This window comes from Hyla sarda, chromosome 5, assembly GCF_029499605.1.
Source record: "Hyla sarda isolate aHylSar1 chromosome 5, aHylSar1.hap1, whole genome shotgun sequence".
Lineage (NCBI taxonomy): Eukaryota > Metazoa > Chordata > Amphibia > Anura > Hylidae > Hyla > Hyla sarda.
Genome location: NC_079193.1, coordinates 81,310,407 through 81,432,302, shown reverse-complemented (window position 1 = coordinate 81,432,302; position 121,896 = coordinate 81,310,407). Strand labels below are relative to the sequence as shown.

The window sequence follows — 121,896 nt, the reverse complement described above, 5'->3', positions numbered from 1 at the left end:
TTAGGTTCTGTTATCAAACTCAATATTTTCCAACCAGTGTGCCTCCAGCTGTTGCAAAACTACAACTCCCAGCATGTACTGATCACCGAAGGGCATGCTGGGAGATTTAGTTATGCAACAGCTGGGGGGATCGCAACTACAACTCCCAGCATGCTAGGATTTGCTGTTTTGCAACATCTGGAGAGCTACAGTATAGAGACCACTGCAAACCGTGGCCCTCCAGATGCTGCAAAACTACAAATCTCAGCATGCCCAGACAGCAAAAAGTTGTGTGGGTATGCTAGGAGTTGTAGTTTTGCAAGATCTGGAGGGCTATAGTTCAGAGACTACCATATAGTGGTCTCAAACTGTAGCCCTCCAGCTGTTGCAAATCTACAACTCCCAGCATGCCCAAACAGCTGTCTGGGCATGCTGGGAGTTGTAGTTTTGCAACATCTGGAGTGCTACAGTATAGAGACCACTATATAGTGGTCTCGGACTGCAGCCCTCCAGATGTTGCTAGGCAACTTACCGGCTTCTGTCGCATCCAGGGAGCTTGCTGCACGACATCGCCGCCCGCCCATCTTCGCCCGCAGCCTCCGCAGATCGGTAAGTGGACTCCGGTGCCGGTCCTCTGTCGTTTCCCCGTTCTGCCCCGCCTATTGTGGGTGGGCAGAATGGGGAAAACGAAAGTTAACCCCCCCCCGCCCCTGATCTGCTATTGGTGGTCGCATCTAGACCACCAATAGCAGGGATAGGAGGGGTGGCACCCCTGCCACCTCACTCCTATCTCTTCAGGGGGATTGTGGGTGTCTTAGACACCCGCGATCCCCATTATAGTCCGGGTCACCATAGACCCGTAATGACCCGGAATCACGCAAATCGCGCAAAGTGTGAATTCACTTGCGATTTGCGCCGATCGCCGACATAGGGGGGTCTGATGACCCCCTGGGCATTTGCGCGGGTTGCCTGCTGATAGATATCAGCAGTCACCCCGGTCCGGTCCCCACCCGGCGGTGACCAAAATTCCCACGGGCATACAGGTACGCCCTTGGTCCTTAAGTACCAGGGACGCCCTTGGTCCTTAAGGGGTTAAACCGGAGTCAAAACCGTAGGTGACCACGTTTTTGTCTCCTGTTTAAAAACCGCACTGCAACCGCATACTTTTTTTTTTTTTTAACATGAACGTCAATGTATACAGTTCCATACGGGAAACCGTATACGGTTTTTACTTTGCACATGCGCATTTGCATCCTAAAGTCCCCACCCAACACCCCTCCCATTAAAAATCAAAAACGTATGTTTATTTTTATAAAAACGGACAGAACAGTATGCACTTTTAAAAACAGTATGCAGTTTAAAAATGTATACGTTTACTTTTTCACGGTTTTCTTTAGAAAAACTGATTGAAAACAGTATGGCAAAAACCGTGATGTCAACCCAGCCTTAAAGGGGGTTATCCACAATAAGGTGATTTTAGTACATACCTGCCAGACCGTAATGGACATGATTAGGAAGGATCTGTGCTTGTCTTGGGGCTAAATGGCTATGTTGTGAGATTACCATAACACTGTGGCTAGCTTTTGTGTGAACTGGTATTTCCTGTTTGACTTTCTTTTTTGCCTACAAATACCATAATTCCATTTTCCTCCCTCCCACACATCACCCACCCCACCCATTGAAAACATACGAGCTGCATCCATTCAAAAGATCTGTAGTTTTCAATCAGGGTGACTACAGCTGTTGCATTAGTTACAGATTGATCTCTCCCCCAGCAAAAGATCACTCCACCCATTGAAGCGGACAAACTCCCTGTCATCAGCTGAGTAGGGAGTCAGGTCTCGGCCGCATTGCAACCTGAGACAACAGTCATTTTGTATGCTATTAAAAATAAATATTGGGGTGAAAATCACATAAGAATTGTGAAACTGTCACACACAGGTACAGACACTATATTAAGAACTACACTAACTTTACAGTCCCTGTAGCATAGTCCAATAAAAAAAAAAAAAAAAAAAATCCTGTAATACCCCTTTTAAGGACGCAGGCCTTACCTGTACGCCCTGCGCCCGCTCCCATGCTATAAATGTCTGAACTATAAAAATACAATGGTAATTAAACAGCATGTTCAATGGCGTACTTGTTAAAAAAATGTCGTATTTTTGGTCACTTTGTATACCATAAAAATTTTATAAAATGCGATCAAAAAGTCCCATCAAAACAAAAAAGCTACTAATAAAAATGTCAGATTACGGCGCCAAAAATGAGTCCTCATACTGCCCTGTATGCGATTAAATAAAAAAAAAGTTATAGGGGTCAGAAGAGGACATTTTTAAATGTACAAATTTTCGTGCTAATAGTTATAATTTTCACCAGAAGTAAATCAAAATCAAACCTATATAAAGTAGGGTATAATTTTAATCGTTTGGACCTACAGAAGACAAGGTGTAATTTTTACCAAAAATTGCACTGCGTAGAAACAAAATCCCCCAAAATTTACAAAATGGCGTTTTTTGTTTTTTTTCCAATTGTGTCCCACAAATTTTTTTGGGTTTCGTCATAGACTTTTTGGTAAAATCACTGATGTCATTACAAAGTACAATTGGTGGCGCACAAAACAAGCCATCATATGGGTCTGTAGGTGCAAAATTGAAAAGTGATATTTAAAAGGTGAGGAGAAAACGAAAGTGCAAAAACGGAAAAACCCTGAGTCTTTAAAGGAGTACTCCGGTACTTAGACATCTTATCCCCTATCCAAAGGATAGGGGATAAGATGCCTTATCATGGGGTCCTGCCGCTGGGGGGGGGGGGGGGGAGCATGACGTCCCCATGATCAACAATAATCCGACCCGGAGCGAACACGCTCCGGTGATGATTTTAATAGGGTGCGGCATGCAAGATCACGGGGGTCCCCAGCAGCGGGACCCCCGCTATAAGGCATCTTATCCCCTATACTTTGGATAGGGGGTAAGATGTCTAAGCGCCCGAGTACCCCTTTAATGGGTTTAAATTGATTGTTTATCTGCAATTGCTGTGCTGTTAGTAGTGACAATACAAGATACTGCAGAATTGTGCCATTGAAGTGAACAGGAGAACACTGCAGTGAGCTGGGATCCTCAAGGGTTGGGCTTGTTTTTTTCTGCACATCCCACAGATAATCAAATTTTCAACTAGGGAATTTGTAAGTTGTGTCAACACCTACACTGTCAGAAATTTTCATTTTACAGAGTGAATAAAAAAAATTAAAACCAAAAAAACTTTCCAGAAATGCATTTTAAAATAATGCATAGTTCCTTTACTTTTTATTTGTCATTGGTGAGCTTACATAAATAAGACAGTACAGCAAGTCATCTATGGTTAGGTTATGCTTCAACAGTGCAAATAAATACATTCTTTGGGTCACACGCTCAAAAACTTTAGCTTAAAACTTAAAATTTTCTGTGTAGCAAAATATAATATTACAAGTATAAGTTTTTACAACAGATTCAAAATATTTTTTTTAGTACTAAATATAATCTAGAACCAACAAATAATAAAATTCACACATTTAGAAAATCATATCCTTTCATTTAAGAAAAAAAATATGGCCAATAATTGTTGCCAAGTGGGTACCACTTGACATTACAGCAGTAAGCCCTCATATTAAAAGCTCTTGACAAGACTGTTTACTACTATTCCTAGAGCTGGAGTGGCAACAATAGAGTCTCTGTAAGCTCAGGGCGGTGATTTGATTACTTTTTTTATCATCGCTTTCCAAACGCATTGACACGTCTACTTGTGGTTAATGGAACTAGATTCCCAGTGGTGCTGTTCATGCTGTTACTGGATGATCCATTTACTACAATATAGTCAATTTTGTTCTCTAGTTTTCCTAAGCGCAGCAGGATATCGTCCAGGAGAACCGCAATCGTCCTCTTCAGATCAGCTGTTGGCAAACAGAAAAAATATCAGTTAAAAATATCAAGCATGTACATACCAATAGATATTATATATAAATAAAATAGATCTAGAGATGAATATGATTAAAGGGGTATTCCCATCTCACCTATTTATCCCCTATCCATAGGACAGGGCATAACAAGCTGATAAGTGAGAGTCTGATCTTCCAACTGCTCGGATCCACAAATACACAAGAATGGAGACAAAATTGTCACCAGAATGACTAGTGTGCGCCACACATACACAGCCAGCACTCCAGTCATTCTCTAATGGGTTGACGATAATTTCTGAGTTCAGTGTACAGCGAAATGTTAAAGGAGAACTGTCAGCTTGCTCCCCCCCACACTAACCAGCGGTACTGGCTGGTAGTGCGTGGGACGCTGATTGATGCTTACCGTGTTTGATGCTTACCAAGCCCGGATCCGCTGCGCCGTTCGGTTGTAATCCTTGGTATATGCTAACGAGGTGCTAACTGGCACCGGCTGGGCTAACTGCCACCTGCCGCAGCGCCGCCCAGCTCCTCAATAATCCTCCCCTCCCTCCGCCTCTCCCTGCTCTGTAATGGAGAGGGGAGGAATATTGAGGAGCTGGGCGGCGCTGCGGTCGGCGGTGGTGACGTAAGAGTGCCAGTTAGCACCTCATTAGCATATACTGAAAATTGAAGATTGCGGACGAACGGGGCGCCGGATCGGGGCACAGCAAGCATCAAACTGATCAGTGCCCCCCGCACTATCAGCCAGTACCGCTGGTTAGTGCAGGGGGTGCAAGCTGACAGTTTTTCTTTAAGCAGCCCTATAGAGAAAGAGTGGTGCACTGGTGCACCAAGCTTTCTGTTCCCCACTCTTGGAACAGAGAACTTATGTATAGAGGATAACAAGTTGAAATGGGAACATCTCTAACTTTGTACTTTATAACTACCATTATTGTATACAATTTGTGTCTGAGCGATTTGTTATGATTAACTTTGTAATACATTATATTTACCTTAACTGCATAGTATTAGACATGTGCCTGAGACTAAGTTTCCGCTTGTTTTTTTTCTGGCAGTTTTTGGAATACTGCCACTGTAGTTTTTGAGCCAAAGACAGAAATGTATTCAAAAGGAATCGGACATATAAAGGAAGGACTTACACTTTTCCTCCCTTATAGATCCACTTCTGACTTTGGCTCAAAAACTGCAGTGGCAGATATCCAAAAACTGCCAGAAGAAAAAAACAAGTGGAAACTTAGCCTTACTGCAGTATCATAGAATGACTACCCGTGCACGCTCCCAATGCTGTGCTATGGTTACAGGGTTACAGGCAGTGGCTACGACAGGCTGTTTGTTAGAGAAGAGGGAAGTGTGCAAGCACTCAAAACAGCTTTCCAATGCTCAGCAAGTATATTTTTACCCTCTGTGGCATAACTAGTTGGGGTCTTAATAGTCACAGTTGTAACTGGTCCAAATGCTAGGGCCCATGGCTCCCTTCCTTACTACAAAAGTTTAACCCAACCCCAAGTACTCTCCTACTTGTAATGTGATATTGTGGCCATGTGAAGCCTTCGATCCTACCCTTTTTTTTTTTTTTTAAAGATATGTGGGTCCAAACAACAGGGGGAGGGGGTAAATTACATGCAGTCAGGTTCTACCTACAAAGGGCAAACTACATAGGAGAGCTGACAAGCCACATACTGAAAAAAAAAAATACATACTGGCCAAAACTACACTGCTCAAAAAAGGGAACACTTAAACAACACAACGTAACTCCAAGTCAATCACACTTCTGTGAAATCACACTGTCCACTCAGGAAGCAACACTGATTGACAACCAATTTCACATGCTGTTGTGCAAATGGAACAGACAACAGGTGCAAATTATAGGCAATTAGCAAGACACCCACAATAAAGTAGTTGTTCTGCAGGTGGTGACCACAGACCACTTCTCAGTTCCTATGCTTCCTGGCTGATGTTTTGGTCACTTTTGAATGCTGGCGGTGCTTTCACTCCAGTGGTAGCATGAGACGGAGTCTACAACCCACACAAGTGGCTCAGGTAGTGCAGCTCATCCAAGATGGCACATCAATGCAAGCTGTGGCAAGGTGGTTTGCTGTGTCTGTCAGAGCATGGAGGCACTACCAGGAGACAGGCTAGTACATCAGGAGATGTGGAGGAGGCCGTAGGAGGTCAACAACCCAGCAGCAGGACCGCTAACTTGCCTTTGTGCAAGGAGGAGCAGGAGAAGCACTGCCAGAGCCCTGCAAAATGACCTCTAGCAGGCCACAAATGTGAATGTGTCCACTCAAACAGTCAGAAACAGACTCCATGAGGGTGGTATGAGTGCCAGACGTCCACAGGTGTGGGTTGTGCTTACAGCCCAACACCATGCAGTATATTTGGCATTTGCCAGAGAACACCAAGATTGGCAAATTCGCCACTGGCGCCCTGTGCTCTTCACAGATGAAAGCGGGTTAACACTGAGCACATGTGACAGACATGACAGAGTCTAGAAATGCCATGGAGAACGTTCTACTGCCTGCAACATCCTCCAGCATGACCGGTTTGGCGGTGGATCAATAATGGTGTGGGGTGGCATTTCTTTGGGGGGGCCGCAGCCCTCCATGTGCTTGCCAGAGGTAGCCTGCCCGCCATTACGTACCGAGATGAAATCCTCAGACCCTTTGTGAGACCATATGCTGGTGCAGTTGGCCCTGGGTTCCTCCTAATACAAGACAATGCTAGAGCTCATGTGGCTGGAGTGTGTCAGCAGTTCCTGCAAGAGGAAGGCATTGATGCTATGGACTGGCCCGCCCGTTCTCCAGACCTGAATCCAGTTGAGCAAATCTGGGACATCAGGTCTCGCTCCATCCACCAACGCCACGTTGCACCAAATACTGTCCAGGAGAAGGCAGATGCTAATCTACGAAATAGAGGAAGACTACCTACTCCTCCCCAACTGACCTACCCATGTACTATGCGTGATACCAAACAGCGACATGTCAAAAGTTAATACAAAAGACAGTAACACTTTAATGTTATGTGCCTCCAATAATTTCAATTAATTTAGTTTTGCTCGATACAGCAGTGAATACTTAACCCCTGAAGGACATAGTCACTTTTGGCCTTTAGGGCACAGACAGCTTCATTTTTTTGCATTTTCCTTTTTTACTCTATGCCTTCTAAGAGCCATAACTTTTTTTGTTCCCATTCACAGACTTGTTCGCATATGCAGCCTTGGCTTTTGCGCAACTATCCTTTCTAATGATGCCTTTTATTTTAACATAAAATATATGGCGCAACCAAAAATTAGTTTTGTGGGAAAATTGAAAAGAAAATTTTGCAACTTATATAGGGTTTTCTTTTTGCGCAGTGCACTTTACAGTAAAACTGAAGTTTTTATTCTGAGGGTAAATATGATTATAATGATACACGTTTACATACGTTACCATTACGGTACTGGTTAAGTATAGTTAAAACAGCTCTATTCTGACCATCATAACTTTCCCATTTTTCTGTATAGGGAGTTATGAGATCTATTATTTTTGTGCTGTAATAGTTTTTATTGGTACCACTATTTACGCCATTCACCATATAGGATCATTAACATTATATTTTAATAGTTTGGACAGATAGATGGCTAATACAGGCTATGAGGCAGGTGAGGGGACCTCAAGCAGCCATTTTGACTTATCGGACACACGCAAATACGCCGCGGGTGGTTCAATGAGCCCCAATAATGCTGCAGGTGCCGTTATCCTTATTAGTCACGGCATTTGAAGGGTTAATGGTGGACATATGCGTGATTGCTGATGTCCGCCATTACAGGCGGGTCACCAGCTGCTTCTAGCATCTGGAACCAGGACATACACTTAGAGCCAAAGACATTAACCTCTTAATGACAATGGACCCAAGTCTATTTATTTATATTGCCTGTGCATCAAGGAGTCCGGTCAGTGAGTACGAACACAAATAGCTGTCAATCACTGAGTAGGCCTGCCTACTGGACTCCTAACGCAGAAATAAGAAAATATTTGAATAAATTACTAGTTACAGATTCTTTTTTTCCCCCCTCCCACATTAATACTTATCCGATACATATACAGATTGGTTTGCATTTTTGATGTGACAGCTTCTTTTTAAAACAACTGAAATATTAAAGGGGTTATCGAGGAAAAAAACTTTTTTATATATATATATCAACTAGCTCCAGAAAGTTAAACACTTCTATAAAAAAATCTTAATCCTTTCAGTACTTATGAGCTACTGAAGTTAAGGTTGTTCTTTTCTGTCTAAGTGCTCTCTGATCACACGTGTCTCGGGAACCGCCCAGTTTAGAAGAAGTTTGCTATGGGGATTTGCTTCCCAAGACACGTGTCATCAGAGAGGACTTAGAAGAGAACAACCTTAACTTCAGAAGACAGAAAAGAACAACCTTAACTTCAGAAGACAGAAAAGAACAACCTTAACTTCAGAAGCTCATAAGTACTGAAAGGATTAAGATTTTTTAATAGAAGTAATTTACAAATCTGTTTAACTTTCTGGAGCCAGTTGATATATATAAAAAGTTTTTTCCTGGATAACCCCTTTAATAATAAAGACTTATCGCAAGGTAGAACTGGGATTTTTTTTTAAATGTAGATAATACCCTATATGTATATTTGGTTATATATTGGTTAAAAAAAAATGTGTAACCATGAAGAGTCCAAATTTTTTAACCATGAAGAGTCCAAATACAGGAAATGTGGGTAGGACAAGTAGGGCTCTGTGCAGGCTCCTGGCTTGTCAATCATCATGCTGTGTGAGCCGGTGGCATGTCATAGAGACACACTGCACAGAGCCCTGCTTGTCCACCCACACTTCCTTTATTTGGTCTCCTCACAGGGACAAGCAGACAATAGCTGTAGGGAAAAAACTTTACACAATTGTTTAACCAATGTTTATTACAAATATACAAATGTTATTTTCCACATTATGCAAGGTATACTTTAAATTCACAGCTTTTTGCCAACATAATATCAGCTTTCTACTACAATGCACAGTAAAAAAAAGAGGGGTAAAAAACTACAGCTTACAAATAATTGTAGAGTCGGAACATTAACCTGAACAGCCCAGCATTATTTGCAATGGAAGCATATTCCTGACCCTGCAGAGAGTGGTGGTGCGAGTTACATCACTCAAGCTGAAAATTGGGCTTCCACAAGGTGATCTCAGGCTTTTGTGCAGCTGCTTTGCCAGGGAAATAGAAACCATGAAGCTTCCCACAAACTATTCTTGAGCAAATGATTCCCACACAGGCACTTTACAGCTGAATGATGAGCTGCTGTCCTGGCCTTTTTCCTCTTCACAGACTAGGCCAACTCTAGCAGACAGACATTTGAAAAGTTGCCATCCCGTGACAATAAGACAATAAAGGCCAATGTGGGAGATCAATGTGTGTGCAAAAGTGGAGTACTTTCCCGTAACAATCAATTATAATGCTTTTAATTTTACAGAGATCTTTTTAAATAAAAGACGCAATCTGATTATTTGCTATGAGAAACTGCTCCACTTTTCCTCTACACAGGTTTTGCTAAATCTCCCCCAATGAGCTTTTGAATAGGTCTCATTTTACTGCTGATGTTTGTCTAAGGAATATAAATTCCTGTATAGGCTTGAATTCATGTATCTTTTAGCAATGGGTGTAGCCCAAATTTACTTTCTAAAAGGAATGTGTGTAAACATTCTTTTGGCCATGTAACATATTGTCCTCAAAAAACTGCAGTGATCTAACAATCACAAGACTGCATATAAAGCTTTAACCCCTTAAGGACCAGACCAATTTTATTTTTGCATTTTCGTTTTTTCCTCCTCGCCTTCTAAAAATCATAACTCTTATATTTCCATCCACAGACCCATATAAGGGCTTGTTTTTTGTGTCACCAATTGTACTTTGTAATGACATGACTTATTTTACCATAAAATGTACGGCGCAACCAAACAAATATTATTTATGTGGGAAAATTGAAAAGAAAACCGCAATTTAGCAAATTTTGGAAGGTTTTGTTTTCATGCTGTACACTTTCCGGTAAAAATGACATGTGTTCTTTATTCTGTAGGTCAATAAGATTAAAATGATACCCATGATTATATTATTTTCTATAATTGTACCGCTTAAAAAAAAATCTCAAACCCTTTTAACAAAATTAGTATGTTTGAAATTGCCCTATTTTGACTACCTATAACTTTCTAATTTTTCCGTATATGGGGCGATATGAGGGCTCATTTTTTGCGCCATGATCTGTAGTTTTTATCAGTATCACTTTTGCTTAGGTTTTACTTTTTATAAATTTTTTTATGAACATTTTTTTGGGAATAAAATGTGACAAAAAAGCAGCAATTTGGGATTTTTATGTTTACGCCGCTCACCGTACGGGATGATTAACAATATATTTTAAATAGTTCAGACTTTTACACACGCGGCGATACCAAATATGTGTATTACATTTTTTTTACGCTTTTTGGGGGGTAAAATGGGAAAAACGGCGGTTTTACTTTTTTAATGGGGGAGGGGATTTTTCAAATTTTGTAACTTTTTATTTTACATTTTTTTTACTTTTTATTTTACACTTTTTATGTCCCAAGGGGAATATTCATTGCAATCAGTTGATTGCTAATACTGTGCAGTGCTATGTATAGTACACAGCACTGCTCAGTATTATCGGTGATCTTCTGCTCTGGTCTGCTCGATCTCAGACCAGAAGACCCCGGGAGACGGCCGGAGCCAGGTGAGGGGCCATCGGGCCGCCATGCTGGATGATCGGATCCCCGCAGCAGCGCCGCGGGCGATCCAATCATCCATTCAAAGTACCGCACTGCCACAGATGCCGTGATCTGTATTGATCACGGCATCGGAGGGGTTAATGGCGGACATCCGCGCGATCGCAGATGTCCGCCATTACCGGCGGGTCCCTGGCTGCTGATAGCAGCCGGGACCTGCTGGGCATGATGCGAGCACCGCTCCGGTGCTCGCGAACATGTTGGCGCGTAAATGTACGTCATGGTGAGTTAAGTACCACGTCACCATGACGTACATTTACGTCCATTGTCGTTAAGGGTTTAAAAGGATACTCCACTGACCAGCGTTTCATTTTCTTCCAAATATTCCAAATGCTGTTTTCGCGATGCAAGGGTCGGTCACGCCCCCTCAATGAAAGTCTATAGGAGGGGGCGTGACGGACGCCACACCCCCTCTCATAGACTTGCATAACATCACGAGGGGCGTGGCCGACCCCCGCAGCGCGAAAACAGCATTCGCAACATTTACTTCCAAACGCTGGCCAGTAGAGTACAGATTTAAAAGGAAAGCAGTCAGCTTGATCACCCACTCTAAACACTGGGTTATAGAGGGGGCGACCAGAAGTCACTTACTAAATTCCGTCCACTTGTTCCAGAGATATGGACTGCAGAAGTTCCGCTGCTCAATTCAGTTAATTGCGCACAGGAAGTGGGGCTCTGCTGGCTGGCCACACCTGCCTCCATCCGTCAGCTCATAATGCCGCCCCTGCAATTTGCATATTCCTTTTCTTCAACTCCATGTCCTAGTGACATGGAGTAGCCGGTTACGTGAGCCCTGCGCTCTGTTGTTAGAGCGCCTGCAGATTACATACAGCTCTTACATACTGATGGCGTGACAGCTCTGACTGAGAGCAGTCACGTGAGAGCTGTATGTAATCTGCCGGCACATGCGCTCTACCGACAGAGCACTTTGTATATCCCCTTTATATATTGTATGCTTCCACTATACAAAGGGGATATGAGGGTCATCCTCTTTCTTTACACTATAAAGAAAAACACCATGCGGCGTCCTCGTGGCACATGCATACACGGCAGCATCATCAGTGCGGGATACTATACCGTCACCATCATCAGTTGCAGCTTTTCCTACCATATATCTTTTTCAGAGCCCCAGGCTAATATACATCAGTCTCCATTGGATGTGCTACATATCTAGTTTTATCATCTTATCTCGGCTTATTGTTTAGGAATCTGTGACCTTATATGTGGTTACTTGAATAATATATCTGTCAGCCTCTGTGAAATATTTAATCTTGGTGCGGCTGTCATCTTTTATATGTACAATACAGGCTACTATCTGTAAAACACCCTCTGAAGCCATCATCTTATGCAGTGGATGTGTATCAATACTACTTCTGTACTATTTATTGTGCAATTGTTACCATATCTCTATGACAGACCTCTGACCAAGACTGAAACAGACTTCCTTTTTGAGACGCCTGCTTATTTCTCCTACTCTCGATCATAATACTGATTACTTTATCGTGTCTGTTCTATCAGGTACACCCATCTGTATTATTTGTGTTTGTGGTTCTCTTATCCCTGATGAGTCCCCCCAACATTAAGGAGGGCGAAACGCGCAGGTAAAAAGAGACCTACCACAATTTTAAGATTGCATTGTACTACCCCCTTATCCTTTCTTTCTATTTCCACACTTACATTAGGAGTAGAATCTATCAGGGACTTTAAGAATAGGGCCTCACCTGTACCCCTTTTTTCCTCATGCCCCCAATTTATGTGTGTACCCCTTATCACTTTTTACTGATATTAGTAAAAGTTATGTTTTAACCAAACTCGAATGGTGTTTATACTAAGTGGTGCCTGAAAGAAAAACACCAGCAACAATTCAACGGATCCACTTTTTTTGGGATAGGAAAAATTATCCCGAACTGAAGGCAATTTCATAGCGCAGTTATCCAGAGCAAAATCAAAGTGGATCTTTAACATGAACACCATGATCCCGCAAGGCTTAAATGCTGAATTTGAGAGCTTTGGCTTTCTGTAAAATATATATCATACTAGAAATAAAGATTTGCATCTATGTAAAAATCCACATACACACAACATGATGGGAGGTCTCATTGTTTGCAGTTATACAAGAAAGCAAAGGTCACAGACATACCAACCCTGACAAAGTAAACTGCCTCTCCGTTTCCCAAAAGTGTTGGAAAGTATTGTGGACCTCCACAGCTAGTAGTGACGTCACAACTTACAGTCTAACACCACCGGACTAACCGCGAACTAAAAGTCACGGTTGAGACGCCGCTGGCCGGGGCGTTCTCTCATCACCTCTCAAAACCTTGGACACAAGCTTTCCTTTGGACCTAGCAGCTTCAGAACAATTATCTCATGACAAACGCATCAAAACCGCAAGTATAAAAATATACATATAAAAGAACAGAATAACAGACACTGAAAATAGCAACCTGTATAATACATAGGGCTGTCTTTTTCCAGCAAGCTCTCAATTTGCAAAATCTTTAGAACTGCATCTCCCCTAATTCAGCCACAGGCATCTTCACCTATTGTACATATAGGTACACAACATTCTCTTTAAATCATAATATATCTTTATGTACATATGCAGATAGTACTTACACAAGGAGTGTACAAACTCTTCTTTCTCTTATTCACAGCCTCTTTCTCTTATTCACAGCCTGAACGCAAGAATATACATATTGCTTATCCTGTCATCCTCTAGACTACCAAACACGCAACACCTTCTTGCACTAATATACAGGTACGCATCAATATTAAAGTATGCTGTGTTACACATAAGTCCCATATAGCGCTTACTAATATGCATTTTTAATTAAGCACTCCTGCACTGTGTAACATATACGGGAATTCATACCCTTAGTATAGCAGCTTAATTGGACACGCCACCACATCCATTTGGTAATGCTATTGTTACATCATATATTTAATTTCCTGTTCTAGCCAAGACCTGAAGTCTTAAATATCTAAAACAGAAAGACCATACCTTCTATGGTATGCCAAAGCTATACTCACCACCCTAGTGAGGGCGAGGATCTATGCTAATTACAATGTATACAGAAGCTGGATGATTCCCAAATAAACTTTTGGAAGTATGTTATCACTGACATTGTGTCTGTGTAATTTTACTTATTTGCATGCACTTTAATCTGATAAAGAAAATAACTAATTTGGCCGGGAGTTAGATATTTACTAGGTCACTGATAAAATCCATATCAGTTTTTGGCGCCTGAACAGGAACTCTGGGTTATGGTACCAAGAGGCAGTCGCAATACAAGACATCAGGTTGGACCAAAGAGATGGGATACAGAGACAGGAGTCTGATCATCTCCAAGAGTATGTGACCTAGCCAAGTATCAAGCATCGTCTCCCCATTTGGTCCATCTTTGTGCCTTAAGTCGACTGACTTGTGGCCAACAAAGACAGGTAAAAATTCTTGCCCAGAGTCATTTAACTGATCCGGTCATAAGTAACTATCTGCTATGTGTGTGTGTGTGTGTGTGTGTGTGTGTGTGTGTGTGTGTGTGTGTGTGTGTATGTATGTATGTAATGGGATGAAAGGGAGGTATGATGGAAGTTGTAGTACCCTCAGAAATTTCAAAACTGTGTGTGTTGTAAACTAAGTTGTTGAGTAGGATTGCCCAATTATCTCCCAAAGAATGTTCCTTAGTGATATAGGATATAGTAGTTTGAGTAGACAAATAACTGTATAAATTGTGTTGTTGAGAAAGCTGATAAGTTAGTCCAAAAGTTAATGATATATACAAGTGATAAGACAAGGAAAAGAGGAGCAGATTGTTAACAGCTTGATAGGTAGAGAGAAACAAAATGGAGACTCAAGGTTTTAATGGAAAAGTATGTGGCGAGTGAAGAATAGACTATGGATATTAAGGTAGATGAAAGTTTGAAATATACTGATGGATGGAGGTATTCATATACAGCAGTGTTATATAAAGTATTCATATACTACCAAATCAGGAAAAACAATAGCTAAATTTTAAACCTTTTATTACAAAAAATTCTATTACAGAATAACGTACACAAATCCCCATAAAAACAGTAGATATCAATTAATTCACAAAGTGCAATAATAATAGGGACAATCCCCCGTAATACATGCCTCACCCGACGCGTTTCCCCGTAATTCAATGAAAGCACATACGGTTCATCAGGGGTATACAAGCAATTAAAGTGGTCGCTTTAGGACAAAAATGCACATACACATAACAAGTACATATAGAACATATACATAGTAATGCACAGAAAAGGCTCGGCTCTGCTAGTTATCAATGAGAACTGCCGTGACGTGTTTTCAAACCTTCATTATTGTTTCAAAATATTCATGAACAAGTATGTCCCTTTAAATAGCCGTCCTCACAGATATATAGAGGATAAACTCAAGACAATATGTTCTCCAGAGATGTCACTGTTGTAGTATAATTATACATAGATATGGGTAGAGCTATCCAGCTAAGAGCCAAAACTGGGGAACAGGGCTATCATTAGTTGTACAAACATGCCCGAGAAGCAAAAGACAATTCAGATACTCTATCACTCCTCCTTGGTTAAGAATTCCACCATCTAGGCCTTAAATCCAAGAGTCAGAGATAATCCTTTAGCATAGACCGATAGCCGCAAACAGTCCCAACCAGCTGCACTCTAGGGGCACTCTCCTCCACAACAGGTCGCACTTATCCTAGCGACCACCAATGCACATGACCACCGCTCCTGATGATGAGGGATGTGGTCATCATCGGGAACGGTGGTCATGTGCATTGGTGGTCGCTAGGATAAGTGCGACCTGTTGTGGAGGAGAGTGCCCCTAGAGTGCAGCTGGTTGGGACTGTTTGCGGCTATCGGTCTATGCTAAAGGATTATCTCTGACTCTTGGATATAAGGCCTAGATGGTGGAATTCTTAACCAAGGAGGAGTGATATCTGAATTGTCTTTTGCTTCTCGGGCATGTTTGTACAACTAATGATAGCCCTGTTCCCCAGTTTTGGCTCTTAGCTGGATAGCTCTACCCATATCTATGTATAATTATACTACAACAGTGACATCTCTGGAGAACATATTGTCTTGAGTTTATCCTCTATATATCTGTGAGGTCGGCTTTTTAAAGGGACATACTTGTTCATGAATATTTTGGAACAATAATGAAGGTTTGAAAACACGTCACGGCAGTTCTCATCGATAACTAGCAGAGCTGAGCCTTTTCTGTGCATTACTATGTATATGTTCTATATGTACTTATTATGTGTATGAGCATTTTTGTCCTAAAGCGACCACTTTAATTGCTTGTATACCCCTGATGAACCGTATGTTCTTTCATTGAATTACGGGGAAACGCGTCGGGTGAGGCATGTATTACGGGGGATTGTCCCTATTATTATTGCACTTTGTGAATTAATTGATATCTACTGTTTTTATGGGGATTTGTGTACGTTATTCTGTAATAGAATTTTTTGTAATAAAAGGTTTAAAATTTAGCTATTGTTTTTCCTGATTTGGTAGTCTAGAGCTAGCCAATATTTATCTATATATCAGTAATTGTTAAAGTATTCATATACAACAGTTTGATTCTTGAGAGCAAATTATGATTTGATTTAGTTATAATTGTAGTCATCTGAACGGTTATAATTATAATCAAAATAATTAGGTAATGAAATTAACACTGACATAAAGACATACATTTTGGTAGCCTGTTGATAGGATGTTGAATAAGATATATATTATATATCGAATGAAGAGAGCCTTTGTTTCAGGGTGTGGATTATATCTTCCAGATGTGTTAGTCCAATAAATGGAGATGAATGAATGAAGGTGTTTTTTCCCAATAGTGGGGGCAAAAGTGAAGATTATGATGAGTGCTTAGTGCTAAGGAATGCAGAGGGCGTGGTAGGTCTTTAGGAAAGCTGAGTGAACGCATGGTTGAAGCTGTTTATGTCAGTTGGTGTTATTATGGATTCTTTTTAGATTAGTGAAGAACAAAACAAAATCCAATGTGGTATTGATTGAACCTATTTGATGATATTTCATTGATTTCCTAATAAGTTTGGTTTTCACAGTTGCGCAGGATGGATGCCAAAAATGAAGTGCATCAGGAAATGCAATTAATTGTCTGATTATATTATAGGAGTAACAAGAGAAGAAGTTTGGCCAAGAAAAAAAAATAAAATAAATATATATATATATATATATATATATATATATATATATATATAAAAAAAAAGTGATCACTATTTAATTGATAAGTATAACCTAAGCATTTATATTAAAAAAAAAAAAAAAAAAAAAAGAAGCGCTGACCAGTGAAATAGAGGAGTGGGAAAAGAAAGGTGGGGCCTTATAGGGAGAATGACAGCCTCCTCTCCTGAAACACAGTTACTGTAACGCAGAGCACTCCGGGTCCCTGTCCCTCCCCGAAGCGCTCGCGGCGTTCTTCTGCCTAAAGCGCCCCGGGCAGAGCGCTGCTCTGGTGTCCTCGGCGGGGATGCGATCCGCGTGGCGGGACGTGCCCGCCCGCGGGTCGCATCCCGATCCTCTCACCTGCCCCGTCTACCTTTGGCTCCGTCCCGGCGTGCTCTCTAGGGGGCGCGCTCGCCGGCTCAATGAAATTTAAAGGGCCAGTGCCCCATTAATTGGTGCCAGGCCCAATCAGTGTATTACACCCAAGCACTACTTAAACCCCCTTCCCCTTCCTGTCCTTGCTGGATCTTGTTGCCCTAGTGCCCTGAGAAAGCGTTTTGTGTGTATCCCTAGCCCCTGACTACGAACCTTGCCGCCTGCCTTGACCTTCTGCTACGTCTGACCTCGCCTTGCCTTGTCCTTGTGCACCGCGCCTGTCTCAGCTGTCAGTGAGGTTGAGTCGCTATCGGGTGGAATGACCTTGGGGTTACCTGCCGCATCAAGTCCATCCCGCTTTGCAGCAGGCTCTGGTGAACACCAGTCACCTCTTAGACTCCGTTCCCTGGTACGGCCCACGCCATCGCCTCACTGACACAGAGGATCCACTCACGTGTCCTCTCCGCATACCAGTCCAGACCCTGACAGTTACATTAGACTTTAACCCCTTAAGGACCAGGCCATTGTACACCTTAGGACCAGAGCGTTTTTTGCACATCTGACCACTGTCACTTTAAGCATTAATAACTCTAAGATGCTTTTACCAAATATTCTGATTCTGAGATTGTTTTTCGTGACATATTCTACTTTATTTTGGTGGTAAATTTTCAGCGTTACTTGCATCCTTTTTTTGTGAAAAATTCCAAAATGTCATGTAAATTTTGAAAATTTAGCATTTTTCTAACTTTGAAGCTCTCTGCTTGTAAGGAAAATGGATATTCTAAATAAATTTTATTTTTATTCACAAATATAATATGTCCACTTTATGTTGGCATCATAAAATGGACATATTTTTACTTTTTGAAAAAATTAGAGGGCTTCAAAGTAGAGTAGCAATTTTCAAAAATTTCATGAAAATTGCAAAATCTGAAGGGACAGATGTTACAGAACTACAACTCCCAGCATGCCTGGGCAGTCTAGGCATGCTGAGAGTTGTAGTTTGGCAACATCTGTAGGGCTACAGTTTGGGCACCACTGTAACAGTTGCAGGTCGGCCTTCCTAGTGGTTGCCACAGTAAAAATCACTTTACTTTCAGTTTCATTTCTCCCCCCCCCCACCGTCGATTCCCTACCTGAGCTGGGATCGCCGGTGAATATCTGCGATGATTGCCGGGCCCCACAAGTCTTCTCCTCCAGGTACCGGCCTCCATGTTCTCCCCCCATTCTGCCTGACATCCAGGGGTGGGCAGAACGAGGGGTTTCCATGGCAACCCACTGTCCTGCTCTGCCATTGGTCAGAATCAGTTCTGACCAATGGCAGGGGATGGGAGGAGATCACAGCATTGTGACCTCACTCCTACCCTGCAGGATGCTGGGGCCCGTCACAGACAGGTCCGTGCATCCCTATTTTCCGGGTGATCGGGAGACCCGATCAGCCCGGAATAGGAGAAAATCGCATGTCTGAATTGACATGCGATTTTCTGCGATCGCCGACATGCGGGGGTCCCGGGACCCCCCTAGGCATTTGCACAGCATGCCTGCTGAACGATTTCAGCAGGCATGCCGTTCCGATCTCTGCCCGGCGCGCGGCAGGGACCGGAAAACGCCATGACGTCCTGGGATGTCATGGCACCCTGGGCCTTAAGGCCCAATGACGTCCCAGGACGTCATGGCGTTTTCCGGTCCCTGCCGGGCAGAGATCGGAACGTCATTGGTCCTTAAGTGGTTAAGGAAATATAAATCTACTCTTTGAAATAGAGTATGTTTATAGTACCTGCATACACAATGTGATAAACCTATACATTCTACATTGCATTTATTTTAACAACATCAATTGTGAGCAAATAACTTTATAATGATAATTTAGTGTAATATGAAGACACTGAAAAAGAAGACCGCTCTTTGGTTGCTTTGCTACTCTCAGATTATGATTGACTGTCTTGAACTTATGAGGTTAAGAATTCAAGAGCCATGATAGGATATCAGAGAACCCATGATTGATGCCGAGTTGTAAATGTTAGCTTGCTCCAAGTGATGCAAAGACGTAATACATTAGGCAGGATATATAGTGACCACACGCAGAATGAAGTTCTAATTCAATGAACCACTCGATCTGAGCTGTTGGTTCAGAAAGAAGAGTTGAAGATATTCTCTGAGATGTGTTAATTGGCTGAAGGTAAGACATAATGAGTATGGGTACACTTTTATTACCGCCCACAAGTATGGGCCTATTGGATTAGAGGTTTTCTTGAACCCTTCAAATGTAGATCTGTAGTTTGTAATTCAAGTGTTCAAAGTCCTAGAGCTATCAGAGAAGGTGGCCATCATAAAGATCAGACCCACATGAAGGAAACAACCCCAGAAGCCAAGGGGTCTGGATGGTGGAGAAGGCTGCCAAGGCTGCAGTGCTCATGTCCTCCCACAGTTATGGTACAGAGTATATAGGTGGATGGTAAGTGTGGATCTGTCTGGTTAGGTCTCTTGCAGGAACCAGCAATGCATGCTGAGAGAGACCAATGGAAGAAAAAAACTTAAAAAATAAAAAAGGAGGTGGTAGAGGGCACAGACAGCATCTGGAGAGTTGGTAAGAAACTGTGTGTGCCAACAGTCTTGTACCCCATACACTAAACGGAAGGGAGCTGTGTGTGTAGTAATGTCCGTACATTGGGTGGCCTCAGGATTCAACAATGCTTAAAGAAGGTTTGTACAGACTTCATTATTTGCATCTGTTATAACCTAGGAAAAAACATTTAAGAGGTACCTGACCAACACATTCCATAACCATCTTACCTGTTTCAGAGACTATGAGTAGACTTAAACGAACTGCCTAAGGTGGGCCAATATAAGTATGTCCTTGTCTGACTGTACTGATTCCTTAACCATAGATACAGTAAAGAATACTACTAAAAACCTTTTGTAAAGTTGTGGCTAGTTCAGATTCTGTAATTGTTACCTGGTTCCTTAAACCCATGATTGAGTGTGTGTCAGGAAATAAATGAGGAAAGAGGCACTTAGATACATCTGTACGGGATTATCATATGTAAGGCTCCTTTCACACTATAAACTCATCAGTTTTAAAGACCCATTATAATGTTATGAAAACCCTTAAAATTGGCCGTTAAACGGCCGTTACAAAATCCCATTACAGTCTATGGGATTTTTACATTATTCGTTTTAACCCGTCATAGCCAGTTAATAATGGGCGTTATTTTGTGATGGGAGAATGAACTATTTCTCCCGTTACTTTCTACCATTACAAAATAACGGCCGTTATTAATAAATGGCTATGACGGGTTAAAGCGGGTAATGTAAAAATCCCATAGACTATAATAGGATTTTGTAATGGCCGTATGGGATTTTGTAACGGCCGTTTAACGGACGATTTTAAGGGTTTCCATAACGGAACATTATAACAGGTTTTTAAAACAGATGAATTTATAGTGTGAAAGGGGCCTAAGAATATGCACTGGATGTTGCAAAAGACTGTGAATCCTGAATTTTTATAGTGTAATTGTGCAAACAAATGGACTTGATGAACGAATGAAAGAAAGAAGACTGAGCAAAAGGTTTATAAACATCATGAAATGATTGGACAGATAATTAATTGATCTAATGGCTTAATATCTAATATATTCTCTGATAACTGTTAAATTTATGTCTTTACATAACCATGGTTGTTCCAGAGGAAAAGATAATCATACTGGATTGTTAGGCTGTGACATTGTATGAGGAGAATCAGTGGGTGAACATTGGTGTCCTGTACAAATAGCGGGGTGAAATAAGCATCTTATTGGGTGATAATGTTATAAGAAAAAGGAATACTTGGTGAAAAAATATAGAAAGGATAGGACTAGCCAGTGGGATGAGTTAATGTTAACTACCATAAGGTATGGGATACTTGGGGATATGAAACTCAGAACCCGATTAGAAGGTAATTGGACTGAAGAACGCACATTAGCCAATACTCTTATGCCCATACACATTTTCCTACCGAACCTACAGAGGAACCCGAACCACACTCCAGAAGTAAACGTACAGCCCCTGCTGGGAGCATTGACCGCCATGTGTATATTGATGCTATAGGAGTCCCAAGGGGGGGGGGGGTCCCAGATGAATTTAAAGTTAGAGATCAAGTAAAAGCAGGATTTGAGTCTATAATACCCCAGATTTTTATAAAAAAAGAATATAGACTGGATTAATTATATCTATTACAACCAGCAGAGATTCATACATTTCTCAGTGGATGCTCTCAAAGGTCAGGCGGAACAACTAAGTTCCACATCTACTATGACATTCCAAAATCGTATGGCATTAGATATGGTGTTAGCAGAAAAAAGGAAAAAAGGAGGGGGGGGGGGGGGGTTATGTAAAATGTTTGGGGAGACCTGTTGCAACATATATTCCAGCCAATACAGGACCCAAAGGTAAAGTAACCATAGCCATAAATAAACTAGAAGGACCTATCGATAGAACTTAACCTCTTCAGGACGTAGGGCATATGCATACGCCCTGCATCCCGAGTCCTTAAGGACGCAGGGCGTATGCATACGCCTGTGGGAATTCCGGTCCCCGCCGCTAGCTAGCTAACTAGTTGTAGTTTTGCAACATCTGGAGGGTCACAGTTTGGAGACCACTGTTACAGTGGTGCCCAAACGGTAGCCCTCCAGATGTTGCCAAACTACAACTCTCAGCATGCCTAGACTGCCCAGGCATGCTGGGAGTTGTAGTTCTGTAACATCTGTCCCTTCAGATTTTGCAATTTTCATGAAATTTTTGAAAATTGCTGCTCTACTTTGAAGCCCTCTAATTTTTTCAAAAAGTAAAAATATGTCCATTTTATGATGCCAACATAAAGTGGACATATTGTATTTGTGAATAAAAATGAAATTTATTTGGAATATCCATTTTCCTTACAAGTAGAGCTTCAAAGTTAGAAAAATGCAAAATTTTCATGAAATTTGGGGATTTTTCACCCAAAAAAGATGCATGTAACGACGAAAATTTACCACCAAAATAAAGTAGAATATGTCACGAAAAAACTCTCAGAATCAGAATATTCGGTAAAAGCGTTTTAGAGTTATTAATGCGTAAAGTGACGGTGGTCAGAATTGCGAAAAAGGGCTCAGTCCTTAAGGCGTTAAAGAATTCTGGAATCTCAGACCCCTGGGATCAATACTTGGATTGGATGGGAGGGTGGAAAAAGACTTTGGCCCAAATAGGAATAACCATACTTTTAATCCTTGCTTTTGTTGTGTGTTTTATTTTGCCTTGCTTAAAGATGATGTGTGTGAGAAGTGCCGTGCAGTGCCAGTGATGACGAATTTGGACTTCGAGACTACGGATGAAGCCTATACCCCTTTACAGAGCTTCACTGCCATCTATAAAACCAGTGAAACATAGAGACAGCATCTGACTCCATATGTGTAAAGTATGAGGCTAAGAGGGTCCATGGACAAGCCATGGGTCCTCTAAAGTACATTGAAGTGTTTGAGAAAACACATTGGGGCAGATGAGTTAGGATGCTAAAAATTAGGGAAAGGTAAAATAGTCATTTTAAGGGGATGTATATATAAATGTGTCTGTAAGCATTATAAAAAGGCTATTTGACAAAGCCCATCCACCACACTACTCTGCTCCTTGCTTTCCCTCCTCCCGTCGAATAGAGGAATTTCCTGTTCTAGCCAACACCTGAGGTCTTCTCAAATATCTAAAACAGAAAGACAATACCTTATATGGTATGCCAAAGCTATACTCTTCTCCCTAGTGAGGGCGGGAACTTATGCTAATTACAATGGGGAAGATTCATCAAAACCCTGTCCAGTGGAAAAGTTGCAGAGTTGCCCATAGCACCCAATCAGCTCGCTTCTTTCATTTTTAACAAGTACTCTGCAAAATGAAAGAAGCAATCTGATTGGTTGCTATGAGCAACTGGGCAACTTTTTCTTTGCACAGGATTTGATAAATCTCCCCCAATGTCTCTATAAGCTGGATGATTGCCAAATAAACTATTAGAAGTATGTTATCACTGACAATGTGTGTCTGGAATTTTACTTATGTGCATGTACTTTAATCTGAAAGAAAATAACGAATTTGGCAGGGAGTTAGATATTTACTAGGTCACTGATAAAATCCATATGTTTGTGGTTCGAGTACAAAAAAAATATATATTAAAACCGGTACTCTCTCGTGCCAAATGGGCAAGTTTCCATCATAGTTGGGGTCATTCTGAGATTTAATATTTACAGGATATACCGCTCAGAGGTATGGAGAGTTTTTGATTTGACACTGGATCTTTATGAAACATCCGAAGGATAATGCCTCATTTAGGCCATGGGGTGAGAAAGATCTCATCCTATAAATCCACCAGAGTTCCCTTTGCAAAAGTAATTTATCAAAGTCTCCTCCCCTTATTGGTGGACGTACAACCTCGATTATGGTGAAGCATAGAATCTTGCATCATCCCCTGCATGTCTGTCATGTACATGACGTGCAATGGGGGTGTTCCGACTATGTTTTATATCTCCCATGTGCTCACCAATTCTCCTTGCCTCCCTTATGGTTTTCCCCACATAATCAAGGGGGCAGGGGCATTGACAAAGGTAAATCAAACCCTTCGTTTTGCAATTGGTTAGCTCTCTGGAATAGACGATTTCACCTGTGGATGAACTTTTCCACGTGTTTGTACGTCTCATCTGTGGGCAGAAGGAACACGTACCACATGGAAAATTACCAACCGTTGTATGTTGAAGCCAAGTCCCTTGTGATTTAGGTCGGGAGTAATGGCTGTGAACCAGCCTATCTTTTAAACTCCTCCCTTTTCGTAATGTAATGAGGGGACGATCAGCAATGAATTCAATAATGTGAGGATCAGCCCGAAGGATGTCCCAATGTTTTGATAAAATATCATACACAGTGGATGACCTATCATCGTATACTGCGATAATTTGCGTCCTTTTATCCTCCTGTCTAGACCTATTTGGGGTCAATAAACTGTCCCGCTGAAGGCTCCTAGCATGACCAAATGCCTTCTGTAGACAAACCTCTGGATACCCCCTCATTTTAAATCTATCCTTGAAGATGTGGGCTTGCTTGAAAAAATCTTCATTAGAGGAGCAATTACGTCTCACTCTAATGTACTGCCCTTGAGGGATACCTCTTTTTAGTGATGTTGGGTGATAGCTAGACCAATGCAAAAGTGAATTAGTTGCTGTGGCTTTTCTATATAGTGTAGTGGAGAGGTTGCCTAACTGGTCTTTAGCGACCAGTACGTCCAAAAATGGAAGACTTTTTTCATTAATTTCTGAAGTAAAGAATAAGCCAAACGTGTTATTATTCAGGAACTTCATAAAGTCCTCAAATTCCGCCTTAGTACCCCCCATAGGACGAATACATCGTCGATGTATCTAAGCCAGAGATGTATTTTTGATGGCCATATTGTTTCGTCCTCCGGGGGAAAAACGGCAGTGTCCTCCCACCACCCCAACATAAGGTTTGCATATGTAGGAGCACAGGGGCTCCCCATCGTGGTTCCCTTAGTTTGATGATATATCCGGCGGTCAAATGTAAATACATTATGGGTGAGGACAAACTGTAACAGTGTAATGACGAATTAATTATGCGCCGTGAACTGATTGCCACTTGTTCTTAAAAAGTGCCATACAGCTAATATGCCCTTATCGTGTGGAATCGAACTGTACAGCGATTCCACATCGATACTTGCTAGAAAGACCGCCTCGTCAACTGGGACTTCTGATATTCGTCTTAAAAAATCTGTTGTATTGCGGATATAGGAGGGGAGTGATGTCACAAAGTCCAGCAAAATCCTATCTATATACAGACTGATGCCTTGTGTTAGGGAGTTTATCCCTGACACAATTGGCCTACCTTTCAGCAGATTGGTCCCTTTATGGATTTTAGGCAATCCATAGAAGGTGGCCATTGTGGGATTTTTTGGAAAAAGATAATCCAGTTCCTGATTACTTGCCAGATTATTGTCCTTAGCTTCAGACAAAATATTCCACAACTCCCTCTGAAAGATAGGAAGGGGATTTTGTTCAAGGGTACGAGAACTTGTGGGGTTATTAAGAGTGTCCATACACATCTTCCTATATGGATAATGGTCCATTATTACTAGGTTCCCACCTTTATCACTAGATATTATAATTATACCGTCATCCTCCTCAAGATTTTTTAAGTCTATGTTTTCTTCACGGCTCAAATTATGTTTAGTGGGTTTCCTTATTTGTATAGATTCAATTTCTCTGGTCACTATTTCTAGGAAGATATCAATGCTTGCGACATCGGATATTGGTGGCATCCTAGAGCTTTTAAAGGGGTATTCCGGCGCTAAGACATCTTATCCCCTATCCAAAGGATAGGGGATAAGATGCCTGACCGTGGGGGTCTCGCCGCTGATCTTCCACACCGCACCCCGTTAGCATCAGCCCCCGGAGCGTGCTCGCTCCGGGTCCGATTACTAGCGATCACAGGGACGGAGCATAGTGACGCCCCCTCCTTAGGATTGCATTGAGGGGGCGAAGCGTGACGTCACACGGGGGCGGAAGCAGTGATGTCACTATGCTCCGTCCCTGTGATCGCTAGTAATCAGAGCCGTAGTGAGCACGCTCAGAGGGCTGATGCCAACGGGGTGCGTCGTGGAAGATCACGAGGGTCCCCAGCGGCGGGACCCCCGCTGTCAGGCATCTTATCCCCTATCCTTTGGATAGGGGATAAGATGTCTTAGCGCCAGAGTACCCCTTTAACTTTTAAATCAGAAAACAGGCCCTGTCCTGGTTCATACTACCCCTCCTCCATCAAGTCCCACAACATTGTTACTGTAGGGGGATCCTCCTCAGAAATCCCTAGTTCCTCACATTGACATTTATTATGGAATTTAAAGAAAAAATGCCATTTGAGTTTACGGCAAAACAGATGGAGATCTGTTACCCACTCAAAAGGTATTAAATCTGGTCACTGGGACAAATGATAGCCCTTTTTTAAGGACCCTCAATTCTACATCGATCCATATCCTTGATAAGAGATTTAGGATCTCCAAATTATCATTAATTGCCACTCTTGTTCTGGGGTTTACTTCTTGTTTCGCCCCTGATATCGTGTTGTGCACGGGGACGGTGGCTGTGGTAAAAAAAACTGAACTAGAGGGTAATGATTGTGGTGCATTTGATAGGTATCCCTCTATGTTTGGCTGATTTTGCATCTCTCCTTTGTGGGGCCATTTGATTCTGCCATCTTCCTCTACCCTTTCCTTTCCTTCCTCTATTACCTCCTCTAGGGGCTTGTTGGGAGCGGTCAGTGTCCGACGTATCGTATTCGGAGGATGATAGGTCAGTGCTTGAGGCTAACACTGCTGATTGTTTGGAGAAGCTATACGCTCTTTTTTCCTTAAATTCCGTGAAGTCTTTCAGGAATTGTTTATGCTTAGGGTCTTCAATGAAGTTTTGAAATATTTCAACTGATGACTGTAGCATAGACTCCTATCTGTCAGGATTGGTTTTAAACATCTGTGCAGTCTGAATAACTTTCCCCAGATACTTGGTGGTGGTTTCCAACATTTTTAATCCCTCTTCCAGGAGGATTTGCATAAATTCTAGCGAACTATTTGTCGCTTTTTGTTCCCACCTTTCTAGCAGAACTGGGGTCCTTGACCTTGCAGCCGGTAGTATGTTTATTCTTAGGCCTACAGGCACGATTTTGTGCTCTATGTAGGTTTCTAAGGACCGGACTTCTCAGCAGGATTTGGCTTTGGCCTTATATGCCTGGTCTAATTCCTTAAAAGGTGGATATGTTGGAAGGTACTAATGTTGAACTCAAGAGGTGCTCTTTCTCTGAGAATACCTCCTTAGCTTGGGCTACCCATGACTCAGTGTCCACTTTGTCTAGGAAACCTGCCATAATCCGACTAACTCACAATTACCTATGTCCTTCAATATGGGTGAACACAGTTGTGGTTCATTGTGATCACTTATTTAGTCACACATGCAGCACGGAGCTTGGATTAAGCATTTTTGGCATGCACATTTGTTCCCATGTCCCAGTAAAAGTCATGTTGTTATAATAATATAGGCCTAATTTCTTACAGGTTTGTGCTTGGGCGGCACACTCTGTACTTAAAGGAGTACTCCGCCCCTAGACGTATTATCCCCTATCCAAAAGGATAGAGGATAAGATGTCTGATCGCAGGGGTCCCACCACTGGGGACCCCTGCGATCTCTGCAGCACCCCAGACATCCGATGCGCCGAACAAACTTCGCTCCATGTCGGATGACTGGCTATGCGGGGCGGAGGCTTGTGACATCACGGCCATGTCCCCTCAATGCAAGTCTATGGGAAATAGGTGTGACAGTCATCACGCCCCCTCCTATACTTGCACTAAGGGTGCGTGGTTGTGAAATCACAAGTGCGGCGTAGCCATGACGTCACGAGCCTCCGAAGCTGCACCCGATGCTCTTAACGAAGCTTGGTGCAGCAGGGAGATCATGGGGGTCCGCTTTGGCTAGGGGGATAAGATGTCTAGTGGCAGAGTACCCCTTTAACCCCTTAAAGGGGTTCTCCGGTGCTTAGACATCGTATCCCCTATCCAAAGGATAGGGGATAAGATGCCTGATCGCGGGAGTCCCGCCGCTGGGGACCCCCGTGAACTTGCACACCGCACCCTGTTCATAATCAGAACCCGGAGCATGTTCGCTCTGGGTCTGATTACCGGCGACCACCGGGCCGGCGGCGTGTGATGTCACGCTCCGCCCCTCAATGCAAGCCTACGGAAGGGGGCGTGACGGCTATCACTGTCACTATCACTAGGGGATAAGATGTCCAAGTACCGGAGTACCCCTTTAAGGACGAGCAATATAAATGTACGGCGCTGCTAAGTACTTAGCGCACAGCAGCCTACATATACGGCGCAGCTTTCCTGGATCACTGCGTCTCTGGACGCAGTGATCGGAACGGGATGACTGCTGATATTTATCAGCAGCCATCCCGGCATTTCGCCTGGGGGGATCCCCCCCATGATGGCGATCGCGGCAAATCGCTTGTTAATTCAGACCGATGATTTGACACTATTCTGGGTCAATCGGGTCTCAGGTGACCCAGAAAAAAAAAAAAAAAAGGGTGAATGGGGCTGTCCAAGACAGCCCTATTCACCCTTACCCAGCAGGAGTGAGGTGACACGGGTGCTGCCTCACGATCACGTGATTGATCGGTCGGAATGACCGACCAATCACGGGCCTGCTGGGGACAGCGATCGGATCGGAGATCGGTGCTGGCAGGGGTCTCCTACCTTGCCCTGGTCTGGCGGGGGTCCCCTCATGTGGTGGCGGTGACAGGAGCAGCAGGATCGGTCCCGGCGGCAGGATACAGCGGCGGCGGTCCCGGCGGCAGGATACAGAAGGAGGTGAGGCCTGTTCACCTCCTACTGTTGCTTAGCTACAACTCGCTGCATGCATAGCCAAAGGGCATGCTGGGAGTTGTAGTTTTGCAACAGCTGGAGATCCAAATACAACCCCCAGCATGCCCTTTGCTAGTCTGTGCATGGTGGGGATTGTAGTTATGCAACAGCTGGAGGCACAATCTTTCTATGAAAAAGCATGCACAGATTACCAAAGGGCCTGCTGGGAGTTGTAGCAGTGTGCCTCCAGCTGTTGCAAAACTACAACTCTCAGCATGCCCTTCGACTGTCAATGCATGCTGATTGTTGCAGTTTTGCAACAGATGGAGACACATTGGTTGTGAAATTGAGTTTGTTACCTAACTCAGTGTTTTGCAACCAGTGTGCCTCCAGCTTTTGCAAAAATACAACTCCCAGCATACACTGAGAGACTGTACATACTGGGAGTTTTAGTTTTGCAACAGCTGGAGGCACACTGGTTGTGAAACACTGAGTTAAGGAACAAACAATCAGTGTTTCGCAACCAATGTGCTTCCAGCTGTTGCATAACGGTTGGGTTTACAGCAAGTTTTCTGCTGAAAGTTTGAGATGCGGCAAATTATCAGCCGCAGCTCAAACTCCCAGCTCAAACTCACTGTAAACCCAACCGTGTGAATGTATCCTAAAAACACTACACTCCACTACACAAAATAAGAAGTAAAACACTACATATACACATACCCCTACACAGTCACCCCCCCCCCCTTGCCAAAAAAAATAAATAAAAAAAAAAACATTTTGTACAGCACTGTTTCCAAAACAGAGCATCCAGCTGTTGAAAAACAACTCCCACTGACTGTCCAGGCATGCTGGGAGTTTTGCAACAGCTGGAGACACCCTGCTTGGGAAATACTGCTGTGGGGTACTATTGTGGCGGATTCAAATCCCCAATTTAGGCCTCAAATGCACATGGCGCTCTCTCACTTCGGAGCACTGTCGTATTTCAAGGAAACAGTTTAGGGCCACATATGGGGTATCTCCGTACTCAGGAGAAATTGTGTTACAAATTTGGGGGGGGGGTTCTCCTTTTACTCCTTATGAAAAGGAAAAGTTGGGGTCTACACCAGCATATTAGTGTAAAAAAAAAAAAAAAATTTTACACTAAACATGCTGGTGTTGCCCCATACTTAAAATTTTCCCAAGCGGTAAAAGGAAGAAAAAAAAAAAGACCCCCAAAATTTGTAACGCAATTTCTCCTGAATACATAAATACCCCATATGTGGGCGTTTGACAAATCTTCGTTAAAGTTGGATGCGAAAAAAAAAAAAAATTCACCAAAATGCTGGTGTTACCCTACATTTTTCATTTCCACAAGGGAGAATAGGAACCCCTTGTACCCCATTTCTTCTGAGTAAGAACATACCCCATATGTGGATGTAAATTGTTCTGCTGGTGCACTACAATGCTCAGAAGAGAAGGAGCGCCATTGGGATTTTGGAGAGAGAATGTGTCCGAAAATGAAGGCCATGTGTGTTTATAAAGCTCCCCATAGTGCCAGAACAGTGGACCCCCCCCCCCCCACATGTGACCCCATTTTGGAAACTACACCCCTCACGTAATGTAATTAGGGTTACAGTGAGCATTTACACCCCACAGGTGTTTGACAGATTTTTGGAACAGTGGTCCGTGAAAATGAAAAATTTTAATTTTCCATTTGCACAGCCCACTGTTCCAAAGATCTGTCAAACGCCAATGGGGTGTAAATGTTCACTGCACCCCTTATTAAATTCTGTGAGGGGTGTAGTTTCCAAAATGGGGTCACATGGGGGGGGGGGTCCACTGTTCTGGCACTATGGGGGGCTTTATAAACACACATGGTCCCCGACTTCTATTCCAACCAAATTCACTCAAACGTTCAATGGCGCTCCTTCTCTTCTGAGCATTGTAGTTTGCCCGCAGAGCAATTTACATCCACATATGGGGTATTCCCATACTCAGAAGAAATGGGGTTACACATTTTGGGAGGTTTTTTCTCCACTTACCCCTTGTGAAAATGAAAAATTGGTTGTAACATCAGCATTTTAGTGAAAAAAAAATCGAATTTTTCATTTTCCTGTCCAAATTTAGCGGAAATTTGTCAAACACCTGTGGGGTGTTAAGGCTCATTGTACCCCTTGTTACATTCCTTGTGGGGTGTAGTTTCCAAAATAGTATGCCATGTGTTTTTTTTTCCTTTGCTGTTCTGGCACCATAGGGTCTTCCTAAATGCGAAATGCCAGCCAAAAACCATTTAAGCAAAACTTGCTTTCCAAAAGCCAAATGTGACTTTTTTTCTGAGCATTGTAGTGCACTTGACGTCCATACTCAGAAGAGATGGGGTTACAAATTGCGGGTGGCATTTTCTCCTATATCCCCTTGCAAAAATGTAAAATCTTGGGGAAAACCAGGATTTTAGTGAAAAAAAAAAGAAAAATAGATTTAGAATTTTCTCCTTCATTTTGCTGCTATTCCTATGAAACACCTAAAGGGTTAACACACTTTCTGAATTCTGAATTTTTAATACTTGGGGGGGGGGGCAGTTTTATGGGGTATTTCTAATATGAATACAAATATACAAAGAAAGGAGGAATGGCACTCACCGCTTACTGTAATTTCTTATCTTTTATTCTTCATAAAGTGCAGGTGCTTTAAAAAGGCATTTCACCCAGCCGGGTGTGGACGCCAGTGCGCGTGCTACAGGTAACAATTGTTTCGCTCTGGCTTGAGCTTCAACAGACCTTCTAATATGAATACCCCTCAAATCCACTTCAAAACTTAACTGGTCCCTGAAAAAATCTGATTTTGAAAATTTTGTGAAAAATTGCTACTGAACTTTGAAGCCCTCTGATGCCTTCCAAAAGTAAAAACATGCCAACTTTATGATGCAAATATAAAGTAGACATATTGTATGTGTGAATCAATATATAATTTATTTGGAATATCCATTTTCCTTATAAAGCAGAGAGTTTCAAAGTTAGAAAAATGCAAAATGTTCATGAAATTTTGAGATTTTTCACCAAAAATTTACCACTGTGTTAAAGTAGAATATAGCACGAAAAAACACTCTCAGAATCAGAATAATCAGTAAAAGCATTCCAGAGTTATTAATGCATAAAGTGATAGTGGTCAGAATTGCAAAAAAGGGCTGCGTCCTTAAAGGTAAAAAAGGGCTCAGTCCTTAAGGGGTTAAGCTACATTTGCCGCTATCGCTAATATCTGGATTTCTCCTCAATACCTTCTGTTTTTATTGCGTAAATAAAGATATTTTATTATACCTTAGTGGATTTTCGCAGATTGGGCTGAATAATCCCTATAATAACCAGAGCAAATCTAAGGCTAGGTTCAGACTATGGAATTTCCGCCTGCAATTCTGCTTTAAAATTGCAGGCGGAAATTCCACTTGCTAAAATCTACTGTATAGTGAATGGGTTTCCATTCACAAATTCACACTTCGGAATTTGTGAAGCGGAATTTGTCAACGGAAAATCCGCTTGGAAATTTCCGCCTGAAGAAAGGCGTTGCTCTTTCTTCAGGCGGAAATCCGCGCGAACACATTGCAGTCTATTGGAGACTGCAGTGTCCGCACGGTCCTAGCGCCGACTGATTCAGTCAGCGCTGGCCGCACTCGGAATCTCCGGGCGGAAATTTTCTGCCCAGAGATTTCGTAGTCTGTGCCTAGCCTAAAAGGATTTTTTTCCCCAGGGAAAACCCATTAATCACCACCAGTAGCTGATCAGTGGGGGTGCTGGGATTATGTTGTTTTTTTTAGCTAAACATACAATACAGTGTAAAAAGGCGACAAAGTTGAAGTTGTTTCCAGAACAGTAACTTTAAAAGAAAACTATAAAAGGAGATTTGTTGAGGAACAAAATAATCGAACAGAAATATTAACTACGAGCAGAAAAGTAATATCTCCCCTTATTTACTGCACACACTTTCACAGAAGTAATTGCAACCAAACATTTCCTATCAATCTTTCACATCTCGGCTAATTCTTAACCACAATACATGCTGAAACAACAAAGTTTGCACAAGAAAACTATAATGGTACAGAGGTCACTCTTCTTCAGGATCACATTTCAATTCCTGAAGGTTCATCCTGTCCAGTGTACTAACTAACTTTCAGCTGCAGCCAAGACAGGCCAAGACAGGCCAAGACAGGCCAAGACAGGCCAAGACAGGCCTTCTACCCCAAATCAGTTACGTTTAGTGAAATAGGAAAACCTGCCCTAGTAAAGTTCACATTTGTGACAGCTTCTTAAATATTGCCTCACAATAGAGCCTCTGTCAGATCTGATGGAAACCATGACTAACCCAATACGTCTCATACTCCTGTGGTATCTGTCGTACAACAAATCCAATGGCTTGCTGTGGCATTCATCATGAATGAAGTCATGAAACAATTGTATACAAGGTCTTACAGTTCATGTAATATAGTCAAGATTAGTGTTCAGTGGATTTACAATAAGTTTGGCTGAACCTGACTGTTAAGCCATTTATGGTTTAAGTCTGCATAGTTCCATTTCCAAAGTACTGCGGATGCTTGGTGAGTGAATAGAATGTTAGGGTCCTATCCATGATGAGGCCACCTACACATGGTGAACAGGGGACACCGTTTGATCAAAAGGTGTGCCAAGAGCCTTAAATTTACATTTACAGTTAATATAGCAGTTATGCAGTTTAAATGAGTACTCCAGAGCAATAAAAACGTACACCCTATGCAAAGGATAGGAAATAACTTTTAGATCCCGGGAGGTCCAACTGCTGGGATATATGCATCTCTATAGGATACATGGAGGGGATGTGTCGGCTGCCGCTTCGTGCAGGGGTCGGCATGTTCTCTTCCTGTGGACTGCCAAGTGTGCTGTGCAGGAGATCACTGGAGGTCCCAGCAGTCGGACGTGCTCATGCCGCTGTACAGAACACTGGAGTGACCTCACTTGGAGTATTGTGCGCAGTCCTGGAGGCCGTATCTCCAGAAGGATATAGATACTCTAGAGAGAGTTCAGAGAAGATCTACTAAACTAGTACATGGATTGCAGGATAAAACTTACCAGGAAAGATTAAAGGGCCTTAACATGTATAGCTTGGAAGAAAGAAGAGACAGAGGGGATATGACAGACTTTTATATACATAAAGGGAATCAACACGGTAAAGGAGGAGAGCATATTTAAAGGAAGAAAAAACTACCACAACGGGACAGTTTTAAATTAGAGGGGCAAAGGTTTAAACGTAATATCAGAAAGTATTACTTTACTGAGAGAGTAGTGGATGCATGGAATAGCCTTCCTGCATAAGTGGTCGCTGCAAATACAGGGATAAGCATAAGGCTATCCTTCATATAAGATAGGGCCAGGGACTATTGATAGGATTCAGATTATTGGGCAGACTAGATGGGCCAATTGGTTCTTATCTGCCGACACATTTTATGTTTCTATGATAGGGAATAAGTTTTTTTTTACTGGATAACTGTTAAGTAACCAGGACGCAAGGGTGTAACTGTACATCCTTTGTCCTTAAGGACCAAGGGTGTACCTGTACATCCTGGTTCCGATACCGCAGTTTGAAGCACGCTCACAAGCTGAGCGTGCTTCATACCCGGTGGGTCCCAACTGCTATAAGCAGCGAAGACCCACAGTTAATGCCCGGCCTCACAGATCGGGCCGATGGCCGACATTAACCCTTTAGACGCCACGGTCAAAGTTGATCGCAGTATCTAAATGTGGTATCTACCATTGCCAGTAGCTCTGCAGATCGGGACATCAGCGGCAAAATCGTGGGTTCCCATCAACTGAGTGGACGGAGGGAGGGCCCTTACCTGCCTCCTCGCCATCTGATCGATGCTCTGATGTCCCCAGCCAGCCATGGCACAGGCTAGAGCAGCAAAGCACATAACACTGATCGTTAATAAAAGTTAATTAACCTCTTCCGTAATGAAAGTTTGAATCACCCCCTTCTTACATTTTTTTAATAAAATAATGTCATAAAAAATAAACACACACGTGGTACTGCCAGGTGCGGAAATGTCCGAACTATTAAAATATAAAATGTTAACTACATTTCCCGGACAATGACGTGCACGTGAAAAAAATAGCAAAGTCCAAAATTTTTAAAAATTAGCCCTCATACACTGTATGCGGAAAAAAAAAAAAAAAAATAAGATGACAATTTTCAGCATGCTAATTTTGGTGCATGTAGTTTACATTTTTTTAAGTAGTAAAATAAAACCTATATAAATCGAGTATCCTTGTAATGGTATGGACCTACAGAATAAAGAGAAGTTTCATTTTTACCCAAAGTGCATTGCATAGAAATAGGGGCTGTTCGGGATGTCCGCGGCGAAATCGTGGCATCCCGAACAGCTCTGGGACACGAAGAGGGTCTCCTACCTTGCCTCCAGGTGTCCGATCGCCAAATGACTGCTCAGTGCCTGAGATCCAGGCATGAGCAGTCAAGCGGCAGAAACATTGATCACTGGTTTCCTATGAGAAACCAGTGATCAATGTAAAAGATCAGTGTATGCAGTGTTATAGCCCTAGGCTATAACATTGCAAAAAAAAAAAAAGTGGAAACAAAAAAAAGTGAATAAAGAGCATTTAGCCCCTTCCCTAATAATAGTTTGAATCACTCCCTTTTCCCATTTAAAAAAAAAAAAACTGTGTAAATAAAAATAAACATATGTGGTATCGCCGCATGCGGAAATGTCCGAATTATAAAAATATATCATTAATTAAACCGCACGGTCAATGGCGTACACGCAAGTCCAAGATAGCGTATTTTTTGATCACTTTGTATCATGAAAAAATGAATAAAAAGCGATCAAAAAGTCCAATCAATACAAAAATGGTACCGCTAAAAACTTCTGATCACAGTGCAAAAAATTTGCCCTTATACGTGGAAAAATAAAAAAGTTATAGTGGTCAGAACATGACAATTTTAAACGTATAAACTTTTCCTGCATGTAGTTATGATTTTTTTCAGAAGTACGACAAAATCAAACCTATATAAGTAGGTAGAAAATGGAGAATGGAGTCCAGCTCAGTTGCAAATAAAATCCAATTTATTGGCAGACAAATGCAGGAACACAAGGGGTTATGCGTTTCAAGTGCTAAAAGCGCTCTCAATCATACATGGACATGGCGTTGTCCAGCGCTAGGAGTCCGTGCTCCATCTGTCCGGGCGGGGTGAGCTGGTTGGACTGTCTTTGTCTCCCTATATAAGTATGGTACCATTTTAATCGTATGGACCTACAGAATAAAGAGAACGTGTCATTTTTACTGAAAATTGTATGGTGTAGAAACAGAAGCCCCTAAAATTTACAAAATGGCTTTTTTTTTCTTCAATTTTGTCTCACAATGATTTTTTTTTACTGTTTCACCGTAGATTTTTGGGTAAAATGACCAAGTAGAATTGGTGGTGCAAAAAATAAGCCATCATATGGATTTTTAGGAGCAAATCGAAAGTTATGATTTTTTTGAAAGGTAAGGAGGAAAAAACGAAAGTGCAAAAACGGAAAAATCCCTGGTCCATAAAGGGTTAAAGGGGTACTCCGGTGGAATTTTTTTTATTTAATTTTTTTTAAATCAACTGGTGGCAGAAAGTAAAACAGATTTGTAAATTACTTCTATCAAAAAACCTTAATCCTTCCAATACTTATTAGCTGCTGATTACTACAGAGGAAATTCTTTTCTTTTTGGAACACAGTGCTCTCATCATGACCACAGTGCTCTCTGCTGACATCTGTCCATTTTAGGAACTGGGAACTGTCCAGAGCAGCATATGGACAGTTCTTAAAATGGACAGAGATGTCAGCAGAGAGCACTGTGGTCATGAGGTCAGCCGAGAGCTCTGTGTTCCAAAAGAAAATAATTTCCTCTGTAGCATTTAGCAGCTAATAAGTACTGGAAGGATTAAGATTTTTTAATAGAAGTAAAATTACAAATCTGTTTAACTTTCTGGCACCAGTTGATTAAAAAAAAAACTAAAAGTTTTCCACCGGAGTACCCTTTTAAGGCCAAAATGGTCATTAAAGGGGTACTCCGCCCCTGGCATCTTATCCCCTATCCAAAGGATAGGGGATAAGATGTTAGATCGCTGCGGTCCCGCTGCTGGGGACCCCGGGGATCACCGCTGTGGCACCCCGCCATCATTACTGCACAGAGCGAGTTCGCTCTGTGCGTAATGACGGGCGATACAGGGACCGGAGAAGCATGACGTCATGGCTCCGCCCCTCATGACATCACGGCCCATCCCCTTAATGCAAGTCTATGGCAGGGGGCGTGATGACCACCACCCCCATAGACTTGTATTGATGGGGCGGGCCGTGACATCATGAGGGGCGGAGCAGTGACGTAACGATGCTCCAGCCCCTGTATTGCCCGTCATTACACGCAGAGCGATCTCGCTCTGCGCTGTAATGATAGCGGGGTGCTGCAGCAGCGATCCCCGGGGTCCCCAGCAACGGTAGGGGATAAGATGTCTAGGGGCGAAGTACCCCTTTAAGGGGTAAATAAATAAAAATCACTTGAGGTTTTGTGCCCCAGTGGTCAGACAAGAGCTCCCAAGTACTTACTGCTACTCCCTAATAAGTAAAAACTCCATTCCCCTACTCTCCTCCATCTCCATTGGATGCAGCAGGCACCCCTTCCCCCACTTTCCTAGCAGTAACAGGAGAACCCTTCACTACTTCACCTACAGTGACCCCACAATTCCCCACATGTCCTAGTACTCATGCCAGATTTATTCCATGTACTTGTGACCTAAAATAAAGGGCTGTCTGGGCATGCTGGGAGTTGTAGTTTTTTTAACAGTCAGAGGCACCCTGGTTGGGAAACCATGCTGTAGAGCATAAAACTTGCACTAGTCATTTCGCAACTTGTCTCTGTGAAAAATAATTCCAGCCTCAAGGGTTTTCTCTTGATTTTCTCAAGCTGCTGAGCAAACAAAGATAAGAGCAAGTTTCTCCTTATACCCTCCAGACACAGATGCATCTATGAAAATGAATCAGCAATCTTTTCCAGGCAGATAAAACTAAAATTATAAATGGCTTATGGGCAGTATATTCAAATACTGCTCCCCCAGCTCCTCTATTGCTTATAAAAACTCCAGCACAGTAAACTGGAACCTCATATGCTTTCTGTACATTGTTTAGAGAAAAATATATTTCTGCAATAAATTAGACTGAGTGCAAACACTGTCATTATTTCATTGCATCTATAATAAAAAAAAATAAAAATAAAGCAGTCATGATACAAATAACTAGCTGTATTCTGTCTAAAGCTCCTATTTGGAGCAAGGCGTTACCATGATTACAGACTACAGATTACTACTACCCTGGGTAGTCAGATTCTGATGTCATGAATTACTCTTTTCTACCCACTGCCTCTTCTTGACAAATTAAAAACTCAGTAGGCTTAACTCAAACTTAAAGTTTTCCCCATCCAGAGGACAGGAGATACAGTCATGGCCGTTCATGCTGAGTGAATGGAGAAAAAGGGAATTGGGTGGAGCGCTTCTGCTAGAAATGACGGGACTCAGAACGCCACGATAGCACAGGACGATATTTATTAAAAGATTTCGGACAACGCGTTTCGGCGTAGGCACGCGCCTTCCTCAGGTCCACAAAACAATCAAGATGGTGCGTCCTGGGGTGTGTGGCTGTGTTTTTCTCCACTCACTCCCCTTCTACGCTTCCGTACCCCTGTGGATACGGAAATAGGGGAAAAAGTGAGCCGCAAACTGCATGTATCCCACCCACCGCACTACCGTCACAAGGTCTCGCTAGTTCTATTGGATCACCCCAGCAGATCAAGTGTGTCACTCAGAACCAGACGGTGGGTTCTGTCCGCTTTCTCCTACCAACAAGTATACCAGAGAGCGCCCCTTTTTTTCTTTTTGTCTTTGCAAGGCCGTAATTGTTGGCACCCCTGACATTTTTCTAGAAAATGAAGTATTTCTCACAGAAAAGGATTGCAGTAACTAACACATGTTTAGCTCTAAACATGTTTATTCCCTTTGTGTGTATTGGAACTAAACCAAAAAAAGGAGAAAAAAAAAAAGCTAATTGGACATAATGTCACACCAAACTCCAAAATGGGTTGGACAAAATTGTTGGCACCCTTAACTTACTATTTGGTTGCACACCCTTTGGAAAAAAATAACTGAAATCAGTCGCTTCCTATAACCATCAATAGGCTTCTTACACCTCTCAGCCGGAATGTTGGACCACTCTTCCTTTGCAAACTGCTCCAGGTCTCTCTTATTGGAAGGCGCCTTTTCCCAATAGCAATTTTAAGATCTCTCCACAGGTGTTCTATGGGATTTAGATCTGGACTCATTGCTGGCCACTTCAGATCTCTCCCAGCGCTTTGTTGCCATTCATATCTGGGTGCTTTTTGACATATGTTTGGGGTCATTGTCCTGCTGGAAGACCCAAGATCTCAGACGCAAACTCAGCTTTCTGACACTGGGCTGTACAGTGCGACAATATCCGTTGGTAATCCACAGATTTCATGATGCCTTGCACACATTCAAGGCACCCAGTGCCAGAGGCAGCAAAACAACCACAAATAATCATTGAACCTCCACCATATTTCACTGTAGGTACTGTGTTCTTTTCTTTGTAGGCCTTATTCTGTTTTCGGTAAACAGTAGAATAATGTGCTTTACCAAAAAGCTGTATCTTGGTCTCATCTGTCCACAAGACGCTTTCCCAGAAGGATTTTGTCAAAATGTAGTCCTGCTTTTTTATGTCTCTGTGTCGGCAGTGGGGTCCTCCTGGGTCTCCTGCCATAGCGTTTCATTTTATTTAAATGTCGACGGATAGTTTGCGCTGACACTAATGCTCCCTGCGACTGTAGGACAGCTTGAATATCTTTGGAACTTATTTGAGGCTGCTTATCCACCATCCGGACTATCCTGCATTGACACCTTTCATCAATTTTACTTTTCCACCCACGTCCAGGGAGATTAGCTACATACAGTGCCATGGGTTGCAAACTTCATGATAATATTGCGCACTGTGGACAAAGGCAAATCTAGATTTCTGGAGATGACTTGTAACCTTGAGATTGTTATTTTTCTACAATTTTGGTTCTCAAGTCCTCAGACAGTTCTCTTCTCCTCTTTCTGTTGTCCATGCTTAGTGTGGCACACATAAACACACAATGCAAATACCTTCACACAAGTGACCTTCTCTCCTTTTTATCTGCTTTCAGGTGCGATTTTTATATTGCCCACACCTGTTACTTGCCCCAGGTGAGTTTAAAGGTGAGTCACATGGTTGAAACAATCTTAATATTTCCACAATTTTTTAAGGGTGCCAATAATTTTGTCCAGCCCATTTTTGGAGTTGTGTGTGACATTATGTCCAATTTGCTTTTTTCCCCTCCTTTTTGGTTTAGTTCCAATACACACAAAAGGAATAAACATTTGTATAGCAAAACACGTGTTCCTGCAATCCTTTTCTGGGAGAAATACTTCATTTTCTTGAAAAATGTCAAGTGTGCCAACATTTACGGCCATGACTGTAGCTAGTTGATCGGTAGTGGTCTAACCACTGTGACCTCCACCAATTATAAGAATGGAGGTCAATTATTTATATCTCATGTGAGACTTCTCTTACACATAAACAGTATGTAAAGGAGTATTAAACACATACATAAATACAAGACCCTGACTATGCTATTGAATAGCCATACACTGGCATATGTCACCTACATGACCCCAGTATAGGTTTTTCTACCATGGTTCACTTATTTTCCTATAAGACTATAGTGTGCAAACACATACTGGTTCAAAAGGTCTAAAATGACACCTCTTTTGGTGTTCAATGTAATAATGTGGGCCTACTGAGACACTTGGCATTGTGTGCTGGGAGCAAACCTAAAAAAAATGTGACCTTAAAGTTAACCAGCATTTCCTTCCTTTTGTTACCCATAACAAGGCTTAAATTTAGGTGGCCACACACTTAACAGCTTTCTCTCCAGACCCCCACCCATACACCTGAACATTTGGTAAGGGTGAGGGGAACAGCCACGATAGGAAAAAAAAGTCTGGAGTTGACATTATGGGCGGGATTTCTAACCATGCAAAAGTACAGTAATTCTCCCATACCTGTGCAGAGGTCATTCTGAGGGGAATGGAAGGCTGCAGGGAAGCTGTAACCAACCTATTTTGTGAATGGTGTGAGCCTATGTAATCTATATACTGTGTCACCATTCACTCTAAACCTGTACGTAATAATGAAACTGCTGAAAAATTATCTCTATGGAACAGGAAGTCTCTGCTTATTAGGCTTCATATGCATAAAGTCAGGATTATTTTATAATTAATTACAATTCTTTTAAAATAGTATATATTATTAGTAAAAACCATCACAACCTTTGTGTGGGCTCAAGAGGGCGCAGAGTTCCAATTAAAAAGCCCCTATTGGTCTCTTTAATGATAGAGCACTGGTAATTTTGTAGTGAGGGGTAGCCGTCCTCGCTTTTATCTTACTTTGTATTGCTATGTCACTATATTATTTCATTATTAGTACTACTTATTGCCTTTCCTGGCCCACTTGGTGGAATCTTTTATTGTTATGTGCCCTCTACTGTTTGTTTTATTATGGCCCGAAAGGGCGCAGTTTGAATAGTTTTCAGATTTTTTTTGCATTGCTATCATCAGAATCAATAAAAGATACATCCAATAGACAAAAGAAGCAGAGAATAACGCAGCACTCACCACATGTTCTTTGTTCACCTTCTTCTTTATTCGGTTTTAAAATGTGCAGACAGGTACAGAAGTTGAGAGGAGACCTAGCGTGCGGGGGGATGTGGGTGGCGACGGACCGTTGCGTGCTCCCGGCACTTCGTCAGGCCTTCTTGATGGCACGCAACGGTCCGTCGCCACCCACATCCCCCCGCACGCTAGGTCTCCTCTCAACTGCTGTACCTGTCTGTACATTTTAAAACCGAAGAAGAAGGTGAACAAAGAACATGCGGTGAGTGCTGCGTTATTCTCTGCTTCTCTTGTCTATTGGATGTATCTTGCTAGTGTATAGAACGCATTGCACCACCAAGTTCCGTGCGGAAGGACAGGCACATAACACCACTCATATAGCTACTACGTTCCCAAGTCTGACACTGGTGCCGGAGCACTTCCACTAACATAGAATCAATAAAAGCTTCATGGTAGGATTATTAAAAAGCCCCCACCTGGTGCCCCTTCAAAACTCTCCTTGTTAAAATACTTTGCACAACGGTCGGTGTTGAAGATGGTGTTCAGCCTATCACCGGCTGAGGCGGGACATCGCTGCGGCCGGTGATAGGCTGAAGCTCCGTGTGACGTGCCGGGCTAACAGGAAGTAAGAAAAATACCGCCCGGGGACCGAACACCTGTACCGGAGCTCCGGGGGCTCGTTGGCAGGTAAGAGAAAGTTTGTTTTCTTTTATTTTGCAGCCCGGACGGGATAAAATGAGAAAAGTGCGCGCCGGAGTACTCCTTTAATTGGTTAAGGGGCAGTAGGACACTCTGGATACCGACATCACTCAAGTGTCATGATTTTTGACATGAAGAGTATCCCGGCCGGGACCGTAGTGGGACACCAGAGGAATGCTGGAGGTAAGTAAAGGTTTATTTTTTTATATACTGTGCAATGGCAATGATAACCCCTTTAAGAGTGACTTTTGATCAAAGATATTTTTAATGCCAAACTCTTAATTCTACATAACTGGATAAGTCTATGTTCCGGAGCATCTGTTTGGAAACGAACATTAGAAAAAAGAAATAAGATATCTGGTTATCCTTTAAAAAAAAAAAAAAAAGGGTCAGAGAAAATTTTAACAGTCAAGGAAAAAAAATAAGTAAATTGTAGGGGTTTCTCTTCCCCCCCCCCCCCCTCTCCCTTTAGGGAACACTGAAAATTGGCTTTCTTATGCATGTTAAATTATTTACATTTTCTCATTGTATGCTTCTTTAAACTAGTGTTTTAAATGGAAATCTCTTTGTAGTAAAGAATTCTACAATTACAGTGGTCCCTCAACATACGATGGCAATTCGTTCCAAACGACCCATCGTTTGTCGAATCCATCGTATGTTGAGGGATCCGTGCAATGTAAAGTATAGGAAGTTATACTCACCTGTCCCTGCCGCTCCGGACCGCGTCCTCACCGCTCCCGATGCTGCCCCGCTGCTCCGGTGTCTTCTTCGGGATCCTCTGGCTTCTTCCGCATCTTCTGCAGGGTCCGGGCCTCGCTTTCTGGTGACGTTATTACGCTGCAACTCCGGAAAGCGAGGCCCGGACCCTGGAGAAGATGCAGAAGACGCCGGAGGATCGCGAAGTGGACCCGGAGCAGCGGGAATAGGTAAGCGAACCTGTCCGGGATGCTTAAACTGCTATCCGACAGCAGCTTAAGCATTTTGCGCTGTCAGATAGCAGTTAATGCGATGGCCCCGACATATAAAAGCATCGTATGTCGATGCCAACATCGACATGCGATGGCCTCTGTGAGGCCATCGTATGTCGATTTTATCATATGTCGGGGCCATCGCATGTCGGGGGGTTACTGTAAATATTTATATATATTATATATATATATATATATATATATATATATATATATATATACACACACACGCACAAAATATATATATACACATATATATATATATACACACACACACAGTAGAATCTCCCAATCGCAGACACTCATGGGGAATAAAAAACAAAAAAGGGCCTGCTGTTGAGAGAGGTCCCCTATTGGGAAAAAAGGCTCAAAAACCTTTCTGAATGACCAAATACTGTACTGTACTAACTCCAGAGTGTAATTACCTATAAAACATGATAAAAAGAAATATTACAGTAAAATCTCCCAGTGCCTTTTTATGTCCCCTATCCCCCAATCATTTCTTCCACCCCTTATACCCCAAGAGGAAAGGGGGGGGGGGGAAATCAGGGAAGGAGGGGGGTGAATGATGAGGCCAGTAGATGTACAGAAGCAGAAGTCCACTGTTTAAACAGCGGTCTTCTGCTTCCGTGCTGGGGTTGCTGCAGGGGGCTGCAGTAGGGGCAGGGGCCCCTTGGAAATCTGGGCCCCTTACTGGGATATTGGCTGTACCCCCTGACGGCGACCCTGTGTACAAGGTAGGGCCGGCACATAAGCCTGGTTGTCCCCTATTGGGAGTGTCTGCATCAACTATTGGGAGTGTGCAAATACATTGTCTTATGGGACTCTACCGGGGAATTAAAAACTGTCCGCTATTGGGAGGTGTCCCCTATTGGGAGGTGTCCACTATTGGGAGGTGTCCCCTATTGGGAGATTTCAGTGTATAATAATATATATATTACACATATACAGACACAGACAGGTAGTGCAGGTGACCCTGCTGATAACCTAGTCCTTTTCTGTGCTCTGGTTCTCCCGCAATCTTCCGCTGTATTTTCCTTTCTGGGGCCAACTTGGAGCATGGACAGAGCTTATTGACGTCACTGCTGCTGTTTGCTAGCAGCGGGACCCAGTAGAGAAGCAGCAGCAGTGACATCACTAAGCTGCGCACATGCTCAAAGTCGGCCCCAGAACGGAAAATACAGCGGAAGAACCAGAGCACGGAACGGGACCAGGTGAGTATTGTTGTCTGCAGTGTCAACTGCACTGTCTGTACCGACAGGTTAGTGTAGGTGACACTGATTACAGATTTCCTTTAAAGGGGTACTCCGGTGGAAAATTATTATTATTATTATTATTATTTTTTTTTTTTTATCAGCTGGTGCTAGAAAGTTAAACAGATTTGTAAATTACTTCTACTGAAAAAAATCTTTATCCTTCCAGTACTTTTTACCAGCTGTATGCTACAGAGGAAATTTTTTGCTTTTTGAATGTCTTTTTTGTCTTGTCCACAGTGCTCTCTGCTGACACCTGATGATCGTATCAGGAACTGTCCAGAGCAGGAGAAAATCCCCACAGCAAACCTATGCTGCTCTGGACAGTTCCTGACACGGACAGAGGTGTCAGCAGAGAGCACTGTGGACAAGATAAAAAAGAAATGCAGAAACAAAGAATTTCCTTTGTAGCATACAACTGCTAATAAGTACTGGAAGGATAAAGATTGTTTAATAGAAGTAATTTACAAATCTATTTAAACTTTCTGGCACCAGTTCATTTAAAAAAAAAAAAAAAAAAAAAAGTTTTCCCACTGGAGTACCCCTTTAATAGCCAACGCTATGCTGCCTTTTTTTTTATTTATTTATTTATTTTTTAACCAAAAAGTGGTATTCTGGGGTTTATTGAGGGGGATATCCAGGACTGAAAAAAAACTTATCCCCTATCCTAAAGATAGGGGATAAGTTTCAGATCACGGGGGATCCAACCGCTGGGACCCCCGCGCTTTCCCGTACAGAGCCCCTTCTCTCTGGCCAGAGAGCGCGAGTTGACCACCGCACGAAGCAGCAGCCGACACGCCCCCTCAATACAGCGCTATGGCAGAGCCGGAGATTGCCAAAGGCAGCGTTGTATTGAGGAGGTGTGTCAGCCACCACTTTGTGGGGCGATCGACATGCCTCCTTCCCATAGACTGCCGGGGCCCCATACGGGAGATAGCGGGGGTCGCAGCGGACGGACCCCCCTACGATCAAAAGCTTAAGTTTTTCAATCCTAGATAGTTCCTTTAACTTTGCATAATGGGCAGGATAGTTTACATTTATGAGAAAAAGGATTGGAGAGGCTCTTACCAAACTAGCGACCTATGACCTGAGCTACCCAAATAACACCTATACCCACGGTATCGAACAATAAATACAATGGTAAAGAAATTGGGGCTCAGGGTCAACAAATATTTAATAAAACGTTTTTATTTAGGTAAAAATGATAAATAATGAATATAGTAGTGGTCTGTGACTCACAACTGTTGACCTACAAGGGCCCTGAGAGTAACAGACCACTACTATATTCATTGTTTATCATTTTTACCTAAACAAAAACTTTTTATCCAATATTCATTGACCCTGAGCCCCAATTTCTTTACCATTAGTTAAAATTTATGTTCGTTCTACATTTACTTGCTGTACAGCTCTGCAGCGAATCATCCACTTTTTTCATGTTTATATGTTCCCCCAGGTTCACCATTCAGTTGCGGTATAGATGTCATCTGTCTCGAGCCGATTGCACGATCCTGATGTTCAGCTCATGTCAAGGGGCTTGGCTTCTTGTCTTTTTTGATAAGTCAGCCCCCTGATGACATGTGCAGTCCATCTGTATGACCCAATGTGCAGTCCATCAGTATGACCCAGCACGCATCATCAGGGAGCTGGCTTGTCAGGAAAGACAAGAAGAAGCCAAGCCCTTTGACATCAGCTGTTTCGAGCCGCAAAGAATCTCGGAATCGGCTCAAGATAAACGACATAGAAACCAGATACCACAACAGAATGCTGAACTTGGGGGACCGTATAAACGTGGAAAATCTGCCGCAGAGTAAATGTAGAACTAACATAACTTTGCATAATGGGCAGCATAGTTAGTAAACCCTGGAATACCACTTTAAATCACCAAGCCCAATATTTAAAATCTGGCACGTGTCTCTAAGTGGTAATAACTTTGGCATGTTTCACTGAGCAACCTAATTCTTAGTAGGGCTGGGCGGTATACTGGTTCACACCGAATACCGACATTTTTGTGCTACACAATATGAATTTTAACCAATACCGCAATGCTGGTTTGGGAATACCGCTATATACCGTGGAACCGCCATAAGTTACAAAAATACCGCAATACACATATTTGGCCATACCGCCCAGCCCTAATTCGAAGATCATTTTTTCTTGACATATTGTACTTTATATTAGTGGTAAATCTTTGTTGATACATGCAGCATTTGTGAAAAATTTCAAAATATTGTGAAAAATTTTAACAATTTTGGAGTTTATTTTAAATATTTTTTTATGGCATTCACTGTGGTAAAAATTATATTATTTATTCTGTGAGTTGGTACGATTATGGCAATGCCCAATTTTTTTCTTTTTGTTGCCCTATTATTTTTTGCAGGACGAGCTGTACTTTTTATTGGTACCATTTGTGCGATACATGCTACCTTTTGATCTTTTTTATTCCATGTTTTAATCATGTCAGATAATACAGAGCTTTATTGGGAAAGGGGCATTTTATTTTTTTACCTTTTATTTTACTTTTTTTTTTTACTTTTTAACCGTTATACTAAACTGCAGCACGGTATCCCTGTCAGCATCACATTGACATTAAGCCTGTGCAATCCATCCTATGACTCGACCTCACAGGCTGCCATCAGTGGGCCTCCTGCTGCCATGGTAACCAACACGACCCAGTGATCGCATCACAGGGTCGCAGTAGGGGAACAAGGGGACCCTCCTCCCCCTGTCAATCCTATAGATGCCTTGATCAGTACTGATCACGGAACCTATAGAGTTTAAGCAGCTGAGACCGGTGTGATCCCGGCCTCAGCAGCTGTGGGGTGACCCAGGTCCTGCCGCCGATCTCCTGCAGTGCACGAGATCGCTAGAAGGTATGCATACGTCCAGTAACACAAACATGTTAGCAACTGGGACGTATGCATAGCTCCTACAGCGGAAGGGGTTAAATTTGTCATTACTTGGAAAGGACGTCAGCTTTTAGTGCTGCAATTGTTTATCACGTTTCACAATTCTGTGCAGACAGCGATGCCAAAGTCATTTTGCCTTGGCTAGAGTGTTTTATTGGGATGACTGACTTGTCAGACCTAGACCCACACATAAGGTGCACTGGTTATATACTGCAGAACCCCATGAACTTCTGTACATTTCTGTTGTCAATACTATTCTGAAATATTTATCTTAAGATGTTATGCAGCTCTGATCGGTTACTGAGACATCTAAAAAATCTCAACCTCTCAAGGAACTGCATTGTCCTTAGGCTTTTATCTAAGATTTCTGTATTGCGTTGGTAGCATGGTTATTACTGGTTTCTTTGTAGCACTGTTGTCTTAGGTTTGTAGCCAACTTAGTCCGTACTACATATGAATACATTTCTGGGAAGCCAACGTTTAATCCAAAGAAGCCCTAGTGGGATCATTTAAATTTTGCGATATGTTCAGGTTCACAAAGACCCCCTACTAATGCCAACTTCTCAATGACATGTCAGAAGACAATCAAAGCTGCACAGATAAACACAGTATCATTATTATATAAGTTTTTACCAACCAGGGTGCCTCCAGCTGTTGCAAAACTGCAACTTCTAGCATGCCCGGACAGCCTTTGGCTGTCCGGGCATGCTGGGAGTTTGTTATGCAACAGCTGGAGGCTCCCTGGTTGGGAAACACTGGTTTATAATAATATTCCTACTATAGTAATAGCATATTACTATAGTAAAGTAATTAAGCATCCCTCTTGCTAAATAACATTATATAAAGTATCTCAAATACATCTTGCCCAGTGTAAATGAACAAAGAAAAAACTTCTCACTTGCTGCATGTCTTACCATATCCTGCCATGGAGCTTCCACTGCCTCCGTTTACAATGTCTTTATTCTCTTCAGCCAAGGCTTTCACATATCTTCTGCTCAGGTCTAAGATCTGCTCTCTGAGCTCGGTGCTGCTCTGGTGCCTGGGATACTGAATGGTGTATCGTAGCAACATGAGGCCCCAAATGAATCCAAAGGCAAGTAGTATAATGCTCAGTTTCTGAGATACAGACTTTCTGGAGAATGTTAAATACATGTTACTTCACCCTCTGCTCCACTTCCACTGGAAATCTACTTCTTCTCAAGAGGTCACACACAGAACAAAACCGAAGGGAAAGCGGTCACGTGTACTGTTCATTTTAGGAAACTTCTCTTCCTCAAAAATTCTCAAGCTGCTTCTGAAATACAAAAAAAAAAAAATTACAAAAATTAAGAGCCTTTCTTCAGATCTGGTCCACAGGATCAGAAACAAAACTAGAATAAACCCATCCAGCAGAGTTCCTACATTTAGGGTAGGGTCACACGTGCCGTATATTGCTGTGTATTTGCTGCTGCGTATTTTCCTACCCGTCAAAGTCAAGACTGGGATCCCACATTTTCATCAGTTTCATCAGAATTTGGTCAGTGTCTTTTTCTTCACACGATTGAATTTACGTGCAGAATTCTGCACAGACATTTCGCAGCAGCAGAGTCCGATTAATTTTAATGGGATTCTGCTGCACTGTTCACATAGTCATATCCATTCTTTCTGCAGAGTCTGCAATTAAAATGCATTGCAGTCTACGAGACAGCGCATATCCAAACAATCCCAGCGCTTGAACTTTCTGCCGGCACTTGGGTCGATGGAATGTCTGCACGGAAATTTTCTGTGCGGACATTCCACCATGTGACCATATGTATACACAAAAAATGCCTATTCAAATATACGACCCTACGCTTGATATGGTATCACACAAGAAGAACAAGGTGTATGCAGATAAAGTACAAATGTAAATTTTATTAAACATAACTGCAATCATAGACATACATTTAAAACCAACTAAAATAAAAATACAATTACAATCATCAGGAATTACAAACAGATAAGTCTGCCCAATGTAGAAACGGTGGTCCCCAGAACTACAGAATATATAAGAGGTATCAAATAATGTAATATGGGATTATCGGTCACTATCAACACTGGTGGCCGCAGTAAAGACAACCTTGGTAGGGATATATAAGCCCGCATATACCGTTTAGAAAGGTATAACAAGATGACCCATATTTAGGAGTCTACCCATTGTGCTGTTTACACAAATGCAGAGCAATATTTACCTAGTGGAGATACGACAGGACCTCAGACACCCAACGTTTTGCTATATCGGCTTCTACCGTGGCGTAGTCAAAGGGGGTAATGGACCTTCTATATAAATCTAAAGTGAACCAACCACTGAAAACTAATTATGAAATGTGTCATCAAAGAAAACGCGGCATCATCACTGAGATCGTGAGAGCCCCGAATGCCGTACAGGGCATATCACGAGAAAACGCTCATTAACTAGATTAGAATGTGTACTCCGCCCAGTAGAGCGTGTCATCGCCATTCCGATAGCTACCTGGATCATGTGTTCCGCCGGTCATATACGTCATGCCACTGCAGATCACGAGGTAACGGCCTAGTCACGAGACCCCCGAGTCACATGACAACTTGCTCTCGGGAATCGCAAGACTAAACCGCTGTATTACTGAATGGGACTATAACCGCTTAAGGACCAAGCCCCTTATGACCTTCAGGACCAGGCCAATTTTATTTTTGCGTTTTCGTTTTTCCTCCTCGCCTTCTAAAATCCATAACTCTTTTATATTTCTATCTATAGACCCATATAAGGGCTTGTTTTTTTTGCATGACCAATTGTACTTTAATGAAACCTCAACATTTTACCATAAAATGTACGGCAAATTCCCCCCCAATTTTTTTTTTTTTTAGGGAGGAAATGTACCGTATTTATCGGGGTATACCACGCACCGGCCTATAACACGCACCCTCATTTTACCAAGGATATTTGGGTAAAAAAAGTTTTTTACCCAAATATCCATGGTAAAATGAGGGTGCGTGTGTGCGCGTGTATACCCCGATATACCCCCAGGAAAGGCAGGGGGAGAGAGGCCGTCGCTGCCCGCTTCTCTCCCCCTGCCTTTCCTGGGGTCTAGAGCGCTGCTGTCGGCCCTTCTCACCCCCTGGCTATCGGCGCCGCTGCCCGTTCTGTCCCCCTGACTATCGGTGCCGGCGCCGCTGCCCCGTTGCCTCCCCCCATCCCCGGTGGCATAATTACCTGAGTGGGGTCCGCGCTGCTGCAGGCCTCCGGCGTGCGTCCCCTGCGTCGTTGCTATGCACGGCACGGCGCACTGACGTCATGCGCCGTGCCGTTCAGCGCATAGCAACGACGCCGGGGACGCACGCCGGAGGCCTGCAGCAGCGCGGACCCGACTCAGGTAATTATGCCACCGGGGATGGGGGGAGGCAACGGGGCAGCGGCGCCGGCAATGGGTGCCGCTGCCCCTTCTCTCCCCCTGGCTGTCGGCGCCGCTTCTCTCCCCCTGGCTATCGGCGCCGGCAATGGGGCGCCGGCACAGATAGTCAGGGGGACAGAACGGGCAGCGGCGGCGCCGATAGCCAGGAGGTGAGAAGGGCCGACAGCAGCGCTCTAGACCCCAGGAAAGGCAGGGGGAGAGAAGCGGGCAGCGACGGCCTCTCTCCCCCTGCCTTTCCTGGGGGTGTATCGGCGTAGAACACGCACACAGACTTTAGGCTAAAAATTTTAGCCTAAAAAGTGCGTGTTATACGCCGATAAATACGGTAAATGAAAACCACAATTTTGCACATTTTGGAGGTTTTCGTTTTCACACTATACACTTTACAGTAAAAATGACGTGTTCTTTATTTTGTGGGTCAATACGAATAACATGATACCGATGGGTAGATACTTTTTTTTATTTTTATATTTTTTTTTAAGCTGTACAAAAATATAAATCTAAAACTTTTTGTACAAAATCAGTAATGTAAAATCGACCTATTTTGACCACCTATAACTTTTTCATTTTTTCGTACATAGGGAGGTATGAGGGCTCATTTTTTGCGCCGTCATCTGTACTTTTTAATCGATACCAAATTTGCATATATAAAACTTTTAGATCATTTTTTATAAATTTTTTTTTGGAATAAAATGTGACAAAAAAGCAGCATTTTTGGACTTTTATTTTTTACGTTTACGCCATTCACCATACGTGATCATTAACATTATATTTTGATAGTTTGGACATTTACGCACGCGGCGATACCAAATATGTTTATTAAAAAGAAACAAATTACTTTTTTGGGGGGTAAAATGGGAAAAACGGACAATTTTCATTGGGGGAGGGGATTTTTCCCTTTTGATATTTTTAAATTTTTCATCTTTTTTTTTTAAACACTTTTTATGTCCCATAGGGGACTATCTATAGCAATCATTTGGTTGATAATACTGTTCACTGCTATGCGTAGGACATAGCACTGATCAGTATTATCGGCTATCTTCTGCTCTGGTCTGTTTGATCTCAGACCAGAGCAGGAGACACCGGGAGGACTGACGGAGGCAGGTGAGTGGACCTCCAGCCGACATTACAGATGATCGGATCACCGCGGCAGCGCTGAGGGCAATCTGATCATCTATTTTTACATGCGCATTGCTACAGATGCCGTGATCTGTACCGATCACAGCATCTGAGGGTTTAATGACGAACATCCGCGTGATTGCGGATGTCGGCCATTACCAGCGGGTCCCCGGTTGCTGAAAGCAGCCGGAACCTGCTGTGTATGATGTGAGCAAGGCTCCGATGCTCGCGGTCATGCAACAAGGCTCAAGATAATGTCCTGCCTAGAATGTGTATGCGATAATGAGTGCACTCAGTGTTAAGATGGTGGATAAATCATAATATTAATGGGGAATTCACTAATGGCCAATTCAGAGACCAAATTGTCATGTGACTCGAGGGTCTCGTGACTAGGCCATTACCTCATGAACTGCAGTTGCATGACGTGTATGACCTGCGGAACACTATGGGAATTGTGATGACATGCTCTATTGCGCGGGAGTATACATTGTACACATCTAGTTAGTTAGTTAGCGCATTCTCACGATATGCCCTGAACGGCATTTGGGGCTCTCGCGATCTCTGTGATGATGACGCGATCTCTCACGATTTCCGTGATGATGATGCATTTCATCATTAGCTTTCAGTGATTGATTCACTATAGATATATAAAGAAGGTCCATTATACCCTTTGACTACACCTCGGAAAAAGCAGATATAGAGAAAACGTTGGGTGTCAGAGGTCCCGTTGTATCCCAACTAGGTAAATATTGCTCTGCATTTATGTAATCTGCACAATAGATAGACTCCTAAATATGGGTCATCTTGTTATACCTTTCTAAAGGGTAAATGTGAGCTTATACTGTATATACCTACTAAAGTTGTCTTTACTGCTGGCCACCAGTGTTGATAGTGACCGATAATCACATATTACATTATTTTACGTCTCATATATTCTATAGTTCTGGGGATCTCCGTTTTTTTACATTATATAGACTTATCTCTGTTTTTAATTCCTGATTATTGTAATTGTATTTTTATTTTAGTTGGTTTTAAATGTATGTCTATGATTGAAGTTATGTTTAATAAAATTTACATTTGTACTTGATCTTTATACGCCTTGTTCTTCTTGTGTGACACAATGTGAACATAGCCTAAGGCTAGACATAGATGTTAGATCTATTTTTGCTTCAACAAAAATTGCCTTGCCTAGATAGATTGGCTGTCTTCTCAGAGATACTGTAGCCTCTCCGACTCAGGCAACCTTGTGAGCCATGAGCCCTTCCTCTACTCTCTTCTATTTTTTTTTTTTTTTATGTAGTCTGCCGTGACACATGCCGTTCTTTTACCTATCCGACCAGTTAGGGTTCCTTCATGTCATGTTCTCTCCTGCTTATGTATCTGTTGCATTTCTCCTTTTGTACATTTACCTTTGGGGCTTCCATGCTCTGCTTCTGGCACTTTAGTGTTCCCACAGCTGGTTGGATTAGTTTCCATACATAGCTGTTGCTGTGTCGTGTGTGTGCTGTGTCTTCTTGTCTATGTCACCATTCATTTACTACCATTTGGGCGATGTGCCTACCGCCAATTGTTTTATATTTTTTTTCTGTTCCTGTTTTTGTCAATATGCAAACATTTATAAAACTTCTAATGAGAAAAAAAAATTGCCTTGCCTACACTCTAGGCAACCACAAATACACATGCACACTCAAGTTAAAAGGGATTTGCCCATGAATACAAGTTATCCCCTATACTCAGGATAGGGAAAAACAAATTACTCTTACCGACAAGCTCACGACGGCACCCATGGAGAGACCGCCCCCTCATCCGCGGGACAGGAAACAGGATCAGAAACAACTTGCATATAAAAGGGATGACACAGGCTGCTATTCCCCTCGGAGGACCGCCCACCGAAGTTGCTGGATGTCCCAGCTCTCTGGCACAGGTGGCCGTTCTAAGGTACCAGCTCGCGATGCTGGAGGTTAACAGGCCCAGAACTGACATAGCCAACCTTACTGAAATCTCCCGCGGTTCAAACAACTGAGAAACCCTCTTCTGAACCAGAGCTACTTTGGACTGAGGAAAAACAGAGAATTTAGCCCTATCCTTAGGAAGAAGCATATTTGGAAAAGAACTAGCTGGGATTTCTCTAGATTTACTTCCAGACCTAATTTCAGTGAAGATCTCTCTACCTCTCTTTTGGCCTCTCCAATCTTTGGTCCTAAATGAACCCCTACGAAGATCCCCCCCCCCCTCCCTCTCCCCCTCCCCTGAAAGGGCTTTTTATTCTGGGAGGGAAAGGAAAGAACATATGGGAAACTTTTCTTCCTATCAGAGGCCTTTTTCAAAACTTGATCCAATTCTTTACTAGGGATCGACTGATTATTGGTTTGGTCGATATTCATTATTTCGGACATTATCGCTATCGCCAATTACCTTGCCGATAGCAAGCGGTCTCTGGCCCTGCACAAGCCGTTTTAAATCATTGATCTTCAGCGGCTTCTGTGGGGCGGGAAATAGCCGATAACTTATACCGGAATACCGGTATAAGTTATCGGCTATCGACCTGAAAGGTCACAGATTATCGGTATCAGCCTTATAAAAATCAATATCGGTCGATCCCTACTTTTTACCAAACAGCTTTAAGGTATCTGCAGAAGCATCTGAAATAATGTCTGCTGCTGCCGCTGAAGAAAGGATTGATTGTAATAGCTGTTCTCTTGGGGTACCATCTCTGATTTGATCCCCAGCTGATCAATCCAGCCGCTTAGAGATCTGGCTACTGATGTGGTAGCAATCACGGGTCTAAAAAAGGAGCCAGCAGCTGCCTTCCAGGTCTATTTCAGGAAGCCATCCGCCTACCTATCCAACTGTACCTTTAGAGAACCAGCAACCTCAAATGGTAGGGCAGCTTTTTCTAAGCCATTTTAGCTACAGGTGGACCGATTTTAGGGGATCTGCCCCAATTCACAGAATCCTCTTCTCGAAAAGGATATTTTCTTTTTATAATTCCTGGTACCACAGCAAACTTTTTATCTGGCTTCTGCCATTCAGACTTTATGATAGTAGATAAGGAATCATGAACTGGAAAGGCAATTGTCTTTTTTGGTGTAAAACGCTCAAACATACGGTCTTGCACAGACATGGGCTTGACTTTATCCTCTAGCTTCATAATCGTTCTAACCACTCGAACCAATCCGTCCACATTCTCCGTAAGAAAAAGAGCACCGCTATAATATTCATCCAAAACTTGAGAATCCCCCCTCCAATTCTCCTCCTTCCATCTCAAAATAATCTGCCTCTTTGGTAAGGAAGCCACTTTGGTACTCGCACCCGGCTATACAGAGGACCAAGTCGACATACATGCCCCGATTTCTTCTCTGACTACTTCTTGCATGCTCTTGGTAAATGCTGGAGACACATCCTCCAGAATCTTCTTCACACAGGATTCACAATGCGAACTAATACAAGCAGAATCCAGCTTTTTACTACATAGTACACATTCCTTACTCTTACACTTAGTGTTTTCAGGAGCTTCCTTAGCCTAAAACAGTAAATAGATCCACCATTAAAAAATAAAATAAACCATATGGGACAGTGTCCACTTACCCTACCATAATCTATATTATCAGTGCGGGTTGTTTGTCCCATGTGTCCACGGACTGGAGCGAAGTCCTTCTCCTTTAAAGGAGTAGTCCAGTGGTTAAAAACGTATCCCCTTATCCTAAGGATAGGGGATGAGTTTCAGATCGCGGGGGGTCTGACCGCTGGGGTCCCCCCACAATCACCTGTACAGGGCCCTGGCTCGCTGGCCAGACAGCACCCATTGACCACTGCAGGAAGCAGCGGCTGACACACCCCCTCAATACAACTCTATGGCAGAGCCTGAGATTGCCAAAGGCACCACTGGATATCTCCTTTAAAGGAGATATCCCATGCAGCAAAGAAAAAAAATACCTAGCCATTCCATAGTATATTCACCTACCACCTCTCTGACATGTTTGTGATTTTTTTTCCGGCCCCCATTCACCGGCTATTCAGCTCATAAATTCCAGTTACTTCCTGGTTATGGTGGCTATGCCTGTGATCTCAAAGACTACATTTCCCTACATGCACTGCTCACATTTCCTGCTCTCAGCTGCCTGAGCAGAGAGCTTGTTACCACCCCTAACTTATGTTAGTCACTCCCACAGCTCTGCTAGTCACTCCCACATAACACTGAGCTCCAATCATAGCCCTATACAGCAGGGTGACCACATAACACTGAGCTCCAATCATAGCCCTATACAGCAGGGTGGCCACGAGGAAACAAACTAATCTCAGTGCTCAGAGAGAGGGACCCTGGAGTTGAAGCTGCAGTTTTACACTGTAAAATCACTCCCTCCCCCTCCTCCTCTCAGTGAAACAGCTTTACAGTGGCACAATCACCTCCCTCCTTCTCTGCCCTGCACTCCTCTCCTCTCTCCCCAGTGCTCAGTGTGACAGCTCTACACTGGCAGCCCCCTCCCCCCTCTCCTCCGTTCTCAGTGTGAAAACATTAGCAAGGAGAGGGGAGAGAATCAGCCTGTTTGCTGGGGCTGCTATGATCTGAATCAGCCGCATATAGGCAGTGCTGCTCAGCCAATCACTGCAGAACAGAGGGAGGACAGTGTGAATATTCATCAGATGGGAGGGGCTAAGGCCGAGCACAGGGAGCTCTCTGCAGCACAGGGGTTTTCTGGGTAATTGTCACGTCACGGCCCCGGGATGCTGCTGATAACAGCCTGAATAGGGGGTCGCAAGTCATGAAAACCTGGAACAGCTGAATTTCCTGTCAGACAGAAGAATGCAGAAAAAGCTTGTTTCTAAGCAGCATTGGTAATGGAAGTGATTTACAAACCTATATAAAACTTTACTTTCTGCACTAAAAACTGAACAATTTTTTACTGTGAGACTTGTCCTTTAAGGTCTGGAGGTGTCCTGGGACTGGCTGGGCACTTCGGTTTAATACCTTAAGGACCCAGCCCAAATATACCTTAAGGACCCGGACATCTGACCACTGTCACTTCAAGCATTAATAACTCTGGGATGCTTTTACCTTTCATTCTGATTCCGGGATTATTTTTTTCGTGACATATTCTACTTTATGTTAGTGGTAAAATTTTGTCGATACTTGTATCATTTCTTGGTGAAAAATTCCAAAATTTGATGAAAAAATTGAAAATTTAGCTTGAAGCTCTCTGCTTATAAGGAAAATGGATATTCCAAATAAATTATACATTGATTCACATATACATTATGTCTACTTTATGACTGCATCATAAAGTTAACATGTTTTTACTTTTGGAAGACATCAGAGAGCTTCAAAGTTCAGCAGCAATTTTCAAATTTTTCACAAAATTTTCAAAATCGCAATTTTTCAGGGACCAGTTTAGTTTTGAAGTGGATTTGAGGGGCCTTCATACTAGAAATACCCCATAAATGACCCAATTATAAAAACTGCACCCCTCAAAGTATTCAAAATGACATTCAGTAAGTGTATTAACCCTTTAGGTGTTTCACAGGAATAGCAGCAAAGTGAAGGAGAAAATTCAAAATCTTCATTTTTTACACTCGCATGCTTGTAGACCCAGTTTTTGAATTTTTACAAGTGGTAATAGGAGAAAAAGCCCCCAAAATTTGTAACCCAATTTCTCTCGAGTAAGGAAATACCTCATATGTGTATGTCAAGTGTTCGGCGGGCGAAGTAGAGGGCTCAGAAGGGAAGGAGCGACAATGGGATTTTGGAGAGTGAATTTTTCTGAAATGGTTTTTGGGGGGCATGTCACATTTAGGAAGCCCCTATGGTGCCAGAACAGCAGAAATCCACACATGGCATACCATTTTGGAAACTACACCCCTCAAGGCATGTAACAAGGGGTCCAGTTAGCCTTAACACCCCACAGGTGTTTGACGACTTTTAGTTAAAGTTGGATGTGTTAATGAAAAAAAAATGTTTTTTTTTACTAAAATGCAGTTTTTCCCCTAAATTTTACATTTTTACAAGGGGTAATAGGAGAAAATGACCCCCAAAATTTGTAACCCCATTTCTGGAAATACCCCATGTTATGATGTAAAATTCTCTGCTGGCGAACTACAATGCTCAGAAGAGGAGGAGCGCCATTGAGCTTTTGGAAAGAGAATTCGTTTGGAATGGTAGTCAGGGGCCATGTGCGTTTACAAAGCCCCCCGTGGTGCCAGAACAGTGGACCCCCCCACATGTGACCCCATTTTGGAAACTACACCCATCACAGAATTTAAAAAGGGGTGCAGTGAGTATTTACACCCCACTGACGTTTGACAGATCTTTGGAACATTGGGCTGTGCAAATGAAAAATTAATTTTTTCATTTTTACGGACCACTGTTCCAAAAATCTGTCAGACACCTGTGGGGCGTAAATTCTCAATGTAACCCTTATTACATTACATGAGGGGTGTAGTTTCCAAAATGGGGTCACATGTGTCGGGGGTCTATTGTTCTGGCACTATGGGGGCTTTGTAAACACATGTGGCCTTCAATTCCGGACAAAGTTTCTCTTCAAAATCCCAATGGCGCTCCTTCTCTTCTGAGCATTGTAGTTCGCCACAGAGCACTTTAAATTCACATATGGGGTATGTTCTTACTCAGAAGAGATGGGGTTACAAATTTGGGGGGGCTTTTTTCCTATTTTCCCTTGTGAAAATGAAAAATTTAGGGTAACACCAGCATTTTAGTGAAAAAAAAATTTCTTCATTTTCCCATCCAACTTTAATGAAAATTCGTCAAACACCTGTGGGGTGTTAAGGCTCACTATAAGCCTTGTTACATTCCGTAAGGGGTGTAGTTTCCAAAATGGTAAAGCAGTAAAAGACCCCCAAAATTTGTAGTGCAATTTCTCCCGAGTACAGAGATACCCCATATGTGGCCCTAAACTGTTTCCTTGAAATACGACAGGGCTCCGAAGTGAGAGAGCGCCATGCGCATTTGAGGACTAAATTACGGATTGCATTGGGGTGGACATAGGGGTATTCTACACCAGTGATTCCCAAACAGGGTGCCTCCAGCTGTTGCTAAACTCCCAGCATGCCTGGACACTCAGTGGCTGTCCAGAAATGCTGGGAGTTGTTGTTTTGCAGCAGCTGGAGGCTCCGTTTTGGAAACACTGCCGTACAAGAAGTTTTACATTTTTATTGGGGGGGGGAGACAGTGTAAGGGGGTGTATATGTTGAGTTTTACCCTTTATTATGTGTTAGTGTAGTGTAGCGTTTTTAGGGTACTTTCGCACTGTCGGGTTACGGTGAGTTTCCCGCTAGGAGTTTGCGCTGCGGCGAAAAATTTGCCGCAGCCCAAACTTGAAGCAGGAAATTTACTGTAAACCTGCCCCTGTACATTCACATGGGGGGGGGGGGGGCAAACCTCCAGCTGTTTCAAAACTACAACTCCCAGCATGTACTGACAGACCATGCATGCTGGGAGTTGTACTTTTGCAACAGCTGGAGGCACACTGGTTGGAAAACATTCAGTTAGGTTCTGTTACCTAACTCAGTATTTTCCAGCCAGTGTGCCTCCAGCTGTTAAAAAACTACAACTCCCAGCATGTACTAATCACCGAAGGGCATGCTGGGAGATGTAGTTATGCAACAGCTGGAGGTACCCAACTACAACTCCCAGCACGCTGAGACAGCTGTTTGTTGTCTGGGCATGCTGGGATTTGCAGTTTTGCAACATCTGGAGGGCTACAGTTTTTAGACCAGTGCACAGTGATCTCCAAAATGTGGACCTCCAGATGTTGCAAAACTACAACTCCCAGCATGCCCAGATAACAAACAGCTATGTGGGCAAGCTAGGAGTTGTAGTTTTGCAAGATATGGAGGGATATAGTTTAGAGACCACTGTATAGTCTTGGCACTAGGCAAAGTCAGAAGTTTGTGAAAAGGACAGTTGTCCTATTGCCTCATCCAAAGTTATATCCTGTTTGTACAGATAAGGGGCTGTGTTTGCCTTTTCTGGCTCCTCTCAATTTATTGCTGTAACATAATACATTGTTGTCTGTGGTTCTTCTTTTAATTCTTTAATAAAAGATTAAAGGATATGTATCCTATAAACCCTATTTATTCTTTACGACTTTTTGCTAGCCCTTGTAGTCCTTGGTGAGATAATCAGCCGCACAAATCTCTGTCATCTACGATATGTCAGTAAAGGTAAAATGCGTTGGCCTGGAGCCACTGTACCTTACTTTTAGCTGTGAGAAGTAGGTCAGGACTGTTTGCTGCTTCTGAATGTGAATGAGAACGATGGCAGAAATGGACAGCAGAGATCTTGAAGCTGGTGAGGAAGTGAAACACAACATACATGAGAAATTTGCATAACTTTTCATTTTACAACAATTACACTAAATTACTGTATATTAACACTAAAAAGTAAGCTCATAGGTTGGGCATTATGAGTGAAAATAGAATCCGCAACATATGTCAGTAACATATGTAGAGAGATATACAATGCAGATACTCTCTACCTATCCGTGTATGGCAGAACGAACCAAGCTTTCCTGAGACTCATGACTAAGTACAAAACAGCACTAAGCACTATTTACTGAGTAAACACCCTTATAACTATGGCTTCAGTCAACACTGATCTCCGCAGCACACAACATAAAACGGACATTCCCCCCCCCCCCCCCCCCCCCCCCCCACCCACGTGCCATGAACAGAATTACAGCCTAATCGTGGTAAAATAATCTTTTCTATTATTTCGTCTACTGTTGTGCTCCAACCTTCAGCTCCATTTAGCAGAACAGCTGGATTTGTGTTGAAAGCAGCAAAAAGCTTGTTTAATGATTTAACTGCTGGATGGCTCCAATAATCTGTCTGCGGTAAAACCTTTATTCTTCTCCATTCACGTCCATCAGCGGCCTCAAAGCCATTATGTCCTTACACACTTGTGAACTGTACAAAAGAACAACCCTTACCTACTGTGGATGGACATTCATCATATCTGGGAGGAAGCCAACTAAATGTTTCTACATGGCATCTAGAGAAATGTCCTGCTTCATAAATGAAGAAATAAATAAAGCTTATGGTACTTCTCTACAAAAGGACATTATTTCTCAAGTAGATTTACTACAGTTTAATCCACAACGACCTATTTATTACTCCTATCACCAGGCAGCATCACTTTGCAATGTGCTCATCAGGTCTGAAATGAAATCTTGTATTTTCATTAAAAATAGATGTTGTTAAACGGAGCAGAAAAAAAAACCATAGTGAGAATTCAATACTAAGAAGGGCCTTTATATTTATAGAGGATTGAAAGGGCTAATCAAACAAAGCTTTTTATACAAAATATATATATATTTATGAATTTTTTTTTATATACACACACACACATTATATATATATATATATATATATATATATATATATATATATATATATATATATATATATATATATACATACACACATACAAAAAAGGTGTGCTATGTTACTTTATACTTATGGCAGCAGGTTTTCAGAGCCCTACTTGCTGTATCTGACAAGGGCACTTTATTCATTACAAGATGTATCTGAGCCATGAACCAAGCGATCTAGAGTCTAGATCTAGACAGACTACGGGTGCATTCACATCACGTTTTTGCAATACAGTTCCTGTATACGTAGTGCTGGGCGGTATACCGGTATGGATTTTTGCCCATACCACTATACCGGTCGGGCCCCTTCCCCACCCTCCGAGTCAATAAAAAAAATTAAACTTACCCGTAATGGGGGTGGTCCGGGCCATCCTTCCTGTAGTGTCCGGGGGCGTTCCGGGTGGAGGGTGAACTGGTCCGGGCCGTCCTTCTCCGGGGGTCCTCTTCTCCACTCCGGGCAGGCTCCGGCCTAGTACGCTGCATAAACGCTGTCTACGTCAGGTGCGTCGCTGCGCAGCGGCGTCTATGCAGCATTACTAGGCCGGAGCCTGCCCTGAGTGGAGAAGATGACCCCCGGAGAAGAAGGACAGCCCGGACTGGTTCACCCTCCACCAGGAATGCCGCCGGACACTACAGGAAGGATGGATGGCCCGGCTCACCCTCCCCGGACGGTCCCTGCAGCAACTGGGAAGGGGAGTCAGGGTTCTGGGATGGACAGGGGTCTGGGATGGACAGGGGTCTGTATAATATACTATACCTACAGTAGGCCCTCCAGCTGTTGCAAAACAACAACTCCCAGCATGCCGGACAGCCAACGGCTGTCCGGGCATGCTGGGAGTAGTAGTTTTGCAACAGCTGGAGGCACCCCTAGTTGGGAAACACTGGCTCTGGCCGGCTCCTTACATGACAGTGCAGTCAGCCTATCACTGGCCGAGGCAGGACATCGCTGCGGCCGGCGATACGCTGATAGTACTGTGACGTTCCAAACCTAAGAAGCACGGAGCTTAGAAGCACCGGAGGAATGGGACGCCGATACCGGCGCAACAGGGGAATGTAGGAAGGTGAGTTAAAGTTTGTTTTTATTTTAGTTTTTTTCATCTAAGCAATGAATTCTCTCTTCTGTATCTATTCCATGTTTGGGATAAAACGTGCAATGTGTAAACCTGACCCAGCTACAAAGAAAGAAGAGATTTTCCGAACACACAAGGCACTGAACTTTAAACTGGCTAGTACAACACAGCACATTCCAAGAAAACTAGTCTAAATAATAGAAGTAAAAGAAATCATTTCTCAGGAGCAATGGCTTTTCTATCAAGTAGTCTAACCACACCAGGGAAAATAAGTTCTGTGACCTAAGGCTTGGGATTCCATTTAGCGTTATTTATTTATTTAATTTATTTTTTAAAACAGCCACTGCAGTTTATTAGCCAAAGCCAAAGTGTATTAAAAAGGAATGAGAAATATAAAGGAAGGATTAATACCGTATAGAAAGTACAAATAGCTAGTATATGGAGCCAAAGCCAATGGTTAATGAACATCTCTGTTGGTTTCTGAGCCAGTCTGGGTTGTCTAGTTGTGAGAACAGTATTTTCCAAGCAATGTGCCTTCAGCTGTGGCAATTGTTGTTTTGCAACAGCACGTGACACATTGATTGGGAAAAACTATAGAGTGTTGTGAAACTCCCCAGGACACATCTACAGTTTCCTTGCCTTACATTTTCATTTCTGATATAATGACAACAAGGATAACTAATGTGTCCTATCTGTGCTGTTACTGATACAGGGATCTGCACTGTCCTGTATACTATAGAGTTGGAGCACTACATGGATCTCTCCTGTATATTATAAGGCTGGAGCACTACATGGATCTCTCCTGTATATTATAAGGCTGGAGCACTACATGGATCTCTCCTGTATATTATAAGGCTGGAGCACTACATGGATCTCTCCTGTATATTATAAGGCTGGAGCACTACATGGATCTCTCCTGTATATTATAAGGCTGGAGCACTACATGGATCTCTCCTGTATATTATAAGGCTGGAGCACTACATGGATCTCTCCTGCATATTATAAGGCTGGAGCACTACATGGATCTCTCCTGTATATTATAAGGCTGGAGCACTACATGGATCTCTCCTGTATATTATAAGGCTGGAGCACTACATGGATCTCTCCTGTATATTATAAGGCTGGAGCACTACATGGATCTCTCCTGTATATTATAAGGCTGGAGCACTACATGGATCTCTCCTGTATATTATAAGGCTGGAGCACTACATGGATCTCTCCTGTATATTATAAGGCTGGAGCACTACATGGATCTCTCCTGTATATTATAAGGCTGGAGCACTACATGGATCTCTCCTGTATATTATAAGGCTGGAGCACTACATGGATCTCTCCTGTATATTATAAGGCTGGAGCACTACATGGATCTCTCCTGTATATTATAAGGCTGGAGCACTACATGGATCTCTCCTGTATATTATAAGGCTGGAGCACTACATGGATCTGTCCTGTATATTATAAGGCTGGAGCACTACATGGATCTCTCCTGTATATTATAAGGCTGGAGCACTACATGGATCTCTCCTGTATATTATAAGGCTGGAGCACTACATGGATCTCTCCTGTATATTATAAGGCTGGAGCACTACATGGATCTCTCCTGTATATTATAAGGCTGGAGCACTACATGGATCTCTCCTGTATATTATAAGGCTGGAGCACTACATGGATCTCTCCTGTATATTATAAGGCTGGAGCACTACATGGATCTCTCCTGTATATTATAAGGCTGGAGCACTACATGGATCTCTCCTGTATATTATAAGGCTGGAGCACTACATGGATCTCTCCTGTATATTATAAGGCTGGAGCACTACATGGATCTCTCCTGTATATTATAAGGCTGGAGCACTACATGGATCTCTCCTGTATATTATAAGGCTGGAGCACTACATGGATCTCTCCTGTATATTATAAGGCTGGAGCACTACATGGATCTGTCCTGTATATTATAAGGCTGGAGCACTACATGGATCTGTCCTGTATATTATAAGGCTGGAGCACTACATGGATCTGTCCTGTATATTATAAGGCTGGAGCACTACATGGATCTGTCCTGTATATTATAAGGCTGGAGCACTACATGGATCTGTCCTGTATATTATAAGGCTGGAGCACTACATGGATCTGTCCTGTATATTATAAGGCTGGAGCACTACATGGATCTGTCCTGTATATTATAAGGCTGGAGCACTACATGGATCTCTCCTGTATATTATAAGGCTGGAGCACTACATGGATCTCTCCTGTATATTACAAGGCTGGAGCACTACATGGATCTGTCCTGTATATTACAAGGCTGGAGCACTACATGGATCTGTCCTGTATATTACAAGGCTGGAGCACTACATGGATCTGTCCTGTATATTACAAGGCTGGAGCACTACATGGATCTGTCCTGTATATTACAAGGCTGGAGCACTACATGGATCTGTCCTGTATATTACAAGGCTGGAGCACTACATGGATCTGTCCTGTATATTACAAGGCTGGAGCACTACATGGATCTGTCCTGTATATTACAAGGCTGGAGCACTACATGGATCTCTCCTGTATATTACAAGGCTGGAGCACTACATGGATCTCTCCTGTATATTACAAGGCTGGAGCACTACATGGATCTCTCCTGTATATTATAAGGCTGGAGCACTACATGGATCTCTCCTGTATATTATAAGGCTGGAGCACTACATGGATCTCTCCTGTATATTATAAGGCTGGAGCACTACATGGATCTCTCCTGTATATTATAAGGCTGGAGCACTACATGGATCTCTCCTGTATATTATAAGGCTGGAGCACTACATGGATCTCTCCTGTATATTATAAGGCTGGAGCACTACATGGATCTCTCCTGTATATTATAAGGCTGGAGCACTACATGGATCTCTCCTGTATATTATAAGGCTGGAGCACTACATGGATCTCTCCTGTATATTATAAGGCTGGAGCACTACATGGATCTGTCCTGTATATTATAAGGCTGGAGCACTACATGGATCTGTCCTGTATATTATAAGGCTGGAGCACTACATGGATCTCTCCTGTATATTATAAGACTGGAGCACTACATGGATCTGTCCTGTATATTATAAGGCTGGAGCACTACATGGATCTCTCCTGTATATTATAAGGCTGGAGCACTACATGGATCTCTCCTGTATATTATAAGGCTGGAGCACTACATGGATCTCTCCTGTATATTATAAGGCTGGAGCACTACATGGATCTGTCCTGTATATTATAAGGCTGGAGCACTACATGGATCTCTCCTGTATATTATAAGGCTGGAGCACTACATGGATCTCTCCTGTATATTATAAGGCTGGAGCACTACATGGATCTCTCCTGTATATTATAAGGCTGGAGCACTACATGGATCTGTCCTGTATATTATAAGGCTGGAGCACTACATGGATCTCTCCTGTATATTATAAGGCTGGAGCACTACATGGATCTGTCCTGTATATTATAAGGCTGGAGCACTACATGGATCTCTCCTGTATATTATAAGGCTGGAGCACTACATGGATCTCTCCTGTATATTATAAGGCTGGAGCACTACATGGATCTCTCCTGTATATTATAAGGCTGGAGCACTACATGGATCTCTCCTGTATATTATAAGGCTGGAGCACTACATGGATCTCTCCTGTATATTATAAGGCTGGAGCACTACATGGATCTCTCCTGTATATTATAAGGCTGGAGCACTACATGGACACAGCGACTTTAGTTCGCCCCATATAGCATTGATCTATATAATGGAGAAGTCCCACAGGATAACATGGGGTTGTACCTGCTTTCCATTGCTCCGGGCAGGGAGAAGAGACGGCAGATGTCAACATCTGTAAAACCCTGTCAGAAGCCGCTGATGTGCAGCATTTGTATCCACCACTATAACCAATACAGCCCTCTTACCCGGATGAGTCTGGTAGGCGGGAGTCTCCCGGTTGTGCCCCGGCTGTAGCCCTCACACTGGCCCTGGGTGTCCGGGCTGTGCTTCCATCTCACCGTGTCCGTGCGCCGCTCCGGCCGCCTCAACTACTCGCCAAACAATGACAAGTGCACAACCAGCCAGAGCACACACTCTTCCTGGGTGAATATGAAAGCCGGCCTGCTATTGGCTGAATCGCACGGCACCTCATGTATCGGAACATGTGATTGGCCAGTCTGTCCGCCCCCCTCCCCGTGCCTCCAGTCTTCCTGTCAGTAATTTCTGGAGGGATAACGAGGGGCAGTCTGTGCCGAGATGTATGGGGGGTGGTCAGGCTGTGCTGAGATGTATGAGGGGCGGTCAGGCTGTGCTGACATGTATGAGGGGCGGTCAGGCTGTGCTGAGATGCATGAGGGGCGGTCAGGCTGTGCTGACATGTATGAGGGGCGGTCAGGCTGTGCTGACATGTATGAGGGGCGGTCAGGCTGTGCTGACATGTATGAGGGGCGGTCAGGCTGTGCTGACATGTATGAGGGGCGGTCAGGCTGTTCTGACATGTATGAGGGGCGGTCAGGCTGTGCTGACATGTATGGGGGGCGGTCAGGCTGTGCTGACATGTATGGGGGGCGGTCAGGCTGTGCTGACATGTATGGGGGGCGGTCAGGCTGTGCTGACATGTATGGGGGGCGGTCAGGCTGTGCTGACATGTATGGGGGGCGGTCAGGCTGTGCTGACATGTATGGGGGGCGGTCAGGCTGTGCTGACATGTATGAGGGGCGGTCAGGCTGTGCTGACATGTATGAGGGGCGGTCAGGCTGTGCTGACATGTATGAGGGGCGGTCAGGCTGTGCTGACATGTATGGGGGGCGGTCAGGCTGTGCTGACATGTATGGGGGGCGGTCAGGCTGTGCTGACATGTATGAGGGGCGGTCAGGCTGTGCTGACATGTATGGGGGGCGGTCAGGCTGTGCTGACATGTATGAGGGGCGGTCAGGCTGTGCTGACATGTATGAGGGGCGGTCAGCCTGTGCTGACATGTATGAGGGGCGGTCAGCCTGTGCTGACATGTATGAGGGGCGGTCAGCCTGTGCTGACATGTATGAGGGGCGGTCAGGCTGTGCTGACATGTATGAGGGGCGGTCAGGCTGTGCTGACATGTATGAGGGGCGGTCAGGCTGTGCTGACATGTATGGGGGGCGGTCAGGCTGTGCTGACATGTATGAGGGGCGGTCAGGCTGTGCTGACATGTATGGGGGGCGGTCAGGCTGTGCTGACATGTATGGGGGGCGGTCAGCCTGTGCTGACATGTATGGGGGGCGGTCAGCCTGTGCTGACATGTATGGGGGGCGGTCAGGCTGTGCTGACATGTATGGGGGGCGGTCAGGCTGTGCTGACATGTATGAGGGGCGGTCAGCCTGTGCTGACATGTATGAGGGGCGGTCAGGCTGTGCTGACATGTATGAGGGGCGGTCGGCCTGTGCTGACATGTATGAGGGGCGGTCAGCCTGTGCTGACATGTATGAGGGGCGGTCAGCCTGTGCTGACATGTATGAGGGGCGTCAGGCTGTTCCCCCTGAAGTACAGCTGTTTGGGATGCCGCGATTATACCGCGGCGATCCCGAACAGCTCCCTGAGCTAACCGGCACATTTTACTTTCACTTTTAGCCGTGCGGCTCAGCTTTGAGCGCGCGGCTAAAGGGTTAATAGGGCACGATCAGTGCCTCGCGCTATTAGCGGTGGGTCCCGGCTTCACTATGACGCCGGGCCCGCCATGATATGATGCGGGGTTACCGTGTAACCCCGCGTTATATCACGGGAGCGGGACTAGGGGCGTAAGTTTACGCCCTTGGTCCTTAACAGGTTAAAGGGGTACTCCCGTGGAAAACTTTTTTTTTTTTTTTTTTTATCAACTGGTGCCAGAAAGTTAAACAGATTTGTAAATCACTTCTATTAAAAAATCTTAATCCTTCCTGTACTTTTTAGGGGCTGTATACTAAAGAGAAATCCAAAAAAGAAATGCATTTCCTTTGATGTCATGACCACAGTGGTCTCTGCTGACCTCTGCTGTCCATTTTAGGAACTGTCCAAAGCAGGAGAAAATCCCCATAGCAAACATATGCTGCTCTGGACAGTTCCTAAAATGGACAGCAGAGGTCAGCAGAGAGCACTGTGGTCATGACATCAGAGGAAATGCATTTCTTTTTTGGATTTCTCTCTAGTATACAGCCCCTAAAAAGTACTGGAAGGATTAAGATTTTTTTAATAGAAGTGATTTACAAATCTGTTTAACTTTCTGGCACCAGTTGATTTAAAAAAAAGTTTTCCACGGGAGTACCCCTTTAAGGCTGATTTACACACTATGGATTCTTCTAAGAAGCCTATCTACTACAATTGGAGTGAAATTTTTGACCCATTTATCCAGAATAACAGGGACATTTTATCATTGTTGTCTTAAGAAAGTGTGCTTTGAAGTCATTTATTTTTACTTTGGTTTTGCTTACGTGTGACATATTCATCATACTATCGCAGGAAGGTTGATAAATTTGGCCAGGTCTGAGCTGGTGTAGATTTTTGGAGGGGTTTGAATTTTTTTGCGTAATTCGCACTTGATAAATCTGTTACTACTGCAAGTTGAAAACTGAACTTGACTTTTGATTGTAGATTTTTGGTCACAGCCAAAAGTCTCAAAAAAAAAAAAAAAAAAAAAAAAAAAAAAAGGGCTTAGGGCATATGCGATATTTCATGTGTCAACTAAAGGCAAAAAAAAGCTCTAAAGGCAATGATAAATCTCCCCCAACAATTGTGAGAAAAGACACTGATGTTGGACAAGAAGGCCTGGCTCAAAATCATTAATTTCTAAAAAAAAATAAAAAAAATTCCCTTAGTCCAACAGCAGCACACAAATAAAATTGGAACACTTCCCCAAACTATTCCCACAAGTATTTGGATTTCCCTTCAATGTAACTAAGGGGTTTAGGCCAACTCCTGAAAACAAAACTCCTAGTATTAAAGGGGTACTCAGCCCCTAGACATCTTATGTCCTATCCAAAATATAGGGGATAAGATGTCTGATCGCGGGGGTCCTGCCACTGGGAGCCCCTGCAATCTCTCCTGCAGCACCCTGTATAATCTGCTGTAAGGAGCGAAGTTCGCTCCATACCTGATGACGGGCAATCCAGGGGCCGGAATATTGTGACGTTACTGCCCACCCCCTCAATGCATGTCTATGGGAGGGGGCGTGGCAGCCATCACACCCACTCCCAAAGACTTGTATTGATGGAGCGGGGCATGATGTCACAAGGTGGTGGGGCCGTGATGTCACGATACTCCGGCCCCTGTATTGCCCGTCATCAGGCATGGAGCGAACTTTGCTCCATGCAGCAGATGACATGGGGTGTTGCAGAAGAGATCGCGGGACCCCCGAGATCAGACGTATTATCACCTATCCTTTGGATAGGGGTTAAAATGTCTAGGGGTGGAGTACCCCTTTAACCCTTCTCCACCTAACTTTACAGCTGGCACAGTGCAGTTAAGCAGGTACTCTTCTTGCTCGTCCATCAGATATCATCAGATGCAAGATATTGAAGTGTGATTTCTCACTCCATAGAACACGTTTCCACTGCTCCGTGGTCCAGTGGTGGCTTGGTTCACACCAATCCATCTGTCACTTGGCAGTCCTGACCATTACCATCTGCTGTTGCAAGATGTGTGTTCCACTCCCGCACACTCCCATAACGTGTGTTCAATCCCGCCAGCTCCTGCAAACATTTTGTTGCAGCTTTTAGAAATACCCCCCCCCCCCTTGTGCAATCTCATTACCTTCCGTGACATTTTATTACCCTCTTGTGGTAGTATATTACTGCCTTGTGCCAATTCATCAGCCCCCTGCTGCATTTCAGAGGTTTGAGGACTGTGTGGGATTTTGCGGAACCCATTGTATGTTCTGTGACTGCTCGCTCCCGTCTGTTCAAGTTACTCCCACAAGTTTTATACTGGTTCCTGTGGGACCTATAGGATCCCAATCCCATTGCAGTCCTCTACTTGGTAGCTGCTCGGCCATGGAAACCATTGCAAATAAGCATCCCTTTTTAATGGCAGATAGGGAACTACTGACTGCAGTTACTGAGTCAGCAGAGAGAGCATTGGTGACTTTTATACACTATACGGGTCAGCCATCGGTGACCATGTTCTGTAAACTTACATGGTCATGCTATGGTTCCCAAACACTTTCAATTTAAAAAAATATAAAAGCAATTTTAATAATATAAAATAAATAAAAGCAGATTGTGGAAGCTCTAGAAGGGAAGAACTTGCAGGATCTTATTACAGTACCATGCTGGAATTTAGTGAGCCCTTAAAGGGGTGCTTCGCCCCTAGACATCTTATCCCCTATCCGCTGGGGACCCCCACAATCTCTTCTGCGGCACTCCAGATATCCAGTGCATGGCGCGAACTTTGCTCCATGCCAGATGACTGGCAATGTGGGGCAGAGGTCGTGACATCACGAGCCTCCACCGCTGCATCCGACACTCCAAATGAACGCTGGGTGCAGCAGGGAGATCTCATCTTATCCCCCATTCTTTAACCCCTTAACGACCACTGACATAAATGTACGTCCTGGTTTGGCAGGACTTCCCGCACCAGGACGTACATTTACGTCCTGTGTATGACCGCAAGCATTGGAAGGGTGCTCGCGTCATACACGGCTGGTTCTGGCTGCTAGCAGCAGCCGGGGACCCGCCCGTAATGGCCGACATCCGCGATCGCGCGGATGTCCGCCATTAACCCCTCCGATGCCATGATCAATACAGATCACGGCATTGCGGCACTTTGATTGGATGATCGGATCGCCAGCAGCGCTGCCGCGGGGATTCGATCATCCAGCATGACAGCCGGAGGTCCCCTTACCTAGCTCCGGCCGTCTCCCAGGGTCTTCTGCTCTGGTCTGCAATCAAGCAGACCAGAGCAGAAGATCACCGATAATACTGAGCAGTGCCGTGTCCTATGCATAGCACTGCACAGTATTAGCAATCAAACGATTTCTATAGATAGTCCCCTATGGGTACATAAAATGTGTAAAAATAAAAAAATTTAAACAAATTTAAAAAAAAATTATAAAAAAGGTGAAAAATGTAAAAATAAAAAGTAAAAAGAAAGGGAAAAATCCCCTCCCCCAATAAAAATGAAAATTGTCCGTTTTTCCCATTTTACCCCCAAAAAGCGTAATAAAAAAAAAATAAAATAAACATATTTGGTATCGCCGCATGCGTAAATGTCTGAACTATCAAAATATAATGTTAATGATCCCGTACAATGAATGGCGTAAACGTAAAAAATTTAAAAAGCCCAAAAATGTTGCTTTTTTGTCACGTTATTAAAAAAAAATTAATAAAAATCTAAAAGTTTTATATATGCAAATGTGGTACCTAAAAAAAAGGACAGATGACAGCGCAAAAAATGAGCCCTCATACCGCCCTATATACGGAAAAATGAATAAGTTATAGGTGGTCAAAATAGGGCGATTTTAGATTATTGATTTTGTACAGAAAGTTTTAGATTTTTTTTAAGCGGTACAAAAATATAAAAGTATCTAGCTATGGGTATCATTTTAATTGTATTGACCCACAGAATAAAGAACACATGTCATTTCTACCGTAAAGTGTACAGTGTGAAAACAAAACCCTCCAAAATGTGCAAAATTTTGGTTTTCATTTAAATTTCCTCCCTAAAAAACATGTTTTTTTGGGTTCGCCGTACATTTTATGGTAAAATGAGAGCTTTCATAACAAAGTACAATTGGTCATGCAAAAAACAAGCCCTTATATGGGTCTGTACATGGAAATATAAAGGAGTTATGGATTTTACGAAATGGATTTTGGAGTTATGGATTTTATGGAAAAAACGAAAATGCAAAAATAAAATTGGCCTGGTCCTTGAGGTGAAAATGGGCTTGGTCATTAAGGGGTTAAAAACAACCAATTCCAAGCCATTCTTTCACCTATGTTTGTAGAGGCAGACTGCATTGGTAGGTGGCAATGGGAGTGAATGAAAAAGGTGTTTCCCAATATTTGTGTCTATATAATGTACATTTAGCTAACTCACCTCCAGTCTACCAGACATCAGCCACTAGGGGGAGTTCACAGGGTTTGAATTTTATTTTGTTCCCACTGCACTCAATACTACCTGTTCTAGCAAAAAGCTGTTCTATTTCAAGCTGTATAAATAAAATATCATGTAAGTGCAATAACCTGCTCAGCCACTAGATGTCAGCACAAGGTTTTCTTTGGTAAATAAACTATTACACAAATGCTTTTTCTAATGGAGTTGTCTCTTATCTGTATAAATTCACATGATGAAAAGGCTTGTCACTAAATGTACTATCCAGTATGTTGAGGATCTTTATCTCCTCTGACCTGTACATGTCAAATAACTTATGGTAACCCGCCTCACCAAACCAAGGCCCTGTCCTCCCCCCATTTTTTCAGGAAATCTTGGTATTTTGTTCACGCAAAACACTGGCATTTTCCCCCAATTCTTTAAGAAATCTTTGAGTCGCAAAAAAAGCTAAAAAAAAAAAACACCATAGCTAAGGCTCAGTTTCCACACAGGTTTTTATCTGGCATTTATTGGAGAACTACCACTAGTTTTTAAGCCAAAGTCAGAAGTGGATCCAGCAGGAAGATGAAGTATAAGTCCTTCCTTTATATGTCCTATTCCTTTTGAATACATTTCTGACTGGCTCAAAAACTGCAGTGGTAGTATTCCAAAAACTGCCAGATAAAAACCTGTGTGGAAACCGAGCCTTAAACCCATTATTTTTTTTTTAAAAGCCACATCTTGAGAGTATAAAATTAGGCCAATTTTTTTTGTACCGTTTTTTCAAGTAAAAAAAAAATGCCAGCAATAAGTTGTGTGGAGATATAGCCTAAGGCTAGGATTCCACTGAGGTTTTTGCACTGCGCTTTTTTTTGGCTTAAAAAACGTCAGAAAAATTGCTTCTGTTTTTCCCTGCGTGTTGTATTTGCCTTTTTTTTTGGCTCCTTTAGCTTTTTTTTCCAAAATTTGTTGGGTACCAATAAAATAAATAAATAAATAAATAAAAAAGGATGCAGTAGGGATGGAAAAAAATGGGTTTAATGAAATGTTTATTTTTTATAACGAAATTTTTATACATTTTTAATAAAGTGTGTATGTGTGTTTCACTTTTTTTCCTCTATTTTTTAAATTTTTTAGGTAGTACTACTACTTCCAGCATGGAACAGACTGTTCAATGATGGGAGTAGTAGTACCTGTACTAATAGACAGATCGCCCCGGGGTGTCAGTCCTGACACCCGATGCGATTGTCCATAATATAGCAGAGATGTGGAGCGGCTCTACACAGCGCTCACATCTCTGCTCTATACTCCAGCCAGTGATGTGAATAGAACATCACTCATTCATATTTTCCGCCCAGAGTGGTGATTGGCCGGATGGTTGCAGCCAATCACAGCTCTCTGAGGGATATATGAATGAGTGATGTTCTGTTCATATCACTGGCCGGAGTATAGAGCAGAGATACGGAGCACAGGAGAAAGCCGCTCCACATCTCTGCAATAGATAGGACGCTCACAGGGGATGTCAGGAGTGACACTTGCTGTGGTCAGTCCTTAACTGCGGGTACTACTACTCACATCATGGAGCACAATCTGCTCCATGCTGGGAGTTGTAGTACCTGCATTAATAGACAGATCGCAGCAAGTGTCACTTCTGACACCCACTGTGATGCTCCTGTATAATGTATAGATGCGGGCGGCCGCTTTTCTATGGACGTATATATACACCTATTCATATTTCCCGCAGAGAGTTGTGATTGGCTGGAACCATCTGGCCAATCACAGCTCTCTGCGGAAAATATGAATAGGTGTATAAGTCAGTGCAGGGGATCATAGAAGAGCGGCCGCATGTATGAATGATACAGAAGGATCACAACGGACCCGGGCCAATCTGTCAATTAGTACAGGTACTACTACTCCCATCATGGAACAGTGTGTGTTCCATGCTGGGAGTAGTAGTACTACCCAAAAAATGTAAAAAAAAAATAAAAAGTGAAAAACACACACTACACTACATTTTTATTATTGTCGGTTACACTGTTAGTGCCCTGCCCGCCCACATAAATTGATCCCTGTTTAAAAATTTATAAAAATGTAGTTATGAAAATGATACATTTTGTTAAATACAATTTTTTCCATCACTACTGTATCTTTTTTATACATTTTTTTTAATGGTACCCTGCGAATTTTTAATAAAGTCGCTAAAGTCCAAAAAAGAATAAAAACTGCCAGCAAAAACGCCAAAGTTAAAAACCAACATGGCGTTTTTCTTGGCATTTTTGCTCTCCCATAGACTTTTATAGGAGGGAAAAAACACGATTTCTATGCAAAAAAAGCCAAACTAGGTTTTGAATGGCTTTTGGAAAACCTGTCTCTGAGCCCAAAATAGCTGAAAAACGCCAAAAGGATAAAAAAAAAAAAGCCAAACTGAAAAACGCCAAGTAGATCTGGCATTTTGCAGTTTATTATTTACTTGCAGCTAACATCTGGATGTGGCGTTTTTTCACTGAAAAAACGCTGTGCAGCAAAAAGGGGCGTTTTTTTTTTTTATGGCGTTTTTGCTAGAAAATCCTCAGTGGAATTCCAGCCTAAAGGGTAAAAAAAAAACTCCAGAAAAATGCCATGTAGGTCTGGCATTTCACATTTCTCTGTTGATACTAAACTAACATCTGGCCAAAAAACTTTATGTGTTGATTATGGATTCTTTAGTCAGAAATCATGACACTTGGGCCAAAGTGATGTTGGGGGAAGTTGTAAAAAGGAAATAACCCTCCAGTTGGTTAACCCTTTCATACAGGAAATAGTAAAAAAATAAAAAATAAAATAAAAAAGGTACTTTCACATTTTCTGTGGGGCAAAAAACCTTTGTAGCCAAATAAAACACCAGACCCACTTGGCCGTAATGTTGTTTTTCAAATTTGCACCATGCTAAAGGTATGAGGTTAAGTTATGAAATTCTTGGCCCTTGGGCTGGCTTTTTTTTTTTTGTTTGTTTTGTGTTTAAGCCAGAAGTGGATTCAAAAGTTATGGCAAATATAAAGGAAGGACCTTTACTTCTCCTTCCTCATGGTTCCACTTTGGCTTATAACTGAAGTGCCAATTTTCCAAAACTCGCCAAATGGAAATACAGTAATATGGTAGGGTCACACGTAATTGATCTGCAGCATATTTTACATTGTGGATTCTTGGATAACCGAACCCTATTGTCTGCCTCCTGTTGTGCCTGCTCATAGCAGCAATGCGCCGCTGTTACGAGCAGACACACAGGGACCTGCGAGTTGGCGTGCACATGCGCAGTGTACTCATTCATAACAGATGCTTTTACCCTAGCTCGGGGAGCAGGGGGAGCGTCCACGATGTCTGTGAGTAGGCTGCGCATGCACGCGCGTCTCGCAGGTCTCTGTGTGCATTCTCATAGCAGCGGCGGATTGCTGCTACGAGCAGGCACAGCAGGAGGCATACAATAGGGGTCGGTCATCAGTGGATCAGCACCATAAAATATGCTGCGGACCTGTTACATGTGACTCTACCCTTAGGGTACGTTCACACATGCGTATTTTCTGCTGCAGATCTGTAGATTTTGCTACCTATTGAAGTCAATGGGCAGCAAATCTGCAGCAAAGATATGCACCTGTGAACGTACCCTTAATCTATAATAGGAGAAAAAATAATCACCAGAAAAAACGTAGGTATGTATTCTGGCCTTTTTTTTTTTATAGAAATCCTGGGTTCACACAAAGAAAAACTCCACAAGAAAAACTCCATGAGCTAATACAAAAGCATCATGCTATACAGTTGCAGAATACATTTTCAATTTGAAAACCGTATGCAACCATATAGAAAAACATATACATTGACCTACCATACAAAAACGTACGCAACTAGATGTATCCGGTTGTGTAAGCTTTTGTATGGTTACTTTTTTTGCGTGAACAAAACCGTAATCCACCATAGTTCTGTGCACGGTTCTGTACTTTTTTTTTTTACATTTTACTATGCTGCCACCCAGGACTCCTGCAGTGCTGCGGTACTACTCCCATCATGGAAAAGACTCTTTTCCATGATAGGAGTAGTAGTTCCCACGGCTGCAGGAGTCGGCGGGCAGCTGGGGAGACTACATTATCGCATGTATACTACCCCCATCAGGGAACAGAGTGTGTTCCATGTTGTGGGAAGTAGTTCAGGGGCTGAGGGATTGATTGCATGGGGTCTTAATCCTGAGACTCGCTGTGATCATAAGTCATTAACCAGGGGACCGGGCAGCATTCTATATGAAACTCTGCACTTCATATTCAAATACCCTTCCGGGAGCCCTGAATAGCCGGCTCCGAGTGGCCGCGGCTCTTGGCAGGGTTTTATAAACTATGCAGTGCGGTTCAGGATTTTTCATAGAGCCGGCCAGGGCATGTGGTGCAATGCTGCCTGCTTCCCCGCCAGTAGCTGTCCCTCCTACTGCTGCTCCCATTATAGACAGTGGCTCTGATTTACTAAGAGTGGAGTGTAGGTGTCTTTGTGGGTTTTAATTCCCTACTATTTTTTTCCACAGTATTTACTAAGGTTTCCCTACATTTTGCACTTTCCCTACATTTCGCTTTTTTTTTTTTCTTTTTTTTTTTACACATTGAACAGGTTTTTCATTTCTGGCGCACATTCTGGTGCAGACAGAATTTCTGGCGCACAACCCGACAAAACATGTCGGGTTTACAATAGTACATCATGGCCAATGTCTGTTCCATGATGGGAGTAGTAGTAAAGTTTTTCAATATGGTGACCAGATCCGGCTAGGAGATGTCAAAACTGGGCGCTCCCATATCCCAGTCAGACCCGGCTCCCATCTTATTCATTTGAATGAGCCAACCAGAGTCAAATAGTGACTCCGGTCGGGTAATTAGGAAAGAGCCCCCGGCCACTGCGGACAGATCAAATGATGCGCCCTTAGCCCCACTACCCAGGCCCTGCAAAAGAGTATTGGACGGGGGAGATCAATTGAAATGGTTAAAGGGTTACTCCGCTACCCAGCGTCCGGAACATTAAAGCATACCCGTCAGATCCAACAATTTTTTTTTTTTTTTTTATATATCACTCAGTACCTAATCCTGACCATGGACATCTAATTTGTATGTGTCTAGCACCTTTATTTAAATTTTTTTATTACACTTTCAATTTAGCTCACTAGTCTGAATTCCTCTTAAAGGGAGGGGGCGTGCCCTCACTGTGCAGGTCTCCGCCCCCTCCCTCAGTATGCTGTCTGCTCACATCTCCCCTAGCATTAGCAAAACTACAACTCCCAGCTTCTCCTCACTGACAGTAGCGGGACACAAGATGACAGTGGGAGGATTTTTCCTCCAGCTGTGAGCCCTGCGCTCACAGCTGTCAATCAAGGAAGTGTGTCCATGACATAGGTGATGGTGCATGGACACAGCAGGACTAGTATGTGTCCAAGCAGGCAGGGGGGCAGTTGTTTGGCTTTTTCAGTATGAAATACTGAACATTTTCTAATGAAACCAATTGCAAAACATATTGTTTATTCATGCTTTACAACATATCAACAGTGCCCATTTAAGTTCTGAACGCTGTGTGCGGGCTTCCATGTTCACGCCCGCCCCCTCGTGACGTCACGCCCCGTCTCGCCCCATGCACATCACATCCCGCCCCCTCAATGCAAGTCTATGGGAGGGGGCGTGATGGCCGTCGCGCCTCCTTCCCATAGACTTTCATTGAGGGGGCATGCCGTGATGTCACGAGGGGGCGAGCGTGAACACTGAAGCCCGCACACAGCGTTCGGAACTCAATGTTCCAGATGCTAAGGAGCGGAGTAACCCTTTAAATGGCTATGGCACAGGGGGTTGGTGGGGGATGAATCAATTGGAAGGGTTATGATATGGGGTTCAGAAGGGGGGGACTAATTGAAATGAGTAAAAGAGTATGGCACGGGGGGATTAATGTGATGTCACGCATATATAATTAATTATGCAAATTTAAATGGCAGGTATTTTTGGACAAGAAAGGTGGCAACCCTAGTCTCTGACTCATTCAAATGAAAACAATACGGAACCGTATTGAAAGCCGTATGCATTGACTCTCCATTGAAAACCGTATGTCAAATGATGCATCTGGTTGCGTCCGTTTTTTTTCCCATACCCAAAATGTGTGAAAAACGTATGGTAACTGTATACATTTTTTTAAAACATGGGAGTCAATGGGAACCGCACAGAACCGTATGTGCGTAAAGTTCCATCCGGTTTTCACCATACGGTTTTTGACTTTGCACATTTTCTTGGAATTTCAATCAAACAAGTGAAACTTTATTCATAATAGAGTGAAAAGTTAAAAACGTATACATTTTTTCTTTAAAAAAAACAGATGCAATCAGACATTTTTCAAATCGTATACAGGTTAAGATTTGTACACACGTTTTGATACAGTTGGTTCACACCATGTTTTTGCAATACAGTTCCCGTATCAGGTTTTTGATAAAAAACAGATTCCTCAAAACCGGACTAAACTGTATCAAAACGTGTGAAAACAGTAAACAGTTTGAAAAATGATGACCGGGTGCATCCGTTTTTTTAAGAAAAAAAACCCATAAGTTTTTGACTTTTCACTCCATTATGAATAAAATTTCACTTGTTTGATTGAAATTCCAAGAAAAAAAGTCAACAACCGTATGGTGCAAACCGGATGGAACTGTACGCACATACGGCTCTAAGGCTGGGTTCACACTACGTTTTCTCCCATACGGGAGCGCATACGGCAGGGGGGAGCTAAAACCTTGCGCTCCCGTATGTCATTCATTTCAATGAGCCGGCCGGAGTGAAACGTTCGGTCCGGTCGGCTCATTTTTGCGCCGTATGCGCTTTCCCCCGGACCTAAAACTGTGGTCAACCACGGTTTGAGGTCCGGTCGTAAAAGCGCATACGGCGCAAAAATGAGCCGACCGGACCGAACGTTTCACTCCGGCCGGCTCATTGAAATGAATGACATACGGGAGCGCAAGGTTTTAGCTCCCCCCTGCCGTATGCGCTCCCGTATGGGAGAAAACGTAGTGTGAACCCACCCTAAGTTGACTCCCATGTTTAAAAAAAAGTATCTGTTTCAATATGGTTTTTCACCTGGACCAAAAACTGTGGTAGGCTACGGTTTTGGGTATGGAAAAAAAAAACAACAAAACCGTACAGGATGCAAAATGGACACAACCTGATGCATCTTTTGGCATACGGTTTTCAATACGGTTCTGTACGGTTTTCAAATTGAAAACGTATACAGAAACTGTATTGCAAAAATGTGGTGTGAACCCATGAGGGAAAGGAGCCATTTTCCTAGCCACTACTTTTCACCACCCGCTGCCTGATCATCACGTGACGTCAGACTTCCGGGATCCCCGCGCTAGCCGTTATACACAGATCTACACATTCCGCTGTATTGATCATTGTATACTTATTGATTGCGTCACGTGGTCATGTCACATGCTTAGCAACCGGGCAGCTAATCGCGTTGTTCAGCTCAGCGTTTTAGTAACCAATAGCGGCGCAGGTTATTGGTAAGTTGAAGGCGGCCAGGACACCGGAAGGTTATGCGAAACAGGAAAAAGCACGTGACATGTGGGCTCCAAGGCTGTGTGTACGCTTCGCTGCCCGGGCTCGGTTGTCTGGAGCAGCTACCATGTTATGCCCTAGTGGTCCTATCTGTCGCCACCATGCTGGTGTGTCTGCGGGGTGGGTGACGGGTCCGGGGGCTCTACAGCTGCCGGGAGTGCGGACGTGTTTACTGCAGAGCCATAGACCGTACAGCGCTTATATCCGCAATACAGAGAGCATGTACAATGCGGATCCTGACGTGGAGGACGGTCCAGAGAGGGGGTCTGGTATAACCATGTTATTCTTCATACATCATATCTGTCTGCACCTTCCTGTTACTATACCAGTATTTTTTTTTTTTTTTTTTTTTTTTTTTTACAAAAAGTGTGTCTCCAGCAGTTGCAAAACTACAATTCCCAGCATGCCTAGACAGTCAAAAACTGTCTGGGCATGCTGGGAGTTGTAGTTTTGCAACAGCTGGAGACACACTGTTTTGTAAACACTATACACCAGGCACAGGAAACCTTCAGCACTAGATGTTTTGGACTACATCTCCCATGATGCTTTGGCATTATTTTGGCTGTAAGAGGATCATGGGAGCTGTAGTCCAAAACATCTACAGTGCTGAAGGTTGCCTATACCTGCTACACACGATCATTCCCTGACAGCTTTCCAGAGAACTTGTGGTTAGAGACCTTTGCTTTAGATCAGTGTGTTACCCCAACCTGTGCCCCTCTAGCTGTTGGCCAACTACAACCCCCAGCATGCCCTGGTTGGCCAACTACAACCCCCAGCATGCCCTGGTTGGCCAACTACAACCCCCAGCATGCCCTGGTTGGCCAACTACAACCCCCAGCATGCCCTGGTTGGCCAACTACAACCCCCAGCATGCCCTGGTTGGCCAACTACAACCCCCAGCATGCCCTGGTTGGCCAACTACAACTGCAAAATGCCTTTAGGCTTCTTTCACACTACAAAATTACTCCGTCTTAAAGATCCGTTCGAAGTTCCGTCTGAAAATTGGCTATAAAACGGCAGTTACAAAATTATAGTCTATGGGATTTTTACATTATCCTTTTTAACCCGTTATAGCCCGTTATTAATAACGGCCGTTATTATGTGACGGGCGAATAGACGGAAGAAATAGTGCATGCATACTATATTCCGTCACAAATTAACAGCAGTTATTAACCCCTTAAGGACTGAGCCCTTTTTCACCTTAAGGACTCGGCCATTTTTTGCACATCTGACCACTGTCACTTTAAACATTAATAACTCTGGAATGCTTTTAGTTATCATTCTGATTCCGAGATTGTATTTTCGTGACATATTCAACTTTAACGTAGTGGTAAATTTTTTTGGTAACTTGCATCCTTTCTTGGTGAAAAATCCCAAAATTTGATGAATAATTAGAAAATTTTGCATTTTTCTAACTTTGAAGCTCTCTGCTTGTAAGGAAAATGGATATTCAAAATAATTTTTTTTTTTATTCACATATACAATATGTCTTTATATTTGCATCATAAAATTGATGAGTTTTTACTTTTGGAAGACACCAGAGGGCTTCAAAATTCCGCAGCAATTTTCCAATTTTTCACAAAATTTTGAAACTCGCTTTTTTTCAGGGACCAGTTCAGGTTTGAAGTGGATTTGAAGGGTCTTCATATTAGAAATACCCCATAAATGACCCCATTATAAAAACTGCACCCCCGAAAGTATTCAAAATGACATTCAGTCAGCGTTTTAACCCTTTACGGGTTTCACAGGAATAGCAGCAAAGTGAAGGAGAAAATTCACAATCTTCATTTTTTACACTCACATGTTCTTGTAGACCCAATTTTTGAATTTTTGCAAGGGGTAAAAAGGAGAGAATTTTTACTTGTATTTGAAACCCAATTTCTCTCGAGTAAGGACATACCTCATATGTCTATGTTAATTGTTCAGCGGGCGCAGTAGAGGGCTCAGAAGGGAAGGAGCGTCAAATGGTTTTTGGGGGGCATGTCACCTTTAGGAAGCCCCTATGGTGCCAGAACAGCAAAAAACCCCACATGGCATACCATTTTGGAAACTAGACCCCTCGGGGAACGTAACAAGGGGTAATGTGAACCTTAATACCCCACAGGTGATTCACGACTTTTGCATATGTAAAAAAAAAAAAAAAAAAATTTTTTTTACCTAAAATGCTTGGTTTAACTAAAGTTTTACATTTTTAAAAAGGGTAATAGCAGAAAATACCCCCCAAAATTTGAAGACCAATTTCTCCCGATTCAGAAAACACCCCATATGGGGGTGAAAAGTGCTCTGTTGGCGCACTACAGGTCTCAGAAGAGAAGGAGTCACATTTGGCTTTTTGAAAGCAAATTTTGCTCTGGGGGCATGCCGCATTTAGGAAGCCCCTATGGTGCCAGGACCGCAAAAAAAACAACACATGGCATACCATTTTGGAAACTAGAGCCCTCGGGGAATGTAACAAGGGGTTAAGTGAACGACTTTTGCATATGTAAAAAAAAAAATTTTTTTTACCTAAAATGCTTCTTTTCCCAAAAACTTTACATTGTTAAAAAGGGTAAAAGCAGAAAATACCCCCCAAAATTTGTAACACAATTTCTCCCGAGTACGGCGATACCCCATATGTGACCCTTAACTGTTGCCTTGAAATACGACAGGGCTCCAAAGTGAGAGCGCCATGCGCATTTGAGGCCTAAATTAGGGATTGCATAGGGGTGGACATAGGGGTATTCTACGCCAGTGATTCCCAAACAGAGTGCCTCCAGCTGTTGCAAAACTCCCAGCATGCCTGGACAGTCAACGGCTGTCTGACAATACTGGGAGTTGTTGTTTTGCAACAGCTGGAGGCTCCGTTTTGGAAACTGTGGCGTACCAGACGTTTTTCATTTTTATTGGGGAGGGGGGCTGTGTAGGGGTATGTGTATATGTAGTGTTTTTTAACTTATTTTTTTGTGGTAGTGTAGTGTAGTGTTTTTAGGGTACAGTCGCACGGGCAGGGGTTCACAGTAGTTTCTCGCTGGCAGTTTGAGCTGTTGCAGAAAATTTGCTGCAGCTCAAACTTGCAGCCCGATACTTACTGTAAGCCTCCGCCCATGTGAGTGTACCCTGTACGTTCACATTGGGGGGGGGGGGGGGGGGAATACCTCCAGCTGTTGCAAAACTACAACTCCCAGCATGCGCTGATAGACTGTACATGCTGAGAGTTTTAGTTTTGCAACAGCTGTAGGCACACTGGTTATGTATCACGGAGTTACTCAGTGTTTCAAAACCAGTGTGCCTCCAGCTGTTGCAAAACTACAACTCCCAGCATGTAAGGTGCATGGTGTAAGGTGACTGCTGGGAGTTGTAGTTTGCAACAGCTGGAGGCACACCGGTCGTGAAACACTGAGTTAGGTAAAAAAAAAAACTCTAAGTTTCACGACCAGTGTGCCTTCAGCTGTTGCAAAACTACAACTCTCAGCAGTCACCGACAGCCAACGGGCATGCTGGGAGTTGTAGTTATGCAACCAGCATATGCACCACTACAACTCCCAGCATGCACTTTAGCTGTTTGTGCAAGCTGGGAGTTGTAGTTATACAACAGCTGAAGGTACACTTTTCCATAGAAAAAATGTGCCTCCAGCTGTTGCAAAACCATAAGTCCCAGCATGCCCATAAGGGAATGCTGGGAGTTGTGGTGGTCTGCCTCCTGCTGTTGCATAACTACAGCTCCCAGCATGCCCTTTTTGCATGCTGGGAGCTGTTGCTAAGCAACAGCAGGAGGCTGTAACTCACCTCCTGCTGCTGCTCCATCGCAGGCTGTCCCTCGCCGCGGCCGTCGCTCCTGGGGCCCCGATCCCAACATGGACGCCGGGGATCGGGGTCCCCAGCACCCGGGGTCGTCTTCCCGCACCCGCTCACGCCCTCCGGAAGAGGGGCGGAGCGGGTGCGGGAGTGACACCCGCAGCAGGCGCCCTGATTGGTCGGCCGGTAATCCGGCCGACGAATCAGGGCGATCGTGAGATAGCACCAGTGCCACCTCACCCCTGCAGGCTCTGGCTGTTCAGGGCCGTCAGAGACGGCCCCGAACAGCCAGTAATTCCGGGTCACTGGAGACCCGATTGACCCGGAATCGCCGCAGATAGCTGGACTGAATTGTCCAGCGATCTGCGCTGATCGCTGACATGGGGGGGGCATAATGACCCCCCTGGGCGATATGCCGGGATGCCTGCTGAATGATTTCAGCAGGCATCCGGCTCCGGTCCCCAACCGGCTAGCGGTGGGGACCGGAATTCCCACGGGCGTATGGATACGCCCTGCATCCTTAAGGACTCGGAATGCAGGGCGTATCCATACGCCCTGCGTCCTTAAGAGGTTAATAACAGGTTAAAAAGTAGGGATCGACCGATTATCGGGTTTTTAGGGCCAATACCGATAATCGGTGCAGGTTAGGGCCGATAGCCGATATTCCGGTATAAGTTATCGGCTATTTAACCCCCTGCGACACCGCTGCAGATCATTGATTTAAAGCGGGCGCTTTAAATCAATGATCTGCAGTGGCTTTTGCAGGGCCATAGGCCGCCGCCGCCACCACCCGCTTCTCTCCCCTACCTGTCAGGGTGGTCCGGGCCATCCATCCTTCCTTCCTGTAGTGTCCGGGGGCGTTCCGGGTGAAGAGTGAACCGATCCGGGCTGTCCTTCTCCGGCGGTCATCTTCTCCACTCCGGGCAGGCTCCGGCCTAGTACGCTGCATAGACGCCGCTGCGCAGTGACGCCCGTGCGCAGCGACGCACCTGACGTCACGGCGTAGCGGCGTCTATGCAGCGTACTAGGCCGGAGCCTGCCCGGAGTGGAGAAGATGACCGCCGGAGAAGAAGGACAGCCCGGACCGGTTCACTCTTCACCCGGAACGCCCCCGGACACTACAGGAAGGAAGGATGGATGGCCCAGACCACCCCCATTACGGGTAAGTTTAATTTTTTTATTGACTCGGAGGGTGGGGGAGGGGCCCAACCGGTATAGCGGTATGGGCAAAAATCCATACCGGTATACCGCCCAGCATCACGGTGGGGGGTGCGGTGCGGCGGGTTGGCGGTCGCGGTGCGGGGGGCGGGGCATTATCGGCAAGATAATTGCCGATACCGATAATCGGTCGATCCCTATTAAAAAGGATAATGTAAAAATCCCATAGGCTATAACGGGATTTTCTAACGGCCATATAGGATTTTGTGACTGCCGATTTTCAGATGGAACTTCGAACGGATCTTTTAAACTAAGTCATTTTGTAGTGTGAAAGGGGCCTTACAACCTATAGCTTTAGAACAGTGTTTCCCTACCAGGTGCTCTCCAGCTGTTAATTACAACTCTCATCATGCCCTAACAGGGCACATATTTGGGTACTCTGACTTCCACTATATGCAGTTCACATCCTGATGTTACATAGTTACATAGTTACATTGTTAGTACGGTCGAAAAAAGACATATGTCCATCAAGTTCAACCAGGAATTAAGGGGTAGGGGTGTGGCGCGATATTGGGGAAGGGATGAGATTTTATATTTCTTCATAAGCATTAATGTTATTTTGTTCCATGAATGTATCTAATCTTGTTTTAAAGCTGTTAATTGTTCCTGCTGTGACCAGTTCCTGAGGTAGACTGTTCCATAAGTTCACAGTTCTCATGGTAAAGAAGGCGTGTCGCCCCTTGAGACTAAACTTTTTCTTCTCCAGACGGAGGGAGTGCCCCCTCGTCCTTTGGGGGGGTTTAACCTGGAACAGTTTTTCTCCATATTTTTTGTATGGGCCATTAATATACTTATATACGTTTATCATATCCCCCCCTTAAACGTCTCTTCTCAAGACTAAACAATTGTAACTCCTTTAATCGCTCCTCATAGCTAAGATGTTCCATTCCCCATATTAGTTTAGTCGCGCGTCTCTGCACCCTTTCCAACTCCGCAGTGTCCCTTTTATGTACAGGCGACCAAAACTGAACAGCATATTCCAGGTGAGGCCGTACCAATGCTTTATAAAGGGGGAGTATTATGTCCCTGTCCCTTGAGTCCATGCCTCTTTTGATACATGACAATATCCTGCCGGCTTTGGAAGCAGCAGCCTGACATTGCATGCTATTCTGTAGTCTGTGATCTACAAGTACACCCAGATCCTTCTCTACCAGTGACTCTGCCAGTTTAATCCCCCCTAAGACATACGATGCATGCAGGTTATTAGTACCCAGATGCATAACTTTACATTTATCCACATTGAACCTCATTTGCCAAGTGAATGACCAGACACTTAGTCTATCCAAGTCATCTTGTAACTTATGCACATCCTCTATAGACTGTACCGTGCTACAAAGCTTGGTGTCATCTGCTAAGATAGAAACAGAGCTGTTAATACCATCCTCTATATCATTAATAAATAAATTAAACAGCGGGCCCAGTACAGAACCTTGGGGTACACCACTAATAACCGGGGACCAATCAGAGTACGAATCATTGACCACCACTCTCTGGGTACGATCCATGAGCCAGTGTTCAATCCAGTTACAAACTAAAATTTCCAAACCCAAAGACCTTAACTTACCTGTCAGACGTCTATGAGGGACAGTATCAAATGCTTTAGCAAAATCCAGAAACACTATATCCACAGCCATTCCTCTGTCAAGGCTTCTACTCACGTCTTCATAAAAGCAAATTAGATTGGTTTGACAACTTCTATCCTTAGTAAACCCATGCTGGCTATCACTTATAATGCAATTATCCCCTATGTATTCCTGTATGTAATCCCTTATAAGTCCTTCAAACAATTTACCCACAATGCACGTTAAACTTACCGGTCTATAGTTTCCTGGGGAAGACCTAGAGCCCTTTTTGAAGATTGGCACCACATTCGCCTTGCGCCAGTCCCTTGGCACAGTACCAGACACCAGAGAATCTCTAAATATCATGAACAGGGGTACAGATATTACTGAACTTACCTCTCTAAGAACTCTTGGGTGCAATCCATCCGGCCCTGGGGATTTGCTTACATTTATATCACTTAACTTACCTTGTACCATCTCTACATTAAGCCAGTTCAGTACATTACATGATGTGTTACCAGCACTGACCAGGCCAATGTCAGCTCCTTCTTCCATAGTGTATACAGAACTAAAGAACCCATTCAGTAGCTCCGCCTTCTCTTGATCGCCTGTGACAACCTCCCCATTATCATTATTAAGGGGTCCTACATGCTCTGTCCTTGGTTTTTTTGCATTTATATGTCTAAAAAAAATATTTAGGATTAGTTTTGCTTTCTTTGGCCACCTGTCTCTCATTTTGAATTTTTGCTGTTTTTATTACATTTTTACAGATTCTATTAAGCTCCTTGTACTGTTTAAATGTTATAGCTGACCCATCAGATTTGTATTTTTTGAAGGCTATTTTTTGTTGTTTATTGCTCTTTTAACATCATGTGTCAGCCATGTAGGATTTAGTTTTAATCGTTTATATTTGTTCCCCTTTGGTATATATTTAGCTGTATAGTTATTTAGAGTTGATTTAAAGATGTCCCATTTACCTTCTGTATCAGTATTTGAGAACACCTCCCCCCAGTCTATGTCCTGTAGTGCAGATCTCAGCCCAGGGAAATTTGCCTTTTTAAAGTTATATGTTTTTGCCTTCCCCGCCTGTCTTTGTTTTCTACATTTTAAAGGGGTAGTCCAGTGGTGAAAAACTTATCCCCTATCCTAAGGATAGGGGATAAGTTTGAGATAGCGGGGGGTCCGACCGCTGGGGCCCCCTGCGATCTCTCTGTACGGGGGCCAGGCTCTCCGCCCAGATAGCGGGTGTCGACCCCCGCACGAGGCGGCGGCCGACACGCCCCCTCAATACATCTCTATGGCAGAGCCGGAGATTGCCGAAGGCAGCGCTTCGGCTCTGCCATAAAGTTGTATTGAGGGGGCGTGTCGGCCGCCGCCTCGTGCGGAGGTCGACACGCCCCCTTCCAGCGGGCTGTCGGGGCTCCGTACAGGAGATCGCGGGGGGCCCCAGCGGTCGGACCCCCCGCGATCTGCAACTTATCCCCTATCCTTAGGATAGGGGATAAGTTGCTCACCACTGAATCACCACTGGACTACTCCTTTAAGTCAAAAGTAACTATATTGTGGTCGCTATTCCCAAGGTTTTCCCGCACAGTTACATTCCCAACCAGCTCTGCGTTGTTGGAAATGATCAGATCCAACAAGGCATCACTTCTTGTTGGGTCCTCCACAAACTGGCCCATAAAATTATCCTGCAATAAATTTAGGAATTGTCGCCCCTTTGTAGTTTTAGCCAACCCCGGACCCCAATCTATATCTGGATAGTTAAAATCTCCCATTATTACCACTGTACCTGCCCGGTCGGCCCTCTCTATTTGTTTATGAAGCTGAACTTCTATCTCTTCAGTGATATTAGGGGGTCTGTAGATTACCCCAAATATTTTTTCAGTATTTCCCTCCTTTTGTAATTCTACCCACAGTGATTCCACATCCTCAGAATCATCACACACTATGGCATCGTTCACACTGACTTTCATACCACTTCTTACATACAGACAGACTCCACCACCTTTTCTGTTCATTCTATCCTTGCGAAACAATGTAAACCCCTGCAGATTGACAGCCCAGTCATGCGAGGAGTCCAGCCATGTCTCAGTGACCCCAACTATATCAATATGTTCCTCCAGTATCAAGGCCTCAAGCTCCCCCATTTTATTTGCTAGGCTTCTGGCATTTGTGAACATACACTTTACATTTCCATCCTTTATGTTATTGGGGTTAATGGGATTCAAGGGTGTAAGTTTTATTTTCCTATGAAGCTTATTCCTATTAACTATTCTAACCCCTCCCTCCGCTCCACCCCCAAGTACATTTATAATTCCCACCTCTCTATCTACACTATCTTCCCCCTCTTTGCTGTAGGTTCCCTCCCCCCAAGTCCCTAGTTTAAACACTCCTCCACCCTTCTAGCCATCTTCTCCCCAAGCAAAGCTGCACCCTCCCCATTGAGGTGCAGCCCGTCCCTACGGTAGAGCCGGTAACCGACAGCGAAGTCAGCCCAGTTCTCCATGAACCCAAACCCTTCCTTCCTACACCAGCTTCTGAGCCACTTGTTTACCTCCCTGATCTCCCGCTGCCTCTCTGGTGCGGCTCGTGGTACTGGTAGTATTTCAGAAAAGACTACCTTGGAGGTCCTTGCCTTAAGCTTGCGGCCTAAGTCCCTGAAATCATTTTTAAGGACACTCCACCTACCTCTTACTTTGTCATTGGTGCCAATATGTACCATGACTGCTGGGTCCTCTCCAGCCCCGCCCAACAACCTGTCAACCCGATCCGCGATGTGCCGAACTCGTGCGCCAGGCAGACAACACACTGTTCGGCGATCCCGGTCTTTGTGACAGATTGCCCTGTCTGTCCCCCTAATAATTGAGTCCCCCACCACTAGTACCTGTCTGGCCTGCCCTGTACTCCTCCCTCCCTCCTTACTGGAGCAGACACCCCCCTGGCGGTCAGAGGTGGTATCCTGCTGCAGTTCTCCTAGCTCTGTAATGGCACCCCCCTCATCTGCCAAGCGGGCAAACTTGTTGGGGTGTGCCAGTTCAGGACTAGCCTCCCTGACACTTTTTCCCCTACCCCTCTTTCTAACTGTAACCCAGCTAACTGCCTGACTGTCCTGCAACTCCGTCCCACTGTCCTCCCCCACCTCTACTCCCGAGAGTGCCTGCTCAGTGAGCAGGAGACTCCTCTCCATGTTGTTAATGCTTCTCATTGTTGCCAGTCGCCCCTCTAGATGCAGGATCTGGGCTTCCAAACGGACAACTAGCACACATCTCGCACAACAATATGCACCCTCAAACTGTTGTTCAAGGATTGTATACATTGAACAGGATGTACATTGGACTGCATTTTCCAACATGGAGGCCATCTAGTAATGGGGATTTCACAAATGTATAGGAAAAAACAGACAGTCAAAATTACACTTAAAAATTTTTTGTAGACCTTGTGCGTTCAGAAATTAACACTCACAGCGATCTCAACCTCCTGCTTTCAAACTCCAGTTTTTGAAACTCCTCTTTCACGCCCCCTCTTACACAGCAACACTTAGAAAGAGCAAGCTCTCAATAAGAGTCCCAAGCTAAGATTTATACACCTGTGCCCAATCTACTCCTCCTCCCCCTAGAGGTGGAACAGAGAAAAAAAAAAAGGGTGTTTAAACTCTAACAGTTATCCCACTATGTGCAAAAGAGAAAAACTTACCCAAAATATGAATGTGGGCTATAGGCAGTCGCACCCACTCCACAGATTCACTCCGCACAACAGATAATCACAGTTTTTGAAACTCCTCTTTCACGCCCCCTCTTACACAGCAACACTCAGAAAGAGCAACTATGTGTAACTATGTTATACAGAGGTATCTGGGGGTACCCTATATAACACAAAACATATCCTCAGTTATGGATATACTTCTTGTGCATGGTATTCCTGAGGCTGTATTCTGCACCTTGGGCCCTGGTGCTTGTAGTTCTGAATGCCCTGACCAGAGTCACCTGTAAAGCATCTAATGTCCAGGTTTTCTTTAAAGGACAACTGCAGCGGCATTACACTTATCCCCTATCCACAGGATAGGGGATAAGTGTTTGATTGCGGGGGGTTCGACCGCTGGGACCCCTGCGATCTCCCTAATGGGGGCGCCGCCATTAGCGCTCATGGTGAGCACTAAGGCACGTAGCGTCGACCTAGAGGTTGACGGTGACGCCCCGTCTCCTCCCCGTCCCCATACAGTTCTATGGGGGTGACGGGGAGGCACGAACGCTGCCTCCCCTCCTCTCCCATAGAGATGTATGGAGGAGGCGTGCCGGCTGCAACGTCATGCTGCGGCCGGCACGCCCCCTGCACGGGATAGCCGTGGCCCCGTACAGGAGATCACAGGGGGGTCCCAGCGGTAGGACCCCCCGCGATCAAACACTTATCCCCTATCCTGTGGATAGGGGATAAGTGTTAATCACGCTGCAGATGTCCTTTAATGTTCTGTTCACACTGATGTTGTAGCAGATCCCACAACCTGCACTAGTGGTCTTCAATCTGTGGACCTCCAGATGTTGCGAAACTACAACTCCCAGCATGCCCGGACAGCCAATGGCTGTCCGGGCATGCTGGGAGTTGAAGTTTCGCAACATCTGGAGGTCCACAGTTTGAAGACCACTTCCCTTTACCATATGACAGATGAATAAGTTAATAGGTTGCCAGATGGGAACGTTTCTTTTCTCCTTTATACATCCCATCTCCTCTTGATTTATATAACAAAAAAAAAACTTTGATCATTGATTCTTGTTGCAGAATTGCAGAATTTCATAGCAGAAAATCTGCTGTGTGACTGGGACAGCAGAAATTCCACTCACCACAGTGTTAAAAAGTACCTGTACTAAACTAACTCAGGCTATGTTCCTTAACTACTCCTAAGGCTAGGTTCACACTGCGGAATCTCTGGGCAGAAAGTTTCCGCCCGGAGATTCCGAGTGCAGCCATCGTTGACTGAATCAATCAGCGCTAGGACCGTGCGGACACTGTAGTCCTCAATATACTACAATGTTTTTCGCGAGTATTTCCATTCACAAATTCCATTCTTCAGACAGGAATTTCCAAGCGGATTTTCCATTCACAAAAAGCTGTGTATCATACCTTTCTTCTTGCTCACATAGTGCATTCTTCCAGCAGGCATGACATCACTGAAGCCTGCTGGGGGACCACTTCCGCACTTACATGGTTGCTGTGATGAATAGAAGACCTCAGGCTCTGCATGTTTCAGTCTGTGTTGCTATCAGTGAGGCTTTTTTGCAGCTTTCTGTAAGAATCTGTGGAGCTTTTACTTTCTGTGCAGCTGTCAATCAAGCTCAGTGCAGAGAAGCACTTCCTGAGTTTTGGACTCCTGCCAGGTCGGGAGGAGACCACTCACTGTATTAATTGTGGCAGGGAACAGAAGAGAGCCACCTAGTGGCCGTTTTTTATATTCCATTTTAAACATATTTATGTTGATGATTTTAAAAGCAAGTGAATGGGAAAGTGTCTGCTAATTGCACAAGGAACACTATATTAAAAGTTTTATTTGGTGACAGGTACTCTTTATGTTAATATAGCTACATTTTTCATCCAGATTCTGCACACCGTGTAAACATACCCTTGGGCTTGTTTCACACTAGCAAATTACTCCGTTTAGCAAGTTCCGTCGCTAGTTCCATCCTAAAATCAGCTGTCTCCGGCAGTAACCAAATCCTATACGTCCGTTAGAAAATCCCATTATAGTCTATGGGATTTTTCTGATATCCGTTTTAATCCATTATAGTCCGTTATTGATAACGGACGTTATTTTGTGATGGAAGAAAATAGTTCATGAACTATTTCTTCCGTACTATCTTCTGTCACAAAATAACATCCGTTATCAATAACGGACTATGATGGATTAAAACGGATATTAGAAAAATCCCATAGACTATAATGGGATTTTCTAATGGACATATAGGATTTGGTTACTGTCGGTGACAGCTGATTTTAGGGCGGAACTAGCGACGGAATTTGCTAGTGTAAAAGAAGCCTTAAAAGGGTACTCCGCCCCTAGACATCTTATCCCCTATCCAAAGGATAAGGGGTAAGATGTCAGATCGCCGTGGTCCCGTTGCGGGGGACCCCGGGGATCGCTGCTGCAGCACCCCGCTATCATTACTGCGCAGAGCGAGATCGCTCTGCACATAATGACGGGCAATACAGGGGCCGGAGCATCGTTGCGTCACAGCTCCGCCCCTCGTGACGTCACGGCCCGCCCCGTCAATAAAAGTCTATGGGAGGGGGCGTGACGACGTAATGTCATGAGGGGCGGAGCCATGACGTCACGCTGCTCCGGCCCCTGTATCGCCCGTCATTACGCACAGAGCTCTCTCGCTCTGTGCATTAATGATGGCGGGGTGCCGCAGCGGGGATCCCCGGGGTCCCCAGCAACGGGACCGCGGCGATCTAACATCTTATCCCCTATCCTTTGGATAGGGGATAAGATGCCAGGGGCGGAGTACCCCTTTAAAGGGAACCTGTCCCATAGTTTCTGCTGGCCTTGCTCAGAACACTATAACATAGGGACGGATGCTGTTTTACCATGCAGTGGCTTTGCCAAGTGGCAGTGGGCTATGACAAAAACTCTTGACCAAGCCACTGTGCATGGTAAAACATGTCGAAGTGGGTTGTGATCTCAAACATTTTAATAGCGTGCGTGTCCTCTTGTTATTAGGCGGATGCTGCCGTTTCGCCTGAATTATAACAACCCATTGATAGTGTATAGCCAGCTGGCATACTTGTGACTACAGATCACATGATTTATATGAGGGACACTGCTAAAGGTGTGTTGTAGATTTTCTTTTCCATTAGTTAATTGATTTTATTAAAGCTTTTAAAAAGAAAGTTTAGTAAATGGAGGGGGGAAAAAAAGGACTACCTGAGGTAGTTTTTTGTTACTGCACGCTGAATGACCCTCCGTTAAAGGGGTAAACCAGTACCCAACAACTTATCCCTTATTCACAGGATAGGGGAAAAGTGTCTGATGGTGGGGGGTCTGACCACTAGAACCCCCTCAGCATGAAGTGGTGGGCAAACCCCCCCCCCCCCAATGCATATCTATGGAAGAGCTGGAGATACTCGAGTGCTGTTATCTCCGGCTCACCCATAGATGCATGGAAGAAGCATGTCGGCCACCGCATGTGCCCCTTCACTTATCCCCCATGCGCGCTACGGCGGGTGTCGTCATGGCAAGTGCTCGCTCCTGCCGCCTACCTCCTCAGTGCACATGCCCAGTGCTAGAGGCAGGGAGCCTGCTTCCTCTCTGACACTGGGCACTGGGAATAGAAGCCACAGAGGGTGTGTCTCTGGTCACCGGCACAGCAAGAAAGAGGATAGCGGGCACTATTAGATATTCAGTAATAATAAAGGTGCACAGCTGAAGTTTTTTTGAACAGCAGAGCATGACCACATGTGGCGAGCACGGGGGATAAGTGAAGGGGCGCACGTGCTGGGACCTGCGTGTCAATCACACAGCAGTCCCAGCGCTGACATGCAGGGGATAGGCGTGGCGGCGGGGCCTTGCGAACGCCACGCCTATCCGACTGTGTGCGGCTTCCATCAAAACTGATTTTTGGGGTAATAAAGGATGACAGAAGGTAAAAACACTGCCTAATACACAATCTGCACACAGTACAAAGGCTGCGTGTAGGTTATATGGCCCAGATTTGATGACAGTTGCGCTTTAAGGCAGGACACAGCTGCAGCCAGTCTAGCTCTGCAAAGTGCAGACACTAGGGGCCAGTACTAGAGGCTACGAGGGAGCAAGAGAGGTAAGTATACGCTGTTTCTGTTTTATTACACAGTTGGGCACATTGCTGAAAAACACCTTTTATCTTATTCATCCACTATAACAGTTGCAAACACTAGTCAAAGGGTGGCCTCAAAACAACTCGTAGAAAGAATTAAGTTCCATGGGGGAAGATTCACCAGGACTTGTGCAGAGGAAAACTTTTTTTAATTATTTTTTTTTTTTATCCACTGGTGTCAGAAAGTTAAACAGATTTGTAAATTACTTCTATTAAAAAATCTTAATCCTTTCAGTACTTATTAGCGGCTGTCATCAGAACCCCCCCCCCCCCCCCATGTCGGCGATCGGCGCAAATCGCAAGTGAATTCACACTTTCGATTTGCGCCGAATCCGGGTCTATGGAGACCTGGAATATAAGGGGGATCGCGGTTGTCCATGATGCCCACGATCCCCCTGAAGGGATAGGAGTGAGGTGGCAGGGGTGCCACCCCTCCTATACCTGCTATTGGTCGCCAGAAGGTCTCCCTGGATCCTACGGAAGTCGGTGAGTTGCCTAGCAACATCTGGAGGGCTACAGTCTGAGACCACTATACAGTCGTCTCTAAGCTGTAGCCCTCCAGATGTTGCAAAACTACAACTCCCAGCATGCCCAGAGAGCTGTTTGCTGTGTGGGCATGCTGGGATTTGTAGTTTTAAAACATCTGGAGGGCCACAGTTTGGAGATCACTGTGCAGTGGTCTCTAAACTGTAGACCTCCAGATGTTGCAAAACTGCAAATCCCAGCATGCCCAAACAGCTGTCTCGGCATGCTGGTAGTTGTATTTGCGTACCTCCAGCTGTTACATAACTACATCTCCCAGCATTCCCTTCGGCGATCAGTACATGCTGGGAGTTTAAGTTTTGCAACAGCTGGAGGCACACTGGTTGGTAAATACGGAGTTCGGTAACAGAATCTAACTGAACTGTTTCCAACCAGTGTGCCTCCAGCTCTTGCAAAAGTACAAATCCCAGCATGCACGATCTGTCAGTACATGCTGGGAATTGTAGTTTTGAAACAGCTGGAGGTTTGCCCTCCCCCATGTGAATGTACAGGGTACAATCACACGGGCAGGTTTACAGTAAGTTTTCTGCTTGAAGTTTGGGCTGCAGCAAATTTTTCGCTGCAGTGCAAACTCCTACCGGGAAACTCACCGTAACACGCCAGTGCGAATGTACCCTGAAAACACTACACTACACGAACACAAAATAAAGGGTAAAACACAACATATACACCCCTTACACTGTCCCCCCCCCCCCCAATAAAAATGAAAAACGTATTGTACGGCAGTGTTACCAAAACGGAGCCTCTAGCTGTTGCAAAACAACAACTCTCCGCATTTCTGGACAGCCACTGACTTTCCAAGCATGCTGGGAGTTTAGCAACAGCTGGAGGCACTCTGTTTGGTAATCCCTGGCCTAGAATACCCCTATGTCCACCCCTATGCAATCACTAATTTAGTCCTCAAATGTGCATGGCGCTCTCTCACTTCAGAGCCCTGTCGTATTTCTAGGAAACAGTTTACGCCCACATATGGGGTATTTCCGTACAAATTTTGGGGGGCTTTTTCTCCCTTTACCCTTACGAAAATGAAAAGTTGGGGTCTACACCAGCTTGTTAGTGTAAAAATTAAAAAAAAATTTACACTAACATGCTGGTGTTGCCCCATACTTATTTTCACAAGCGGTAAAAGTAAAAAGACCCCCAAAATTTGTAACACAATTTCCCCTGACTACGGAAATACTCCATATGTGGGTGTAAAATGCTCTGTGGACGCACAACAAGGCTCAGGAGTGAGAGCGCACTATGTACATTTGAGGCCTAAATTGGTGATTTGCACAGGGGTGGTTACAGCAGTTCTGACATAAACGCAAAAAAATAAATACCCACATGTGACCCCATTTTGGAAACTACACCCCTGACTGAACGTAACAAGGGGTATAGTGCGCCTTAACACCCCACAGGTGTTTAATGAAAATTGTTAAAAGTTGGATGGAAAAATGAAATGCTGGTGTTACCCTAAATTTTTCATTTTCACGAGGGAAAATAAAAGAAATCGGGTTACAAATTTTGGGGGGCTTTTTTCATGAGTAAAAATATACCCCATATGTGGATGTAAAGTGCTCTGCTGGTGAACTACAATGCTCAGAAGAGAGGGAGCACCATTGGGATTTTGGAGAGAGAATGCTTCCGAAATTGAAGGCCATGTGTGTTTACAAAGCCCCCATAGTGCCAGAACAATGACTCCCCCCACGTGACCTCTTTTTGGAAACTACACCCCTCACGTAATGTAATAAGGGGTACAGTGAGCATTTATGCCCCACAGGTGTCTGACAGATTTTTGGAACAGTGGTCCGTGAAAATGAAAAATTTTATTTTTCATTTGCACAGCCCGCTGTTCCAAAGATCTGTCAAATGCCAGTGGGGTGTAAATACTCACTGCACCCCTTATTAAATTCTGTGAGGGGTGTAGTTTCCAAAATGGGGTCACATGTGGGGGGGGGTCCACTGTTCTGGCACCACGGGGGGCTTTGTAAACGCACATGGTCCCTGACTTCCATTCCAAACAAATTCACTCTCCGAAAGCTCAATGGCGCTCCTTCTCTTCTGAACTTTGTAGTGCGCCAGCAGAGCACTTGATGTACACACATGGGGCATTTCCATACTCAGAAGAAATGGGGTTACACATTTTGGAGGTAATTTTCTCCTATCACCCCTTGTAAAATTTGGGGGAAAGATAGCATTTTTGTGACATTTTTTTTTTTTGTTTACACGTCCGACTTTAACGAAAAGTTGTCAAACACCTGTGGGGTGTTAAGGCTCACTGTACCCCTTGTTACGTTCCTTGAGGGGTATAGTTTCCAAAATAGTATGCCATGTGAGTTTTTTTTGCTGTACTGGCACCACAGGGGCTTCCTAAATGGGACATGCCCCCCAAAAACCATTTCAGCAAAATTTGCTTACCAAAAGCCAAATGTGACTCCTTCTCTTCTGAGCATTGTAGTGTGCCCGCACAGTGCATTTGACGTCCACACATGGGGTATTTCCATACTCAGAAGAGATGGGGTTACAAATTTTGGGGGGAATTTTCTACTATTACCCCTTGTAAAAATGTAAAATTTTGGGGGGAAAAGCAGCATTTTAGTGAAAAAAATAAATAAAAATAAAATAAATCATTTACACATCCAACTTTAATGAAAAGTCGTCAAACACCTGTGGGGTGTTAAGGCTCCCTGTACCCCTTATGTTCCTTGAGGGGTGTAGTTTCCAAAATAGTATGCCATGTTTTTTTTTTTTTTTTTTTCCTGTTCTGGCACCATAGGGGCTTCCTAAATGTGATGTGACATGCCCCCCAAAAACCATTTCAGCAAAATTCACTCTCCAAAATCCCATTGTCGCTCCTTCCCTTCTGAGCCCTCTACTGCGCCCGCCGAACGCTTGACATACACATATGAGGTATTTTCTTACTCGAGAGAAATTGGGTTACAAATTTTAGCAATATTTATCTCCTTTTACCCCCTTGAAAAAATTCTAAAACTGGGTCTAATAGAACATGCGAGTGTAAAAAAAAATGAAGATTTTGAATTTTCTCCTTCACTTTGCTGCTATTCCTGTGAAGCACCTAAAGGGTTAACACACTTACTGAATGTCATTTTGAATACTTTGGGGGGTGCAGTTTTTATAATGTGGTCATTTATTGGGTATTTCTAATATGAAGGCCCTTCAAATCCACTTCAACCCCGAACTGGTCCCTGAAAAATTCTGACTTTGAAAATGTGGAAAATTGCTGCTGAACTTTGAAGCCCTCTGATGTCTTCCAAAAGTAAAAACATGTCAACTTTATGATGGAAACATAAAGTAGACATATTGTATATGTTTATGATGCAAACCTAAAGTAGAATATGTCACGAAAAAACAATCTCAGAATCAGAATGAAAGGTAAAAGCATCCCAGAGTTATTAATGCTTAAAGTGACAGTGTGAGTGTACGGCCTCATGGGAATCGTGGATTAAGCTTTATAAACCCCCCATAGACCCTTACTATGTAAACTAAGTAATGATACAATTTAGCTTACTACACACAAAAGAGCGGTTCTTCGAGTGTATAAGACGGCTGACCCTTGTGACACCTCGATTCTGAATTCTACCAAATACCAGACAACTGCCTGATGCAGCAATTTTGATTGATTTTGTAGAAGTTATGGAGACTCACTATTTTATTGTTTTATTGTTTTCCTTCTTATTGTTATTATCTTGCTCTCAAATTTCAATTAAGGTCCCTTTGGACCTGATAGATCCTTTGTGAATATGCATAACACTGTTTGGATGAACGATTATGCTCCAGCAGTCAAGGTTATTATGCATGTTCATATGTAAACTCTGACACACCTGGTGTCATATTATGTTATATGTTACATTTCTTATGTTTATAAAATTCAATAAAAACATTGTGAAACTTAAAAAAAAAAAAAAAAAGTGACAGTGGACAGATGTGCAAAAAACGCTCTGGTCCTTAAAGGAGTAGTCCAGTGGTGACTCAGTGGTTTACAACTTATCCCCTATCTTAAGGATAGGGGATAAGTTGCAGATCGCGGGGGGTCCGACCCCTGGGGCCCCCCGCGATCTCCTGTACGGAGCCCCGACAGCCCGCGGGAAGGGGGAGTGTCGACCTCCGCACGAAGCGGCGACCGACACGCCCCCTCAATACAACTCTATGGCAGAGCCGAAGCGCTGCCTTCGGCAATCTCCGGCTCTGCCATTGAGATGTATTGAGGGGGCGTGTCGGCCGCCGCCTCGTGCGGGGGTCGACACCCGCTATCTCGGCGGAGAGCCGGGGCCCCGTACAGTGAGATCGCGGGGGGCCCCAGCGGTCGGACCCCACGCGATCTCAAACTTATCCCCTATCCTTAGGATAGGGGATAAGTTTTTCACCACTGGACTACCCCTTTAAGGCCAAAATGGGCCTGGTCCTTAAGGGGTTCAGGAACAGACTGCTGAAAATAATAATGTATCTGTTCCTATTTTATGCTGCCTTGAGTGAGGGCTACAGAACCTACATGACAGGTTTCCTAGTGTGAAAGAGGCCTAAGACTTTATGTAAGCCTTATTTGGTGCACATACCATCGATTCCTATTATAGGGGCTTGTTCACATGAACGGCTTTTGCTGCGAATTTTAGTGCAGATTTCGCTGCGGATTTTCAGCTGCTGTTTTTTTTTTCTGGTAAGTCAATGAGAAAATAAGCAGCTGAAAATTAAAAACAGCAGATCAGCTGTGGTAAATCTGTGCAAGAATCAGCTTGTGTGAACAAGCTCAAAGGGTCTATTCACACGGGTGGAATTTCCGCCTCAAATAAAAGTCTAATAGACTTCTTTGGGACTGCACACTTCTGAATTTCTGCATGCGGAATTTCCATCCAAATTCCGCACCAATTCCACACTAAGTCTGCACAAGCCAGAAACCACCCAAGAAAGTGGAAGCGGAACTGGTGCGGAAATTCCGCCCGTGTGAATAAACCCTAAGGGTCTATTCACATGGCAGAATGTCCGCTTCCACTTGTGTGGATTCTGTGCTGATTTGGTGTGGAATTCAAGCGGAAATTCTACAGAAGTGTGAACAGTAGTGTGGGCTCCTATAGAAGTGTATTGGGCTTTCATTTGAGGAGGAATTCTGCTTGAGGAAATTCTGCCTTGTGAATAGACCCTAGGGGCGGATTACCTGCAGAATTTCTGCAGTATATCTGCTGTGGAAAGTCTGCAACAGATTTTTCTACCATTGACTTCAAGGGGTCAGCAGAAAATCCGCAATAGAGGCAGATTTGCAGATTTTCCTTTGGACCTATCAAAGTCAATGATAGCAATATCCGCTGCAGATTTTCCGCAGTAAAAAATGCTGCGATAATTCAGCAGGTAATCTGCCCGTGTGAATGTACCCTGAAAGCCATATACCATAGTAAGGCCTAAAATGTGCGTATGCTGTGGATGCTATACTGGCAAAAAGGTGTGTAGCTATAGGTAGTGTAGCTGTTGGGTTGAATAGACCATGGTCTGGTGTGGTAGACTAAGCTACACTATTCTACCCAACAAATAAAATGTAACCAAATGGTAATTCGACTACTTCGTTCTATATGTACACGTTTTGGCTGTTTGTTCGGCATAGTAAAATGTTTTGATGTGAAAAAGTATGTAAGTATTGGCTATAATGTGTATTAATGTAGATTTCTATATATTGCTCTTTGCAGATGAAGCACTTCAAGAGTTTAACATCAATGTACTGGTAAATTTGCTGCGGCAGGAAAATGGCAAAGATTTGTGTGTGATCAGAGTGCCCCCGGAGATGAAATACGTAGAATATTTTGTAATTGTTGGTGGAACGTCGACCCGGCATCTCCAGGCTATGGCACAATATGTGTTGAAAGTGGTAAAGTGTCTATGTATTATAAGGGTGGCTTTACAGCTGCTTATTTTATTTATAAATATTTCTTACTATACTAAGAACATTTTTTAGTAACAAGAACAACCTTGTGCCTCACCACCACCACCTTCATCCACCCAACTAACCATACAAAACATACCTTTAAGTTTAAAAACAAATACAACAAAGCACATCAAATTGATTTTAAAGGGGTTATCCAGCAAAAATCAAAAAACATTTCAGCTATGTGCCTAGGCTGCTTTACAAAACAAAAACAGCCTATACTTACTTCACTCCCTCATAGCCTTGAGTATCGTCCAGTCAACGCTGCATTTTCCTTTACAGAACTGCAGACAGCACAGCACATCGCCGCTCAGCCCCAGTCACTGACTTAAAAGTGCACTCCGTCCCTAGACATCTTATCCTCGATCCATAGGATAGGGGATAAGATGCTTGATCCCACCGTGTTTAGAACAGAGTTTAGAATGCTGGCTGCGGCACGAGAGGCTTGTGATGTCGTGGTCACAACCACGCCCCCTCAATGCAAGTATATGGGAGGGGACAATGACCTTACGATGGGGGGGGATGTTGGCCGTAACGTCAGCACCGCATCGCTAGTCATCAGGCACGGAGCGCAGTTTTGGATAGGGGATAAGATGTCTAGGGGTGGAGTACCCCTTTAAGGCAGGACACCGCTGCAGTCAGTCTAGCTTGGGAAAGTGTGGCATGCCTGAGACTGGGTGCCAGTACCAGAGGCAACAGGTGAGCAAGAGAGGTAAGTATAAGCTGTTCCTGTTTTATTACACAGTTGGGCACATTGCTGAAAAAATAAATCCCTGGATAACACCTTTATTCATCTACTGTAACAGTTGCAAACACCAGTCAAAGGGCAGCCTCAAAACAACTCCTAGAAAGAATTAAGTACCATGGGGGGGTGGGGAGGAAAAATCGACCAGTTGCCCATAGCAACCAATCAGATGGCTTCTTTGCTTTTATTTTTTAGATGCATTTTCAAAAATGAATCTGGTTGCTATGGGCACAAGTTCCACAGCACAAGTCTTGATGAATCTCCCCCCCCCCCCCCCACTAGAAACCCCTAAAATCTTTTCCCTCCCAGTATTGACAGAAGTATTGCCCCCTCTTAAACTCCAGTATTGACAGAAGTTTTGCCCCCTCCTGCCCTTTTAGTAGTCATGACAGTATTTAAAGTGCTGTGGTGAAAACACTAGTTCTGTGCAGTCCTAAATTCACTTAAATGTTGCTTTATCTTAGTTTATGAGTTTATTCGGTAAATATCCCTCTTCTAGACATTGCACTAGACTGTGGAGCCAGTTTACTATATAACTTGTTTTCAGGATAGGTCATACATCTATTCTAGACAACTGTATGCATGATGAGTAAGAATAATTGATGTCATTTTTGTTGTTTTATAGTATAAGTTTCTAAAAGGAGAAAGTGATCCCCATGTTCACCTGGAGGGAAAAGACACAGATGACTGGATGTGTATAGATTTTGGTAAGCAGTCAATATATTTATTTTTGTTGAAATTTAGTGTGTAGCATAAATTACTTAAAGCCTGTGGTATGAAACAACTTTGTGTGCTTACCTTGTAGAGTGGCTGTGCAAAGTATACTACGTAGCTAAGCCACATTGATTTAACCTCTTAAAGACCCCGGATGTATATTTATGTCCATGGCCGGCTCAGGAGCTGAGCGCGCTTCATACCCGCCAAGTCCCAGTTGCTATCAGCAACCAGGACCCGCGGCTAATACTGGACATTGCAGATCGGGCTGATGACCAGTATTAACCTTTTTAGACGCAACGATCAAAGTTGATGGTGGCGTCTAAAATGAGAGAAAACACTGCCAGTTAGCACACCGGAGCTGTGAAATTGCGGCATCCCGAACAGCTGAGAGGACAGTTGTTCCTTCCTTCCCGCCGTCCGATCGTCGCTCCATTGCTCCAAGCCTGAGATCCAGGATTGAGCAATCGAGCTCAGATAATTCTGATCAATGCTATGCTATGGCATAACATTGTTCAGTGTATGCAATCTAAGTATTCCATGTAATAGTCCCCTGCGGGGACAAAAAAAAAATAAAATGTTAAAAAATAAAAATTTGATTTAACCCCTTCAGTAATAAAAGTTTGAATCACCCGCTTTTCCCATTAAAACATATTTTCAACAAAAATAAACATATGTGGTATCGCCGCGTGCGTAAATGTCTGAACTATAAAAATATAACTTTAATTAAACCGCACGGTCAACAGCGTAAAAAAAAAATTCAAAGTTCAAAATTGCGTATTTTTGGTCAATTTGTATACCCTAAAAAAATTTATTAAAGGTGATCAAAAAGTCCCATCAAAACAAAAATGGTACCGATAAAAACTTCAGATCACGGTGCAAAAAATTAGCCCCCATTCCATTCTGTATACAGAAAAATAAAGTTATAGGGGTCAGAAGATGACAATTTTAAACATACTAATTTTGGTGCATGTAGTTACCGTTTCCGGCATATAAGACGACCCCCCAACTTTTACAGTTAAAATATAGAGTTTGGGATATACTCTCCATATAAGACTACCCCCTCTACCGCGATGTACAGTACCTTACCATTGTTCCCCCCCCCTACATTAGGTTGTCAGCATAGTCCCCCCTACGTTAGGTTGTCAGCATAGTCCCCCCTACGTTAGGTTGTCGGCATAGTTCCTCCCCCTACGTTAGGTTGTCGGCATAGTTCCTCCCCCTACGTTAGGTTGTCGGCATAGTTCCTCCCCCTACGTTAGGTTGTCGGCATAGTTCCTCCCCCTACGTTAGGTTGTCGGCATAGTTCCTCCCCCTACGTTAGGTTGTCGGCATAGTTCCTCCCCCTACGTTAGGTTGTCGGCATAGTTCCTCCCCCTACGTTAGGTTGTCGGCATAGTTCCTCCCCCTACGTTAGGTTGTCGGCATAGTTCCTCCCCCTACGTTAGGTTGTCGGCATAGTTCCTCCCCCTACGTTAGGTTGTCGGCATAGTTCCTCCCCCACGTTAGGTTGTCGGCATAGTTCCTCCCCCACGTTAGGTTGTCGGCATAGTTCCTCCCCCACGTTAGGTTGTCGGCATAGTTCCCCCCCCCCCCCCCCCCCACACACACACATTAGGTTGGCAGTATACGGTAGTTCCCCCACATTTGGTAGGCAGTGGACCCCTCAGACATACAGCCTTCAGCCAAATACAGTGTAGGGCTGGAGGCTGTATGTCTGTGTACTGCCTCACCTCAGTGCTGCGACCACCATTGAACACATTTTATAAGTGGTCAGAAACTTGTAAGTAACTCATGAGAGAATAAAGTTACGTTAAAACCAAGCTTATCAGTGTTTTTCTTGTGAAATTCCCAATAAGTTTGTCACATGACCCTCTTCCTATTGAAAAAACTAAAGTTGGATTCAAAATGGCCGACTTCAAAATGGCCACCATGGTCACCACCCGTCTTGAAGAGTTCCCCCATCACATATACTAATGTGCCACAAACAGGAAGTTAATATCACCGACCATTCCCATTTTATTAACCTCCAGAGCGGTAATCCAGAGCGTGACTCGGGGTTAATTTTCCCTGCCAGGATCGGTAACCCCGAGTCATGCTCGGGGTAGAATCGCAAAAGCAGTGCGATATAGCGGTGCGGCCCCCCGGGAAAACATGCGATTAGCTGCTCTGGTCGGCTCCCGTGGCGGAGCAGGTAAAGAAAAATACTAAGTCAGTGTTTCCCTACCAGGGGGTCTCCAGTTGTTGCAAAACTACAACTCTCAGCATGCCCGAACAGCCAAAGGCTGTCTGGGCATGCTGGGAGTAGTAGTTTCACAACAGCTGGAGGCCCCCTGTTAGAAAAACACTGAGCTAAGTGTAAAAGGAAAAAGGAGTAAAATAAAAAAAACTTTTGCTCACCTAATCCCGGTCCATGCAGATGTCGTTCCCCTCCGTGCGCTCTGGTCCCTGCTCTCTTCACGATTCATCTTACAGGACCTTTCCCTTTTCAGCCAATCACAGGCCGCAGTGATTTCCAGCCAGTGATTGGCTGAAGGGGAAAGGACTTGTTCTGCAGCAAATACACTAGGTTTGAAACCTGCCCGGCAAACCCAGTGTATGTTACTGCAGAACGAGGTGACAAGGGGGGGGGGGGGATGTAACGGGGGGGGGGGGGGGGGGGGAGAGAATGTGACAAGGGAGGGGGATGTGACGGGGAAGATGTGAAATTCAATGCAAAAAATTGTACCGCTTCTGGTACAAATTTCCAGACAGAATCATACCGCCAGGGAGGTTAAGGTGTGTGCATATAAATGGCCCATCCTGTATAAAACTCAATGTGTGTATGTATGTATGTGTGTATGTATGTATGTGTATATGTTCCAGCATCACGTCCAAACGGCTAAAGATATTAACATGAAATTTGGCCACATGTTACTTATGTCAACAACAAACATAGGATAGGTGATTTAACCCTTACTCGCCCTCATTTTCCAGGGGCGGGATTTTTATTTAAAGTCCCAAACAAGTCTATGGGAAATATGTTACGGCATAACTTCCAAACTCAGTCATGTTATATGTATAATAAAAATGTAGGATCGTTAATTTACCCTAACCTACCCCAATTTGTGAGAGTCTGGGTTTTTGTTTAAAGCCCAATGCAAAGCTATAGGTAATGTATGTTCCAGCATAACTTCTGTACGACTGGAGATATTTCGGGAATACTTGGTCTCATGTTACTTATATGTCAAATAAAAAGATGGAATAATTAAATTAACCCTAACCTACCCCCATATGTGACGGATGGGGTTTTTGTTTCATGTCCCATGCAAGTATATAGGATTTCTGGTGCCTTACTCCACAAGCTCCGCTCTGCATCTCCTGGTGAATGCATCAGTCCGGCCACTCTCTCCCTGCATTCCATGCCCCACCTCACAGACACGCCCACCTTTTAAGCCACACCCCTTTTATTTTCAGCTTACAAGATCTTCATCACAACTCAGCTCCTCATAGGGGACAGGATATGCGGTCCAAATATGAGGAGGGGATTTGGGGTTCGGATATGGGGTCAGGATTTAAAGGGAATCTGTCACCAAATGTATTTTTTTTTTCCAGAGGTTAAATGGGTACTCTCATTAAAGTAAAAAAAATAAAAATTAAAAAGATGTTATGCAAAAATTAGAATATTTCTAATACCGTATATGTTAATTTAAAATATTGTTTTTATAGTTTTGTTTTTTTTTACATTAGAAAACCTGGCCACTAGGTTTCACCCTATATGGCTCAGGATTCCTTCCTGTTAAAACAGGTTTTTTAATGGGGATTTCAATACAAATGAATACAGGGATAGAGATGGTTAGTGTCAGGGACAGATGGGGAGGGGGATTAGGGAAAGATTAGTTGATAGCTTCACTTTAAATGTTTTCATATTTTTGGAAATGTTCTAAAAAAAAATTACTTGTCACAAAATATGAAAAATTTAATAACTTGTCATATTTCCCACTGTTGACCAGCAGAGGGAGCTAACATGAGGAATCAGGCGAAGGCAAGCAACTTGTGAATACGCTGCTGAAATCTGGCCTCGCTCATCTACCTTCCCTTTTGTCTGTGTGCATGGGGGGGGAGTTGTAGTCTTTTCAGTTCCACTGTGTGCACCATTTTGTTGGTGTCTAGAGTGGTAAAGAACAGACAATTGGATATCGCTTCCAGAGCTGGGTCATTGCAGGCTAGAATCTCTGTGCGGACATCCCGCAAATTGCACAGGAATACGCCATCTCATAGACTGTTAAGCATTCCGTGTGGAGTCCGCAGAAAGAAAGAACACGTTCATTCAGAATAGTGAATACAGCATTGGAGGTGACTGGAGGAAAAGATGTTATATAACAGCAGAATGGTGACAGGAGGATAAGACGTGATGTAACCGTAGAATACTGACTGCAGCTTTGGAAGTGAATAGAGGATGAGACATTATATAACAGCAGAATAGGAAATACAGCTTTGGAGGCGACTGGAAGATAAGATGTGATGTAACAGTAGAATACTGACTGCAGCTTTGGAGGTGACAGGAGGAAAAAACATTATACAACAGCTAATGTGCCATTCAGAAGCCTGTAATTATTACAGGGCCATGAGTTATTAGACAGAGTTTGAATGTCATACACAGCTTTTCCAGGCTTCTGAATGGCACATGATCTGACTAGCACTGACACTTTCCTTGCCATTCAGAAGCCTTGGAAAGCTGTGTGTGACAGTCAGACCCTGTAATCATTACAGAGCCATGAGTCATAACAGTGTCTGTCACACACAACTTTCCAATAGCTAGGAAACTGTCAGTGTTAGTCAGTTCATGTGCCATTCAGAAGCCTGGAAAAGCGGTGTTTGACAGTCAGACCCTGTAATCAGTACAGGGCTATGAGTCATTAGACGGTCTGAATGTCACATACAGCTTTGACACAGCCTTCTTACAGACGTGCAGCCGTCCCTGGTGTAAATCCTCCTTCAGCATGGGGTCCGACCTCATACACATTCCTTGTCCCTTCTCATAGCGGCAGTTCACGGCCGGCCTGCCATGTGATCTTGTACTCGTCATGAAGATAGTCAGGGAAGCGCTGTGCTGCAGACATCAGCTGGGGGTCGACCAGAACTCCCCCTTCTCAGCTGATCCTCTGCACTCCCGCCTGAAAGCCAGAGAGGCGCAGAGTCCAGGTCCCAAAGATGGATGGTAGGAGCTCGGCCGGTATACAGGAGAGCCAGCAGGGGATAATGACAACCACTGGTGCTTTACAGTGGAGGCTTCCGGACTTCACCAATATGGCGCTGGCTCCTCTTTTGTCGCTGTGTTCTGCGCATGACAGACATGCGCAGAACACAGCATTCTAGTCCCTCATTTTTTTTTATTTATGAGACTGTCGGCGTCTTAACAGTCTTATGGCCAGTGAATGCTGTAGAGCATCTGTGATAGTGTCGTTAAGTGATGTCATCACATATGCTTATGGTAATGGAAGCCCCCTGTGCAAATTTTAAAGATGAATAAAATGTTAAATAAATGAAATACACACCAAACACACACATGAACTAAACTTATTTTATATAACAATTTCATTAATATATAAAAAAAAAAAAAAAAAAAAAAAGTGACCGTTTCCCTTTAAGGATGGGATATGAGGACAAAAGCTTCTTCATTTGTTGCTTTTCCTCCCCACAAGGATTAGGTAGGAAAAATGGACAGCATTGGGTACTCAGCTAGTGTGTGTGTGTGTATATATATGTATATATAAATAATATGTATGTAGGAAAAACCGGGAAACACCGGATATCTAAGCTAGTTTATTATAAAATGTTATTTACTTTTAAAAGGGGTTATCTAGGAATAGAGAAATAAAACTAATTTCTTCCAAAATCAGTACCACCCTTTCCTCATGCACTTCAATGGAACTGAGCTGCCATACCACATACAACCTGAGGACAGATGTGGCACTGCTTTTGGAAGAAATCGGCTCTGTTTTTCTAATCCTAGATATTCCCCCTTAATTGGCCACTGTCGGATGCAAAAACTTTTTATAGTGGGAATTCGGGTAGAAAAACAGACATGGTGCACATCTACAATCTTGTATAATGATCTGATTATTTCTCAGCATAATATCAAAAACTAACAGGTTGTTAGTATACATTTTTGATCAAAAAGTACAAGCCCACTCGCCACATCAAGGCCACCTATTCAGAGTGGGTCCCTAACGTCCCTAGCCTAAAATGGCGCAGCACCGAGCGGCGACCACCACCGCCGCGACACCAATGCCCACAGGGGGGAACGACCCACCGGCAGAGCGGCCCCAATGCCACTCAAACCAGTCTATGGGCCGCACCCCCCCCGCAGACACGGCGCCACGCACAGCACCACACCAATGTGAACAAGGTCCAATAGCTCACTTACCATGCTCTCCCAGTCAGACTGGGAGGCTGCTAGGAAAGAAATGACCCATGTGTAGATAACTACTACTTATATAGGGTTGGGCTGAGGGGGTGGGGAAGAGTGCAGCACATGTTAAAAAAAAAAAAAAAAAGGAGGGGATAGAAATCACAGTGTGAATTCGGGTAGAAAACAGACATGGTCGCACATCTACAATCTTGTATAATGATCTGATTGCTTCTCAACATAATATCAAAAACTAACAGGTTGTTAGTATACATTTTTGATCAAAAAGTACAAGCCCACTCGCCACGTCAAATTTGTAGATGTGCGCTATGTCTGTATTCTACCCGAAATTCATACTGAGATTTCTATCCTTTTTTTTTTTTTTTGAACATGTGCTGCACTCTTCCCCACCCCCTCAGCCCAACCCTATATAGGTGGTAATTAGCCACACTAGGGCCATTTCACTCCTGGCAGCCTCCCAGTCTGACTGGGAGAGCAGGGTAAGTGAGCCATTACACCTTGTTCACACTGGTGTGGTGCTGTGCGGCGTCCGTTGCTGCCGTGGCGCCGTGTCTGCGGGGAGGTGCGGCCCATAGACTGGTTTGAGTAGCATTGGGGCCGCCCTGCCAGTGGGTCGCTCCCCCCCCCCCCCCCGGTGGGCACCTGTGTCGTGGCGGTGGTGGTCGCCGCCCGGTGCTGCGCCATTTTATGCTAGGGACGTTAGGGACTCACTCTGGATAGGTGGCCTTGACGTGGCGAGTGGGCTTGTACTTTTTGATCAAAAATGTATACTAACAACCTGTTAGTTTTTGATATTATGCTGAGAAGCAATTAGATCATTATACAAGATTGTAGATGTGCACCATGTCTGTATTCTACCCGAAATTAATAAAAAAAATTTATAGGTTGGCAAAACATTAAAGGGGTATTCCCAAAAATTTTTTTTTATATATATACTGGCTCCAGAAAGTTAAAGGGGATATCCACCAGAAGGTGATTTTATTACATACCTGGCAGACAGTAATGGACATGCTTAGGAAGGATCTGTGCTTGTCTTGGGGCTAAATGGCTATGTTGTGAGATTACCATAACACTGTGGCTAGCTTTTTGTTAACTGGTATTTCCTGTTTGACTTTCTTTTTTGCCTACAAATACCATAATTCCATTTTCCTCCCTCCCACACATCACCCACCCCACCCATTGAAAACATACGAGCTGCATCCATTCAAAAGATCTGTAGTTTTCAATCAGGGTGACTACAGCTGTTGCATTAGTTACAGATTGATCTCTCCCCCAGCAAAAGATCACTCCACCCATTGAAGCGGACAAACTCCCTGTCATCAGCTGAGTAGGGAGTCAGGTCTCGGCCGCATTGCAAGCTGGGAAAAATCTGAGACAACAGTCATTTTGTATGCTGGTAAAAATAAATATTGGGGTGAAAATCACAGAAGAATTGTGAGAAAACCATCACACACAGGTACAGACACTATATTATGAACTACACTAACTTTACAGCCCCTGTAGCATAGTCAAATAAAAAAAAATCCTGGAATACCCCTTTAAACAGATTTGTAAATTACTTCTATTAAAAAATATTAATGCTTCCAGTAGTTATCAGCTGCTGAAGTTGAGTTGTTCTTTTCATTCTGACAACAGGGCTCTCTGCTGACACCTGCTTGTCTCAGCAACTGTCCGAAGTATTAGAGGTTTGCTATGGGGATTTTCTCCCACTCTGGAGAGTTCCTGAGACAAGCAGAGGTGTCAGCAGAGAGCACTGTTGTCAGACAGAAAAGAACAACTCAACTTCAGCAGCTGATAACTACTGGAAGGATTAAGATATTTTTTTTTATAGAAGTCATTTGCAAATCTGTCTACCTTTCTGGAGCCAGTTGATATTACTTTAACCTTTCTAATGTACTTCATAAGAAATGTTCCTTTTCCTTTTTATAGAAATCATGGCTTTGTCCAAACTGAAGCACAGGCATGGACAAAGTCCAGTAAGTGAGGGTGGGCTAGCACTCCTCTGTGCTCTCTCCTGTCTGATAGTACTCCTCTGTGCTCTCTCCTGTCTGACAGTACTCCTCTGTACTCTCTCCTGTCTGATAGTACTCCTCTGTGCTCTCTCCTGTCTGATAGTACTCCTCTGTGCTCTCTCCTGTCTGATAGTACTCCTCTGTGCTCTCTCCTGTATGATAGCACTCCTCTGTGCTCTCTCCTGTCTGATATGACTCCTCTGTGCTCTCTCTCCTGTCCTATCAGACAAAGGAGTCGTATCAGACAGGAGAGAGCACAGAGGAGTCGTATCAGACAGGAGAGAGCACAGAGGAGTGCTATCAGACAGGAGAGAGCACAGAGGAGTGCTATCAGACAGGAGAGAGCACAGAAGAATGCTAGCCCACCCTCACTTACTAGATTTTGTCTATGCTTCAGCTTGGACAAAGCCATGATTGCTATAAAAACAAAATAAAAATTTCTTATGAAATATATTAGAAAGGTTAATGTTTTGCCAATATGTACAACATATAAAACATTTTTGAATCTGACAGTGCCCATTTAAATTTTTATTCAATATCATTCAAAATAGAAAAGGAACAAAATACCTTTGAGGCAACTTAATCCCCCCCACACACACACACACACACACACACATTCTTTTTATAAATATTTATCAAATTTTATGAAATTCTGTATCTAACAAAAATAATTTTAGTCCAAAATAACTGCAATTTTTGCCTGAAGGCTGAATAGACAAAATAATTGGAGAAAGGTCAGAACGTCCCTCTACCCCCTAATAAATCTTCTTCTCAAATATCTGCTATCTACCTAAATATATTCTAGACTGTGATTCTTAGGCCACAGTTCCCATCACAATTTGTGCCTCCGATATACGAGAGGAGACGGACATGCTGACGTATCGGTTCTCAGACAGACGTGGGTCCCATTCATTTCAAGGACCCGAGCGTAGTCAGCTTGTGACTGTGTTTGGGTCATTTTCCCAACTTATCTGAGATTTGTCTTGGACTGAAAAGCGCTGCAGACCACACTTCTTAGCAAGAGCCAAAACTTGTATATGATTAGAAAATGGACATAGTCACTAGCTGACTAAGCATGGGCAAGTGAAATGAATTGGGCCCATGCCTGTCCGAGCCCAGATAAGTCAGCGTGTCACTTTGACAGTTTCCTGGCATATCTATGCCCTGAAGGCACAAATCGTGAGCTGTAGATGTGCGTGAAAAACAGGTCACCCATCCCCCCCAAAGTACAGGTTTTTTTTTGTTTTTTGCACTAGCATAAATTCTTCTTTGGTTGGTTCTCATAATATGCAAAGTACATATTCCATTGTTATCACTGATGCTATTTTAATTTTTAATTTTTTTTGCTTTAACCAGGGAATATTGTTGTTCATTTCATGCTGCCTGAAACCAGAGAGACCTATGAATTGGAGAAGTTATGGACTTTGCGGTCACATGATGACCAGCTTTCTGAAATGGCAGATGAAGTTTTACCATTGGATTTTACTTTTGGACTGCAGCAGCCTAAAGACTGAGATAGATAGATAGAGATATATAATATATAATTATATATCTCTATCTATTATTTTTTTTTTTCGGCTTTACATTTTTCTACTGACCGGGGCTGTGCTGTGAGGTTGTTTAACATGGTGGAAGAATATTAAATAAGAAAATAAAAAGTAGGCTTCGGGCGACGCGTTGTATGAATTTTTTTTATTTTTTTTTGTTTGTTTTTTAATTTATGAAGAAATTCTCTGTATAAGTGGTACTACTTTAGTATATCACTTAGTTATAAGGTCCACAATTTATTGCCAATTTTGTTCTTGAATCAACTCAGAAGTCAGAGCTCTATTTTCTATTACATCTTTTCACACCTAAATTTACAGCTGCCTGCAGCCACCACTAGGGGAAGATACATGTAGACATCTACTGTCGACCTCACATGTTGTTGGCTATGGTCACACCTAAAGCTACACTGTTTGTAGCATACATCAGCAGTGCAATATGCTGACATATACCATGGATTGCCCACTCAGGATCCATTTAACTGAATGTAGTCTTACCTGCACTTTTAAAGGGGTATTCCAGGAAATCAACTGGAACAGATTTGTAAATTACTTCTATTAAAAATGTTTAATCCTTCCAATAATTATCAGCTGCTGAAGTTGAGTTGTTCTTTTCTGTCTGACAACAGTGTTCTTCATTGTTCTTTTCTGTCTGGCAACAGCAAACAAGAGATTTGCTATGGGGATTTACTTCTATACTGGACATTTCCAGAGACAGGTGTCATCAGAGAGCACTTGGACAAAAAAAAAAAAACTCATAGATATTCAAGTATAAGGATATGACAATATTGCACAGTAATTAAATGTAAAAAAAAATTCAAGTATTAGGATTTGGCAGTATCACACAATGTTGCAGCATTCAAATATGCAGATGGCAATACAACAAACTCACAATAGTTAAATGCGGATATATTATGTGGATATATTTGCAGGCTCAAGGCGGGTATAATTCCAATATGATGTAGCTACAAAATTGTAGCCCCAAATCAAAACCCACCATGTAAAACAATTGCACACATCCTCATAGTAAACACACTTACAAGTGCTTAATGGCTGGACGATCACTCGCGTATACCCCCCCCCCCCCCCCCAACGCATTTCGCCAACCTGCTTTATCTCCTGTTTCCCCTCCTATGGGTTTTAAATGTCTTGTGATGCATGTGTTTTTTACGGGATTTTTTGTGAGGTCACTGATTTTTGGTTAAACTGACTTTCAATAAAGATTTAAATTTTTAATGATTTTATGTTTTTTTCATAAGTGAGGTTTTCATGTAGGATTATAGGTTGTATTTATCAAATCTCAGTGGTTTATTCAAATTGAATTTTGGTTGCTATATTTGTAGGTTGATTGGTTCCCGTACAGTCATGGCTGTAAATGTTGGCACCCCCTAAAATTTTTCAAGAAAATGAAGTATTTTTCACAGAAAAGGATTGCAGTAACACATGTTTTGCTATACACGTTTATTCCCTTTATGTATTGGAACTAAACCTAAAAAGGGAGGGGGAAAAAAAGCAAATTGGACATAATGTCACACCAAAAATGGTCTGGACAAAATTATTAGCACCCTTATATTTGGTTGCACACCCTTGGGAAAAAATAAACTTCCTATAACCATCAAAAAGCTTCTTACACCTCTCAGCCGGAATGTTGGACCACTCTTCCTTTGCAAACTGCTCCAGGTCTCTCTTATTGGAAGGGCGCCTTTTCCCAACAGCAATTTTAAGATCTCTCCCCAGGTGTTCAATGGGATTTAGATCTGGTCTCATTGCTGGCCACTTCAGGACTCTTCAGCTCTTTTTTTGCCATCCATTTCTGGGGGCTTTCTGATGTATGTTTGGTGTCACTGTCCTCCTGTGAGACCCATGATCTCGGATGCAAACTCAGCTTTCTGACACTGGGCTGTACAGTGCGACCCAAAATCCATTGGTAATCCTCAGGTTTCATGATGCCTTGCACACATTCAAGGCACCCCCAGTGCCAGAGGCAGCAAAACAACCCCAAAATATAATTGAACCTCCACCATATTTCACTGTAGGTACTGTGTTCTTTTCTTTGTAGAATCATGTGCTTTACCAAAAAGCTCTATCTTGGTCTCATCTGTCCACAAGATGTTTTCCCAGAAGCATTTTGGCTTACTCAAGTTCATTTTGGCAAAATGTAGTCTTGCTTTTTTAGGTCTCTGTGTCAGCAGTGGGGTCCACCTGGGGCTCCTGTCATAGCATTTCATTTAAATGTTGACAGTTTGCGCTGACACTGATGCTCCCTGAGCCTGCAGGACAGCTTGAATATCTTTGGAACTTGTTTGGGGCTGCTTATTCACCAGCTGGACTATCCTGCATTGACATCTTTAATCAATTTTTCTCTCCACACCCTGGGAGATTATCAAGAAGTTTGCAACCCATTGCACTGTAGCTAATGTTGCGCACAAATCTAGATCTCTGGAGATGAACTTGTAACCTTGAGATTGTTGAAATTTTTCCACAATTTTGGGTCTCAAGTCCTCAGACAGTTCTCTTCTCTTTCTGTTGTCCATGCTTAGTGTGGCACACACACAGACACACAAAGCAAAGACCAAGTGAACTTCTCTCCTTTTTTATCTGCTTTCAGGTGTGATTTTTACATTGAAACAACAACAAAGACGTGGTCTCAAATGGCTGGAGGTGCTCAACCCCAAATGCGGTTATGCATTTATGCTGGGGGAGCAGCCCTTTTGGTCTGTTGCTAGGGGCGATCCTCAGCATAAAAATGCATACAATGGGGGATGCCTGCAGCGGACTACAAGTGCCACAATAGAATCCTACACCAGATAGATGGTGTGGATGTGTAACTATTAGAATAATACAGGAATTTAGGTGCACTCCAATGACATTGGCTATCCCTCAACACGGATGTTAAAATTAATGTATGTTGTTCAATGTACATACCGTAAATAAATAAGCCCTACCCTGAAAATAAGCCCTAGTGTGTTTTTTTGTGACTAAAATTAATATAAGACCGGGTCTTATTTTCGGAGAAACATGGTATAGAATGTAACTCATACTATCCATGTGTAGCGTTAGAAATAAAATAAAAAATTACATTTCTGACTAATGTGTGAACAAACTCCAATCTAGAGGGGGAAAAAATGTGCACAAGGTCCAAAAAATTTAAATAAAATAAATAATTCTGGCTAATATGTGTGAACAAGTTCCAATCTAGGGGAGAAAAAAAATATGCACACAAGGTCCAATGTAGAAGAAAGAAAAAAAATATTCTGACTTATAAGTGTGAACAAGCATCAATCTAGAGAAAGAAATTCAGAAAAATTCAACTAACATGTGAGAACAAGGTCCAGTCTAGAATTCAAGCCTTTAGGCTTACGTGTAGCTAACACAGTGATTCCCAACCGTGGTGCAGCGGCAGACAAGTGTGCACAGGTGGTGCCGCGGGATTTTGCTGTGATTTTTTTATTTTAAATATTCCGCCCCGGCCTGCGCGCTTATGACTGGCGGTGCAGGGGGGGATGGGAAGCCTGCGTGCACACTGCGCACACAGCGTCCCCCTCGCCCCTGTGTCCCACTGCATCCCCCTCTACCTTGTGGCGCAGTGAGCCAAAAATGGTACCCTGGGGCGGAACGAGCTTCATCTGCGCCGGACTCCCGAGCCTGCCGCAGACCTGCAAGCTGCGCGGCCCGGCTTGCTTAAGGCACCGTACCTTTTCCACCCCTTTTGCACCTTCCTGTCACCCATGTCCACCCCCCCCTGTCACCCATGTTTACCCTCCTGTCATCCGTCACCCTGTCCACCCCCATGTCACCCATATTCCCCCCCATCCACCCTCCCGTCACCCATATTCACACCCCTGTCCACCCTCCTGTCACCCATGTTCACCCTTCTGTCATCCCTGTCCCCCCCCCGTCTACCCTCCTGTCATCCCTGTCACCCCTGTCCACCCTCCTGTCATCCCTGTCACCGCCGTCCACCCTCCTGTCACCCATGTTCACCCTCCCGTCATCCCTGTCACCGCCGTCCACCCTCCCGTCACCCATGTTCACACCCCTGTCCACCCTCCTGTCACCCATGTTCACCCTCCCGTCATCCTTGTCACCGCCGTCCACCCTCCCGTCATCCCTGTCACCCCGTCCACCCTCCCGTCATCCCTGTCACCCCCGTCCACCCTCCCGTCACCCATGTTCACACCCCTGTCCACCCTTTCTCCCCGTCACTCCCATCCACCCCCCCGTCACTCATGTCCGCCCTCCTATCATCCCCGTCACCCATGTCCACCCCCCCCTTCACTCATGATCATCCTCGTCACCCATGTCCGTCTTGTCCACTCCCTTGTCCATCCCTGTCACTCATGTTTACCCCCCCCCCCCGTCTACCCTGTCACCCATGTCCACCCTCCTGTTCACCCATCTGTCCCTTTGTCACCCCAGTCCACCCCTGTCCCTCTTTTACCCCCTTATCCACCCCTCTGACCCCGTCTCCCATGTCCACCCTCCTGTCATCCATGTCCACCCCCCCATCCAACCCTCTGTCACCCCTGTTCACCCTCCATTGTCCACCCCTCTGACCACATCCTTGTCACCCATGTCCACCCCCTATGCCCCGTCACCCATGTTCACTCTTCTACACCCAATCGGTCACCCTTGTACACCTCCTTACACCCCTCTGTACACTCCTCTACACCCCTCTGTCACCCATGTACACCCCTCTAAGCCCCCTCTGTCACCCATGTTCACTCTTCTACCCCTCCCTACACCCCTCTGTACACTGCTACACCCGTCACCCATGTACACTTCTCTATACCCATCTGTCACCCATGTACACTCCTCTATCACCCATCTGTCACCCATGTACACTCCTCTATCACCCATCTGTTACCCATGTACACTCCTCTATCACCCATCTGTTACCCATGTACACTCCTCTACACCCGTCACTCATGTACACTCCTCTACACCCATCTGTCACCCATGTACACTCCTCTACACTCCTCTACACCCATCTGTCACCCATGTACACTCTTCTACACCCCTCTGTACACCTCTCTCCGTCACCCATGTAAGAAAAAAAAGTGCGGAGGCTAATAGGTTTGTTTTGCAGGTTTAACGGTGAAGAATTGTGGGTGGAAGAAATCGTGATGATGGGCCGGACCAGATGGAGAAGAGAAGTCAACGATGCAAATTAGAGAAGACTCATATGGCAGGCCGCCTCCGAGAACGATCCTTATTGGTTAAAAATGACCCCCTAGCTGTAATCCCATAGGGAAAATGTCAGCGGTGGGCGGAGCTTCGCCACACGCGGGGAAATGCACCGACACCGCCATGATATATTAACTCCTTGTGAGGAAAGACCTGTAGCAGGGAGGAGCCAGCTGCGCGACCCCAGCCACGGCTGGAATGCCTGTATACTGAGGGAGATGTCGGCCGGGATGTCACCCGCACGTAGCTCCCGAAGTGAGTGAAAAAAACACTGAAAAGGTAAAGAAAAGTAAGAAATCAGGCCCCCCCCCCCCCAACTAAGAATAAAAAGGAGAGAAGTCCCGTCCTCTCACAAGGACAAGGGGGGTGGGGGGAACATACTCACCCTGTATCCACCATACTCACCTGAAGAGGTCTTTAGCCAGTCTTATGGATACCTGCATCGCGTCATGCTGCTACAGACCAGGACGAGAAGGGAAAATATGGGGACCTGGACCGAAGGTACTACCCCAAGTGCTGGCCGTTGGCGGGAAGGGGTAACGGTGCATTTGTATCTTATGTCCCATGCCCCTTAGCCGCATATAGGGGAACAGGTAGCGCCATGCTCCTGAACCCCACCTGAATCAGAAAGTTGGGAGCAGAGGGATAAGGTCCTGCGTCTGACCACACTAATGTGTAGCTAATCACCCAGCTTAAATATTGAAAAATTATAGGAGCACCATTAATGTGTCTTGGGTGTGACAACCTGCTGTAGCGCAGGGAGCTGCTATCTCGCAGCTCTGCTTGCTCTGTGAAGCGAGGTGCCAGCGTCTGACATCACTTCCTGTCAGCTGCCGGATATACTTGTGTGAAACCCGTCCTGAGCAGGAAACCATGAGTAGGAATAGGGACTTGTTTATAAGTTCCCCAACTTTCTCTCCTAGGTACAGGCTACTGATGGGGCTCCCTGTACTTGTGCTTTTGCCCTAGGTGGACCAGACCGGTTATCCTGGGCACACTGGAGTCATTCAGGGACAGATCTTTTGTTTTCACATGCATTGTCTATGGTCCTATCTTTTTTCCTTACAGGAATCTTAGGGAAAGACCTGTGCATTTCTGTTGCCTTACATATGGAACCCAAGTGTGATATATGTGATATTGTATTTTTCTACATATCTCTTGTGATGTCTATTTCACCAATTTATAAACCTCCCTGATGACGCCATTATAATTATTGGTAGAAACGAGTCGGTGGCTTTAATTGGTGGGAGTAATTGATGCACATGAGACCAACCTGAGCTGGCAAGGCCAAGCAGAGCCCATCTGGGTCTCTTCTGGATGCACCAACAACATCCCATGTTATTTGTGGTGATTGTTTACACAAGTACACTATTAGTTTATGTAACAAACTTATTAGTTTACATTAAAAGTTATATTTTAGGCACACCCAAGACACATTAATGGTGCTCTTATAATTTATGAACCCCCACCTAAAAACAGAAAATAAAAGGAATATAAGAACCTAAAACAGGTCCTAACTGTAAAAACAAAAAAGATTACCAGGTCTGAAGAACACCAGACCTGTGTCTTGCCTCCTAGAACACTTCGCTAAAACTGATTAACTCAGGGTCAGTAGGCAGGGTATATCCTGCCAGGAGGTGACAACTTTTTTTTGTATGCCTAGTGTCAGCGTCTCCTAGCGGCAAGAGCATATACCCACGGTCTGTGTCTCCCAATGGTTTCCGACAGAGAAAGTAACATTTGCTTCTTTATCAGTCTTTTTGACAGTTTAATCAGGTCCGTGATGTAATCTTATGCAATCACCCTATTCTTAAACAGGACCCAGACCTTGCAGAATTCTACGTGCCGGTGTACAATTGTCCCTAGCCTATATACATCTAAACAGTCAAAAACACCTACTTAGGGCCAGAGTACCCCTTTAACTTGTAACCAAGACATCTTATCCCCTATTCAAAAACTTGCATTGAGGGGGCAGGGCCTGACGTCACAATACTCCGGCCCTGTGGTCGTGAGGCTTCAGACACAGCCTCCAGCGCTGCGTGCAGCTGAAACAGGTGGGTGCTGCATGAGAGATTGCAGGGGTCCACAGCGATCAGACATCTTATCCCCTATCCTTTGGAGTAGGGGATAAGATTTCTTAAAGGTCGGAGTATCCCTTTAAAGGGACATATAAGTGTGGCCACAGAATTTGCACTACCTGTTACATAGAGCACAGTTCCACATTTTAGTAGAACATGCAAACAGTATTTCACCAAGTCATATATTAACAGTAATACTCAGTGCTTAATATATCTTGCCACCTGGACTGTGTGTAATATGCAATATCTGGGCCACACAAAGAATTTGTTGAAAGTCAGGTTTTGCCGCCACTTAGCAGATGCTAGGAATAGCGCTGTAAACGTTTCCTATCTCAGCAGACACTTTCAAGAACAGCATGGGGGTGACACTACAGGTCTCAGATTATTGGGCATTGAACTGGTTCATTTATCTGTAAGAGGGGGTAATCCGAAAACAAAGAGTTAATCACGAAGCTTACTGGATTTATATTTAAGATACATGTAAGTCTAAAGGCTTGAATTCTATATTGGACCTTGTTCTCAAAAGTTTATTTTTTCTGAATTCCTTTGTTTTCTAGATTGGTGCTTGTTAGAATTTTTTCTTCTTCTAGATTAGACCTTGTGCACATGTTATTTTCCCCCCTAGATTGCAGCTTGTTCACACATTAGTAATTTTTTTTTTGTTTTTTGGACCGTGTGCACATAAGTTTTTTTTCTCTTCACACATTTCAGTATTTTATTTTAATTCAAACGCAACACATGGACAGTATGACGAGTTACATTCTATATAGGTGTTTTTTGCCCTTTATGCTCCAGTTGAATCATTACATGTTATTACCAATCTTTGTAACATTTTATACAGTACAGACCAAAACACCTCATTCAGAATTTTCTTTATTTTCTGAAAATTGTAGATTCACACTGAAGGCATCAAAACTATGAACACATGTGGAATTATAGACATAACAAAAAAGTGTGAAAATATGTCCTATTCTAGGTTCTAGCCACCTTTTGCTTTGATTACTGCTTTGCACACTCTTGGCATTCTCTTGTTGAGATTCAAGAGGTAGTCACCTGAAATGGTTTTCACTTCACAGGTGTGCTGGTGTGGAGGAGGAGGTGTGATGGTGTGGGGGTGCTTTGCTGGTGACACTGTTGGGGATTAATTCAAAATTGAAGGTATACTGAACCAGCATGGCTACCACAGCATCTTGCAGCGGCATGCTATTCCATCCGGTTTGCGTTTAGTTGGACCATCATTTATTTTTCAACAGGATAATTACCCCAGACACACCTCCAGGCTGTGTAAGGGCTATTTGACCAAGAAGGAGAGTGATGGGGTGCTGTGCCAGATGACCTGGCCTCCACAGTCACCGGACCTGAACCCAATCGAGATGGTTTGGGGTGAGCTGGACCACAGAGTGAAGGCAAAAAAGGGCCAACAAGTGCTAAGCATCTCTGGGAACTCCTTCAAGACTGTTGGAAGACCATTTCAGGTAACTACCTCTTGAAGCTCATCAAGAGAATGAGTGTGCAAAGTAGAGATGAGCGAACGTACAGTAAATTAGATTCGTCACAAACTTCTCGGCTCGGCAGTTGATGACTTATCCTGCATAAATTAGTTCAGCTTTCCGGTGGGCTGGAAAAGGTGATACAGTCCTAGGAGACTCTTTCCTAGGAATGCATCCACCTTTTCCAGCCCACCTTGAGCACCTGAAGGCTGAACTAATTTACGCAGGATAAGTCATCAACTGCTGAGCCGAGAAGTTCGTGACGAATCAATTTTACTGTAAGTTTGCTCATCTCTAGTGCAAAGCAGTAATCAAACCAAAAGGTGGCTAGAACCTAGAATATAACATTTCAGTTGTTTCACACATTTTTGTTATGTCTATAATTCCACAAGTGTTAATTCATAGTTTTGATGCCTTAGGTGAATCTACAATTTTCATAGTCATGAAAATAAAGAAAACTCTGAATGAGAAGGTGTTTTGGTCTGTACTGTATATTTAAGTTATTCATCACCAATGGATGAAAAAAAAAAAAAAAAAAAACTACAGCAAGCTGTAGGCAAGCGGGCACAATATATAGATGCAGCACCAATCAGAACAAAAATTGTGCACAAAACAAATCCTATAAAGAAAAATAAATCTTTATTAGACATAATTGCATGGTAAAAAACTTGACAACGGACAAAACTATATAAAAAGCACAAGAATACATACAGAAGGCAAGTATGGAAGCTAAGTCGCAAAAAACTGAGTGCAGGATGCAAAAATATGCATGAGGGTATACAGTTTTCGCCTACAACAGGAGACAAAAAAAATCAATCAACCATACATGGTGTGCCAGACTATACCTACACAACCCAACAGTCTTTCCCTAAAAGTAAGGCTTCCTCAGGGGGTGTGCTTAGCTTCCATACTTACCTTCAGTATGTTTTCTGGTGCTTTTAAATTGTTTTGTCCGTTGCCATGTTTTTTTAACCATGTAATTACATCTAATAAA

At 43.7% G+C, this 121,896-nt stretch overlaps 2 protein-coding genes across 9 annotated transcripts; one reads left to right on the top strand and one right to left on the bottom strand.

Annotated features, from left to right (window-relative positions):
- Nucleotides 1-3,228: 3,228 nt before the first annotated feature.
- Nucleotides 3,229-66,479, bottom strand: CCDC126 (coiled-coil domain containing 126). 3 transcript variants are annotated; one of them, XM_056519802.1, is made up of 4 exons: nucleotides 66,165-66,479; nucleotides 59,996-60,089; nucleotides 48,176-48,555; nucleotides 3,229-3,904 (listed from the first exon to the last, which is right to left on the bottom strand). In XM_056519802.1, exons 3-4 carry the CDS (start codon nucleotides 48,411-48,413, stop codon nucleotides 3,723-3,725), a joined length of 420 nt encoding a protein of 139 aa, XP_056375777.1. In that variant the 5' UTR covers nucleotides 48,414-48,555; nucleotides 59,996-60,089; nucleotides 66,165-66,479; the 3' UTR covers nucleotides 3,229-3,722. The 3 variants fall into 3 exon arrangements, with proteins under 3 accessions (XP_056375777.1, XP_056375776.1, XP_056375778.1); XM_056519801.1 differs by having other exon boundaries at nucleotides 60,001-60,089; nucleotides 66,165-66,478; XM_056519803.1 differs by lacking the exon at nucleotides 59,996-60,089.
- Nucleotides 66,480-79,842: 13,363 nt separating this feature from the next.
- On the top strand, nucleotides 79,843-113,327 carry MALSU1 (mitochondrial assembly of ribosomal large subunit 1). 6 transcript variants are annotated; one of them, XM_056519800.1, is made up of 4 exons: nucleotides 79,843-79,874; nucleotides 100,485-100,519; nucleotides 102,091-102,172; nucleotides 111,960-113,326. In XM_056519800.1, exons 1-4 carry the CDS (start codon nucleotides 79,847-79,849, stop codon nucleotides 112,115-112,117), a joined length of 303 nt encoding a protein of 100 aa, XP_056375775.1. In that variant the 5' UTR covers nucleotides 79,843-79,846; the 3' UTR covers nucleotides 112,118-113,326. The 6 variants fall into 6 exon arrangements, with proteins under 6 accessions (XP_056375775.1, XP_056375771.1, XP_056375774.1 ...); XM_056519796.1 differs by lacking the exon at nucleotides 79,843-79,874 and adding an exon at nucleotides 79,900-80,137 and having other exon boundaries at nucleotides 111,960-113,327; XM_056519799.1 differs by lacking the exon at nucleotides 79,843-79,874 and adding an exon at nucleotides 79,900-80,132.
- The last annotated feature ends 8,569 nt before the right edge of the window (nucleotides 113,328-121,896 follow it).

Bases quoted from the DNA above. Each gene is read 5' to 3' on its own strand.
- CCDC126 (XM_056519802.1), bottom strand. From the start codon at position 48,413: ATGTATTTAACATTCTCCAGAAAGTCTGTATCTCAGAAACTGAGCATT. The intron at 3,905-48,175 runs GTAAGACATGCA...GTTTGCCAACAG, and splicing joins AAGCTCCATGGCAGGATATG to CTGATCTGAAGAGGACGATT.
- MALSU1 (XM_056519794.1), top strand. From the start codon at position 79,936: ATGTTATGCCCTAGTGGTCCTATCTGTCGCCACCATGCTGGTGTGTCT. The intron at 100,664-102,090 runs GTAAAGTGTCTA...GTTGTTTTATAG, and splicing joins CACAATATGTGTTGAAAGTG to TATAAGTTTCTAAAAGGAGA. The intron at 102,173-111,959 runs GTAAGCAGTCAA...TGCTTTAACCAG, and splicing joins CTGGATGTGTATAGATTTTG to GGAATATTGTTGTTCATTTC.